Raw genomic sequence first — 138,882 nt, forward strand, 5'->3', positions numbered from 1 at the left:
CTTTGTCTCTTCACCTTTTGGTCCAGTATTTTCATCATTATAGCAAAGGTCATAGGTCTGAATCCCATACAACATTTAATTATTCTTAATACGCACACTAACCTGGCAAGGGAGCCTTTGGGTAGTCTCTGGTACGCTGGAGAAGAACCGCATATTGATGGCTGCAACGACATCTGGGACATCTTTTTCAACTACACTCAAAGTTTCTCACAAGGATTAGTAACAGCGTAAATTTTTCCCGATGGAAAAATTGGTCTAAATTGTCGATTTATTTTCGTTTTTAGTAGTCTATTTTTGATAAAGTAGGTTCACCGCTGTGCCGTTGTGGCAGAAACCGGGGGTTTGAATCCCAATCTCACAATATTTTAAAGAGAGGCCTACGCAACTGTTTAGTTTATTTAAAATTTTGTCACAAACTTCATTCCAAAAGGAGGTCGAGATTGTTGAATCCCATTCATGACACAATTATCCTTGCCATCTTTTTTTTTTCACCATTGCTGTTAAACGTTTTTCACCATCGCAGCAGAGATCATGGATTTGAATCCCATTAAGTCTCATACTCTCTTCATTCCATCTCAGTTCTAATAAAGTACTTTCACCAATAAAGAAAATATTATGGCTTTGTATCCAACTTTAGTGTCACATTTTTATTCAGTCCTTTCTCTGAAACTATCGATGAAAAATTTCCACATGTAGCAAAGGATAATAGGTTCGAATCCCATTTAACTCCATTAACTGTTTTTTTTTGCATTTTTTGAAACTATCCGATACAGTCCTTTTGCCATAGCAGCAAAGTTCATGGGTAGGAATCCCAGTATGTCTCAGATATTTCTTCAATCCTTTCGTTAAAACTGTTGGTAGAGAATTTTCATGGGTTTGAATCCCATAAAACCTACTTTGTTACTTTAATTCATATACTGACCTTGCAAGCTTTACGTATTACGTAGTGGCAATTCTCTCCAAGATGTTCCTGAAGGGCTTCCAACGTATGGCTGCAATGACCTTTTGGCGGAACTTTCTGCACAACTAAAATAATACTTCTCAAGACATTTGTCAGTATAAACTAAAACGCTAGCTAACTTAGAGTTGTAACAAAGCGACTGATTTGCTCAGGCAAATGGGGTTGAATCCCATCCGATCCCATTAAATTTGTTAACTTTGTTTTATTTGCAACTGATGGTAAAGTATATTCATTAGCTCATTTAAGCTCCAGGTTTTCAAAACGAGTTTGAATCTCGTTAACCTTACGTGACGTCGTAATTCTTTTGCTTCAGTCTTTCGTTTGTAACCGTTGTTAGCGTATTTTGGTCATTATAGCACTGTTATAGGCCATGAACTTGAATCCTTGAATTAAGCTTTCTCTCAGTCCCGTCTTTGCAACTCTTCAAAAGAGTACTCCAACATTGAACCAAAGTTCAGCGGTTGGAATCTCGTTTACTACTTTCAGGTATTTCTTCAGCTCTAACTTTTCAACTTTTGGTAGAATATATATCCACTGTTCATAGCAAAGGTTCATGGGTTAGAATCCCATTTAGCGCCCAATTTCTTTTCTCCAGATACTAACCTCGCAAGCTACAGCTTCTGGCAATTCTGTAGGAGATGCCGGAAAAGTGGTTCCGCAATATGGCTACAATGATATCTTGTGGAGTTGTGTTCTTTATACCTAAATGCAATGCAAGATGTCAGTGTAATTAATCAAAGATGCAAATCGGCTGGAGTTATACCAAAGGCTTCAGTGAATCATGTATATAGCCGCCGCCCCTGAGGGGTTTTTCATGCGATTGTCTTTCAGAGAAACGAGTTTGAATCCTTGTAAAAGTTGTATCCGAATATCCCGGTTTGTACCTTATTGTAAGAAACAAATCTACTAGACTTTTCTTTTTAACAAATCGACGGCAGTTTTCTATGGTCTATACTCTTATAAAACATAAAATGACGTCAAAAAATGTTCAAAACTCAAGTGGAACCACGAGCCGCAGGCGAGTGGTTTCACTGCCAAGTTTTGGACATTTTAAGGCGTCATTTTATGGTCTATAAGAGTATAGACCATAGAAAACTGCCGTCGATTTGTTTTTTACAATAACATGGAAAAAGTACGAGCGGAATTGGCTATTTTTTTCGTTGAGAAAGCGTGCGCGTTACATCTGACGTCATTTTTATAGTCTGTACTCTTATAGACAATAGCTACGAGCCAATCAGCGTGCGGGAATTTGGACAGTTATTGTTAAAGTCTATTTGCTAAATAGAAAATACCAAAAAAAATGCCCTCGATTTGTTAAATGGATAACTATAGCTAAAAAGACAAGACACGTTAATAAAGTGTATGTTATGTTATCAACTGATCAGGTCTCTCCTGTCATGTCTTCACTGGATAGCGTGTCTGCTGGTGATGAATTAGAGGTCTCTCCTTGATCTGGGAACGAAACACACCAGTTGACCAAAATAACTCGTAATAAATCTCATATAGCTTACCTTCAATGCTTGTACTCTCCTGCCCGACACTTGGAACGTACTCATGCGCGTTTCTTCAGGAACGCGCCCAAAAATTCCGCCAACCACTCGCGCGTTTCTTCAGGAACGCGCCCAAAAACTCCTCGAGACAACCGCGCGTTTCTTCAGGAACGCCTCCAAAAAATCCGCGAGACAACTGTGCCTTTCTTCGGGAACGCGCCCAAAAATTCCCTGAGACATTCGCGCGTTTCTTCAGGAACGCGCCCAAAAACTCCGTGAGACAATCGCGCATCTCTTGAGGGGACACTCTCAAAAAACTTCGCGAAAGACGAGCGCTTTTCTTGAGAGAACGGGCAAAAACAAATTTTCGTGAAACACGTGCGCGTATCTTCCAACAATAGGCGCAAAACATTGAAGCATACTTGAAAAAACATCTTTAGGAAAATACCTCCTGAAAAAAATCTCAGTTATTTATCTGATACCTTTATAGGTATCTTGTTAGCAAGCAGTAGAGTAGAGCTTTGTTAGGAGTTTATTGTCCCTGAAATAGAAATCGTCAGCAGTTAGTATAGTTGTGTTTAGCTAATGTTTTAGAATCAAGACACGGACAACATAGTTTTTAAATTTATTTCATTTGTCATTTACACAATTTACTTAATTGTATGGGGATGGGATGCACTCCTTGATAATTTTGCTTCCAGAGAAACCAACGGGTGTCCATACGTCTATAAAACTTGACGCCTCGAATGAAACACCCAGGGTACTCCAGAAGAAGACGCCTCGATATCGATGTTAACTGCTTGGTATCGAGACCTTGTCGATACCAAGCGCCGATTTCGAACCGAATGCCGAATCGAAGGTCGAACAAACAACCGAATTTAAACCGGAATCGAAAGCCGAAGCGGCAACATGTTTGGTTACACTTGAAAATAACGCCTATTCCAAGTTTCGATATCTGTCTCTTTCGATACACGACGCGTATCTCGAGTAAAAATCAAAGATATGAGAACAGACTGAACGACGACTCGAAACTGGCATTACCTTCCCGTGTCATGCAACATGAATTCTCGCGCACGTGCTCCACATACCTGGCGGCCAGAGGCGTTGGCTTCGGGCTGATTGACACAGTGCAACGCTTGCTTACAACTGTAATAGACAACTACATCACGAGTTGTCCTACGTAAATATCACTTCAACCTTCCTAACACTTTTCTTACGACTGCGAACGATTTTTACGAGCTTCATTGGCCCATGCTCAAGTGAAAAGCAACGGTTGCACTATGTAAATCCACCCCACCTTACATGGGTTTCTGTGTTGCTGTCCTCTTTCTTCATGTCCATCGTGGGCTCAGGGGAAGTAGTTCTTCCAAGGGTCACGTGTCCCAGTCGCAGCTGAACGGGTTGTGGTTGGCTTTGTTGAGTAGGTGGTGAATTGGAGATGATCCTGAAGTTAGAGTACGGCCGGTCAATTATGTAATTTATACTGTTTATCTTAACTAACATTGACAAATGCAAGCTTCATTGATGCAACAAGCATAGAAAGCTAAACTACATTACAGTTCTGTGATTCTAGATTGTCAGGCTACATGTCACACTTACTGTTGCTTTTCATAAGGCTTGAAAGCCAACGTTAAGTAGCTTTAACTTTTCCTACCGTCTGCTCTGTCTTCTCTTCTGCCTAATCCGAGTGAACAGGTGATTTGCATGGAGACATGTCTTGATTTGGCTCATAATTAATTTCCAATATCTGTCAATTAATTCTAATATATATTTTTTGTGTTCGTCCAGATCTTCCTTTGCTCCTAACAATCATTATCAATGTTCATTTGGGCAACTTCAGAGGAACGAATACCTAAAATATATGTTGTTTTTTGAGGAAGAGCCAAATGACTTCTCAATGCAAATGACCCATTATTCGGTGATCATCTTCTGCTGCTGCTGCTGCTGGCCCGCTCCTGGTTTGTCGTCCTCTTTCATCGCCGCATGGGCAGCTCCTCGTCTACTTACACTAACTGCATTAGCTTTGTATGATGATCGACGATCTCTGTTCTTCTTTTTTCGGCCGGCCTCTTCTTCTGCAGTACCACATAAGGAACTGCCCTCTGTTGGTCCGGATCATTCACAGGACGCTTGAAGTCCCATAAGAGCTTTCAACAGTATAAAACTGCTGACGACTCCTATAGCACGCAGCAACCTTTCTCTGGAAGCTCTCTTCGTCGTGAAGACTACTTACGCCTTCCATTTGTAGACGATCTGCGCCTGCGTGGTGCAACGCAGGGCTTCCTATTAAGAGATTTCTCTCACTAGGCAAGATTAACAAGAAGACGTTTCCGTTCGTCTAAATGCCAACGCTGCCATAGCGGGAAAATAGGCCTTACCGCGGTTTTCGACGCCATTTTGACGGGTAAGCAAACAGGCTTGAAATAACAGTGTTTGTATGGAAATCCGATGTCAAATAATTTTTATAAAACATCGCTCCTGAAAAATTCATGAATTGGAAACTTTTGGCACTAGAAAAGGGATTTTAAGAACAAAGTTGGAGGGATGTAGCTGTGACAGAAAGCGTCCAGTCGGTGTTTTGAACTTTCCATACATTTGTCTGTATAGCGAACCAGCCGTGAACTGCTACTAAAAATAGTTCGCGGGAAAAAATACAGGGAAATGTATGGAAAGTTCAAAACACGACTGGACGCTTTCTGTTACAGCTACATCCCTCCAATTTTTCCAAACTTTAATTGAAAACGAAGCAAGGCATTTTTTTCTCCCAAAGGAAAATGTTCCTGCTCCATACCTCTAAAAAATTAGCCGTTGAATTTCTACGGACAATTTTGCATACTGACATTTAATTGCAACTCTTGGTCAAGTAATAAAGTTATCAGTGCGAAAACCTTCAGTACCGGCTGTAAATTTACCCAGTGGCGCTACAAAATAGGCAATTGCAATTTACAAGTTGGTGAAATAATAGCCTGAGTATCAGGCTTTTCGGGGGGGGGGGGGTGGGTGGGAGAGGAAGGCCTTATACTCAGGCTAGTGAAATAACAAAATTAATCACGAATTGAAATATTGCGGTAAAAAAACCTTACTGATGGAATTCGCAAATTTATTTATTCGCAGCCCGCTTTTATCACTGCATTGATGTACAAAGTACGTAAAAGTAAAGAACGTCTTCCGGTTGTGATACGTTTGTCCATAGTTTTGTATTCATTAACCATATTTTTTTTCTCATTTCCCCTCTCCTTTCAAATAAAACAATTTTCAGTTGGTCGGGCCAAATCACCAAAGTATCCTGAAATACATGTACGTTCTTTGTACAATTGATTCTTCGCTTTCTCTAGGGTATTATTTGGTTCCATTTTATACACGCCTTCTTATGTGAAAAATATTAGCTGAAATTGCACAATCCAACGAAAATTTCGTAGAAAAACTGCCAAATACATGACAATATTTAACAAAGCCCACGCTGCTCGTGCAATCAATATTTCTGGTTTCATCTCAACGGCAAAATATTACACAGAGCCGTTTCAAAGCCACAGTACTGGAAATATAATATAATAAAGCTGAAATGTTTTAAATAAAAACTTTTGTCAACTGATTTTGAAAAAGAATAGAAAAAGACTTACCTTGATTTAATTCCTTGAAGTGAATAACAACTGTCTCTTGTAAGCCTCGCTGATTCGATGTTTCAATACCACGCGAATTCGTCTGCACATGCCTATTTCAGTGAATTGCGGTTCGAATGACTTCACTGGCTTCTACAGCTGTCTACCGTATTCTGTTTTAAACATAACTACACGTTAGTATTTGCTTCATAATTTGCAAAGCTAAAGGAATTCAGCGAGGAAAAGGCGAATTTTCTGAACTACTTCCATTAACTGCATGCGGGCAAATTTGCAGTGAAACAGGCTCACCTACCGCTTTGCCTGTGTTTGAATGTCTCCTTGAACTGCTCCTGTCAATACGTTTGTTTCCTGTAGGTAAGCTTTTAAAGAAGGCAAATTCAACTCTCCATTTCCCTTTCGTTTTGTTTGCAGAGAACAGTTCCAACATGTTGCTGCTTCGTGTTACTTCGTCAACTGACTAAATGAATTTTTAAACTTGGCGCGAACGTGCCAACGTGATTATTAAACATTCTCTTCAGTGATTGGTTCATTTCAATCAAAGGCATCCAATGTAATATGTCAAAATTACGTATGTAAATGTATAATTAAACAAGTGAAAATAAACTTTTTCTCTAATCACTCTGCAGTGAAACGAGAACAAATCATTTTCACTCTAGAAACCATGAAACGCAGACAAGAATCAGGAATAGGCATCTCGTTTATTGATAGCTAGAACACTGGCAAAATACATGAATAAACATACTACAAACTACAGCTAACGAAGACGTAAGCTAACAATAATGTCAATAATGTCAATAATGTGCAATCTGGTAATAACCTTTTTGAAAGATTATATATAATAACAAAAAAGAGAACAAATACAAGAAAATTTACAGAACGGTAGCGAGAGACGCCGTCAAGTGACCTTGAATCTCCAAAGAAGACCTTATATACCTGATAACAAATAATCACGCACACTGTCAAAAAATAACTCACATCTCTTTGGTATATGTAGCAATAGTTTCAAAACTCCGTTCAAACATGTAATCAAGCCTAGGGCCAAAAAAATATGGCAAATAAGTTTGATAAACATTCGGTAAAAGAGCTCTTATTTACGGTACCTTTCTCGCACGCGATACATGGCGTTATATGAGCGCGCGCTTAAATAAAGGGCATGCGCAATTCAATTCTCGTCCGAGGTTGTAAAAACCTGTCTTTGATCGAGGATTGCTCGAAAACTTACCGTACAACTTATGATGAAATTTTCACGGTTGATTTGTTCGGGTGAATCACGTTTGACGCCAAATTTTTTGAAAAATCAGTAAGACAGATTTTGAGCTATTTTTGATTTCACATTCTCTTAGTTTGTACAAAAACTGTCTTACAGATTTTTATTTTACTTTGCATGAATGTTAAATCAGACCCAATTTCTTATTCCTGAAATTTTCAGGTGGGGTCATACGGGTAGAATTTGAGCAAAACGTGACTTAACCTACTAGTGCCCAGTCTCTCATTGGGTACTCGGTCGCTCATTTTGGCTATTTGTTGACGTTTAATTGTTCAAATTTCACATAGAATCGTAAAAGACTTAAGCAAACAGTAAATAGTGAAGGGAAAAACAGCTTGGAACCTTTTTTTAAAAGAGTAAAAAGTTGTGCCCTTAGACTCCATTAAAACTGTAGTAAGCCACCTTAACGCGAGAAAATACATGATAAAACCGAACAACGTTTCGGAGTCGTCATGACGCCATTATCAAGTTCGAAGTGATAGGAGTAAATAAAGTCAATGTCAGAAATCACTTCGAACTTGATAATGGCGTCATGACGACTCCGAAACGTTGTTCGGTTTTATCGTTTATTTTCACTTGTCTTTGTATAACTAAACCTTTACTTAAATGTATAATTACCACTTAATTACCACACAAATTGAATTGCCAAATGATTTTCAGTTGGGGTCTCCCGTGGGGGCGAAGACGCTGTCGCACTCTGTCCTCCCCAACGAGGAGGAAAAAAGGATGTTCAATTTATTATTTCGAAACCTCTTTACTAGCCTGCAGAACAGGCGTGATTTTTCTTTTGCGTTTTTCAGGCGAGAGGAGGCAAGCGTGAGGAGAGCACGGAGCGCCACGCACGCTCCATGCTCATCTTACGCTTGCCTCCGCTCGCCTGAAAAACACAAAAGAAAAATCACGCCTGGAAGCTACCTCTTTACGTAATAGCTATATTTATTTACCTTCTTGGAAATGTAACGGTACCTTGGTATATAAACAAATCATTTACATAACAGATTCAAGTAGCTTTTATTCTTCCCTGATAATCTGCCTGTCCGGACCAGTTGCTTGACTTTGTCCAATTTCCGGCTTTTCTGCTGTTACACTGTGGTGTCCAAGGTCATATGAGGTACCAATTCTCGTGTTACTAAATTTAGTCAGAGATTTTTTTAAATTTACATTACACCTAGCAATACGATCCAGTTACATCTGAGAATACGAGGAGGTGGCTTGTCCCGGGAGAGACAGCATCGGCGTTATTGACCCTCGCACTTTGAGACAACTTTAGCGTAAAATGTCGACAACGAAGCTTTCTAAACAGAAGAAAGAGAATTCAAATGCAATGGAAACTGTTATAGTGGCTGGAAAAGAAACTGAGGATTGGAAAGACGGTGGAAGGGGATGGCTTGTGTGTTTTTCCGCTGCTCTTGTGCAGTTTGTCGTTATGGGTATTCACAACAACTTTGGTATTCTCTATATTGCGTTTGTTAGAGAATATCAGCGGAGCAAGGCTTTAACAGGTGAGCGATGGATTATGTTATTTGTTCGATTTTCTTCAACATCAAGGCCTAGCTTTCAGTTTTGTGATGTGGATACCCGGGGGGGGGTACTCCCCTATATAAGGTATATAGGTATGTGCCGCCCCAAAGGGTATGGTTTTTGAGCCGTTTTGGTCTGAAATAGGGTATAGATTTTGACAATTACGGTCTGAAATTGGGTCGGGTTTTTGGGGCGGGGAACATTTACGAAAGCTTACAAACATATTTTTCTTCTCAGTACGTAACTGGAACGACTTACTGATAGCGAGAAAAAGAAATAGATAAACTATGTCATTCCAGCTTACTTTTACTCCTTGCGTCAACTTCCGTTGGGCACTGATGCATAATTATCAGGTCTGAAAACGGGTGTGGAAAATGGCATGTTTAGGTCTGAAATAGTGTCGGGATTTGAAGACCCGGGCGGCACACCCCCACCAAGAATTCTGGGGAATACCCCCCCCCCCCCCCCGGGTGTGGATTTTGTTAAAGGTCGAATGCAATCAGTATCGTGCAAAAATTGATCACGAAACGTTAACGTACGTCTTGTGGTTTTCCAGTTTCTCATAGCCTGGAGAAGTTTCGTCCTTTTCTTGGGGTCATATTTCCTAAGTACAAGCACTATGCCGGAAGTTCCTATTTTTTTTAGACTCAACTGATCCGACTCCGGCAGTGCTTTCGGTTTCCATTTCACGCGTTGGCTGAGTTAGTATTCTGGGTGGGGAGGAGGTAATACGAGTCCCCTAAATTAAAATCAACTTTCTGGGAGATCAAGGCTCGGTTTCTGAAAGATCACTTGAGTCACGACGTTGAAAATTGAGGTCTTTCTAACTCTATTTGAGCTCAATACACGCATAGACAGTCTGAAATTTTACAAGTCGAAGGTTTTTCCAGTTGTAAGACATGGATTATCACTATGATAACGGCATTTGTAATTGTATTTCCTCGATCGATATAACAAGGCCAATTATTTGTGGCTTCAAGCAAAGTTGCTAAAAAAAAAGTGGACGGGTATTTCAGAACGTCAACGGTATGCACAAAGTCGATCAGACCGCCTCCGTCCCCTTCCAACCCTGATTCTTTGGTTTTTGATAATAATTTAACCTCTTTTTATGACTACAAGAAGATACGGCGGTCAAGTGTCGATTATCACCATATCGTATTCGCCCTCTTAATTGGATTTTTCGATCTCAAGAAAATTACCTTGATTGAACCAAATTAAGAAAAGATTTCCGAACAGCTCCATACATATGGAACAGACAGGGATGCTCGTCGGAAATTTTGAATTTAACCCCTAAAGGAGACCATCTGGGCGTGGCTCAAGCTTTTTGTGACCCCTAAAAGAGACCACTTAAAAACACACAAATACGACATGCAATGAGTTCTAATGATATAAAGACATAATCATCGAATGCTTTTATCTAAAAGTTGTTTTTAAAAGCATTGTCATAAATCTCAAGTTCTTCATCATGCTCATGCAAATAGAAAACTAGTTAATGTTAAAAGAACTATCACTGTTCACAATGTCATCAAACACTACACATGCTGAAGGCTGAAGGCTGGTAGTGACAAGCTAAAATATTATGTTTATAATGTTCTCTACTATTTGTAGAAATCTTTTATTTATAATCACAGAGGTAATGCGGTAAACAAAACAAGTTAAAAAGAAAATTTGACTTCTGTTTCTCTTCGCGTAATTCTGTGTTTCTTCGCGGAACCCTAAACGAGACCTTGGCGGCTTAAAATACTGGCGCTTTGCCCGGAACACCCTAAGCGAGACCAAAATCCAAAATGGGAGTCCCCCACCCCGGGCATTTATTATACATGCACTATCGTAGTTCTAACCTTTTACATAACAAAAACGGCGATCGTGAATAGAGTTTGATATTTCAATACTTAGTCACGACAGGAAAAACAGAAGTCGGGCGCCGATAATTATCCATGCCGGTTCGTTCACTCTGTTTAGAAAACGAAATCTTTTTGTACCCTTCCACCCCTGAGAGATACCAAGTTTGAATGAAAAATAAAAATAAGTTGACTATCAAATATTTGCTATCATGTGTTTTGTCACAATGCCATTAGTTGCTGGAAATTTTATCACCCTAAGCGGTCCCAAACCACAAATGTTGCCCCCTACACTGAAGGTACGACGATCAGCCCCTTCATATTTTACATGGAAGTCGTGACTCTCTGGGGAATCCCTCTACCGTGACGGTGTAGAGCGCATCCCAGTGACATGAATCGATAGGAGGTACTTATTGAATTATAAGTCTGATAGGTCACTGAACATGTTAAAAAAAACGTCTCGACTGAAGTTCACTTTTTCACTTGACAGAACTGCATCGCGTGCATCACACGCTAAAAGCTCCTTGTTTACCCACGTAAAGCGTACGTGCTTCAGTGCAGTTTCCGTACACGCTGTAAAATTCTTGCCAAAAATAACAATGCTCAGTAATGTTTGTGAAATAACGGATATCTTCTGCAATGCAGGCCTTTGGGAGGGGCCCTGTCAAAATCAACGTTTGAATGCAGAGTCTTACGACGCGCAAATAAACTGTACTGTGCATTGGATGTATGTGCCCGACGTTCCTTTATGTGTACAGAAATCAACCTGATCGCAAAGTTGGCACTGACAGCAAGACAATTTTAATCAGGGCGATTTCAATTGGTAGTGCTATTTATCTTCAGGGCAACGGCTTCAAAGAAGGAAAACGGCCTCCTAAAATTTATATTAAGGTTAATTAAATTTTACAGTACCAATTAATTATGCTAGCTGATTTCAATCCGAGAGCAGACGTCCCCTATCTCCTTTGCTTCACTCTTCAGTTCACGTAGATTAGTTTGTTTTTGAAATCAAATGGATAAAAGGGCGGGGTTCAGTTTCCTGACAAAAACTGTGGTGCTGCATCGGAGGATTAGTTCGCTCTGACGCAGGGCTAATGCTCTAAATGGCAGCACTGGAATTTCATTTATTTATTTATTTATTTATTTATTCATTTATTTATTCACCACGACATACAAACATAGAAAGTTACAATGAATAATAGACTAGGATCGTACATAAGTTTACAGTAAATAATAACAGTAAAAGAAGAAGTAAGAAGTGGCGAGGAGACCTCAAGAAACCCCCGAGCTTATACTGAGAGGTCTCCTCGGAGATATGTTAGGACTTTAAGACCGGTAAAGACATTGTATTTAGATATTTTAACATACGGTGGTAAGACTATAAAGACATAACAGAGTCGGAGGTTTCATGCAATTAACTGAGGAAATCAAGAAGCTTTCTTTTGAAGGTGGATAGACTAGGGGAAGACGTAATTGATAATGGCAAAGCATTCCATATTTTTGGCCCTCTATAGAGTATAGTAAATTGCTTGATATTAGTTCGGCAGGTGTGAGGTCGAAAATGAGCTGAGGTTCTAGTATCATAATTATGAATTTGACCACCAGTCGGAAATAAATTTAAAAAGGGCGAAGGCAGCAAACGTTGGTGATAGGAAAACATAAATTTTGCAATATAAAGGGAATTCACTTGGTGGTGGCCAGTTTACTGTCAACTTTGTTGATAAACCAAACATTACTTTTGAACTTGTTGATCACGCGAAGGATCACGAGTATACAAGAGGATCATGCCATTTCTCATTTCAAGTTCGGCTTTAAGAAAGCGATAATGAGATAAGGGGATAAAAGATGGATCACGTAAAGTTAAGATCTCTAAACTTAGCTGGCGGTAAAAGACTCTCTTTTCGTTCGGGTACCCCGAATCAGAAAAAACTAAGGCTTTCGCTCAGTTGAAAAAAGCGGAAACGCCTGATCGCAAGTTAGGGACCAAGAAGAGTCCAAGAAAATTATCAAGATTTAAAAAAATCCTTGCGGACTCCATGTCAAGGCTCGAGCAAGTTCTTCCTGCAGTTATCCGTGTTTTATCTTGTAATGTATTCTGTAATTGTCGTATAAGAGCAGAACTGGTGGCGCAAACTAACAAATTTATTCCATTAGCAAACAACAACTTGACAACTCGTGAAGGCGCTCACACGAGAGCACGTGCTACGTGAAAATGAGGCCTACACCAAAATGAGGCTTTACGAATACACCCGGCACACTCCGATTTTTCCCATTCCTTCCACCACTTGTTATAGAAGGGCAAATGTTAGCGTATAATTGAAATCAAATTTCACTTTGAACACCTAAAAGTCGTATTTGCATCAATAAAGATCCCCTTTTCTTACAATGGCTGTGCTAACTAGGGTACTAAAACCACCAAGAATATCTGATGAAATAAATCTTTTATACTTTAAAGCTCCAAGGCATGGCCGTGCGCATGCGTGAAGCTCTGACCAAGGGAAAGTATTTATCTACTCTTTGCTTGTCTTTGCTTCGTTTCTCTACAGGTTATATAGGCTCCATGGGCTTAGGTATGAACTTCTTTTGTGCTCCTTTTACCTCCGCACTCTGTGATCGTTTTGGCTGCCGACGGGTCGCCATGATTGGTGGGATCATTTCCGCCGCTGCAATGTTCGCCACGTCATTCGTGAACAGCCTCGTTCCCATTTACTTCACCTACAGCATTCTATGGGGATTGGGCGCTAGCATGAGCTACGTCCCCACATTCCTCATAGTTGATAGGTACTTTGATCGTCACAGGTCCTTGGCCAATGGATTGATTACAGCAGGAAGCGCGGTTGGGGCCTTAGTGATGGGACCCACCATAAATGCGCTCATAGAAAGTGTCGGTTGGCGTAACACGATGAGGTTCCTTGGGGGAACTGCCTGTGTCATGATTTTGGCCGCTTTGACTTACCGACGTCCGCCCGTGAGAAGGGAAATTAAGTTCGAGCAAAAAAGGAAAAAGCTGATTGACTTATCTGTGTGGAAAAATAAAGGCTTCGTGGTATGGGCGTTGGCGCTTGGAATATTTAACTTGGGTTACTTTGTTCCCTTCGTCTACTTGGTAAGTGGGTGTGAATTGTTTTACTGCTTTAAAACGGTCCTCGGCTTCCTTTAAGTATGTGTTCGACTCGTTGTGAATGAGCATATGGGCATGGGCACAAAGCTAAAAGTAAAACGGAATAAACTGACATTCCCTTTTCCATGGTATACCGCATGGTCTATTTTTTCTCTGATCTCGAAATAGTCCTTGAAGTATTTTGACACAGGAAAGTTGCGCGCAAACCACACGAACAGCACATTTTACGGTGTATGTGCCCTAGTGATTCTGAGATCGAGCCTAATCTATGAGCATACTTGTTTTCTCAATCAACAGCCGACACACGCAACTTACTTAAAGATACCAGAATCCAAAGCTTCGTTCCTTATCGGTTTCCTGTCGATTGGCTCGTTGTTTGGTCGGCTCTTCTTCGGCCACATTTCCGACTACCGATGGGTAAATCGCTTGAACCTTTACCAGACGGCGCTGCTAATCATGGCAGTCACGACAACTCTTTGTCCTCTGGCCACAACATACGGTTGGCTCATTGTCTACACGCTGTTGTTTGGGATTTTTGATGGTGCGTTTGTGGCTTTGATTGCTGTACTCACAGGAGACATTGTAGGAAGCGATAAGTTACCTTCAGCTCTTGGGTTTTTGTACTTGGTTTTCTCAGTTCCGATTATGACAGGATCACTTATCGCAGGTGTGTATTTTCTCCTTTGCACAGTGGACGCAGCATATTTTTCACAGTCAATCAAGACAACTTTTCGCTGCCTCTCGCTTGATTTCACCTTGTCCATGCTGCAACAATAAAATCTCAATTCAAAAGGATAAAATGGCAGCTAAACGAAAGGAGGATATTCTGTGTTTTCAAGATCAGCACAAGTCCTCAATTTGTTTATCAAAAACATAAATGAGTTTGTCCTATTTTTTCGGCAATTGCTTTTATTTTTACGCCGCACCCCATCCTTGTCAAAACTATACATTTTGAAGTAAAAGTGAAAGTTATCACACTTGACAAATGAACATAACTGTATGAACCAATCAGAGCTCGAGGCAAACACATGCAACCAGTACATGTCAAGCGCGGGAAAACTTGCAGCTGATGCAACAACCTCGTTCCCAGGTCTATTTCCTAAAAGCCTTGCAACGAGGTTGCTGATGCCAAGCGCGGGGGAAAACATGGAACCCGTGCGATGGGCGGGAAAACAATTAACTTATGCTAGCTGCGGAAAAACATGTAGCCGGTGCAAAGTGAGGGAACAGTTGTAGCCTGTCCCAAGCACGGGAAAGCGGAATGCATGCAACCGGTTTGACAATCGTGTGGAAATACGTTACAATCGGAAATTACAGATCATGATTGCTTTCATTTTTCCTTCCTGTAGCAGCTCTTTGAGAGCTGCTGATTTTAACAGCAGTAACACTGCTTTATTTTATTTTTTTTTGGCTCAAACACACCAGTGGACACTATTCATTTTCTCCGTACCAGCTCATATTGTTATAGAGATGAACCGTACACAAAGTCACAAGATACGTTTTCTCTCCGCAGGTTTCCTTAGTGATATCACCAGTACCTACAACGAAGCGTTTTATTTCTCTGGCGCCGCTATTGCAGTCTGCACATGCGTATTGTCGCTAGTTGCAGTCTTTGCTCCTATGAGAACACGTGGCCCCACAGAGATCACAGATGAACTCGGACAAAGACACTTTAGTGTTTCGAAGCAGGAAACTAGTGACACTAGTGAAGTTGTAGAATGCTTGGTGGTCTTAGATAAAGTGACAACGTTGTGAAAACTTTTAACTTTCAGAAATTAAATTGTCAAAAGTTTGGGAAAAAAAACTAGTGAAATTTGCCGAACAAGTACTTTACTGACTCAATAGTTACAACAGCGGTGACGGAAATGTAAACGTCACTTGAAAATATAACTTCATTTTATTTGTGTTTCTTTATGATTACTTTAACTCATTCAACTTGTACAACAAAGTTGAACTATCCAGGAATCAAATTGGATACTTTAGGCCAAAGGTTGTCATATTTTGTTGTCAGTGTTGTCAGTCTAGTTATTAACTTTTCTTCCAATTCCCGGCTCAGTTGAGCCGAATTGTAATCTTCTTGTAGTTTCATGACTGTCAAAAATAGAACAAATGAACACACCGAAAGCTACGGGAACATCTTTGAAAATAGATTTGATTATAGATTTGCGAACATGGAGATCTCAAACCTAACTAAGAATTTCCAGGAACAAACAAGTTCATTCTTACGTAGCGAAACTGTTCCCACCGGAATCAATTAAAGCATATAAAATATGCATGTAGCGGACGGTCTTTTTACCCTGAGGATGACTTGATAAGTCGAAAACGTTTGGTTTTTTAATATCTTTTTAGACTTATAAATAGTTAATCTTTGTAAATAGTTTTACAATAAATAGAAGTCCATTGATAGAGTGAAAATGTGTAGCTTTGTGCTCTTCCAAGATCATACTGATCCTGGCCTTAGTAAGCGAAAATACAAATTTTTGTCTGTAATTAATCTACTCCAGTACAGTCCTACAATTAATAATAAATGGTCGTTCAAAACGCACAACGGAAGACAGTTTGTCTTGTGGCTGTCTTTTTACTAGGGACGCATAACCAGACGTATATAACGTAACAGACGATTATCCGTCTGGACCGAGTTGAAACGGCCAATGTTGTAAGATAGAAATTCAAAATGGTGACAACGGACAAAACGACGGAAGGAGTATGATTCAGACTACTTTTTCATTAATACTTTTTTTTTAGGATTTGCGAACATGGAAATCTCAAATCTAACTAAGAATTTCCAGGTGCAGCTCTATGCAAGCTGCACGTGTCAGTGCACGTGGTTACCTCCAAGGCTGCACGTGTGCGGTGCACATAAGTAGAAATGCCTTTGCATGTGCCGCCGAGATCTCGTCTAATTCTGCCAAACTCGCCAAACTCTGAAGACTGGTCTGCTAGGAAAGGAAAACAGAAACGAACGACAAAAACAGAAGAAGAAAACAGAAACGACAAAGAGAAACCTCTTCTGGTAGGGTAGCATATTGCCGATTTTCTCCTGGGATAAGTCGGCCTGAAGCCCCAATTTAGCCGATTTGTTGTCTCAGCATGAACTACAGCTATACCGTTAGTTCACTATGCGGTCTTCACGATGGTCAACTTTCATTTCTAAATCTGTATAAAATTAGATATCGAGAAAATTTCCATTTTTTTTTTTCGCTTATCCTATATCCAGAGATCCAGGCCGCGCCTTACGTTCTCGTACGAAGTAAGAACCAGTCCTCTCAACAGACACTTTTTAGGCGAGGTTCCTCAGGAGAAAAGCGTCGATCTAAAGACAAGACTAAACCAGCTTGTAAATTACGGCGAAATGTCAACTACAAACATCGACAGATCCCTTGGTAAGTTTTTCCTGCATGTTCTCAATCTCGGTTACCTGGATTTTGAGGTATGCCTTGAATATACGAGGTGGATTTGAGGTTTAGTTGTGCTGGTTACAATATTTTTCTAAGCGTAAAATTGATTTGATGTGTTCACATTAATTGTCACAAAACAGTATCAATTTTTTTCATTTTAGTCTTATTTTGACGCAAGGTTTCTGTTTATAAGATATGCAGAAGAAAACGTAACAAACCTTAAAGTGTGTGTAGGTTTTTTAGCTTGAAACAGAACAGAACTTGATGAAATATGCCCGACTGTACGTACTACTTCTTTTTGGACTGTGTGTAATTTCAGAATTACGCTCGATCTGCAAGCAACTTCAGTAGTCTAGAGCTGCTATTTACCTTAAACAGTTAAGCCATTAGAGATAGAAACTGAGAAGAGGGTATAGCTTTTAAGTTGTTTGAAAGGAGAAGTGCAGGCAAATCTAAATGAACTTGATAAATTTTTGTCACAGTGATATGGGTCAATGGTTCAATTGATATGATTAATTTATTAATTTCTTATATGTTTACGTTCATTGAATCTTCAATGGTTTCTTTTGTTTCCAAGTGTGGCTACCAGTACCTAAGAGCTTAATATCGCAGAGGTGGCCTGCATTGACTAAATGTTCTTTAATCAAAAAACATTTGAATGAAGGGTTGACAGAAGTGTCACTCCTGATATAAGGTTGAGCTTTAGACTAGAAATTTATGTGTAGTAAAGCAGAGCTAAACTTGATGAACAATAAGATAATCTTGTTTATTTGAATCAGAAATTTGGCACTCGTTCAATGATCGTTAAAATAAAAAATTATATCTCTAAAATGGGATTAAAAGTATAGTTGTGCTGTCAGCTGAAACTATATAGAAAACCTAGTCCCTTCTAGTTAAGTTTTTGTGTGGGAGTATGCTGTCAGTAAACTCCTAGTTTAGTAGGGTTTGTGAGTTTTTGCCCAATTTGTAACACTGTTGTGTCAATGTTGAAGAATAAACTGGAAGACGGGCTCCACCTAACTCTATTGTATTGTATGTAATCATTTATAATTTAGCACCATTACATCTATATTAATGACTTTGATTACTTTGGGAAGTTTAGCTAAGTCATGACTGCCATTCTATGGAAACTACATGTATCCTGAACTGTCCAGTCACAAACAATTGATGCTTGAAAACTTTGGCCACACTTATCACCCCATTTTAGCGTATCTCCTCCCCCTCCACCCCTCTTCTGTTTAACCCTTCTATCTATTAAGCCCCCTGTGTGGAGGTCAGATTTGTTAATAAGCCCCCCTCCCTCGCTGTTCACTTGATATCCTTAACATGTGAATTTCCTGCAGAAAACTTGCAACATGGGAGAATAAGGTTAATCCCTTTCTAACTCATAATATAATAAAGGTGTACTAGTTAATAAAGACTGTGTACTTTTATAATACTCTAGAGAGCCACCTTAACTTTGTCCCATATATCCCTGCCAAAACTGTCTCACCGAGCAAACATGAACCTAGTTTAATGGCTTAGCTCCCACAAGTCTCCTGTAGCTCAGTGGTAGAGCATCCGAACTAGTAATCAGAAGGTCATAGGTTCGACTCCTGATAGGAGCACTCAGATTTCCTTTTACCGAGTATACCTCTATCAATCACTGAATAATGCACATTCTCAGTGCAAACATAGTTGACTAACTGTTAAGTATTTTTATGGACTTGTTGACTATCAGATGACATTATCAAAGAGCAAAGGAAGTTGAAAAAGAAAGCACAGCAAACCAAGAAAAAAGGAGTACCACAGCAACAAGGGAAAAAACAAGCCAGAGTGGGTGCATCAAATCAGAATCAAGGGAGAAGAGCAGCTGGGAAACAGAATGTTCGGCCAGCGCAACAAGGACAGGGCACACAAGGAAGAAGAAAAGGGTTTGCTGGAAAACAGAGTCAGTCGATACAGCAGGGGCGTGGCCCACAGAACAACAGGAAAAAGCAGAATGTAGAAAACACTAACAGAGGGAAGCTTGGTGGAGCTAGGGTTACTGCGAATAGACTTAAGAACAAACAAGGACCAGTACAAAAGGTAAAAAGACAAAAAAAAACATTGTTGACTATATCTTGTCTTTCATGTTTTTCCTTGAACCACAAAATACTCTTTTTGTGTCTGCTCACCAAATTCATGGAATCAATGTCGGTTGAGCTGACATGTATTTAACAAATCAATGCCAGTTTTCTATGGTCTATACTCCTACAGACCATATCATGATGTCAAAAAATGTTCAAAACTCAAGTGGAATCACAAGCCGCAGGTGAGTGGTTTCACTGCCAAGTTTTGGACATTTTATGGCGTCATTTTATGGTCTATAAGAGTATAGACCATAGAAAACTGCCGTCGATTTGTTTTTTACAACAACATGGAAAAACCACTAGCAGAAATGGCTTTATTTTCTGTAAGAAAGCACGCCATTTCATCTGACTTCATTTTTATTGTCTGTACTCTTATAGACAATAGCTACAAGCCAGTCAGTGCATGGGAATTTTGACAGTTATTGTAAAACTTACGTTACAGCCCTGCTCAGTCATCTATGGGTTTGTTTTCAATTTTATAACCCTTTGAGCCCTAACAATGATCAGCATTAAATTTCTCCTTATAATATCAATGCTTATCCAACCCAGGAGTTCATGAGAATTAAGGATATGATCATCCAAGGTGAATTTTCTTGATATTTTAACTTCTCCACAGTCCTTTTGTAAGAAAACTATGGGGACAAGATACGAGAATTTGTTCTTAGATGTTAGGGGTTAAAGGGTTGATAGGACTTTGTCCACAGAGATTTGCCATGGTACAAAGTTGTCTGTTATTACTTAAAAACTGTTTTCTTTTTGTGATATAATGATAGGAATTTGTTGCATATGACTGTACTAGCATTAAGTTTTTGTCATGTTTCAAGTTTCAAGTTTCTTTATTTCCACATATTAATTAAACACAAAGAACGGGAATTAGGAAGAAAGAAATGTGGAGGTGTGAAAAGCAAAACCCATGGGGTTAAAAAGTGTTTATACACCTGATCTCTTACTTAACAAAAGGATATCTGCATTTAAATTAATCTTAGTTAGCGAGCATACATGGAAATAAGCAAACATAGATAAGTAAAATAAACGAATAAGTAATGACAAAGAAGACGAAAAAATAAAATAACATAAATAACTATGCAGGAAGTCAAGAAATCACTCTCTGGCTTTGGATGATAGCAGATATTCTTTTAAATCTTTTCTTAAGCTTTGAATGATTATTAATGGTTGTAAGTAATGGTCAGTGATATTTTATTTCAGAGTAAGAAGATCATCTCAAAAGCTAAACAGCAGCAAAACAGACAACGCGTAAACAGACAAAACAGACAAACACAACAGAAAGATGCCAGACAAAATATCGTAAATAAAAGACGAGGAATGCAGGTACATGCTTTGCAGATCATTTTCTCTTTTTAATGACACTATTCCACATATCCTTTTAACATTGTTTGAGAAAGCATGCAGCTAGATAAGAGTCTTGAGACAAAGTAAACAGACTACAAGATGTGGTAATCGGGGGGACACCTCCCCGTGGCAGGTTAATATGACTTTGAGTTATGTGTGCAACACAAACGTAAGCCTCGCTTACCTCCCTACTAATGTGGGGTAGGATAAGAGCATTGGCAGAACCTTTCTTATCTCCCCAGCACCATATGGGCTGGATAGGACAAAATAGGAGCAATGCAGACTTAACCGAACCACAAGAAGTGACCCCAAGTTTAATATTTTATACAATGTATAACAATCCTCCTCCAAAGGGAGAGGGGGTGGGTAAACAAAATTTTACTATGCGTTTGCGTTCGTGCAATACTGCCAGGAAAATGCCCGAGATTTATGATAAAACGATAGTTAAAGAAATGTTCCATTTGCTTTTGACAATGAATTTTTTGTGGAAATGAATTCTTGGAGGTTACATGTAAATATCACTTGCATTGGGATTGCTACTTTTTCCAAAATGGGACCCTCTACTAAAGAACAGGTAAAGGTGTTTAGGATTCTTACAGGGAAAAATCAAGGGAGAACCCCACTTTTACCTTAAATTAGGAATTTAAATTCAGTTTTGTACTACCAACAGCTCTTGGATGTTTTAATACTATGTCTTATACATTTAGGGACCTTTGAGGGGAAACAGAGTAAACAAGACTCAAAATGCAAGGAACTTGACGTCAAACAGAAACCCTGGCACCTCCAAACCCCAAAGAATAAACAGGTAAGGTTACTGAAGATGGCATGCTTCAATGAGAAATCCTGTAGGATCTGTTATTAATAAATTTAGGAATAGGGTGAAAGAAATGAAGTTCCATTTTCACTTCCCAAAACCTTTTCTGTCTGAAATTTACATTTTAGAAAAAGGCGTCAACTACCAAATTAATGCTACAGTATGCTTGACTTGGTTCAGTCTTGTATACAAAAGAAAACAATTGAGTGTCTGTATTTCTTTTGTGTATAGGAGGTGGCTTGCATTTTTTAGAAAAGTAATAAGCTATTTCTTGTTTATTTAATTAGCATTTTGCTAAAAAGGGACAAACGGTCTTTGTGCCAAAATGGGGCCTATTTGGAGCAACTTACACTCCACTTTCTCAAAACACTTCAATAATTTTACCAAAATGGGGCCTATTTGGAGCAACTTACACTTCTCTTTCTCAAAACACTTCAATAATTTTGCTGAAATGGTGCCTATTTGGAGCAACTTACACTCCTCTTTCTCAAAACACTTCAATTATTAGTGCGTAGAAAATTGTGGTTTCTGTACATGTATGATTCCTGTTGGCCATACCCATTTTTTGTTGTCACAATAATTTATTTCTGCCAGTGTCAAACATGATGTGTAAACCAAGCTCCATGTTAAACATTTTGCTTGATATGTTTAAACAAAGGAAGTGTTTTTATTAATAATTATTATTTTTTTCAGGAGAGGAAATCCACCCCCTCAGCTAACTGTGTCCATTAACAACAGAGCACAGAGGTGATTGAGAGCACTATACTTAGTGAAAGTTTTGACACTTAAAAATAATAAGAACATTACAGTTTGCCAGCCTAGGTACAAAGCTCAATGGAGGGAGCTCATCAAAAAACATATTATATGGGTTCACTCCACATCACTACGTCATTACTGGTCTTCGTGTATCAAGTTTGTTTTTATTGCCCAATAGGATTTTTGTTATTAATATGCTGAGTGAATTGATTTTAGGTTAAATAGAAACACACAGTGGAAACAGGCATCAAATCAAAGCAATAATCAGACCAACAGAAGAAGATGGACAGGGGGCTTTAGAACAGGAGGACAGATGGACACTGGAGATCTGAGAATTTCAGTAGAAAATAATTTATTTCGGGTTAGTATTAAAAGTATATTACCTGCAACATAGTAGACCTGTACAGCCCCCACAACGTTTTAAATTTATGGAAATGGAAAACTGTTCAACAGTGCTGTTGTTCTCTTTAACTCTGTAAAAATGTTCTTTTAATGTTAGTTACCCTCCAGTAAGTGTTTACAGCACAGTTGGTAGTGGGCCTGAGTATTTAGACTGAGACATGATTAAAATTGAAAATAACACATGGTTAAAAACTTGTGGCTGAGGAGTTCAGCTTGGGACTACTGAGAAACAATTGTGGCCAGTTGTTAGAAAGAGTGTGGGACTTGAAACCTAGAACCTCTAGCTAAATCAAGTCTGGCATCATAATCGCCCTGCCCTACTGCCACCTCTGATGTATCGTCCTACAAATCCTTATCACTGACCTATAGTGCATCATAATGCTAGCCGTGCTCTCTTGAATAGGGTAAGGAGGACTATATTGTAACGGAGTGGAACCCCGCCTTGAGGAGCCTGGAAAGGGTTTTTAGCTGCACATGTGCCTAGTCTACTCATGCCATATAGCTAGGATGCATACATCAGCTGCATCAGGCTACATTTGAGCTTGTTACTTTGGAGGGTTACTTAATATAATTGTACAATCAGCAGATTGCATTTTGTTTTCCCATCTATTTTCACTATCTGTTCTCATTTCTCCTGCAGCCTCCAGCACTCAAGCCACTCAAACCACTTTTTGACACTGGTTTTGAGCCATCAGTGGGATGCTCTACCTCAGGCAAGGTACAGTATGCATTTGATGTTACTCTGTGTAACAGCCATAGTAAAATTCTCCTTTGTGATCTGTTGTTAGTGCTCAACTCTTGAAGCCATAATAAGGACAATAACAGTTATGTTGCTGTATTATTCAGTAAATGACACAGGCATACTCGGAAAAAAAAAATCTGAGTGTTCCTATCAGGAGTCGAAACTAAGACTTTCCCATTACTAGTTTGGATGCTCTACCAGTGAGCTACAGGAGACTTGTGGGTGCTAAGGCCATTAAACTAGGTTCATGGGACAAACATCCTGCATACTGCTAGGACTGGAGTGTCATGTGTGGCCTGTGTGCAATGAAATAAATGTGGTGGAATATGTTGAGCATGCAAATGTTGCATGAACAGAGTGTTCAAATGGTTTCGATGCCATTTAGCATTAATTTTTCGAAGTTGAATCGATGTTGAATGAAAGTTTAAACCAAATTAAATTTGATTCAACACACTTTCAACAAGCTTTCAACATTTTGTTACGCTTTCAACAATGTTGAACAACTTGTTCAAACGCCCCCAACATTTGGTTCAACAAAGTGTTGAATGCGCATTGAAGCAAATGTTGAAACCGTTTAAACGGGCCTTTACTTGTTTAAATCTGACACCCAGGTTTTATTTGTTTCAGACATTTGCAACCCTGAATGAAAGATTCTCCAGTATACCACAGAGAGCCCGGACAATTGTCTTAGATTAGTCTTTTAATTTAATTTGATTTGTACTTTATCTTGCAACTGTTTGAGTTTTTATAAACTGTTTTACTCTTTGTGAAAGCAAGATTAATGTTAATACAGTGCACAGTTTCTGCATGTTAGATGCCAGTAAAAGGACTCATTTTAAAAAAGGTTATTTTTTAGCCTAAAATTTGGGTAGGTACTGTAGCTATTTTGTGTGCTTTTATCACAGGCTACCCAAGCTTGTGAATGACAATAGCATTTCAGTGCCACCCCACCAAACAGGCACACCCAATAATGCTACAAATTCAAAAGCTCATGCAGTCATCTTATGTAAGAAGCTGTTTTATTAAACCACACTGTTAATACGACCACTCCTGTCCTGTTACCTTTCAATGGCTGGAGTAACAGAGTATCTTTACAGTAAGAACAGTAATAAAGCTTCTGTATTGGAGCTGATGTATCTACCACTGAAATAAAGATACATGGTATTCTTTCTTCAATGTGAACACCATTTGTTTAAAAGCTAGAGTAAAGCTAATCCAGATTTGGTGTAATTTTGTCCCAGACTCAGTTTTATTTTATTCTGCTAATTCACCTTAATTAACAAATAAATTCTGCCAAAACAATTCGCCGTGGAGCTACGAATATAACAGTACCTGACATGATCTGTAGACCACTGGCTCTACACATTTTAGCTCCCTCCCCCTTCCCCCACCCCACCAAAAAAAAGCCCGCTCTGCAGGCTGGAATAGAGCTGGCTGGGGACTGAATACATTGGACCACTAACTGGCTGGAACGTTTTTAAATATTTAGTTTGCTGAGATTTTTTTATCAAAACACTGGTTCTAGCTGGGTAAAAAATGTCTCGTTTGTTTTACCTGCCTGTCAGGACCCCTGTCAGGCTCGTAAAAAATCATTTTTGACTTTTCGCTCTAACACCGTCTTTACCAATGATTTTTTGAAGGCAAGTAGCGCGCCTGGAACTACAACAACAACAACAACAACAACAACAACAACAATCTTTATTCGTGCCCAGAAATTATATAGTGTTTACATAAATGCAAGAAAGAAAAATTACTAAGGAAGAGAGCACAGCCACTTAGAAATAGCAAGCTAATCGAGCTAAGTGGCTGGGCCAAACGGAAAAATTTGCAAATACCCTACATTAACATAGAACTAAGGACAGGAGTTACCATTCACACACACACGCACACACATAAATAACAATAAACGAGGGGAAGTGCACACTCAAAAACTGGAAAATAAAGTACATCAATGAGCCACGTGTTTTTTTTTTTATCTCTATAAAAAAAGGACCTGTTCGCACTACGCGAAATTATGTTTATTTTGCAAGAAAATCAGTGTCAACATAAAGCCATTTTTAGTGCGAACGGTTTTTTTTGACCCACGAAAATTTTCGCAATCGCCACCAAACTTCAAACATGCCGTCGACTAGGTTTGGAGCCGTGATTTTTTTGTTAGGCGAGAAAATCCTTTGTTCCTCCATCCTTCACCGGGTCATCATAGTCGCAATGAATAGTACACATTACCCGTCGACAATTTGACAAGGACACGACAAGGGACATCAGTGAAACGCTTATTTCCCTAAGATGTCTTCGGGCGACTTGCCAGCCTTAAAATCAAAATGGCTGAAAAAGAGAGAAAAATACAGCCGACAGCGGTACATCTGGACGCTTTGCCGGAACGTTGTACCATGACGATGCACCACGAGATTTCGGCCCGCGGTTCGCTTATGCCAGCTGGAGATGGTTCCGCGATGCTTTCCGATACCTTGTCCCCGACAAGACAGTGAGGGAGAGAAATGTCGGCCCCTAAACCATATGAGACAGATCCCTTTCGTTGGCACCTCAGTTCCACCTTACTAACTTAAACTAAGATTCAGCCATGTATATATATGGCAATGTAATCATTTTGTCTTCCATGTGGTACGTTTTGAGGTTTGAGCATGCGCACGGGCTAAAACGATATAATAACAGAAGGATGACTTGTGGTCAAATGACATTTAGTCTTGGCTCATTCTTACAATTTTTATTGCTGTTTTCCCGAAAACGATTGCATCTTCGCTGGATTGTTGACATTGTTAAGGGAATCAGGTCGCCACCTGAAGAGCTGTTGCTGTTGCTGTCGAAATAGACGTTGCTATTTTTCTGTTTTGGGCTATTAAGTCAACGCTTATTACTGTGCCATTTAATGAAAATGTGCCACGTTCGTTACTAACCCTGGACCGATTTCTGCTTCAACTGCTGGTAAGATCAATTGCCTCGTGATGAATGCCAGGAGCTTTAAAAGTTATCACAAAGTAGCACAACAAACTGGCAATCCGTGTGCAGCCTTCGCTTCCAGGACCTGGTGTACGCCGAAAGCTCTGACGTTATATGCGTCAATGAGACATGGTTGAACCACAGCAACTCTGAAATATTGCATTCTGGCTTAGTTGAATATTTAGGAGAAATCGGTCTGGTCGAAGTGGTGGTTATCGCAATCAAAACAACCTCCGTCAAAGCTGTCAAAGAATTTGAGCCTGAATCGGAAGCCGAGCTGCAACAGCTTGAAATCAGTTTTGCCGAAATTACTACGCTTACTGGTCAAAGAATTTTATTCTGTTTATGCTATAGGCCACCCAGTGAAGACCCAAGTTGGATGGATGTATTGGATAAATTTCTGCATGAAGTTTGTGACCAGTTGGACAATATGGAAATTTCGGGTGACTTTAATTTGCCAGACATCCTCTGGGACTTCATTGACAGCGCATCGGGCGTTAATGAACCAGCCTTTATTGAAACCCTTCACGACCACCTCTTGACACAACTCAATAAAAAACCCTCTCTTCCATCATAGCCAATGACGATATAAATACTGACTGGCATCAATGGAAATACACGTTTCTTGCAGTGGTCTCTGACTATATACAGACCAAGAGGCTTGGATGTCTGGTGCCATACTTAATTTGATCAAGAAAAAAGAATCTATAAGACAAAAGCCGAAACTATCTTATCGAACCACTTAAGGGAGAAGTAAAAAATACTTGCCCAAAACAGTTATGCGCATGCTGCGGAACAGTCGTGATGAGTTCTTCTTTCTTCTTTCTCCGTCCGACCTCAACACAAATCCAAAGCGTTTTTTGGACTATATAAAAGCTGAATTCCAAATTGCATACAATTCCTGAACGAGTCTCGTCGCCAATATCAGCCAGTGCATCTGCTGACCCAAGTGCTCGTACGCCGTTAAGTTCTTCAGCTGAAAATCTGCGGGAAATAGCTGATCATGACACCCCCTCCCCCTCTTCTTCTGGAAGCGCTGCCATGCACCAGCCTCTCCTGATATGTCGGAATTAACGCTCACGGTTAGCGAAGTCTGTAGTGCACCATCTCTTTGTAAGCTGTTAAACGAATCATTAAGCACTGGCTCTTTCCCGCAGAACTGGAAGGAAGCTGACGTTGTTCCTGTTTTTAAAAAGGGTAAGGCCGAGTGCACAGAGCCTGGTGATTACAGGCTTATCTCTCCTTACCGTCACTGGTAACCAAAGTCTTGTAGCGATGCGTATTTAACACTTCAAAGATAGACTGTATGAGGTGGTAAGAGACTGTCAACATCAGGGTTCATCAGAGGGAAATTATGCACCTCCAAACTTTTGGAAGTTCCGGACCACTGGACTCCCTACTACACGACGGAAAACGGGTGAAGTCAGAAGATGATCTATATGGATATGTCTAGGGCCTTCGACAAGGTGAACCATGGCAGCCTGCTGCAAAAGCTGCACGAGTTCGGATTTAGAGGCAGTCTCTTGCAGTGGTTTAGCTCTTACCTGATGGATCGCTATCAACGTGTAACAGTGCATGCAGAAACCTCCCTTGGCCTGTTAGCTCACGAGTACCTCAGGGCTCCATTTTAGGCCCGATGTTATTTCTCATATACGTAAATAACTTGCCCGACGAGCCATGTTGCCATGTTTGCCAATGCAATGCCACAAAGATATCAGATAAACAAATTAAGTCTCGGGAAGGTGCTGTGTACCTACAAGCTGACTTGCTTGCTGGCTAGTTGACAGACATCACACTTACAGCTGGCTGGGATTTCTTAAAAGTCTTGCTCGCTGGCAGTGAAGAGCGGGCATTTTTTACCCAGCAACGTTAAATACGTAACCAAGATTGTCGAAGGGACACTCAGCTAGTGTATAGTGCAACATACGATTAAGTTTTTCTAAAAGGGCGGTCGTTGGGCACTCCTAGTAATAGTTAACAATTATTCACCGAAGTCGAGGTGAATAGTGATGGATATTTACCGAGTCGCTTCGACAAATGGTATGAAATTTTAAAATCTCTTCGTAAACAAGGGATTGTATTTTCATTTTTCGCCTTCGGAATATGAGGTTGAGAAGATTAAATAAGTTACTATTTAATGCCGTCAAACCAAACTTTGTTGATTTATGTATTTTTTTAACAGCCGCCTCGTTTATCTAAATAATTTCCTCTTAAGTGACCGTAGAGAAACGGGAAGCCATCTTGTTTCTTTTCGGCTGCTCGGAGGTGAATAGTACTTGGCTAATCACCTCCGAGCTAGCCAAACAGCGCACGCGAAAAGTACTATTCACTTGCCTGGTATATGACTATTGCGAGTACGGATGGTGTGGAGACGCCGTGTAGTATAAAAGAGTTCTGACTCCTTAAATTGACTTCTCACTCATTCTTGGGAGGTAGTAAGTTATACTTTGTGCGAGGGATTAGACAGAATATTATTGTTATAGCACGGCCGTCGACTGACATCAATCTTTAAGTTGCATATCAGTTTTTGTTAGCCTAATTTGTTTTGCTCAAAATGTAGTTTTGCAACCTTTTACTGGATACTGAAATTTAAACTTCGCTACCCTTAGGCATACTGTGAGGGTGAAAAAGGCATCAGCCATTCGGGAGGAGCTTCCTCGTAATAGCGTACAATATGGAGTACCCCATGGTACTAGATGGTAAGTTTTCCAGCCCTGGAAAGAGTCGAAGAAAGCGTTAAATTCATAGTTGAAACTACGGAGAAATCAAGAAAACGGAGAACTCATAGTTGAAACTACGGAGAAATCAAGAAAACGGTGAACTCATGTTTGAAACTACGGAGAGAAGTCAGGAAAATGGAGAACTCATGGTTGAAACTATACGAAGAGAAGTCACGGGAGAACGGTGAACTGTGGGTTGAAAGTACGGAGAGAAATCAAGAAAACTGAAACGGAGATTGAGTCAGTCAACAAGGGTATACTTTCCTGCTTCAGTGTCTGTAAAATGTTCTGAATATTTTTACTCATATCCAAATCATGTTCTTATAAAATTTAAAACAGATATTTACAGTAAATAGGTTTACGGGAACCACACGTGATCTAAGCACAAGAGCACATGTGTCTGCGTTACATGTAATAACTGTTACATAAAATTAATGCCAATGATTTTTGAATGAAAATTGCTCACTTAAGCTCCATTGTATGTCTATTTATGTCTTGTGTCGTTTTTGAGCCGATTCAAAGCGATTCCAATTAGTTTTATTTCCATTACAAGACAGTGACCCCCAACTAAACCTCCATGGGAAATTTTCAAATGTGCCCAACCTCGTACGACCCTGGGAACGAGTAATATTGTTATGCCCAGTCCTTTTCGTGTTCCCTTGGTAACATGGCGGACAAGTTCTCAGTGGACTGTCCATTTGCTCGTTGCATCTAAATTGCTTTTTCCAAGCTAAGCATCCAAGCAATGACATCAAAACAACACCTTTAGTAGCTCAACTCCAAGAAGCCGTTAAAGATGGCGATGGAAAGGCTTGCGGTAATCAAAGACACTCACAATAAACAGATAACAGCACTCTCCTACAACCCCATGAAACATGAGATTCTTGTGGGCTTTGAAGGTAAGAAACTGGAGCTATCGAGGCCTAAAAAGCTTCACTGCACATACATTTAAATTTAAAACTAGCTATGTTTTTTACAAGCATCGACTATCTGCGTTTGATTAGTACATGGACCAAATTAGGTGGAATAGTTAGCTTTTAACAAAGTATCCCCGTCTAATTTGGTCTACGTGTATACATGTAATCTAACAAGATATCGGACGGAGTGTGCGATCAGTTTTAATTTCTAGATTACAGACAAACCCTAAGCTTGGAGTACAATGTAAGATAAGATGCCATTTGGTCTAATTAGACCTAATTTGCCTAATTTAGGTTTAACTTGGGGCCTCCTTTAGCCTACATGTAGCTTGTCTGCAGTTTGCAAATGCCACATTATAAATTCAAAGTACGCAGAGATTGGCTGTAAATTGCATTGTGGATCTGATGAACAGTGTAGGGTTGCAGCAAGAATCTCGGAGAATACATGCATCTCTGATACTATAGCTTTATATACTATAAGGTGAAATTTATGTATGGTTCTGAATCTCAGCTGTTACTGACTATCAACCCTGACTCCCCCCCCCCCCTTTGGATTTTCCCTTTTTTCCCTTGACATTCTATTCTCCACCCCCAGGACTCTTGACATTGACTTAAAGCAGACTGCTTTTTTTAATTGAAAATTTATTTATTTCAGTCTGTATTTAAACCCAAATATTGATTTGCTGGCAAAATATGCAGACTTGTCCATGAGGTTAGAGGGCATTGTGTTAGTCTTTGCGCAAGTAACTATTTTGATTTGCCCCGCCCACTACCCCTGGAAGAAGACCACCTGGAGAAATTCCCCACCCCCAAGCCATACATTAGTATGTAGTTCCTGACAGAATAGTCAAATAGAAGAAAGATCCTCGCAGATAGTATGCAACTCAAGCAGTTGTAAAAAGAAAGCCTGAAAAAAATTCAGGCTTGTATGGGATTTGAACACATGACCTCTGCGATGGCAGTGCAGTTGGTAGAGCACTGCATGGGCATCGCAGAGGTCATGGGCTTGAATCCTGTTTAAGCCTGAATTTTTTTCAGGCTTTCTTTCTGCATCTGCTTAAGTTGCGTAGTAACTGCGAGGATCTTTCTCCTATTTGACTATTCTGTCATCTGCAGTTCAAAATATATGTTTCATATATTTACACTCATTTTCAGAATAGTGTGTGCTATTGCACTTTGTTTAATTGTTTAGACTGAGGTCATTGAATTCTGGTATATGTATGACATACATGACAGATCCTCGTCTTTTGCATTATAGAATAAATTATAGAAACTAAGTGTTTTTGTCCTATTAGTAGAGGTGCATGGAAAACAGTCAGTGATTTAAATAGTTTGCTTGGGTCCTGAAATTTGTTATGATTGTTAATTAAAGGGCAACTTTTGCATCGTGGGCATGCACAATGATTAATTTACTTTCAGGTTGATTGTTGGATTTGAATATGCTTCTAACAAGCAAGTTACTTATATGTCTTTTATCACATTTGAATTAACCAAAATGTTGTCGATGTTTATGACATGCAGATGGAGTTATTAAAGTGTGGGATTACTCAACTGGTGAGCCAGGAAAGTTGCTTCGCTCAGTTCGAGAGCATGATGGATGGGTTACCAGCTTCCTGTTTTGGTTAGTCAAACAGTCTTTTTACACATATGTATTACAACTGTCAAAATTCCTGTGTGCTGATTGGCTTGTAGCTTTTGTCTATAAGAGTACAGACAATAAAAATGGCATCAGATGTAAATGGGCACACTTTCTCAACGGAAATCTTTTCATTTTTTTGTAAAAACCAAATCAATTGCAATGGAAGTTTTTATGGTCTATACTCTCATGCAATGGTGTAGACCATAAAATGATGCCATAAAAATGTTCAAAACTTGGCAGTGAAACCACTCGCCACACTTAAGTTTTGAACATTATTTTTTATGACGTCATGTTATGGTATAGACCATACAAAACAGCTGGGAATTTCTTAATTTGAGGATAATTCCCAGAAAGTGAACTGTCGGCAAAGCCTGAATTCTGCTTGGATAGTCACTACCTCAAAATGCTATGCAAAATTTATTACTGACAATAAACATGTAGAAGTTGTCATCTCTTTGGATCTCATGCTGTGAGAACAGAGGATTTCAGTTTCCTTCATCTAACAAGGTACTCCGCCCATTCCAGATGCCAGAGAAGGGGTATGGCCTGTAAATTTTTGGGATGGTTGTGTGCCGAATGGACTCTGAAACCCCTTGAATCTATACTACATGTACTGTAGTTCATGTTCAGCCACATTCACCATAGGCTCCATTACCAGCCGCTGTTCGGGTAGCAGCAGAATTTGAGCCTACATTCACCAACTCCAGTATGAAAACAGATATTTTAGTGATATGATTGAGTCATTTTAGTTACATGTTTATGTACAATGCTGACAATGAAGGGGTCATAACGACAAAATATCCGTTTTGTGCACTCTGTTTCATTCATTCATTTGTTGCTCCTTCAAACATTATCGATTGTGATTTGGTTGTGAAATTACACTTTCTTATTACCAGGGGAGATGCAAAGCTTCTCTTTTCAGCAGCCAACGATGGTACCATCATTGCTTGGGGATCTGGTGGAGCAGTTCATGACAGAATTCCTGTGAGTTGACTATTCCGTGTGCTCCTTTGACAAAACTGACCAAAATGTACATTGAAATTTACCTTAATTTTAACTTAATATAGAGAAACGAAAATAATAGAGTTGCTAAACACTTGTACATTCATATTACTTCTCATTTTTTTATCCCTGATGCAATATAATGTTATTTAATGTGTTAGATTGGTTCTCCTGTGTATTGCATGGCTTGGAATGCAAGGAGAAATCAAATTGTTGCAGCCGTGGATTCTTCAGTGCAAGTGTTTAACATGAGAGATCCAGGTTAGAAACAGTAGTACTTAATACATGTGTATAAATTTATATGAAAATGTATGTGCACTGTGGATGAAAGATTATATCAGAAGGCGACAGTCTCACAGTTATCTACCCAGCCAGACAGTCTGTTAAACCCATTATCACCTTGTGATGCCGGTGCAGTTGTACTTAAATTATAATAATTACTTGTTAAACAGAATTCCATTTACATTCCTTTCAAGTGAAGATCCATGGCTTTATAGGTCCCATTTAATTCTCCAGAAAGTAATTGACTCATTGTACACTAAAGACTTATTGCAGAAGTTCCCTTATTTAGACCAAAGGGTTTTGACTTTTATAAGCAGAAATATTTTTCTTTTTGTACTTTCAGGCAGAGAAATTGGGCATGTTATTGACACAAAAGGTAGGCTACAATTAATGAAAGATAAGTACAATGTACACTCACTGTTATACAGATTATTAGTTCTGGCAACTTAACATCCAGAAGCATTGCAACTACACCGTAGTTGTCCATCATCTATCCCCATTGCAGAATAGGATTCCTGAACTGTGTATAATGTGACAAATAAAAATTGACAGTTCCATGGCCTGCAAATGTAATAGCTCTCCAATTATTGGGTTCTCGCACGAGTCATATATTTGGGGTGCAAGCAGTGAGAGGATTGGAGCAGGGGCTTAACTCCCGCTTCTGCCCCAATCTGCTCGTCACTGGCTTGCTTTGCCTGCTGCTCTTTCCTCACTTGAGATCCTAGATTGGAGAGCCTGCTTGCAGGCTAATGGTTCTATCACCTACTGATCACGGCAATTTTTTTTCAGCCTATGTTTGCAAGGAGCACACTGATATTGTGAAGTGTGTTGTTTGTCATGAGTCAAGAGTTTATAGTGGAGGGTAAGAAATTGAGCTCTTTAGATTCTAATAAATAAACATTTGATATTAAATTTCTTTTACTGATGTTTTTGTAAAAGTTGTTTTCAGTTTCAAGGAATGAAACACCTCAAAATTTCAGGGAAATATTAATCGAAAAATAGATAAATTTTATTTATTGAACAAAAATGCAATACTCTGGCAATTATTGTTATTTAGTATTTTAACCAGTTAATTTTGTATTGAAATGTGTATTATGATACGATATTTTTGTCTATGTTTCAGATATGATCAAAGGTTTATTGTATATGATTCAACATTTTCATACAAAGGAAACAAGAGCTTATCAGTTGTAACAAAGTAAGCTCACTTTTTATTGCCAAATTCATAAATAATGTCTAATATATAATTATTAATAGTTGTTATGATCTTTTAAGAAGTGACCTGTTGGGATGACCTGTTGGAAGGGATAACCATTTGTGTCCGTTTTGCCTTTCACAGTCACACTTGGTTTTGTTTGCTATTCCCAGAACTCTCAAAACTAGCAATTTTTAATTATCACCAGCAACTATCTTCTTCCAGTGTACATAACTGTCATGTATATATAGCTACATACAATTATTATAATACTTAACACCAGACTTTAATTTACTGGGACCCTTCCAGCGACTAAAAGGACTTGTTCCTTGTTGCCTTATCCTAATATTATTATGTTCTTGCTAACTTGAATATTATGGTAGTTGGTATTTGACATTAATCTTCAATCTGTTGTTAGGGTGAACAAAGCTCATGACGCTGGCATAATCTGCATGTATCTTGCTCGAGACTCGGATAACAATACATGGTTAGTGCTGGATAGATTGTGCACCTATCAGTGGAGCCCCTCTAGGAGGGGCCAGACATACTGTACTGTAGGTTGGGGATTTGACAGCAATTATCTGCTAGAAATAGGAACTCGTTAGCAAAATTTCAAAAAATAAAAAAACATTTAGAAACTCTATTGACCATCCACAAATGCTTTGCAGTAGGGCATTTGACCAAAAAACCTCATTCCCCTCAAATGCCCTTCTTTTTCTGCACACATCCAACCACCTGCAGCTTAACATTGATAGGTTCAAATTAGGGTCCTGATACTGTAATGAAATGCTTATTACATCATTGATGGGTACAAAATAAAATAAATTTCACTGAAGCTTCCAACCAGCCTGTGGCTCAACAGAAGTTAACCTTACATATCATATTAATTTGATTAACGCCCCTGGGCGCTTATTTTATTTTGGGCCCGTGAGGGTGGCTGCTTATTCCAGGTGGGCGCTTACTCAAGGGTGAGCGCCTATTATTTTCCCAACATTTTCAGCAAGCTAGGACATTTTTGGCCAGAGAATAACAAAACAAGGGATAACAAGTTTATTTTGCTTCAACAAGACAAAACAAAGTGCAAAATCTAACATAAACCATATGAAATTTACTTGACTACTGTATCTAAAACCAATTTTGGAACGCAACTGACGCTCCTCTTACTTGGGCTAGTACAGAAAATAATGCTTTTTGTTGGGGTGGGGGTGGGGAGGCCGCTTATGAACTCTTTGGGCTTTCAGGGTGGGCACTTATTCAAAGGTGGGCAGTTAATTGAATAAATAATACAGTATTTAATATTTTATGGAACGAAGAACCAACTTCAATCATACGTAATTTGTCTCTTTAGGGTGTTGTCTGGTGCATTTGACAAAGTTGTGAAGGTCTGGTCACAAGACGGACAAGTTATGCACAAGTTTGATGGATTTAGGTATCTTGATTTCATATACTTAGAAGTAAAATGTTGTTTCTATCAAAATATTCTCCCCTCTGAAATCTTTCCTTGTAAAGACTTAACAAAGTAATTTACAAAACACAGACAATGGACCATGTGTTTTGTGGGACATATTCCGCATATTCCAAAATCAGAATATCTCAATTGAAAATATTAAATATATTCTAACTTCTTCTAAAACAGTTGTTTTATTTTGGCCATTTGAATATTTTTTGTTACCCAACAACAGATAGAACTTAGATTTTTCAGTGTTTTCCTTTCCCAGAATACACAGAATGTGCCCCCCCCCCCCCCCACTACAACAAAAAACAAAACAAAAAGAAAAACAAAAAAGTAAAAAAATGATGCCCAAAATTTGTAGTTTTATGTCACTTGGAATTCTCTTCCAACACAATAATCACTTATTCATCTAGCTTTCCTATCTTCAAGAAACAAATGTACAAGTTTTTATTGACAGAATCCTGAATTGTCCATGCCGCATGTACGCAGCACTATTTTATGTTTATTGTGTTTTTGAAGTGACCTTTTTATATGAGCCCAATGGTTTCTTGAGGTCTCCTTGCCATATCTCTCTTGTTACTTTTGTCTTACATTAAATGTGTTTTATTGAAAATAAAATAAAGAAGACAATGTCACTGGTCTTGAAAATTGTCTTCTTTGTTAAAACAGTACTGCGGTGACTGGTGTGTGTTATGTAAGGCCCATCAGGACAATATGGGTCGCAGCTGGGACTGCAGAAGCCAACATGTACGATCCAAAATCTGGAGAAAATGTGAGTGTTTTGCCACTTGAAAAGCGTTTGCTTTTGCTTATTTATATCAAGTGTGTTGTACACATAATAACATTGCTGACGGAAATACATCTCAGGAAGTGCTGTCATTTTTCTATAGTGGTGATGTACATGTAGTAATTCACTACAACTGAGTCATTTTAAACTTTAATGGGAACACTGTAATTTTGTGGAAATCACAAAAGCAATTTCATGAGTTTGGTCTGTTTTCAGGTGACAGACTTTATAGGAACATTTCAGGATGAAGAGAGTAATGGGTGAGTAAACTAATACAACTTACAGTGATTGTCTTCAATTCTAAAGTGTTCTGTTCCTAATATTTAATTTTTGATTTGCAAAAAAAAATGTTATCAGTAATTATCAAATTTCTTTCAATGTGTCAATTTGAGCTTATTGATTTGATTTCTGTTTCACAGGTTTCCATTAGTTATGTTTCACTATATTTCTGACCTGGGACATGTGTTAGGTTTGTTATGTTATTATAAATTTTGATTGTACCTTGAATTAGGGAGTTTAAGAAACGAGGACGGCAACGGTAACGAGAACATCATTTAAAAATATAACTTCTCGTTTTTGTAACTCTTTCGCAATCATTTAAATTTGTTTAACTTGGAAAATGCTGGGGAACTCTCCAGGAACTAAATTAGTATGAACGACATCAAAGTAAGGAAAAATAAAGAAGAATTTGCGTCATACGCTCCCGTTCTCGAGAAAACCTAAAATTTGGTCATTTCGCGTTGTTGTTTTGCAGGGGAATTAAGGCAAAGAAATGTACCAAAATATAAAACGCACGTGCAGAGCGATTGTTTTTGCTCATTAAGCCCATTGTTTTGTGGCGTTCTTGTTACTGTTGCCGTGCTCGTTTCTTAAACTCCCTGTTATTTATATGTTCAAAGTGTTCGGTGCATAACCTGAACCTACAGCTGTATGGTGCATTTCAGATCAGTTTTTGTTGTTTTGGCAAAGATTCTTTGGACTTTTGCATGTGGCCTTGAATTCCTTCAGGAAATGTTTGCTCCATTTAATGTTGTGATGAGAGGAGTCTCAGTTGTCAGTCAAATTATTTGCATTTTCACATTTACAAAAATAAAAATGTAGTTTACCCTTTTTACACTTTTATGGTAATTAACAATGCCAACCACAGCTTTATGCAAAAATATAGCTTTACTGAAGATGTTTGATAGAATAAATCAATGAAAGTTTTCCTACCACCCCGACAAATGGGCATGGTGATTGTGCTACTCATCCATGCATGCTGTACAGTGTATGTATGCATCGAACAGTGTAAATACATGCTTTTTACAGTATTATTTTGGTTTTCGTGATATATCAGGTACCAACAGTAGACGGCATTTGATTTTTTGGAAATACAATTCATCTGGCTGCTTGACAACGTTAAAGAATAAATGTGCTATGGAGTCTCTAACTTACAGTAAGTAGTTTTAAACACTTCTTTAAAGATCAAAATGATTTATCCTTCAGTTTGCTTCTGATTATGATTTGCTTTATATAATATCACACAAGAAACATGGAGGAATTGGGCTAAATAGAGCAAAATACAGTTAACGTGTAAAAATTATGAGCTGTTGGTTTCTGCATCTTTATTTGTTAATTATTTTGACTGTTTTTGTAGCTCGGAAGGTTCCCTTGTTGATATTCAGTGGTGGAAGCAATGGCCACATTTCAAAGTGGGAAAGATTGCAATCAAACAACTTTATGTATAGGTAAATGAATCCTGGACTTGATCTAAAACTAACATTAACTCATACTTCAATTGCTATTTGTATGTCTAGCTACTGGACTTGTCAAGTCCTTCGTCCTTCCCCTCGAAGGTCATTGTGTTGTAATTGTGGAGGTGTATGGAAAAAGGCCCTAAGTGACTTTTGTTGTAAGGTTAAATTCTCCTTTCATTTCACAAGTAGTAAATACAAGGGAATTTGGAAGGAGAATCTGGCAATTTATCAGAAGTTGTGCTTTAAGTGTTTTTTTTTTCAGGCATTCATTGATTCAATTAAAATATGAGATGAGAGGGAAATTAGCTGCATTATTAAAATGCTGTGTCGACATGTTAGTTTTTAGGAGGTTGTTTCTTTGTGGATTAGTAATCAAGACATGCTCTTTGTTACTTACCTGCAGCAAAGAGTTGTTTTTGCAAAGTGAGGCCAAGTCACGACTGGCTGCTCAGATTGCCGCAAAGTATGATTGGCGCGGACCAAACAGGGGTCTTGTTGGTGAGAGCCGACCCAAGCCATCATTTCTTAATACTGTCAACCAGGTATAGTTCATAATTAAGTAATCCATATCAAACCTCAGGACTAGGAAACTTTCTGCTTGCAAACAGTGGCACAGGGATTAACTGTTCAATTCCTTTCATTTGAATGGTCACTCTTTAGGATTTAATCCACTGACTCAAAAGTTAGAACCACCATGTACAGAATAATAAACAACACCGCAGGAAAATACTGCTCAGTAGCTTTCATTTGAATGGTCACTCTTTAGGAATTCATCCACAGACTCAAAAGGTAGAACCACCTTGTACAGCATAGTAAACAGCACCACAGGAAAGTACTGCTCAGTAGCTTTCATTTGAATGGTCACACTTCACTTCAAGTTAATTGACAATGTGCATGCAGTCAACTAGCTTTGGAAGCCATGGGAGACTTTGGGTTTGTTTCAAGAAGTAATGTACTGTAACCTGAAGCTGCATTTTATATCGTTCTCATCGCAAGAAATCTAATTTTAACTAATCAGTGCTCAGAATGATGGCATGCAAGTGTGATGCAACTCATACAAATAATTTATAGGAAAATGCATGCAAACAAGATAATGATTAGCTTTGTTTTTGTATCACTACAATTTGATCACATTTCTCTCTCCTTTTCTTTGTCTTAAGCTGTCATCTGCTTCTGAGCACACTAGTAACCTTTCTTTGTTGAGATCCATCTTTGTGGAGAATCTTGATTTGCTGGTTGTAGCCTCAGAGGACAACAATATTTGTAAGTGAATTTACTTTTCATTTGTGACCTACAGTCAAGGACAAAGGGCTTGGGACAAATCTTACAAAGGACAGTGGAACGGTGCCTTATGACCACTGCTTAAATACTACCACCTTGTTGTTATGAACACTAATATTCTTGTGCACCAAATGAATTGAAAGTTCAGTCATTTCCTTACTGTCACAACCTTGTTAATCCGATCACCCCATTATTACAACACATTTTTCATGGCCTGAACTAGGTGGTCATATTAATGGGGTTTCACTGTGTGCAGTTTACTCCCCTGCACCTTAATCCCCAATGCAAAAACAATGTTGAAGTCCACTTGTAAGGTATTTTTCTGATACATCCTCAACATGTTTGGGGGAGGGGAATTAGGGAACAGAGATTTTACATATGCGTGTATTGTGTTTCTTTCACATGTGTAAAGGTGTGAATTTGTCCCAACCGTTTTGTCCTTGATTGTAGCTGCAGTACTCCACAATGCACTTATCAGTTTTCCACAGAAAATTTAACCTATTGCTGTAGAGTTGAAGGAAGATGGCTGTTAACCATTGGCTAATTTCTTAAAAAATTTTTAGATGTGTGGGGTTTTGACGAGGATGCTGTGAAAGTTCTGGAAAATATGAGGCCTGCTGACGAAAACCTGATATACAAGTATGCAATCCTGCTTGGAGAAAAGGCCTTTAAACCACTCAAGAAGGAATTTGAGGTACAGTACATGTATATATCATTATTGTAGTCTGAAATTTCGGATGCCTTTTTGCTCTAATGTACCTATCAAAGGCAAGAGAACCGACAGCAGTTATCTGCACATAATGGGGACTTTTGCCCGTTTAAGTAGATTTTCTGACAAATTTTCAAATACAATTTTAACTGACTCTTAAATTGACCATCCACAAATGCCCTGCAGAGGTCATTTGACCAAAGAAATCTAAGGGTGCGTTTTTTTGGGAGAATCCAAAAACGGATACTCCGATTTGTGATAGATCTCCTCTCGAATCCACTCTGGACAAGGATTCGTCGGTTCCAGTGAAGCACCATGATCTGAATGATCTGAGATCACAGATCCGTTTTTGGATTCTCCCCCCTCCCCCCCCCCCCAAACAAAACAAAACAAAAAAAAAACGTACCCTAAGATAGGTTCAAATGCCCTGCCTTTGTCTACCCCCACCCCACTCCCCTGTGACTGATAGGTGCCTAGCCTCCTGCAATATTCAAGGGGTCATCATCATCTTTATAAAGGGTGCATAGAGTGAATAGATAGCTGATATTTTGGACTGTTCAATGAACATATTGTAACTTCACCAACAATGTGCATTAATCTCAGGCCTGGGGATGATTATTTCAGTGGATTTTAAGTATTTCTTTGCATCTGTGAATCTGCAGGGGTCCAAAGAACACGATTCAGTCACCAATCGAGTGGCAGGATTTATATGTAAACACGTGTTCACAGAACACCGTAGCTGTGTCACAGGTCTGGCCGCGGTGGGAAGAGAGGCTGGCTATAATACCACTTACTTGGTGAGTTCATGGATTTAGCTGACCTTCGAGTGTTTCCAGTTTGTCAGTCACTAATAATCAAGTATTGTGTTGCAGCTTAGTGCCGGCTGGGACAGGAGAATATTTCTGTGGGATTTAGAGGCTGCTTGGTAAGAACCACATTATAAACAGCGCTACAGGAAAGTACTACTCAGTAGCTTTTATTTCAATGGTCACAATTTAGGATGTCATCCACAGACTCAAAAGTTTGAATCACCTTGTATAGCATAATAAACAGTACCACAGGAAAGTACTGCTCAGTAGCTTTCATTTGAATAGTCACACTTTAGGATTTCATTCACAGACTCAAAAGTTTGAATCACCTTGTACAGCATAATAAACAGAACTACAGGAAAGTACTGCTATACACTCTTCATTTCATATTTTATCCTCACATCAAGAGAAAAGTACATTGATGAACTCGACTAGGGTAACCATAAATCAAACGCACATTATAAGAAGAATTACCTCGTAGATTCAGTGGATAAGCACTGCATTCTCTTCTCCATATTTAATGTAGTTTCCACGACACATTCCGGAACAGTGATCCGAGCGGCTTGGAAAGCGATGAACTCGCCTCAGACGGAATAATCATGGACCTGACTTACAGCCCTGAAAGGTATGTCAGCTATTTACTATTGTTGAACTCGCTGACAAAAACTTCCATACAAAACATGTATCTGTTGATTGCTTCACAGAAATGAGTTCGCGTATGCCTCCTCTGACAAGCTGGTCTACATCAGGCAGTTTTCAGATCGAGGTGCAGAAATGACATTGTCGGCGGTGTTACAAGGACACGAGGCCGAGGTCACACAGGTGAGCAAAAATCCTGTGAGCAGTCCCTCTTTTCTGTGGACAAGAACAGAATGCGCGAGCAAGCGTGAGATTTGCCGTGTACACAGCGCGTTTCTGCGTGCCTCGCTACTTTCGCATGTTTTTCTTTCTCTCGACAATCTTTAACCCTTAAAGAAGAGAGGTACCGCTCGGAGTATGCAGCACAACTATACTAAATGCCTTTTTACTGGCTTTGTAATTGTCAAGAATTGTTCAGAGTCGCCAGGCTAATTTTTCATGATGTTCGATGACTGAGTAAAGTTCAAAGCTTCCGAGTTTAACACAGAATTGTGCAGTTTCAGTATAACCAAAAGTAGGATGGGGTACATTATCCGGCTCTCTTTTTTTGTGTCCTGGCAAGCAAGTATGTAACACCTATACGTGTACTTTCTATCTTTTAGCAATGCCTTTAAATAACGAGACTGAAAGACACTCTAACTGAGTTCTTCCAACCTACTCCCAGCTCCCAATAATGGCAGTTACAGACCAACCAAACTGACATATTTCCCTCTCCGATAACGGCTTCATGTGCGACAGCGTGTACCAAATTCTCTGTTTTGTGTGAGGACAAAATGTCATTGATTTGCCCTTATTGGCTGTTTTGTGTTTAAAGGTGCGATGGAATGCAGTACTGACCAAGTGGATTACGGGCTCAGAAGATGGAACTATTCGCATATGGGTATGGTGTGGCGCATGCGCGATATTGTTTACATGTAAAGCTTGTTATCAAGGCGCATGTCAAAGTTCAAGCTAAGCAAACATGTCAAAACTTCAGATCGGCTGAAACAAGTGCTGCGTTTGGTCGCGTTTGATGAAATAAAAATTGTGGGTAAAATCCTCGCAAAGTTTAAACTGTGCAAGGCCGTAAAAAAAAAAAAAAAAGATGAGCCTTGTTGTCCCGCAAAGCACTCACTTGTTCGGGGTTTCTTAGAGAAATTGGCGTTTGTGGGTTCTGTTAGTCCCCTTCGGAAATTTTAGAGGTTCTTTTTACTAAAGGGGACCAAAGATATTTCAACTTCTCATACATAACGTAAATTAGTGGTATTCCCCGCTCCAGCAAGTCTGTGAAAAGACTGGTACGAGCAAAGGATTGTGGGACAAATCACTTGGTAATAGGAACATAGTCTTCCTTGGTGAAATTGGCGCCAGGTTTGATGCACTTGTACAAATTTTTTTGGCACTATGTATTTATGCACTGTATAGAGTGTTTTCATTCACGTGACTACCGGCCATATTGGTTTACTGAAAGAAAAGAAAGTATTTGCATAAAAATAGAGTTCAATTCCCAGAGGTTTAGTTTGGGACACCAACATGGCCGCCATTCTTTGTTTTGGGACACCAACATGGCCGCCGTGACGTCATGTGAAAACACTCTATAGTGCTCTACCCACTGCCCAGTGAGTGAGTGAACAAACAGGTCCGCAGCGCGTGCACAGCACTACCCACATGTACGCAATGCGTACTTATTTTTATTGTTTGTATCCTGTTGTTATTGACGGAGTCTCTTTGTTTTCTGACACCAGAGAGCAGACGGGATGGCCTGTGACCTAGTTCTCAGTGCCCAAGGAGCAGTATCGGCTTTGTGTATTGATCAAGTGAATGGCTGCATTGTGGCTGGAGTACAGGAAATAATAAGGTGAGTAACGCAATGTCCCCTTTGAAGCCTTAATTTGTTTCGTCACGCAACTTTTCCCGCCAAAAAAAGGGAAGAAGCGTTGTGTGAAGTCGCGTGACAAGTGAGAGAAAAGGAAAGGGAAGTGGAAAATGGGATGGGCGTGAAACGCTATCGCTACATTCAATGTCGCTGAAGAATTGTCAAAATTACTTCTACGCGTATTGTAATATTATATAATGAAGTGAAAGAGAATTTTGGTTTTTATCACTGTTTTTTTTTTTTTTCCTCAGAGTTTATGATCCAGAGACACGCAAAATAGTTCAGAAGAATCTTGGGCATAGTGATTCAGTGCGCTGCATCATTCACATTCCTGAGAGGAGCCAGGTGTTGTACAAGACTGAATGTCCATTTTTGTTTTGCTCACTTGTATGCGGAAGAAGGTCTTAAATCCGTTAAACATGTAATCTGGCGCAATCTAGCATAGACTTGGTCTAAGCGGTTCGTTGTGATTCCCCCAGAAGAAGCGCAAGAATTTATAACTCCTGGTTATTCTATCCAACACACATATTCCCAAATTACGTGCACGTCCTACTTTCCTACTGCAGGCATCTCTTCTTAGAGCGTTAAAAGGTTCCCTATCTGATATCTACGGGGCCGTTTACAGGGGCGATTTTTGATACCATTTTATTGGCGTTTTTATTAAGCGAGACGTCAGATCGTCCGTGTTAACTGCCGGCGATTTTCTGGCGCTGGGATGTCACGTCGATTTCGTTGCGACTTTATATCGGTGAGCGCATGCGATGTTAGTATAAGCGCTATCATGAGGGAACCCCTTAGGAGAAATTTCAACTGTATGCTGTGAACATTGGTGTGTTTATGCTCACATCACATGCACTATGCGATCAGATCTCGCCTCAAAGTCGCTGCTAAAATCTCAGTTAAACTCGCTTGTATAAACAGTCCTTAATGTAATTGTTTTACACTCCACTGGTAATGACTATCAAAACGAGACCAATAAATCTGCGCCTCGTTTTTATGATGCTTACTTTAGTGTTAAATGTGTTTGTGTACTTTCCCCGAGCGCTAATTTGCTCTGTTTGTTTTCGTAGTATGTTTCTGCATCATGGGACAAAACGGTGCGAATATGGAACGCATACAAGAAAAGTAAGTTCCCGCTAGTATTTTACCATTTTAAGTCATCGACAGACAAAATTGCATTCGCAAAATGTTTTAGTGAATACAATTTGGTATGTCTGAACGCCATATCAACAGTTAGTAAACTTGTTGGCGAAGTCGCATGTGATGTGCGAACCAGTTAATCCTTGTCTCATTATCAACATGCTTATTCTCCAGGCCCCAGTTGTTCAAAGAGCGGATAATTTTATCCACTGGATAGGTCGGTATTCCACAGATGAAATGTGTGCAAGATTTTCCAGATAGCCCTATAATTTGTGAGTAGAATAGAAGCGTATGACAAATTTAAGTGTGGGATTGTGTAGAAAACTTGCCAAAAGCGTTAGTTGGAGCGCATTTGCTACTCTGGATAGTGACTTATCCAGTGGATAAAGTTATCTGCTCTTTGAACAACTGGGGCCTGGTTATCCTTTACCTATTTCTTCTGGTTCTAGTTGGGACAATTTTTTCACACATCAAAACTTCTGATCTTGTGGTGATCATTTTTACTGATGTTTTATTGAAATAATAAGTACATAGATGAGAATAGTGCAAAACAATCCTGGCTTTTTAATTTTACTGGGAAACTGAAAACAGCGACCGGCAAATGAAGGCTAGACATGGTCACGTGGTCATTTCTGCCTTTCTGCCTTATATTCGGCAGTCTTAAGCTTTTATTCAAAATTTGATGTTATTCCTGATCTTGTTTTTGTTTTTCATTATTTTTAGCTCGCAAGAAACCTGTTAAGGAAACGACAGATTTTGCCGACTCGAGTAGTGGAAGTAATTAGAACAACGAGTTCCTACTATTACGACAGCTCTACACTTATGAAAGGTTAAAGTCGACTAGTGTTATCAAATTATTATTAACTTGTATACGAATATTTTTGTACACGAAACTGTTAATATGTATAGTCAATTATTTTTCATATTTATTTTTTACGGCAATTTGTGTAAACATTAAGGAAGTCAAAATAGAGTCCTCTCAAAAAGTGATATCTGTTTCATTTGATTGAGCTGTCTGTCAGGGTTGCCATGGTAACGGAAAAGTCTCCGAATTTTGTATCAAGTCAAATTCTAAATTCTACCTCAAGGTCAGTGAAAAGTGAGCGAATATTATTTGTGGCTAACTATAAAGGCCCGACGTATCTGGGTCGATTCTGGTGTGCGTGGAGTCTTTCAACGACTGCAGCAAAAATAGGGACATAGTCATAACTAGTCTCCCTCGCAGCCGTTCTGTGTCGGAGGAGCGTTGCGGGGACGAGACACAGAATGGCTGCGAGGGAGACTAAGTCATAACAAGCTTACTCCTTGAGGACTCACTTTGTACAGAGGTGGTGGTGGGCAGAGGGGGGATTGGGTGTAATTTATCATATGCTATTATGGTATCTAATTGCGACTGTTTTAAATTGTTACGTCTTTTGCCATCGAAATATTGGAAAAATATATTACCCTGACCGTGAAATCAGCCTTGCTCTCTTTTGCATTATTTGTTCCACAATTTGTTGCTGATTAGACCCTTTGCTACCAGGGTCCGGTACTTTTATGTTGTCATGGTGATCCTTCCGTGATGTCCTGTTCTTCTCGTCCTTCCAAACATAGTTACGTAATATTTCTCAAACTCATCAATAATTCATCAAGAGAAAACAAAGAAAACCACTACCGTGACCGTGGTTTGGATATGTGATCCTAATTACCATAACATTTTGCTAACTTTAGCCTTGAATTTTTCCAAGAATTATTGATCATTTGAGAAGCCATATCAAACACTCGAAAGTGTGTTTCATCAGATATCTAAACACCTCGAACGACTTCGAGGTGTTTGGATATCTGATGAAACACACTTTCGAGTGTTTGATATGGCTTCTCAAATGATCAATAATTCTTGGAGAAATTCAAGGCTAAAGTTGACAAAATTTTATGGTAATTAGGATCACATATCCAAACCACGGTCACGGTAGTGGTTTTCTTTGTTTTCTTTTGATGAATTATTAATGAGTTTGAGAATGGTTTTTACAACATCATCATCATCATCATCATCATTATCATCTTTATTTAAACATGGTATCACAACCATTTACTTGTACAAGAAAAAATGGTCTTCGTGTTAGCTGTGGTGATTAATATAACTTAAAATTGCACAACAACGTTTTTAAAATATACGCTAAAATTTATTGAAAAAAATATTTCTGTTATTTAGTAAGTAGGATTTAAAGTACTTAGGCTATCCTGAACTCCCCCTTTGACAGGGATGTTGTTCCAGAGGACAGGTCCTCTATAGTGAAGGCTACAAATAAGGTTTAGGTATATGGAAATCAATTGATGAATTAATCTGAATTGTTTATAACTTGGAGACAGCTTTCATATCAGTCTATCTCCTGTCACTGAGAAGGGAAACTTGTTCCGCCCGATCCTTTGTTCTGGTAACAAGTCGCCGAGCAAATTGGATGAAAATTATCAACACACGAACAAGCTGCGAAGCCAAACACAAGGAAACGAAGGTTACAAACACAAACGGAGCGATGCTCAGTAGAATTGCTTCTGTTAACTTGAAGGCCTTCACGTAATGATGCTCAATACCGTTTGCTTCAATCCCTGCGGAGTAATACGAGCCCACACCAACATTCAGTATTGCTATGACGACTAAGGTTGTCAGGGAAACCGTTTCAGTGAGGTTAGCACGAAACTGGACGAAGGGCTTCTGGGATAGGTGATGTAACAGGAAAATGAGGCACGTGACTGCAAGGAGAACAGAGCGCAGGAAGGCGTGTGCCACGAAGGTGCTAATCAGAATTAAGATAAATCGTCGACCAATAAGAATGCTTTCCCAGTAGATCTTGCCTGGGGATTGTTTGTCTGGCTCGGGCTTGTAAAATGGGGCGCTTAGTACTTCAAGAACTGAGGCTTCCATGGTGCACGGAGAAAATTCGGTCCTGTCTTCTTGAGGATCAGCAGACGACAACTGTGATGTCATCTCTTGGTTGTCGTGTGGTCGAAATATTACTTTTCTTAAATAACCAAGGAACACAAGAAGAAGATATGGAAGAGGGAAAACACACGCCAATAGAAACATTTTCACGGAAATTTGACGCCGATGTAGTCGTAGAGAACCATCATACAACATAAATATGAAAGGGAACAAATGGAGAGCTATTGTAGCTACAGAGGCCCACTGCCACCACTGATAACACGTGACCTCTGCGTTATAAAACCACCTTAACACGTGCTGAATTGTTTTGCAGTGCGGCAGTTTCGTTGCTGAGCCAGTTGTCGCTGAGTAGCCTAGCAACAGGGTTTCCAGGATCGCTCGGAGGTAAGGACCACTCTGAGGGAGGACTGCAGTACGCTTGCGTAGCTTGTTGAGACCGCTGTGTAGAAGGTAGATCAACAGGATTGACAAGTGGAGGGCGAGGACAGCAACAAGTTGAAACAGGATTTTACTTAGCGGCGTGATACCAGGGAAAGGGCAGATATTCCAGTTATTATTACTGGTATACAGTTTGAAGTCCATAAGGCTAATTAGTGGCAACATAATGTTCTCTCTTAACAATTCGCCAACTCCATAAGATGAAATAGTCAACAGTCCAGCAATTTGGTAAAAATAAAAGAGGATTTTTAAGAATCCATCAGAAGAAAAAGACGAAGGATCATGTATTTTATTTTCATTTTCTGGATTGCCAAAGTCTTCGTAATCTTTTCTTCGTGGGCTTGGAAGAAACCATGTCAAATTTGTCATCAACTTTTGAAAAAGTGGAGGTTTATGAATCAGATACAGCGCGAACAGTATTAGACATAAGAATATAACGACCAGATACAAAGGATTGGTGTGGCAATCTTTGACAGGATGACAGTTATTGTGGAACAGAGCTTCGGTAAAATTCTCTTTACATCTTCCACAGAGGATCCCTGTTCGGTTCCCTTGGCAACCAGAATGTAGGTAGTTCTTATTGCGGTAAGGGCACTTGTGTTTGCTAGCTGGACAGCAGTAACCATGGGGACAGGGCGTGAAGTGTACCTTCTCACCAATAGGGTAACCCCAAAAGTTCGGTCTTGCGGCAAGCGTAGACGTACAGTTTGCTCCATTGGGACACGGAAGGCACTTCACCCGGTTCCGGTAGTTCCGGTCTATTTTGAAGCCTAGACTTGCTCCCCTTCTTATACTGTATGTTCCTGTAGGGCATGTCCAATAGACAAATGAAAATGACGTAATCCGAGTTCGATGAACTGTTATAAAAGTTTCCCAATGCGAGAAATTGTGGAAATACAACTTGCTTCCGAACGGGGATTGTATTCTTACAGAATCGTCCATGGAAACATTGCCTGTGCCCTTAACAAGGATTAATAAACCGTTAAAACTGAACGGATCAGAAATAAACGAAGTCTCGCGTACAGTTACATTGCCATAGCTTATTACTGTTAGAAACCCATTATACGGTCGTTCTTTCTTTGTGTGGAAGACTTGCGACTTCTCCGACTGGTAGAAGGTGGTTTTAAAGATTTTTAACTCACTTGAGTTTAACTTGACTAGTACATGAGATCCGTCGGTGCTGCCGAAGTTGTTCTCGAAAGTACTGTTTAGAATACTGATTGCTGAACAGTCCAACACTGTCAGTGTACTTTTAATCACGCCTGAGTTTTCTCTAAAAACGGTTCCGTTTATAATAACTGCGATGTCTCGTAACGTTACAGGAAGGGTTGCAACAGAGTTACCTGTGATGTCTGGCTTCAGTAAACGAGGGGTTGCAACTGAAATTTCTGCTACGCCTGATTTGCAGAAATTGTTCTCGAATCTACTGGCTTGTAGATTTAAGGAACTTTTGTTGGGGTGCATTGAGACGTGGAAAATAGAACTCTTTGCACCGCAGTCATTGTTCGTAATTGACACGTTTGTGAGTTTAAAACGGGAGCCGCTACCGCCGCCGTTGTTTACAGCGAACGCAAAGTTTTTGTTGTGGCTTATTAAAGAATTCTCCACACGGATGTCACATGAACGGGAAGAAACCCCAAGAAATATTCCTCCTCCTGAATTGTTTTGGAACTTGCAAAATGAGATCAGCAAAAAGTTGTGATTCACAAAAACGTCGTAAGTGGCCAATTTGTCCCCTTTGTTTTGAATAAACCTGGAATTTTGTATGGTCACTCGAGGTTGAGATGAATGGTGAGATCCAGAAACCTTTAGCTCAAAACTCCCAGACTTCAACCTTCCAAAATTTTGGAGGAATTCACAATTGAGAACAACAGCTTCTTGATGAAGGGTACCTATGTTAGCTGTTATAGCTCCACCTCTCATTTTTTTAGCTTTATTTTTGGCAAAAGTGTTGTTTATCAATTTGAGATTCCACATATGGGACACATAGAGGGCCAAGGCTCCACCGCCTTCTCGTTCTGTGATAATGGGTATGCTATCGTTTGAGGGACCGCTGTTGTTGTAGAACAGACGTACTTTTTGAAGTTTGTTCCCACTGAAGTTTGAATTATAAATATTAATCACGGCTTTATCTAGCCAGTTATAATTTGTTCCAACAGCTAACGCACCACCTGAACTCCAAGCTTTGTTGTGATTAAAACGACAGCTCTCGATATTCAATGTCAGCCATGATATGTTCGAAAAAGCGCATGCGCCACCGTACTCACCTTCATTCGAACTGAAGTTTGACCTCGACATGGAGACGAGAACCTCCTTTGTGAATTCACCAACAGATATGGCTCCCCCATCCATGCTTTGCCGTCTTATATTGTGGATTTGGTTTTCAATAAAGTTCCCGTCGACAACTTTAAGTTGCAATGAATTCCTACCGCGAATTTTAACCGCTCTGCCTTTGTTGTTTCTAAAGTGCACTGACATAAATTGAATGATCGAATTACCTCTGACGTTTAGAACACTCCCGAGTTCTGCCTGGTTGCGCTCAAATTTCCCTTCTTTTATTTTAATCGTTAAATTTGCATTGCTTCCTGTTCCGAATTTGAAACACGCTTCACCAGGACACTCGTTATCCATGAGAGTGATGTTAGTGATGTTGACATTAATTTGAGCTTGCAAGTTTTGTGATGACGTAAGCAACAGCGCATTGCTTATATTGCGGAGCTTATTGCTAGCAAAAGTAGAATTCCAAATGTCCAAATACACTGAATGTCCGAAAATCTTGACCCCGTCAGCGCTGTTTTTCTGGAAGATACATCCAGCAAGTTCAATTTTTGCTGGTGAGACTCGAGTAAAGCTCACTGACAGAGCATCGACAGAGCTGTTCACAAAAGCTATCTCGGTCATCTTTACAGAACAATCAATAAGGTACAGTGAAGTGTTTAAGAAAGTTATTCCTGTCACGGAGATACGGCCATAAAAGTTATTTGTGACGTCGCAAGAAAACTTTAAGATGTTATTCTTACAAGCAATAAATGCGAGACTTCCATAGCCTTGGATCACTAAGCCTGCCGTCTGAAATGCTGTCTCCAAAGACTCGCACGGATATGGGTCACGTGTCGTCCCTGAGCCGTCTATGTTGATGACGTCACCACCATGCGCACGCGTAGCGGCTTGATAGATGAACTTGCAGGGGCGAGAGTGTTGTTGACCGCAGTCGTTTGTTTTGGTTCCATAAAGTCTTGAAACAAACCAGTGGACGGAAGAAGTAATTCCTTGTAGCCAAAAGAAAAAGACAGTTACAAACTCAAATCGATCATTGCGAAAGAAACCGCTTTTAGACGGGTCCATGTTGTCTCATTTTCCGCTACGAGGTTTTTTTTTATTATTATTTTTTGACAGAAAGTCTTTGATGATTATAGAATTCTATGGAAGAAGGGACTAAAGAGGGCTAAATCTGATGTTTGACTTTGCTTTTGGCTGGGGAGAATGCTTCAGGCTGCCTCGTTTTGATGTTGTTCTTGGCGTTAGGTCTTTCCCTAAATGGCTAAAAAGTGTTAAAAAAGTGCTCAAAATGTCAAAATAGTGCTCAAAAAGTGCTAAAAGTTGTGAACAGTTACCTCTAGGCTTTTCGTAAATATGTCAATTTTTACTGAAGTAATTAACCTTACAATCTATTTTGCGTAGTGTTATTCGACAGGTTGTTACGAAAGGTTCATAGAATATAGAACAATAATATTTTTCAAGTTACTTCACATGGAACGACGAACGTTCTCACGCTCAGTAAGGATAAGTCCACGTGCCTTTCCATGACAACAGTCTTTTATTCTTGACATCATTAGTTATTCCAATTTATGACTTGGAACACGATTCACGTTGCGAGTGACACACAGTTTTTGCTTTAAAATGTTTTAGAAGACATATGTCGCTCGAAATGTGAAATATTGCTCAAATGTTGCCCGCAAGGGTGCTCAAAATGCAAAATAGTGCTCCAAATTCAAAAAAGTGCTCAAAAGGTGCTCAGCGCAATCGGGAAAGGCCTAAGCGTAAGCGTTATCATTAAAGGGGAAGTATCATGGGTTTTTTTATATCTTTTGTTAAAAATGATGAAATAAGACCTTCAATCACCTGCCAAATAATTCTAGAATGATGAGAAGAACGAAATCAACTCAATTCTTGAAAGAAACAACTCGTGATCTGTTCTAGCGCATTTTGAAACAAAAATGCGAGAACTTGAAAAACATTAGCCTAATATTTTTCAATTTTCAATCCAAACCAGCCTATCCTATCTCTGGCCAGAGTCACTAATCGACAGTGTTAATGCACTGGGGTGATAATTTTTTACAAACTTGACAATTATTTCGTTCTTTCTGCTGACAGTCAAACATTTTTGGGTTTTGAAGTGATAGCAAATTTTCGTGATACTTCTCCTTTAAAAACAGTCACTTGATTCTATTTTGTAAATTTTTCAAATACTCGAAAAATTCCTCAAACCACTGTGATAGAAGGACAATTCAATAGTTTTGAGCAGCAAAGTGTATCGTTCACTTCGGCCACCTCTGGGAACAAAAGCGTAAAATCTACACCGGTTGAATTTTAGTGGAAAAAAACAGACAAGAAGAAGACAGGTTAAACAGCTTAAAATACAAGGATTTGGAAAAGTGGCCACGAGAAGAATAGTGTTTCGATATAAATGCGTTGATTAGGTCGGTTCATTGTTGTAAAAGACTGAAAACATAAGGGTCCAAGGTAGGGTCCTTGTGTAGCCGTGTCGTCACGCATGGCTCCTCCCCGGAGGAGCGTTACGTGACGACACGAAGAACGGCTGCGTAGGAGACAACGGGTGAGTTGCATAAAATTTAACATCGGGCGTAACTGCTAACGCCGAACCTTCAGCCCAGTCACATTCAGTATTTTAACATCTGACGATAGCATATACGCCCGCCGTTAAGTTTTATGCAACTCGTCCCAGGTCCAAGGTTAAATTTAAGGACCTGCAGTAATAGAGGAAATCTATGTGATATGTTAGCAGTCCCCCCAACCCCTTCGCCAACCCCCCCCCCCCCCCACCAAAAAAAAAAAGAAAGAAAAAGAACAGCAACAAACAAATCGAAACTATTAAAAGACATAGATCTTGCAAAATTCATCAACTCAGGAGGGTCATGGGCATCTATAAAAATAGTTGTGTTCACTGCAGGCTACAGTCCCAGTTAGTTAAGTTGGGACATTTCCCAACCAAGCTACTGTCCTTCTCGTCCTCCCCCCCCGCCGCCCCGTCACAAAGTTGTTTTCTTGCAATTCTTAGCAAATCCAATCTCGTACTCAGAGTCTTCAGGCCCTCTATCCAGCGGTTGGTCGCCAGGAGAGCCTCTGGGGAACTGGAATTTTATTTAAATTTGTTGATTAGCTGCTCCGTAGCAGCTTTGATTGTTTTACCGCAGAAATCCTGCGGTAGTAAAATTTCAGCACTCCAGAGTCTCTCCTGGCGACCAACCGCTGGCCAAAGAGCCTGAGGACTCTGGGTACGAGATTGATCTTGCCAACCAACATTGAGAGGGCATGGTGACGAGATCTGTAACGACAAATGTGACTGACACTGTGGCTGTCGTTTACAGTTTTAATGTGAAACGTGTCGCATGTCAGCCGATTGGCCGCGAGAATCGGAAGATGATTTCCAAGAAAGGGAAGCATGTTCATAGGATTCTTTAATCGCTATTTAAGTATTGCACAATTCCGCGGTTTTTTTTTTCGTCGTTTGTAAATCATGTGCAACTAACGCGACATAGCACTTGAAAACGTCACGCAATATTAATGTCGAGTCACGCAACGAAGGAAGTAATAAAATGAAATTACAGACTAACGCGTTATGTTCTTACGTTTGCCGGTATCATTGCTTTGATACCGTAACTCTAAAAGTTGAATATCATTCGATCCAGTTTAGCTTTCTACGACTTGAAACAGCTTACAAAACGTTCGGGTAATTTGACTTCCGAATATCATGTTGTTGTCTTGAGGACCTTACGTGCATATATTAAACCTTAAAGCTTATGCAAATCATGGTTGATCACGGTTAAAGTTATCTACAGAATTTGGCATAGAAATGTCCAGCTAACTTGGCAACCATGGGACTTTTGCAAAGAACAGTTTAAATAAATAGCCTTAAATGTCTTTAAGAAAATAAGCCAGCAGGACTAATTGTGGTTACTCCGACCTCTAATGAACAACGCCTTATTTTCCCATTATGTATATGATTTTAACGTGTTTTCTGAACTATTGAAAAGCGAAATATGAATTTAAATTCCACAAAATATCGCTGGTAATGAGTGATTGTTCACACACTTACCGAAAGTCCAAAAGCCACTCAATAGAAGTAGGTAGACCGACGCAAACATCATTCTCTACCCAGTTGCAACTGAAACATTTCCTGTACTATAACACAAGTTGTCGAAAGGAGCATTGCTTTAAATAACACTCACCGGAACAAGTTCAACACCTGATTTTACTAGACACTAACAGGCTGATCTTCTTCTAGCTTCTAGTATCCTGGGAAATTCCCTGTCACGAGAGAATCACGCATATCACATGGATGTTAAAAAATATTGTTATCTTTCTATTTTATACTCCATTCCATCATTCCAACTACTTGCTCCCTAAGTTTGACTTTTAATAACCTTTGGCACAGAATTCTCATCAGTAACAATATCATTCAACAGACACTGATATGATTAAAATTAGTCTTAGATATTGCTGTCAAGTTCCGCCTTACTTTTGAACGAATGAAAATATGATATTTTTAAAATATTACATTAGTTTTTTTTTAAAGAATAAAGGCTGTTGAAGGATTAAATTAGTCCTAAATAAATTTGTAAAATAAAAGAGGGTAGCACTGTTGATCTCCCCTACTTTGCTCGATCTTTCGTCTGTCTTGTCCTTGAGTAGAGGCACGCAAAAAGGGGAAATGCGTGCCGGAAGCGCGGGGGGTGAGGACGAGTCATGGGGCAGTTGAGGTAATTTTCGATGTAGCTAACATGAATAGTGAATGCGGCCTGTACCTTTGCTGAGAACAGTTTGGACAAGTTATGCATCCTTCTTTGGCCCCTCATCTTCATAACGAGTGTTTAGAAATCATAGAACAGCTTCATCGCTGTCACGAGGAGGTTAGTTCGTCGCCCTTTGGTGTGGTGATGTTGTATTACATAACCGGTGAAGCTTAAGCTAAGGTTAAATTTCTTTTGTATTTAGCACCCTGTTCGGAAATTCTTGGGCACATGTAACGACATCAAGAGAGCCTTGAATACGTGTTTAAAAGAAGAGGTAGGTTTATTGCATCTAGCAGTTTTAATAAACATTTTCCGTGAGCGTTTAAGTGCTCTGCCATTTCATCGATAGACCAACCGGATCATGTGTACTATGGGTGGTCTCGATCGATATGTCGACCGATATATCGACCGATAGTCGGTCGATAGTCGACCGATGTATCGGTCGACAAATCGATGGGTATTTAGCGATCGACTGTCGGTGAAGTATCGGTAGATTGTCGGTCAAATATCAGTCAAATATCGGTCAAGTATCGGTCAACTATCGGCCGAGTATCGGTCAAGTATCGTTTAGCCCACGTACCTGAAACAGTTATTTAACCTTAGTTCTTAGCGCTACAGATGTTAATTGTAATTTGGACTCGGCGTGATCTTTAGATAGTGTACCTTACAGTTACCTTTATTGTAGATGAGTTTTCGATTAAGCAGAGAACTCATATACATGATACAGGAAGCAGAGACCGATACAACGTAGAAATACGGTTTAAAGGTTACTATATTTCGGTTGGCCAAACCAGCCTTCTTAAGGTACAATGGAAATTTGCATTGGGACATATGCTTATATAGCTGACAAATATTTGCGCAATAGCGGGACTACGTTAAACTAAATTGATCGACAGTATAAAATATGAAGCAAATTGCAAATAGAATAATACTAACAAAAACTAAAAAATAATAAAAGGAAAAAAAAAAAAGCTAGTACATTTCTTCGCGAATATTGAGGCCATGTGAAAAGTCTTGCGAGACAAGGTCCAAAGAGAAGAAATGACTTCTTCTTTATCCAACGCATTTTGGAAGATTTCGACAAGGCGTAATATATTTTGAGCGACATAATTTTGGGCCTCAAAATTATTAGTTGAGTATCGGTCAAGTATCGGTCGATGATCGGTCAAGCATCGGTCAAGTGTCGGTCAAATGTCGGTCAAGTGTTGGTCCGTTGTCGGTCGAGTATCGATGATCTTAGTTTATATCGGTCGACGTATTTATTCGTCGACTATCGGTCGATAGTCGGTCAACTGTCGGCCGGCTATTCGACCGATAGTCGACCGACTATCGACCCATATATCGGTCGATAGTCGACCGATAGTCGGTCGATATATCGGTCGACATATCAACCGAGACCACCTATAGTACACATGATCCAGCAACCCTCATGGTTCATGACATAAACAGAATGTTTTTTAATACTCTTTTACATATTTGCAAATTTCTCCTGTTCAGCAATTAGTCTAAATTTACTGTTTTTAAATTTTATCGTAGCATATTTATTTTACTCAAATGTAATCATTTATATAGGTTATATTAAAGCAAGGGGTTTCCTGTACAACCTTGTTCCCAGGGTCTCTCATCTTTAGGGGAGTGGAGGAGGTGAGACCCTGAGAATGCGGTTGCCCTTATTACCATCAGGTCTTACTGGGTACACGTGTTGCTATTATTAGTATCATATTCTTAGTATTCTTATACTTATCATCATCATTATTATTATTATCAAATTTTGTCAAGAACAGAAAAATCAATCAAATTTTGCACTAGATAAAGAAAAATCGTAGTCTACCCAAATTAAATTCTTTTTACCCTGGAATAGTTAAATAGTATATAAAGAAAATAACCTTGAAAACAAAAATATCACTGCTGATGAACTGATCATAGCAATGAAGCAGCAATATTGTGAGGTGAAAATAATTATTACAAGGCTGGCAAATGCCCAGGAGAACACTAACGACAGGCACCCCAAGCTCTATGAGAGATATAGGCCGTGACCTTTGTGTGTTTGGTGACCATTGCATAACGGCGAAATTATAAGGATTTGTATGGGAAAAAAGGATTCCTACGTGAATTTAAAAAGGTTAGGGACCTGAAGCCAGGTCTGCTGAGGGAAAACAGCCAATAAATTCCTTTCAGAGCCTCTGATTGCCTCGAAATTCCACATGGACCATGCACAATAGTTCTTTTACCTGTCCGAGCTATTAATCGAAGCAATTTACATGGAGAGAGCATTAAAGGTCGCCAATATCTGCAAGCTTTTCTGTTGAGAGCCCCCCCCCCCCCCCTCAATCAATAAGTAAGTGAATAGCATCACATAATGTGGTTATCGTCTATTCTCCACCCACCCCTCCCCTCTGTTTCCTTTCAGTTGCACTGGTAATTTCAAATGTAATCCTGAAAATTGTACAACATTGATCAGGGAGAGACGGTCATAAGAATAGCAATAGTCATATAGTCTTTTATCTAGCTTATTTTGATCTTAATTAATTTTACAATCTTGAAATCGCACATAAAGCTAATTCTATCTGTAGTGAAAATAAAGTCCAAGCTAGGAAGCTAAGTTGGTTGTTTTTTCTTGTAAGCTTCCCATACAATTTAAGTTCTACGTGTAAATGGGCAGGTAAATAATCAAAGAGAAAACAATTAAGGAAGAGTTTATTTTTCAACTATCTAAAATGATCTACTTAATCTAGCAATAATTATTGTCAACTCTATATGCAACTTCTCAACTAGCAAAATGTTGTAGTGTAACCTTGTAGTGAAGTAATATCTCATCTGTGGGGAGTAGTCATGCTCCAAGTCCTCATCCTTGAGCACTGCAAGAAGAAGGATGGCTCATATAATGAACAGGGTCTCCTTCATGTAACTTAATAATAATAATAATAATAATAATAATAATAATAATAATAATAATAATAACAATAATAATAATAATAATAATAATAATAATAATAATAATAAAACTGATAATAATAATATTGATTTGTATTGTGCAAATATCAATCCAAGAAATTTTCATCTGCGCTTTACATAGACTCAACAAAATCCTAAAAAAAACCCTTGTTTCATTTTCAACCTTTTTTGTTCAACAGGATTTACGAAAAAGAAGGAAAAACTTAGAAGATGCAAGAAGGAAGAGAAAGACGCTACAAGAACTGTGCTCAGAAGACCAACAGTGAACAAAAATGTTGTAAATTGAACTAAACTTCAGAAAGAGAACTTGCTAAACAACTCTCGACTGATGGGATTGGAGGACGCGGGCATTTGAGTTTGATCACGCCTGAAAATAATGGCACTGTAAATAATGTTTTCCATGTTGAAACTCTTATGCACCAGTCACTGAAAACCTCCTCCCTTAGAAAGCAACAAATTCATAGGACACTTAACCCTTTAACACCTAATGTCAAGAATAAATTTTCCCATCTTGTCCACATACATTCTTATAAAAGTACTGGGGAGAGGTTATTAAAATGTCAAGAAAATTCACCTTGCGTGATCATATCCTTAATTCTCATGATCTAAGGGTTCAATAAGCATTGATATTACATACATGTAGAGAAATTTGATGCTGATCACTGTTAGGGGTTAAAGGATTAAACAGGGGCACCCAATGGAGAAAGTATAAACAACTTTGAAAATCAAAGAACAAATTCTTCTATCTTGTCCCCATAGGTTTCTTATAAAAGTACTGGGGAGAAGTTATTAAAATGTCAAGAAAATTCATCTTGGGCGATCATATCCTTAATTCTCATGATCTAAGGGTTCAATAAGCATTGATATTACATACATGTAGAGAAATTTGATGCTGATCACTGTTAGGGGTTAAAGGATTAAACAGGGGCACCCAATGGAGAAAGTATAAACAACTTTGAAAATCAAAGAACAAATTCTTCTATCTTGTCCCCATAGGTTTCTTATAAAAGTACTGGGGAGAAGTTATTAAAATGTCAAGAAAATTCATCTTGGGTGATCATATCCTTAATTCTCATGATCTAAGGGTTCAATTTGCATTGATATTACATACATGTAGAGAAATTTGATGCTGATCACCGTTAGGCCTTAATGGATTAAACAGGGGCACCCAATGGAGAAAGTATAAACAACTCTGAAAATCAAAGAACAAATTCTTCTATCTTGTCCCCATAGGTTTCTTATAAAAGTACTGGGGAGAAGTTATTAAAATACAAAGAAAATTCATCTTGGGTGATCATATCCTTAATTCTCATGATCTCAGAGGTTGAATAAGCATTGATATTACCAGGAGAAATTTGATGCTGATCACTGTTACGGCTTAAATGGTTAAACGGGGATGCCCAACAGAGAAAATATAAACAAATACTTCAAATGTTGTTTTCCCAGATGATTTTTGGACCGTTACAACTGATATTTGAACAAGCTAACACAACTTTATCTGTAAACCTGTATGTTAGCCAATTCAACTTGCAGAATATTGCCCAGCAAGCTGCTGTTGAGGTCTGAAAATCGTAGCAGGCCTTATTTTCCTCTTTAAACGCGATTTCTTTTCCTCCAAAAACAAGTGGGATTATAACTTCCCATCTTACGAAACTTTGATATTGCATTTTACTGTAGAAAATGCTACATGTAGTCTCTTGTCACAATTAAGGTGGCTTAAAACAGTTGCTAGCACTTTCCATCACTTATACTTTTATGCATCAGTGCGACCACTCTCCATCAGTTGATACAAGAATAAACTTGTCAAACAAATGCTTATCATTGGCAAACAAGTAAAGGCTATTTTGCAGGTGTTACAGGTTACCATAGCAACAGTATAACCTGTTAAAAATACCCCTAATTTTAGCTTCAAGTGGTTGTAACTCAATAACGAGTTCGGTGACCCCCATTTTTTATTATGGAACTGTGAAGAGCATGTTTAGGTACAACGTTTTACAAAGTTTAAAACAGATTTGTATGGAGCAGTTCAGAGCCACCTTAAATTTTCGAACATTTTGACCCGCCGAACAAATATGCACCGAAATGAACCATTGAGTGGCTTTGACTTAAATTATTGGTGTGGCTTTAACATTTGCAAGATTTAAAAGGGCGCCTTACCCGACAAACTGAATTTTTAAACTCATTGGTACGCAATGACGTCCATGTAATGATAAACACAGTTTAAAATGTTGCTGTCAGGTATTAAATTAGAGGAAATACTTAATTCGATAACAGCACAAGCAGAGCTTTTTTATTGGTCAGTGTAATAATATAATGACACTTTAGTGATTACGAGTTTTAGCCTAATTGTTTACTCAAAGGATAAACGTTCGCCACGCATATAGAGCTTTATTAAGAAAACGTTTATCATTCGATAATGTCCGTGCACGCGTTTTTGTTTTTGATCGCATTTGTGAATTCCTTATGTTGTGCAGAGAGAACAGGTATGTATACTTCCCCCAAATTATTTCGTTTATGGCGATTTTAGTGTATAAATCAATATTTGGAAGTGAAATATAATGGACTGGCAATTATGGTTGAGTGATTTTCCCTCTGCACTTGAAATTTTTCAAGCACAAGTGCTAGCCGATATAAGGCCAAATTCTGCTCAAAAAATTAGTCCCACCGAAAATACACCCACAAAATGTCCTTTCCGTGCTGTTTTTTTGTTTCGTATTTTTTTGTTTTTGTCCTTTTAAAGTTAGCTTATGTAATTCGCTGTCATTTTTAGTCTTATTGAAATTTGGTACCGTTTCGTTCTTGATAAAGTAAAACTGTCTAAAATACTGTAACCATAATCGTCTACTTTTTTAGTTAGAATTAAATGTGGCAAATGTTAATTTTCGTAAAAAAAAAAAAGTCAGGGATGAATCGCTACTTGACCTTTTCTTCAATAATATACCTGCCTTTAAACTTAGTTCTTTCCCTTTTTTCGCTTAGTTAAAAAAAGTAGGAAAGTTAAATCCAAAACTGAGTAATTTCGTTCCAAGACTTTTTACAATGTCCGAGAACCTTTAAAAAGCGTGCGATAATTTTGGCAAATTGTGGAGTGTTGAAATACGATGCTGGCTTTCCAAGGTGGTGCTGTCAAAAACTAACAGCCTGTTAGCCTGTTAGGAATTTGACCAGCTCGTTTGTCACGTTTTTTTTTTTTTGGGGGGGGGGGGTGGGACGGGGGCGATGGGCACTGCTGGAATTGACTGATGCAATGCGCTTGTCAGCGTGTGAGATGCACGTAGCAGAAGAAATTACCTCTTGCGTGATGTAAGGAGATTGTCAGCAAATTAAAAAAAAGGGGGGGGGGGGGAGGGAAGAGACAGACCACTTCAGCTAGATAATTTTCGTTATGCACTTCGAATTTTTACCAGTTTCCAATTGTTATTTAAATAAACGTTTAAAGGTGCTGTACTGTCACGGAGATTTCTCTCTGTATTGGTCAAAACTGATCAATTATTTGACAAGGTAACTTTACTCTAACATCAAATTGCTCTTAGAGCACAGCGGAAAAAAATTAAGTAATTTCTTCTAGGAAGAACAAAATATAATCAGTTTTAGCAATTTCTCTAAAAGACACACGAAGATCTTCAAACTAATTGGCCAATTTATTGAAGTTGCAATCCATTCAATCGTGGCGTCCGCAGCCAAAGACAATTAACACTAGTTTCGGTTTACTGGTAGAGTTATTGTTAACAAACCTGAACCATTATTTTAAAGTTTCCATCGATACAAATACGTTTTTTGGCTGTTCAAAGTGACACTCCAAATAGGTGACACTGTCCCCATCTTACTAAAGTTCATTTGTTCCCCCTCTAATTACTTTTTGATAAACGACGTTAGTACAAATTTACGGAAAATAAATTATGAAATATTTGTGAGGCCTTGAACAGCAAGGTTATGGCATTTGAGTTGAATCGCGTGAAACTCCAGGATCGAGGTAAAATGGAAGGAGGTATTAAAGCTGAAGTGCCGTAAATTTAACAAAGGACCGCTTCTATATATACCCCTCCATAATCACATTTGAGTGGAATTAAAACTGGGGGATCGGCAGCCGTTGAATATGGCGCTTTTTGTGTTCTTGAGTGCATGATAAGAAGCTGGCACAATGGGTACATGTACTAGATATATTTCAGTGCTGTACGCTGGAACTGAACCACTCATCCAGTTTGACTCGTTTAACAGGTAACACATCCAAACTACCTGGCTACTCAAGCCAGACAAGCCAAGCTTCCTTAACAACTGCTCCCTTAACAACTGAATTCCCCCCATTTGATGACAGTTTACTAACGGAATCGTCATGGCTGACCAGTCCTGTGATGTACGGAATTACGGGTGGGGTTGGTGTCCTGGGAATCATTTTGATGACATACATGTGTTACAAGTGCTGTTACCGCTCTCGCCCTCTGCAGTTGAACATGGCAGGCGCAACAAGTAACTTGTCAAAGTCAAGGATGGTTCAGCTTCCGTCGCAGTTCCCCATCGGTGCTTCTTGCATTTACCAAGATAAGGATACCATTTGTTTGGTGAACCAAGACTAAACTGTATCATTTTAATTGGTTAAGATGGATGTAAGTTCTTTTGACTTAAAATGGCACTAATACAATGTAAAGTAAAGTTAGGCCTTAGTAAACTACTCGTGCAGACTTCTGTGGCTATTAAATGATTTGCTGACAACTAAAAATTGCTCTTAGACGTGACCGTAACCCAACTTTGCTTTAATATCTTGGTTGGAAACTGTGGATATCCGCCATCCCTAGAAGTGGAGCGGTTTTCCATTAAAAGGCAATCTCTTAAGATCTGTCGAGTGTTAATCAATCCGTCAAGCGTGCGCTACAATAGGAGTATGAACGAGAAGGGATTTGGGCGAGACGCGCCGATCTCGTTTGGTCCACTCATGCTCGTCCCAATTTAATACCACTACACAAACTTCGTGAGAGAAACAGACTATAAGCAGTCTAGCAATTTTGCGTTTACCTTGCTTTTGCTTTACCACGTTCTGTGATTGCTTGAAAAAAAGACCCTCGTGCCACTTTCTTAGCCAATAGAACAGTTTTCATTCGAGCCTCTTAAAACCAAAACCAAAGTAATTAATTTGGCTAAACATAAACGTTGTAAACAACGCAATGAACCAATGAGATCCTCGAAGCAAATACATGTAACCTGCGTCAAGTGCGGGAAAACGCGTGCAAGCAATTGCAAGGCATGATCAGTCTTGGTTTGGCTTCTCATTGGTTGTAAAAGCGGCACGAGTTTTGCTAACCACAAAGAGGACGTAAAACAGTAAGAAAGAATCCCTTGTTTCTATTAAGTCCCACTTTGCCATGTTAGAAAACACAATGTGATAGGATGACGTCATATCACATGACAATCAAGCTCTTCACAGCCGCCATCTTGGATACCTCGATATCTCCATGGCCAACGCCACAGAATATCGTCTCAATTGATTAAAACTTCTTCAAAACCAATGATAAAGAATCAAAATGGTGTAAAAATGTTAAAGTTACGAGAATGAAAGGATAACAAATTCAAGTTAAAAAAAATGGGCTGTCCAAATCTTATTGCCTTGAAACTGACGAAGTCACGTGAGTAATCAATAATTGTATCAAATTGTTACTAGATAATTTTTAGTGAAAGTCACCAAGTTTGGTATTGTTTGCTTTGGTATTAAAAAGCCAGGACGGGTAGTTTCGCTATGTGCGGGTAGCAAAAATCTTATGTAAAATTTACCAAAAATAACAATAAAGTTGAAGTTGAAAACGAAAGGAGAAAGAAAGGAAAACTAAAATTGACTTTTTCTATCGCTTGCATTTGCGTTGGAAAGTTCGATTAATAGTTACTACATGGAGTGAAGATTCAGGCGCGTAGCTAAGGCTTCGATAGGGGTGTTCGTTGAGCCTCATATCTTGCTGAGCGCCGGAGGCGCTCTTACTTGGGGGGTCCGTGGGCATGCTTCCCCGGAAATTTTTGAAAATCTAGGTTCCCAGAAACCTCATTTCCTGCATTTTGAGACCCATTTTAGGCAAATCACAACTTTGTTTTACAGCAGCTTTTTAAGCTATATACATCATTTCGACGGCATAATTGTTTCCACTTAAACAAGAAAGTTCAATGTACATTCCGCGCCCTGTCAAGTTCTGATAACTATTCGATCTGTTGATAGTCATACACCAAGCTGGTAAACTGCATCATTCTCGGGTGTAGGCCTTCAAACAAATTGACTATCTCGTCAAGATTGACAGGCATATCATATTTGATATGCCAGGGCGGACAGCCTACTCTTTCCCATGGTACACCTCATGTAGTTGTTTAACCTCCACATTGCGCTTATGGAACGTTCACATTCACGAGTGAATGTTCTCAGGCGAACTTGTACGTAATTGCGCGTGAAACTCAACAAGGCTTGAACCATTAAGTTTGAAGTGAATCGCATTCAGAGAACAAAACGTATCGCAAAGCATGCTCTTCTATGGCTTTTTCGGGCGGATGCGGTTTTACCGCAAAAATGAAACGTCATTGAAATTAATCTCCAAGGGTTCTTGACAATTTTTATTTTTACTGAGGTAAGACATAAGGCCTAAAGAACGGGTCTATATCTCTATTTTTTTTTTGGTTGATGTATTTCGACCACAGGAACTTTATTTAAAAGTTTTTCTTCCGCCATTATTGATCTTCAAAGGAGGTTCGTTCGAACCCCTCGAACCCCCCCTCCTACGCGCTTGAGATTGCTTATAAACTTTTCTTCTCCGTCTGATGTTCATTTTTACAATGTCAGCTTTTAATTTCCGCCGATAAATGTTTGCTGTTGATCGATTTCGTCCGCAAATTAAAGACGCTTAATTCTTTTCATCGGACGAACTTTGCTCGAAACTACAGAGAGCTCTACCACCTCAAAGAATCGAGGAATCCTAGAGATTAAAGTGTGAGTTGGAAGAAAGTTGAACTCATGTCTACTTTCTGTATAGCCTCAGTCAGCAGTTTCTTCAACTTGAATTTCGTCATCGGAATTCTAATGAGTAATAATTATGAACGAAGCCTAGGCTATAAAGCATGCCATGCATTGACGCACTAAAAAAGAGGAAAACAAGGAAAACAACAACAAACAACGACTGCAACAACAACAACAACAAGCTTTATTACAAAATTAAAAAGTAAACTTAATTTACAACGTAAATACATTAATACAAAATAGGTAACATTTACTCAGAATAACTGAAAAGCTAGTCGAGCTGAGTAAAACTAAATAATGTTTAAATATAGAAGGTAGGATGGCACTAAAGCTTGAGCAAAGCAACTGATTAATCATTAAAAAAGACGAGAAAATGAATGAATAAATAAATAAATAAATACCAGTTGAAAACTTGATGAACAGTAAGACTGTAAGATGTTTAACTTGACTTTGTTTTTAAACGTTTTAAGGGGAGGTGTTTAATGCTTTCGTCAAAAGTGATTCCAAACCTTTACAGCTACAAAGCGAATGTTGAATTTACCATAGTTTGTTTTGATGGTGTTGATGTAATAGGTTGATTTAGAAGCAAGCCTGGTATTGTCAGCGGTATTGAAAACGCAGTGAAAAGAAAGAAGATCAACTGCTAACAACGCGGTGGAGCCAACTGTCTCGATAAGCGGCTGAATCAGAGCGGTGTTGTTAATATTGATTAGCGTGACTGGAGCACCAGGCGCCATAATAATAGTGTTTCGAGTTGATCCATCAGACTTGTAATATCACCGTTAGAAGAACAAAAAACAAAAAACTTTATCTAGTATATAAATCAGCGCTCTGTTAATGAAAGATGTTAACCTATAAAGCTTGTATTGACGCACTAAAAAAGGAGAAAAATAAAGGAAAACAGCGTGAAATGAAAATCGGCTGGTAAGGACACCAGTGGAGCCATCAGTTCAAGCAGTTTGGAACAGCGGTCGCATTGGAACGGCTGTGTTAACACTGGTTGCCATGACAGCTGGATGACCAGGTGCCACGATAACAGCTCCTTGGTTGGCTGGCCTGGAACTGCAGCAGCCACAACAGCAGCAGAAACAAACACATGCGATGATAATAATGAGCAAAATCGGTCCACCAATCACTGCTGCTTTGGTGATTTCATCCATGCTGTTCCACCATCCTAAACCAAACGGAACGGAATGTGTTAGATGAAGGAAAGAAGAATAAGAGTTATACCTTATTTATTTTTACTGAGACAAGGTTAGACCTAATAGGTAACATCCTTCAAACGCCAAGCCATGGGGAGACTTATTTCGAGCACAGGCACCTACTTTCTTCCTATATAGCAACGCCCTGTCCTGATACCGCTACTGATCATTTTGCATATCGTTAAAGAACAATCGATACTTACCACAGTCGTGAGTTGAGATCGGCAGGTCCCCGTCTAATACGGTGGCTTTCACTGGGTAAGTACCCTGGTTCAAGAATTTTGCTCCCGCCAGGAGTTTCACCTGAAGAAAAACGATTAAAACACGATTTGTCGATCTTCTTTTTTTTTTTATGTTTAGTTTAACGTAACGACGTTCCCGGAACCCAAAAGGTTTGGTTTCTCATAAGATGCCAAAGGGGTCATGCAATAACACCCTCTGATCCCTAGTTGGCATCGTTCATGGTTAGAATAGAACGATATTCTACAAGTACTCTACTGCAATGTTTTCCTGTCTAATGGTTATGCATGCAAAGACAGACATTTCACCCCTGATTTCCGGTTTGACGCTACCGTGTACTTGAAAGAAAACATGGTGGAGAAAACAGCGGCAATTTCATGGGCGCATGCGACATTTCCTCGTCCAGTATCAACTTAGACGGGTCATATATCCAGGACTTAGACGGCTCACCCAGGGTAGCGTGTATTAGTTTACACCTTTGTTCATCCCCTTATTCATTCCTAGGACCTAAATAAGACTTATTTGGGTTCATTTTGGGGTCAGTCTATTGCCTGATCAAGACAGTACAATGTACTTTATAAGAAGTACTCACCTTCAAGCGCAGTTGGTTGGTGTTGTCGTTATTAGTGATCCCCACTTGAACATAGACACCAGCGGAGAAGATACCAGGCAGAGACACTGTGAATCCTGGGACTTTAACTATGTCATCACTAGTGTAAGTGTGAGACCACGTCAGTCCAAGATCCTGGACATTCATCGAAGCCTTTACGGAGACGGGATTATCACACTTGTTGATCTAATGGGTGATAAATTTAACAAAAGAGCTTTTGGTTTAACGCCATTAAAGTAATGAATGAGTTTTGTTCCTCTATTCAAATCTGACAGTTAACTGGTAGTCAAAATCGACTAAACATCAAAACAGGGAGGAGTAGTGCTGGGACAGGACTTACTGATGATCGGATACTCCCTGAAAACCCTGGGGTTGCAAACCATTCAAAGATGATTAAACAGGGTCAAAAGTTAGAAAAGAAAGTACAAAGTTTACATTCCTTTGTGCTGGCAACACGATCACATCAGGAAATCAACACTTGTCCAACAGATCTTGCTAGTATTCCAGAATTGAAAAACGTGCTTATTGCATGTAATCTGGGAGAAACAACAAAACAATAGGGTAGAGTCTACCTCAAAAATGGTTGCTATTAGCATATTGGTATTGTGTGTGCTTAAAAGCCTGAGAAAGCAGGTCACAGGTGACTGTTGCGAATGGTGAAATATCCCGAACTGGGTAGCAATGACTAAAATTAACAAAGCTAAGCATATCGCCAGATGTAAAGCGTGTTTTAAGTTTTAACGTTGTTTCCTCTTTCAGTGACACCTCCTTGTCTCTAATTTAAATGTTTCCTATTAGTCAGAGTACAGTTGACCTTCCCATCTCCTGCGTCCTTTAACTTTTGGTTGAATTGATTAAATGAATACCTTCAACTTGAATGTGATTGGTTTGTTGACAAAGTCCATGTTGCACGTGATCGTGCTGCAGTCGCCACTGATGCTGCACCCTTTACCCAGGGTTGGCGTCACACCGGAGCAGGAAGAGCCGCCACCAAAGTCAGCTAAAATCAAAACTTGTCAATTAAGATTTGGTTGTACAGCATTAGGATTTTTGCTAACGGACAATGCCTTTTGAAGTAGCTTTGAAGAATATCTTCAGTAAAAGCTGGAAGTAGTTTTCAAAAAGGCGTGAAAACAAGTTCCTTGTGTTGATGCTAAAGTAGAAAAGCTCACGATAATAGACAAAGTAAAACAAAATGTAAACAGATGTTTATGAACTACAAAGTAACAATGGTGATCAGTTAGGTTTAATGTATTTCCAATTCGCCAATCACAACAATTAGTGCCCGTTTACATGGAGAGCAGCAGACCCGAGGGACTACCCGCCTAACCGGGCTCCCTTGCCGGCGGGCCAGCTTTTCATACATTCCTTTACCAAACGCAGTGAAGTGTTTACATACTAGACCGATCGTTTTTGCATGTAAATAGCCAGGGGTCACCTGGCTACCCGAGCAATGTTTTACACGTCAGTTTTAACTTACATGTGCGCTTAGTGCGTTCAAACTTCAAGAGGAAAAAAGTCCGTTAGTTTAGAATGGTAATTCTCGTACAAACACTTTTTCAGTTTTCATTTTCGAGGTTCCGCGGAAGGCTGTCTTCCCCCTCGGTAAATAATTAGTTAATTAATTATTAATTCAAAACTCTTAACTGAGTCTGGCTGTGTTATTCGCTCTATGAAGTTCTGTCGAAATAAAATCAGTGAATGATCCGGTGGATGACCATTCTAAGAGATTACAATCTAAGCCGATATATTTGAAAGCGAATAGATAAAACTAGCAAGAGTAATAGTGCTTGATGAGGATCAAACGTATTCAAAATACATGCATGTGTTCAGCGAACGCGTACTTTAATACATCTTATTAGCGACAGACAACGAGAGCAAGAGAACGTAGAAAACAACAGTTTCAATTAGCAAAACACTGGCTCTACACATGCTTTACAAACTTTGGTATGTCAGTTTTATTTTTAATATCCTCTGCAAAACAACAACGTGAAATAGCCACATTCATGGTTTTATGGAGAAGCGGGAGAACGTGAACGCATGATGATTAATTTTCCTTTCTCTTTCTTAACTTTGAAGCCGCCCCTATGGCGTTAGCTTCTAGATAGTTTGGCCACATTACACAAACTTAATGGATAGCAAACTGTCACAAAGTTATTCAGAAAACGCGAATGTAATTCAAGCCCCATTTTTGTTGGCGTCGTCGTCATCTTTGCTTAAGGTTCCCTGTTATGAAATTAAGACCAGTGAAGATTCTGACTGATTCTGTATGCACTGAATATAAAAGAGGCGCTTAATAAAATATGAGAATTCTAGATCACTAGGTCAGTTGCTAGCACAGGAATTTAAGACCTTCTTATCTCGTTTTTAAGGGAATACGATACATACATATGAATCTTAATTTAAACACTGTAACAGTTAAAGCTACAAGCTTGTGTGGCCGTGTATAACCGATAAAATCCAAAATAGAAAAACACTAATAATAACTGAGAATGTTTTACAACATCGATGGTTATGATCCTTCGGTAGTTTTAAATAAATGACGTTCTTAACTTAGAGGGATTGCTACGCGCACCCTTTGCTCGATTCCCAGAAATTAAATGTTTGCTGGACATTTCTGAGAAAGCAGTTGCCAACAGGCGTCTTTTCCTCCTCGGAATTAACTCGGTTACCAACTCAGGACCGAGAGGAAAACGTTTCTGTGAAATTGTAAGCTTTAAAGAACCCTATATACTACTAATGCATGGAATGTGTCTGTCCAACGCGAAAGCTTGACTGGATTTTCAAATTATAATCATTAATTATAAGTGTATGTGAACCCCTGGGTGAATAAGTTCTTAACTCCTTAGTAAAGGTCGTTTAGAATACAAGCTTTATATAAAAACTTACCTGTGGTTGATGAAATTACTAGGATAAATATAATAGCAAAGAAGCCAATGGTACAAATTCGTCCAGACGCCATTATCACGGAAGGCATGGAGTACTGTGAAATATAAACAATTCATGCAGATTTTTCGCCGTCAAAGGTTTGCCGATTTGATTGACAGATTCAACATATTTTCTGTTTGAGCACTTTTCCGGTGTTTTCGGAACACGGCGTTTTGTTTCTCGGAAATTAAGAAAGTCTCTTCCCCAGACCTCTCTCTCGAACACCCTGCAAGGTCTTTTCCCTCTTTCCCCCACTTTTGGAAAGCGGAGAATTCAAATGCTTCTGGAACTTGTTCGTAAGAGTAATTGCCCAGAGGCTCTCCCGTTCTTATAGTAAACCGACTTTCGCCAATGGAAATCCCTTCTACCCGAGAATGAGGAACACCATACACGCATGCATATTGCAGTTGTTCTCCAAAATGGCGGGCAAGTCACGCGTCACTTACTTGCCCTAGCAATGTTTATAAATGCGAGATTAATGTTAACGTAAGCGCATAAAAGGAACATCTGACCGATCGGTGGTACCATTGGTTTCTCATTCCCAGTCTCTTATCTTGAGAAGAAGGGCTTTGAACGAGAAATGGAGCGCTCTTGAGAAAGACGATTTCCAGGTGTTCAAGTCTTCATGTATCCAGTCCTTGGGATTCCTCTATAAAATGTCTGATGAGCATTCCAGTAAAAAATTATCTAAGGCACGCTTGGGTTGGTGCTTGGTTCCTAATTTTGTCTCGTTAATGCCACGTCAAGAGCTCAGTGTATCCGTTAATTAAACGCCTCAGTTTTCGAGTTGCTTTCGTCACTAATTTTTTCAATTATTAATTTGTCAAACAAATGCAGTGCAATTAAAAAATATAGCTTGTAAAATCTTTACAGAACATTTTCATCTGGTTATCTTTATAATCCAGACATTTTATTCAGCGCACATAACGTTACACAAATACAATTAACGAAGACATGCTTAAACAACAGTAAAAAATCAACAATGTACTTCCACGCTCCAACGGTTAAACTGAAAAGTAAGATAACTGCAGCGGCTAGTACATATCGTATGGAATCATTATACTTAATTAACTCAAAACGCAACCACTTTAAAATTTCTCCGGGCAAAGAAATGAGGGTCACTCCTGTGATTCCAGATTGTTTCGTTCCCTTTTAAAGACATTTCTTTATTAGCTAACTGAGATCCGTTAATTTCTCTCGATCAAAATTCTCATGGGTCGAGCTGCCGGACTGGCCAGAAATCTATTTCTTTATATTACCTCTACAGTACTTTACAACGAATAAAGTTGTCAGGTGACTAAGATACGTTTTCTCTAATTTTTATCTCGTCATTTCGACTGCTTATAATGCACGAAGCCTTGGCTATAAAGCATACGTTAACGCACTCAGAAACAAGGAAAACAGCTAGAACAAAACCAGCTACTGTTAAGCACACTGTAGAGTCACCGGCTAAGTCCTCCGTCCTTCCTCAGTCCTCCCTCGATAAGCCGTCGCCTCAGAACAGTCCTGGCTACCTTGGCAGAAGCTTGGACACAACTGTCCCATAACTTGTCACATGCATTGGACCTGCAGCAGCAGCAACAACATGCGAGAATAATGATGAGCAAAATCGCTCCACCAATCACTGCTGCTTTTTCGATATCGTCCAAGTCGTACCACCATCCAAAGAATCGTAAACCAAAGAATGTGTGTTAGATGGAAAGACTGAACTACAATTTGCAAGCCGTATAAATTATCTCCATTCTCTAAAGTTCGAAATTTGTTTCCCTAGCACTTTTCACAATCAGATACTAGGAGTAGGCCCCTAACAATTATTATTATCACAGAGGTCATGTATTTGAATCCCGTTCAAGCCGACGCGCTAACCAGTACACCACCCGGCGCCTCCACCCATCGTGATAAACCAGCGTGCTTATTACAGGGCGCTTATCGAGAATGCGCCAGACCGACGTTGCTAAGATTGAACAGAGTTAAGCTAAAGTCAGTGGTTTCAGCTTGTGTCCGGGCACTTTTCGTCATAAGACTGAATCGAGACTGACATGCGGGAACATTTTTCCATTTAGCCAAAATTTTCAGTTGAAAATTCTGGAAACTTTCCGTCTCAAGTAAAAAGGCGTTTTTCCTTTAGTTCCAAAGTCGCAATCGCATAGGTTCTAGATCAAAATACTTACGTGATGGCACAATAATGGTGCAAGAAGGCAATACACAGGAAATGGAAATTTTGTACAAATGGTTCGAGCTGAAGGCCGGTGACAGAATAAGTGTAGTACTTCCGAAGGTCGTTCTTTTCTTCCTGAAAATCTCCTTTTGATCTGCGTGTTTCATTTGTATTTCAACCAGTTGAACCGAACATTTTGGCTAAAGTGAAAGCGCCATAGCAATACTTCAAACAGCTGACAAGAGCAAAAACGAAAGCATGAAAAATTTTCGACACAGGTTTATCTCTGCTTCCACCAATTTAAGGTATCATGTGCATAACATGTGTAGCCACTTGTCTAATGGTAACTGGTCCTGCCCTCCACTCTTCCTCGAAGTCCTAATTTAGAAGACGTTGGTTTGCTGAAAAAAGATGGTAAAATAGTAAAAACCCGGAGAAATAGAGATTTTATTGTCTCCTCTTTAGTTACTCCATGTTAATTATTCTCGATCAGAATTTTCATGTGTCAAGCAGCCCGATTAGACAGAAATTTATTTTTTATTACTTTTATTTACAGTGTTAAGAAGCGATAAGTACTTTAAAACGGATAAAGCTGTCAGGGAGACTAAGATACCTTTTTCCAACTTGTGTCTCGTCAGTCGACTACCGTACAATGTACAAAGCCTTGTCTATAAAGCATACAATAACGCACCAATAAACGAGTTGAAGAAAACAGCTACAACAAAAACAGCTACTGCCAAGCACACTGTGCGGCCACCGGCTCAGGCCTCCTCGACCAGCCGTCGCCTAATAACAGAGCTTGGTGCCCTGAGGGGGGCATATTGACATGTAACTATTACTATGTTTCAGTCAGATTTGAATTTAAACTGGAAAAGCTAGTTCAAGGTTTGTATAAAGGTCATGATTTGAAGAAAGCTTCTCCCCCATGTATAATAAGTCCCCGCTGCCCAGGCCTGAAAATAAATAAGTCCCTCGGGACTGCAAGGACTTGAATTACTAACGGTAAAAACCGCTCTAAGATCAAGAAGGAAAATCAAGTCGTGACCCGCGCGATCAGTTTGCGATCGTTTCCCGCGCTTAAAGCATTCAATTGTACTTGGCTCGAGTTCTTATTGGTTCATTCTGTTGTATGCGTGTGCTGTGATTGGCTGGAGTGATTATTTTGATTTCGATTCTCAATTGAAAACAGCTTTTATGGTTCTTGAAATACTTTGGTATGAAATAGAGATTCGATTTGTGCCTGTTTTGATTGAAAGAGGCAAATCTAGAGTAAGATATGACAATGGAAAGTTAAATATTTTAATCGATCGGTTTTCTTCTGAGGTTCTCATCACAAGCTCATTTCCCGGTTCATTTGTTATAAGAACAAAGAACTTTATCAAGTGGATAAATCACTGCTCAGTTGATGAAAGACGTTAACATATAAAGCTTTTATTGACGCATTAACAAAGGAGGAAAATAAAGGAAAATGGTGTGAAATGAAAATCAGCTGGAGCCATCAGTTCAAGCAGTTTGGAACAGCGGGCACCTTGGGACGGTTCTGTTAATACTGGTTGCCATGCATGACAGCTGGATGACCAGGTGCCACAATAACTGTGCTTTGGTTGGCTGGCGTGGACCTGCAGCAGCCACAGCAGCCGCAACAGCAGCAGCAACAACAACATGAGATGATAATAATGAGCAAAATCGGTCCACCAATCACTGCTGCTTTGGTGATATCATCCAGGCCGTTCCACCATCCTAAACCAAACGGAACGGAATATGTTAGATGAAGGAAAGAAGAATAAGAGTTATACTTTATTTATTTTTACGGAGACAAGGTTAGACCTAGTTGGTAACATCCTTCAAACGCCAAGCCATGGCGAGACTTGTTTCAAGCTCAGGCACCTACTTACTTCGTATATAGCAACGCCCTGTCCTGATACCACTACTGATTATTTTGCATATCGTTAAAGAACAATGGATACTTGCCACAGTCGTCAGTTGAGATCGGCAGGTCCCCGTCTAATACGGTGGTTTTCACTGGGTAAGTACCCTGGTTCAAGAATTTTACTCCCGCTAAGAGTTTCACCTGAAGAAAGACGAGTAATAATACAATTTGTTGATTTTCTTTTTTTGATGTTTTTTAACGTAAGGAAGTTCCCTCGTAACCATACTTCTCCCCGGAACCCATAAACTTTGGTTTCCCATAAGGTGCCAAAGGGGTCATGCAATAACACCCTCCCTCTGATCCCTAGCTGGCATCGTTTATGGTTAGAACTAGGACGGTATCGTTCTCAAAAGTACTCTACTGTGCTGTAATGGCTCCTGTCTACTGGTAATGCATGCAAAGACTGAAATTTCACCCTTGACTCGAACAAGAGTTTGAGGTGCCTTCCTCTGTTTGACGCTACCGTGTACTCAAAAGACAACATGGTGGAGAAAACAGCAGCAATTTGATGGGTGCATGCAACATCTCTTCGTCCAGTGTCAACTTCCAGAGGTTTCAGGTTCCAGACCTCTCACCCAGGCTAGCGTGTATTAGTTTAAACCTTTGTTCATTCCCTTATTCATTCCTAGGATCTAAACTTTTTTTGGCGTCAGTCTATTGCCTGATCAAGACAGCATAGTGTACTTGACAAGAAGTACTTACCTTCAAGCGCAGTTGGTTGGTGTTGTCGTTATTAGTGATCCCCACTTGAACATAGACACCAGCGGAGAAGATACCAGGCAGAGACACTGTGAATCCTGGGACTTTAACTATGTCATCACTAGTGTAAGTGTTAGACCACGTGATTCCCAGATCCGGGACATTCATCGAAGCCTTTACAGAGACGGGATTATCACACTTGTTGATCTAATGGGTGATAAATTTAACAAAAGAGCTTTGATTCAACGCCATTAAAATAATGAATAAGTTTTGTTCCTCTATTCAAATCTAGCAGTTAACTGATAGTTAAAAACGAATAAACATCAAAACAGGGAGGAGTAGTGCTAGGACTAACTGATGATTGGATTTTGGTATTGTGTGTGTGTGTTTAAAAGCCTGAGAAAGCAGGTCACAGGTGACCGTTGCGAATGGCGAAATATCCCGCACTGGATAGCAATGAAAATGAACAAAGCTAAGCATATCCCCAGATGTAAAGCGTGTGTTACGTTTTAACGCCGTTTCTTCCTTGAAACCTACTCGTGTCCAATCAAAACGTTTCCTATTAACCAGACTACAGTTGACCTTCCAATCTCCACCAACTCATGGTATGCGTTCTTAAACTTCTGGTTGATTTGATTAAATGAATACCTCCAGCTTGAATGTGATTGGTTTGTTGACAAAGTCCATGTTGCACGTGATCGTGCTGCAGTCGTCACTGATCCTGCATCCTTTACCCAGGTTTGACGTCACACCGGAGCAGGAAGAGCCACTATCAAAGTCAGCTAAAAAACAGAACATGTTAATAAGATTTGGTTGCACAGTATTCGGATTTTTGCTCACGGAAAACGCCTTTTGAAGTAGCTTTGGAGAATATTTCCAATTTTTTAGTTTTTAGACGTCTTATTAGAAACATGTAGACTTTTTACTTTTTATTTTTTAGATAGCTATATTTGTAATTTTTTTGTATTCTTACGTTAGATTTATGCAGGGCCTCACTGAAAACCACATTTTGTGACGTGGGCTCCCTGTTAAAATATCTTATTATTTATTTATTTCATTTAAAGCTGAAAGTAGTTTTAAAATAGGCATGAAAACAAGTTCCTTGTGTTGATGCTAAAGTAGAAAAGTTCACAATGATGGACTAAGTACAACAAAATGCAAACCGATGTTTATGAATTGCAAAGGAACAAAGGTGATCATTTAGGTGTAATGTATTTCGAGGACTCCAATCACAACGATTAGGGCGGCTGACCCACGGGACTACCCGCCTAACCGGGCTCCCTTGCCGGCGGGCGAGCTTTTCATACATTACTTTACAAAAAGCACTAAAGTGTTTACATACTAGACCGATCGTTTTTGTACTGATGTAAATGGCCAGGGTCACCTGGGTACCCAAGCTATGTTTTTACGCGTCAGTTTTAGCTTACATGTGAGCTAAGTGCGGTCAAACTTCAGAAGGAAAGCTTAAGGTTCTATTTTGCTCTTAAAAGTCTGTTAATTTTTCGGATAACCACTTTTTCAGTTTTCATTTTCGAGGTTTCGCGGAAGGCAGTCCTGTACCTCGGTAAATAATCAAAAACTACTACTTTCAAAACTCTTCACTGAGGTTCAGGCTGTTATTCTCTCTATGAAGTTCTGTCGAAATAAACTCAGTGAATGACAACGAATGACCATTCTAAGAGATTGCAATCTGAGGTCGATATAATGAAAGCGAAGAGATGGAGTCGATATATGAGTCGATATATTTGAAAGCGAAGAGATGAAATTAAGAGTAATTGTGCTCAATGAGGATCGAACCTATGCAAAGAACATGAGTTCAGTGAACGCGTACTTGAATACATCTTATTAGGGACAACGACAGCACGTCAGAAAACAACAGTTTCAATTAGCAAAGCACTGGCTCTGCACGTGCTTTACAAAGTTTGGTATGATTTTTTGATACCCTCTGCAAAACAACAAGGTGAAATGGCCACATTCAAGGTTTTATGGAGAAGCGGGAGAACGTGAAAGCATGATGATTAATTTTCCTTTCTCTTTCTTAACTTTGAAGTCACATACAAGCTTGTGTGGCCGTGTATAACATAAAATGCAAAATAGAAAAACAATAATATTAACTGAGAATGTTTTACAACATCGCACGGTTATATTCCTTGGGTAGTATTAAATAAAAGACGTGCTTAATTTAGAGAGATTGCTACGGGCAACCTTTGCTCGATTCCCGGAAATCAAATGTTTGTTGGACATTTCCGAGAAAACAGTTGCCAACAGGCGTCCTTACCTTCTCAGAATTGACTGTTACCAACTCCGGTTCGAGAGAAAAACGTTTGTGTGAAATTGTAAGCTTTAAGGCACGCTATATCCTACTAATGTATGTGTCTGTCCAATGCGAAAGCTTGACTGGTTTTTCAAATTATAATCATTAATTATAAGTATATGTGAACCCCTGGGTGAATCAGGTCTTAAGTCCTTAGTGAAGGTTGCTTAGAATACAAACTTTTTATAAAAACTTACCTGTGGTCGATGAAATTACTCGGATAAATATAATAGCAAAGAAACCAATGGTACAAATTCGTTCAGACGCCATTATCACGGAAAACATGAAGTACTGTGAACTATAAAAAGAGGTATTCGTGCAGCCTTTTCGTCCTCAAAGGCGTGGTGATTTGATTGACGGCTTCAACATATTTCCTGTTTTACCGGATTTCGAGTGTTCGTAGAACCTGGCTAAATATGGAAGTCTCTTACCCAGACCTCTCTCGAACACCCATCAACCCAAAGACTTAAAAAGAAGGAAAAAATCAAAAATAAAAGTTGCGCCACGTGGGCATCGTTTCGTTTTTATTGCAAACAGATTCAAAGGCCTGGAGACAAAATGGATGAACTGACGACTATGGGGACTTTGAAAAACCTACTCGCTTAGAAAGAAAAGCTAAGAGAGTCTGAGTCTCAAGGTGAACAAGAGCTGGACTCAGAAAAATAAAAATAACCGGTAGCCGAATAAACGTGATGACCCTAAGGCGACGTAACATTGGGTTTTCGTTTTAGATACATAGCTGGATAAATATACAGGAGCTTTGTAACAAAGTTTTCCCGAAAAAAGAGATTTTAATGTGTCCTCTTACTCCATGTTAATTATTCTCGATCATAATTCTCAAGCGTCAAGCAGCCCGTTAGCCAGAAATTTATTTTTTTATTATGTTTATTTACAGTGTTACGAAGCGATAACTACTTTACAACGGATAAAGCTGTCGGGGAGACTAAAAGACCTTTCTCCAACTTTTAACTCGTCATTAGACCACTTACAATGCACGAAGCCTTGTCTATAAAGCATACAATAACGAACCAATAAACGAAGAAAACAGCTACAACAAAAACAGCTACTGCCAAGCACACTGTGCGGCCACTGGCTCAGGCTTCATCAACCAGCCGTTGGCTAATGACAGAGCTTGGAGCCCTGAGGGGCACATTGTGACATGCAACCATTAATATGTTTCAGTCAGGTTTGAGTTTAAACTGTAAAAGCTAGTTCGAGGTTTGTATAAAGGTCATGATTTGCAGAAAGCCCTCCCATCCTCTCTCTAATTAGTGCTCGTTGCGGAGGCCTGAAATTAAATAAGTCCCTCGGGACTGCAAGGACTCGAATTACTAATGGTAAAAACCTCTAAGACCAAGAAGGAAAATCAAGTCGTGATCCGCGCGATTGTTTCCCGCGCTTAAAGCATTAAATTGTACTTGGCTCGAGTTCTCATTGGTTCATTGTGTTGTATGCGTGTGCTGTGATTTGGCTGGAGTGATTATTTTGATTCTGTTTTCGATTCTCAATTGAAAACAGCTTTATGGTTCCTGAATTATTTTGGTATGAAATAGAGATTCCATTTGTGCCTGTTTTGATTTAAAGAGGTAAATCTAGAGTAAGATATGACAATGGAAAATAATTTTTTTAATCTATCGGTTTTCTTCTGAGGTTCCTATCACAAGCCCATTTGTTAAAAGAACAAAGAACTTTATCTAGTGGATAAACCACAGCTCAGTTGATGAAAGACATAAACAAAGGAGGAAGATAAAGGAAAACAGTGTGAAATGAAAATCAACTGGTAAGGACACCAGTGGAGCCATCAGTTCAAGCAGTTTGGAACAGCGGTCGCATTGGAATGGCCCTGTTAACACTGGTTGCCATGACAGCTGGATGACTAGGTGCCACAATAATAGTGCGTTGGTGTGATGGAGCGGACTTGCAGCAGCCACAGCAGCCGCAACAGCAGCAACAACAACAACATGAGATGATAAGAATGAACAAAATCAGTCCACCAATCACTGCTGCTTTGGTGATGTCATCCATGCTGTTCCACCATCCTAAACCAAACCAAACGGAATGTGTTAGATGAAGGAAAGAAGAATAAGAGTTATACCTTACTTATTTTTACTGAGACAAGGTTAGACCTAATAGGTAACATCCTTCAAACGCCAAGCCATGGGGAGACTTATTTCGAGCTCAGGCACTTACTTACTTCGTATATAGCAACGTCCTGATACCGCTACTGATTATTTTGCATATCGTTAAAGAACGATCAATACTTGCCACAGTCGTCAGTTGAGATCGGCAGGTCCCCGTCTAATACGGTGGTTTTCACTGGGTAAGTACCCTGGTCCAAGAATTTTGCTCCCGCCAGGAGCTTCACCTGAAGAAAGACGAGCAATAATACAATTTGTTGATTTTCCATTTTTGATGTTTTTTAAAATAACGACGTTCCTGGAACCCTAAAGCTTTAGTTTCCCATAAGGTGCCTAAGGGGTCATGCAATAACACCCTCTGGTCCCTAGTTGGCATCGTTTATGATCAGAATAACACGATATCGTTCTGCAAAGTGCTCTACTGTAATGTGCTTCTGTCTAATGATAATGCACCCAAAGATGGAATTTCAACCCTGACTTGAGGCGCTTAGTCTGTTTGACGCTAACTTGTACTTAAAAGAAAACATGGTGGAGAAAACAGCGACAATTTCATGGGTGCATGCGACATTTTCTCGTTCAGTATCAACTTACACAGGTCATATACCCAGGACTTAGACCTCTCACCCAGGGTAGCGTGTATTAGTCTACATCGTTGTTCATACACTTTCATTCCTTTGGCGTAAGTATATTGTCTGATCAAGACAGCACAATGTACTTTACAAGAAGTACTTACCTTCAAGCGCAGTTGGTTGGTGTTGTCGTTGTTAGTGACTTGAACGTACACACCAGCGGAGAAGATACCAGGCAGAGACGCAGTGAACCCTGGGACTTCAACTATGTCGTCACTAGTGTAAGTGTGAGACCACGTGATTCCCAGATCCGCGACATTCATCGAAGCCTTTACAGAGACGGGATTATCACACTTGTTGATCTAATGGGTGATAAATTTAGCAAAATAAGTTTTTATTCAATGAATTAATTTTGTTACTCTATTCAAATCTGATAGTCAAAAACGACTAAACATCAAAACAGAGATGGGTAGTGCTGGGGCAGGACAACTGATGATCGGATTCTTTCTGAAAAGCCTGGTGTTGCAAACCTATCAAAGATCATGAAACAGGGTTAGAAGTTGGAAAAGAAAGCACAAAGTTTATATTCCTTTGTGCTGGCAACACAATCACATCACGGGAAAACAGGAAATAAACACTTGTCCAACAGACCTTGCTAGAATCCTACACTGAATTCGATAAACGTGTTTATTGCATTTCATCTGGGAGAAACAACAAAACAATGGGGTAGTGTCTACCTTCAGTAAAATCAAAAGGGGTTGTTATTGTGCGTGCTTTAAAGGCTCAGGAAGCAGGTCACAGGCGTGACCGTCGCAAATGGCGAAATATCCCGCACTGGGTAGCAATGAAAATTAACAAAGCTAAGCATATCCCCAGATGTAAAGCGTGTCTTATGTTGTTTCCTCTTTGAACCTCCTCGTCTCTAATCAAAACGTTTCCTATTGATAAGTGTACAGTTGACCTCCCGATCTCCGCCGTCTCCTGCGTTCTTCAACTTCTGGTTGATTTCATTAAATGAATACCTCCAGCTTGAATGTGATTGGTTTGTTGACAAAGTCCATGTTGCACGTGATCGTGCTGCAGTCGTCACTGATCCTGCATCCTTTACCCAGGGTTGGCGTCACACCGGAGCAGGAAGAGCCGCTACCAAAGTCAGCTAAAAAACAGAACATGTTGATTAAGATTCCTCTTAAAGTAGCTTTGGAGAATATTTCAGTAAAAGCTGAAAGCAGTTTTAAAATAGGCGTGAAAACAAGTTCCTTGTGTTGATTCTTAAGCAAAAAGTTCACAATGATAGACAAAGTACAACAAAATGCAACCAGATGTTTATGAACTACAAAGGAACAAAAGTGATCAGTTAGGTTTAATGTATTTCGAGGACGCCAATCACAACGATTAGGGCGGCTGACCCGCAGGACTACCCGCCTAACCGGGCTCCCTTGCCGGCGGGCCAGCTTTTCATACATTTCTTTACAAAAAGCAGTGAAGTTTTTACACACTAGACCGATCGTTTTTGCATGTAAATAGCCAGGGGTCACCTGGCTACCCGAGCAATGATTTTACGCTTCAGTTTTAACTCACATGTGTGCTAAGTGCGGGCAAACGTCATAATGAAAGCTAAGAGTTCCATTTTGCCCTAAAAAGTCTGTGTTAAGAATGCTAATTTTTCGGATAAACAATTTTTCAGTTTTCATTTTCGAGGTTCAGCGGAAGGCTGTCCTCCCCCTCGGTAAATAATTAGTTAATTAATTATTAATTCAAAACTCTTCACTGAGTTTGGCTGTGTTATTCGCTCTATGAAGTTCTGTCGAAATAAACTCAGTGAATGATCCGGTGGATGACCATTCTAAAAGATTACAATCTAAGTCGATATATTTGAAAGCAAAGAGATGAGATTAAGAGTAATATTGGTCGATGAGGATCAAACCTATTCAAAGTACATGCATGAGTTCAGCGAACGCGTACTTTAAGGCCCGGTTCATACGTCGAACTTTACATGAGCCGAACCTAATACCTATTAAGGTCGACCCAAATAATTAAGTTCGGGAGTTGATTCAGACGTCGAACTGGAACCTAACTGAAGTCGAACTTAATTAAAGCTCAAGTGAGAAAGCAGATTTTCGTGGTCAGCGGCTGTTGTTTTTCTCAACAAGATTCAAAATGGCGGGAAAGATGAGTTCTGACATGGAAAAGCTTGTTTGGTAAAATGGAATTGGACGTGGTCAATAGTTTATTTTAGTATTAGTTTTTATTGATATTTCTTATAATTTCTTTATAGTTATTATATTTTTATATAAAATTTTTAAATTCATGTAAAGCGCTTTTGATCATTTTAATGTTAAAGGCGCTTTATTAAGTGAACAAATTACTACTATTATTATTATTATTATTATTATTATTATTATTATTATTATTAAGACAGGCCAAACACGGCTACTATTGGTCGAGATAAGAAGAATATGACCTTCAATACTAATTTGCTCTTACGAGTACGTCTTTCAAAGATCTCCCCTTTCTGTACGAAAGTAGGGAAGGGTCTTTGTCAGAGGCTGATTTTCTATCAAGTGCCATTTACTCATCTGAATGGTTTTAGGTTAGGCACAGAAGGGCGATATTCCGTAACAAACGGCAAAATGTTTTTGCGCTTTTTTTGTTTGTTTTGTAGTGCCGATATTCTTTCGCTGAAATTGACTTCTGAGAGAGTTTTATCTATGAGGTTATCGAGGTAACCTCTGTAGTGTAATCTCTGTTTGAATAAAGTAATGTTTTCTTCAAATGTTGTTTTTGAAGATTTTGTTCTGAGAAGTCTTGACGCTTCGCCTTTGATATAGCCTGTATTGGAAAGTTTCTGTTGGTTTGAAGTGCGTGTACATATCAACAATAGATTTTTTTTTTTTTAAATCTTTCGCATCTCAGACAAGTTTATTTAGTTCTCTCGAAACAAGAAGAACAAGCACGTTCCTCTTTTCCCGCCATCTTTTTCAGAATGAAGTCCTTTGCGCATGCCAAGTCGATGGAACGCGCAGATCACTGGGATAGATATAATTTATTTAATTTATGCGTAACGTGTGCATTTGGTTCGGCACATGTAAAGTTCGACGTATGAATCGAAGTCGAACTTTTACCGTTCTATTCGACTGGCGCAGTCGAACAGAACGGCGGGTCGACCCAAATACAAATCTGTCGATCCTAACTGATTCATACGTCGATCTTTGCATGCGCCGAACCAAATGATTAGGTTCGGCTCATGAAAAGTTCGACGTATGAACCGGGCCTAAGGCCCGGTTCATACGTTGAACTTTACACGAGCCGAACCTAATACCTATTAAGGTCGACCCAAATAATTAAGTTCGACAGTTGATTCAGACGTCGAACCTACCTGAAGTCGAACTTAATTAAAGCTAAAGTGAGAAAGTAGATTTTCGTGGTCAGCGGCTGTTGTTTTTACTCAACAAGATTCAAAATGGCGGGAAAGATGAATTCTGACATGGAAGGGCTTGTTTGCTAAAATAATAAAGACAGGCTTAACACGGCTCCTACTGGTCGAGATAGGAAGAATATGACCTTCAAAGCTAATTTGCTCTTACGAGTACGTCTTTCAAAGATCTCCCTTTTCTGCACGAAAGTAAGGAAGGGTCTTTGTAGATCTCCCTAGGCAGAGGCTGATTTTCTATAAAGTGTCATTTACCAGGAGCCATAATCAGGGATGGAGACCGTAACGATACGCCATTTTGACTTTTGGACTTGTCCCCATGTGTTGTACCAAATAATCTATTTTTAGAAAAAAAATGCGCCATACGCGCGTGCGCGCACGCGTATAAACGGCCAGGATCGCGCGTGGAGAAATTGAAATTTTTTTTATACTCGTTCAAAAAAATGGCGTCCAAATTTTAAAATTCTACCAGGGAATATCTCCTCAGTGCCCACATTTAAGGAATCAGACTCTCACAAAGAAAAGGTAACAATTGAAAGAAGACGGGGGAAGTTGGGATAAGCGGCCTATTGATCACATGACTCTCACAGTAAAGTCAAAAATGCGCCTAAACGGTGGCGCTGCGTGCGTTGCTACTGTTGAATGAATGAAAAAAAGCTTACACTCTACGGACATGTACTCAGACACGTAAGGACTTTTTTATCTTTAGTGATTTTTTTCTCAACTGCTTTCCGTGTCACATATAAGGTAGTATCCCCACGCAAATTTTCGTGTATTCACGCGGGTTTATGACGTGAAGGGGGGGGGGGGGGCATTTTTTTCTAAAAATATATTTTTTGGTACAACACATGGGGACGCGTGGACCCCACGCTTACGGTCTCCATCCCTGATTATGGCCCCTGTATTTACTCACATGAATTGTTTTAGGTTAGGCACAGAAGGGCGATATTCCAAAACAAACTTCAAAATGTTTTTGCGGGTTTTTAGTTTGTTTTGTAGTGCCTACATTCTTTCGCGGAGGTTGGCTTCCGAAAGAGTTTTATCTATAAGGTTATCGAGGTGACCTCTGTTGCGTAATTTCTGTTTGAATAGAGTAATGTTTTCTTCAAATGTTGTTTTTGAAGATTTTGTTCTGGAAAGTCTTGCGGCTTCGCCTTTGATATAGCCTGTATTGGAAAGTTTCTGTCGGTTTGAAGTGCGTGTGCACATCAAGAATAGATTTTTTTTTAAATCTTTCGCATCTTAGACAAGTATATTCAGTTGTTTCGAAACAAGAAGAACAAGCACATTCTTCTTTTCCCGCCATCTTTTTCAGAATGAAGTCCTTTGCGCACATGCCAAGTCGATGGAATGCACAGGCCTCTGGGATAGATATAATTGATATAATTTATACGTAACGTATGCATTTGGTTCGGCACATGAAAAGTTCGACGTCTGAATCAAAGTCGAACTTTTGCCGTTCTATACGACTAGTGCAGTCGAATAGAACGGCGGGTCGACCCAAATACAAATCTGTCGATCCTAACTGATTCATACGTCGATCTTTACATGCGCCGAACCAAATGATTAGGTTCGGCTCATGTAAAGTTCGACGTATGAACCGGGCCTTAGGGGCATTAAGCAGCGACGACAACGAAAGCAAGAGAACGTCATGATCAGAAAACAACAGTTTCAATTAGCAAAACACTGGCTCTTTACGTGCTTTACAAACTTTGGTATGTTTTTTTTTTATATCCTCTGCAAAACAATAAGGTGAAATGGCCACATTCAAGGTTTTTTGGAAAAGCGGGAGAACATGAACACATGATGATTAATTTCCCTTTCTCCTTCTTAACTTTGAAGTCGCCCCTACGGCGTTAGCTCCTAGATAGTTTGTCCACATTACACAAACTAAATGAATAGAAATTATCACAAACTTATTCAGAAAACGCGAATGTAATTCAAGTTCCGTTTTTGTTGGCGTCGCCGTCGTCTTTGCTTAAGGTCCCTGTGAAGATTCTGTATGCACTGAATGTGAAAAAGGCGCTTAAAAAAATGTCAGAATTCTAAATCGCTAGGTCAGTTGTTAGCGCTGGTGTATTTAAGAAATTCTTATTTCGTTTTTTTTAAAGCGAATACGATACTGCATGCATACAACCTTTTTTTAAACACGGTGACAGTTCAAGGTACAAGCTTGTGTGGCCGTGTATAACATAAAAACAATAATATTAACTGAGAATGTCTTACAATATCGTACGGTTAACCTTATTATAGAAAATTAACGGTGCGTCTTAATTTTATGAACCTTAATTTCTCGTCATTGTTAATTGAAATCACACTATTTTACAGCATCATTATTTTAAGCCACCTTCATTTCAAACAAAGTTTCACGTCATCTACCTCTCCGTCAAAGTCAGTCGACACATCGTCATTCAATATTGATTTTAAAATGTCTTTAGATTCCTCAATGTAACGATCGTTATCTCCAAAGGGATAGCTCACTTCGTCTACTTTCTTGTGCAAAATGTCCATCGCCTTTCTGTCTTCCCATTTTACAGTAACCTCAGTAGGAATTTCCAGACCGCCTTTAATAAGCGGAGATGACTTGTATTGAATAGATTTGACTTCACCTCTTCTGTCAGCTCTGTCTGCAGTGCACACAGAATATATCGGCTCAGTTCTATTGGAATATGTTCGGCAGTAGAAGCGAATAGGGTTGCTGGCAATATTGTTTGCCAAGTGACTGCAAACCGGTCGTTTGTTGCCTTCCGCTTGCTTAAAGGCGAGCTGTAGCTTTAAAAATGGTTTCCAGCTTCTGCGATACACGTAATAACTTCTTAAACCAGTGATGAATTTTATTTTACAGATTTTGAAATGAAGAACCAAGTTCTTCACGTTTGTGCCTTTGTTGGTATGACTAGTTAGAATATGGTTTACCGGTATTAAACATCGAGTTCTGTTGTTGGACGTTATTGTTTTGTCTCGTGAAAAGCACAGCTTGCTCCCGGGCCCGGGAGCTTGCTATAGAAATTATTACGCATAAAACATCCAATTCGCGTTAATTAAATGCATGTAAACATATACCACGCAGACATTCGAGTAAACATAACTTTTCGAAAATTCGCGTTAATTTTATAACGCGTAGATTTTGTTCGCGTTGTTAAAAGGCTTCGTTATACAGCTATTTCAATTAACGTTGTCGGATCAAAGTATAAAGCTGTGAGACAAGACCTCAAGATTCTGTGGATTCTTTTGAGAATAAGTTCATCAAAATCAGCTATGCCTCGTCCGTCCAGTGAAGATAATTTTATACGATGGCGAGCCATTTGAATGAAAGAAATTTTAGGATATCAAGTGGATGAGCTGGCAGCCTCTTTGAAGATGCCTTTAAGCTTTAAGCTTTGATCCGACAACGTTAATTGAAATAGCTGTATTCAAACAATAAGGTTTAGTATATACCACACAATCAGGCGCGCTGATTGGCTTGCTTGGAGCAGCCAAAGAGAAACAAGATGGCTTCCCGTTTCGCCACGGTTACTTAAGAGGAAATTATTTCGATAAACGAGGCGGCTGTTAAAAATAAAAATACATAAAAGGCAACAAAGTTTGGTTTGATGGCATTAAATGGTAAGTTAGTTAATCTTTTCAATCTCATATTCTAAGGCGTAAAATGAAAATACAATCCCTTGTTTACGAAAACTGCCGAGCACTAAAATTACAATGAAAACAATGAAACATCTAATATTTTTCAGCATGATTTCAACAAAGACGAGTTTCACAGAAAAATTTAAGAAATAAAACTGTAGGAACTAAACAAGTGTCTCCAAAAGTTTTATTTGTCTGCAAGAAAACGAGACAGAACTTTCTACGATAAGAAATCACTTACCACGTTTCGCGCGAGATTTTAAAATTTCATACCCTCTGTCGGTATATTGTCAGAAATAAAATTGTAATTTTTTGGTCCGCTAGTTATTCTGCTCGTGTGGTATATACTAAAAACAAATTATTCACCGAAGTGGAAGTGAAAAGTGATGGATATTTACCTCGCCGCGGCTCGGTAAATATTCATCACTATTCACCTCCACTTCGGTGAATAATTGTTAAATATTCCTTTGGTAGTTTTTTATATAAAAGACGTGCTTAATTTAGACAATTTAGAGAGATTGCTACGGGCAACCTTTTCTCGATACCCGGAAATTAAATGTTTCTTGGACATTTCTGACAACGCAGTTGCTCACAGGCGTCCTTTCCTTCTCGGAATTAATTGTTACCAACTCAGCTTCGGGTTCGAGTTTCAATCAGTGTGTGAAATTGTAAACTTTAAAGCACCCTATGTCCTACTCATGTATGAGTGTGTCGAATGCGAAACGTTGACTGTATTTTTAAAAATTATAAGCATTAAGTAAAAGTATATGTGAACCCCTGGGTGAATAAGGTCTTAAGTCCTTAGTGAAGGTCTTTTAGAATACAAGCTTTATATAAAAACTTACCTGAGGTTGATGAAATTACTTGGATAAATATAAAAGCAAAGAAGGCAATGCAACAAATTCGTTCAGACGCCATTATCACAGAAAGCATGGAGTACTGCGAAATATAAACAGATGTTAATTCATGCAGATTTTTCGCCCTCAAAGATTTGTCGATTTGATTGACAGATTAAACATATTTCCTATTTGAGCACTTTTCCAGTTTTCTCGGAACACGGCGTTTTGTTTCTCGGAAATTAAGGAAGTCTCTTACCCAGACCTCTCTCTCGAACACCCAGCAAGGCTCAGTCCTCCGTGATCGGCGCATTCCTTCTTCCTTCCTCAGTCCTTGGTCCTCCGTCCTCGGCGCATTTCTTCGTCTTTCCTCAGTCCTCCGTCCTCGGCTGAGTCCTCCGACGTCCTTTCTCAGTCCTCCGTCCTCGGCTAAGTCCTCAGTCCTTCGTCAGTCCTCCGTCCTTCCTCAGTTCTCCGTCTTCGGCACATTCCTTCGCCCTTCCTCAGTCCTCCGTCCTTCCTCAGTTCTCCGTCCTCGGCTCAGTCCTCCGTCTTCGGCTAAGTCCTCCGTCCTTCGTCAGTCCTCCGTCCTTCGTCAGTCCTCCGTCCTCGGCTAAGTACTCAGTCCTTCGTCAGTCCTCCTTCCTTCCTCAGTTGTCCGTCCTCGGCTAAGTCCTCCGTGCTTCCTCAGTTCTCTGTCTTCGGCGCATTCCTTCGTCCTTCGTCAGTCCTCCGTCCTTCCTCGGTTCTCTGTCCTCGGCTCAGTCCCTCGTCCTCCCTCAGTCCTCCGTCCTTCATCAGTCCTCCGTCCTCGGCTCGGTCCTCCGTCCTTGGCGCATTCCTTCGTACGTCCTCAGTCCTCCGTCCTTCCTCATTCCTCCCTCGATAAGCCGTTGCCTCGGGACGGTCCTGGCTGCCTTGGCAGAGGCTTGGGCACAACTGTCCCATAACTTGTCACATGCTTTGGACCTGCAGCAGTCGCAGCAGCAGCAACAACATGCAAAAATCGACTTTTTTCAGAGGGGTAAGTCATGGTTTTTGGCCAAATATGACCAACGTTTGAAGTCGGCATTTTTCACTTGTCTATGTCCCTAAGGATCTCGGAATGTCGTAAAGAGTTCTTGGGAATCATTTTTAAGTGCAAATAACGCCCTGACAATGATATTTCTGCTTAACTCTCATCCTGACCTCATCTTTTGATGGCCATTTCTTTATCCCTGGTCCCTTGGGAGGACTAATAAGTGTCTCAGGGGACGCTTTCGGACACATTGATTCGATTGGAAGCTTTGAAAAGAATATTTATATTTTGTTCAAAAATCGACTTTTTCCATGGTTTTTGGCCAAATATGACCAACTTTTGAAGTCGGCATTTTTCACTTCTCTATGTCCCTAAGGATCTCGGAATGACGTAAAGGGCCTTGGGAATCATTTTTAAGTGCAAATAACGCCCTGACAAAGACATTTCTGCTTAACTCTCACCCTAACTTTATCTTTTGCTGGCTCTTTCTTTATCCATGGTCCCTTGGAAGGACCACAAACTGTCTCAGGGGGCGTTTTTGGACACACTGATTCAAGTTAAAGCTTTGAAAAGAATATTTGTATTTAGTCAAAAGTTGACTTTTTTCCATGAGTCCACGGTTTTTGGCAAGAAAGACCAAATTTTGAAGTCGGCATTTTTCACTTGTTTATGTTCCTAGGGATCTCGGAATGTCGTAAATGTCTCTTGGGAATCATTTTTAAGTGCAAATAACGCCATGACAAAACTTTTTTTGTTTAACTCTCACCCTGACTTCATCTTTTGTGGGCTATTTCTTTGTCCCTGGTCCCTTGGGAGGCCTAAAACGTGTCTCAGGGGACGTTTTCGGACACACTGACTCGATTGAAAGCTTTTAAAAGAATATTTGTATTTCGTCCAAAAATTGTCTTTTTTCTAAGGCGTTGTTAGTCCAGGGTTTTTGGTGAAAAATGAGCAAATTTTAAAGTCGACATTTTCTACTTTTTTATGTTCCTAGGGATTTCACTGTGTCGCACTGAACGCCCTTGGGAATCATTTTTAAGTGCAAATAACACCCTGACAAAGGATTTTCTGTTTATCATTCACCCTGACTTCATCTTTTGTGGGCTATTTCTTTGTCCCTGGTCCCTTGGGAGGCCTAAAACGTGTCTCAGGGGATGTTTTCGGACACACTGACTCGATTGAAAGCTTTTAAAAGAATATTCTTATTTCGTCCAAAAATCGACTTTTTTCTAAGGCGTTAGTCCAGGGTTTTTGGTCAAATATTACCAGATTTTGAAGTCAACATTTTTAACTTGTTTATGTTCCTAAGGATCTCAGTGTGTTGGAAAACGCCCTTGGGAATCATTTTTAAGTGCAAATAACGCCCTGACAAAGACTTTTCTGTTTTTCTCTCACCCTGACTTCATCTTTTGTGGGCTATTTCTTTGTCCGTGGTCCCTTGGGAGTCCTAAAAAGTGTCTCAGGGGACATTTATGGACACACTGATTCGATTGGAAGCTTTTAAAAGAATATTTGTATTTTGTCCAAAAGTCGACTTTTTTCTAAGGTGTTGTTAGTCCAGGGTTTTTGGTCAAAAATGACCAAATTTTGAAGTCGATATTTTTAACTTGTTTATGTCCCTAGGGATCTCCGTTTGTCGCAAAACGCCCTTTGGAATCATTTTTAAGTGCAAATAACGCCCTGACAAAGAATTTTCTGTTTATCTCTCACTCTGACTTCATCTTTTGTGGGCTATTTCTTTCTCCCTGGTCCCTTGGGAGGCCTAAAACGTGTCTCAGGGGACATTTTCGGTCACACTGATTCGATTGGAAGCTTTTAAAAGAATATTTGTATTTTGTCCAAAAGTCGACTTTTTTCTAAGGTGTTGTTAGTCCAGGGTTTTTGGTCAAAAATGACCAAATTTTGAAGTCGATATTTTTAACTTGTTTATGTCCCTAGGGATCTCCGTTTGTCGCAAAACGCCCTTTGGAATCATTTTTAAGTGCAAATAACGCCCTGACAAAGAATTTTCTGTTTATCTCTCACTCTAACTTCATCTTTTGTGGGCTATTTCTTTGTCCCTGGTCCCTTGGGAGGCCTAAAACGTGTCTCAGGGGACATTTTCGGTCACACTGATTCGATTGGAAGCTTTTAAAAGAATATTTGTATTTTGTCCAAAAGTCGACTTTTTCTAAGGGGTTAGTCCAGGGTTTTTGGTCAAAAATGACCAAATTTTGAAGTCGACATTTTTAACTTGTTTATGTCCCTAGGAATCTCAGTGTGTCGCAGAACGCCCTTGGGAACCATTTTTAAGTGCAAATAACGCCCTGACAAAGAGTTTTCTGTTTATCTCTCACCCTGACTTCATCTTTTTTTGTGGTATTTCTTTGTCCCTGGTCCCTTGGGAGGCTTAAAATGTGTCTCAGAGGACGTTTTAGGACACACTGATTCGATTGGAAGATTTTAAAAGAATATTTGTATTTTGTCCAAAAATCGAGTTTTTTCTAAGGGGTTAGTCCAGGGTTTTTGGTCAAAAATGACCAAATTTTGAAGTCGACATTTTTAACTTGTTTATGTCCCTAGGGATCTCAGTGTGTCGCAAAACGCCTTTGGGGATCATTTTTAAGTGCAAATAACGCCCTGACAAAGAATTTTCTGTTTATTTCTCACTCTGACTTCATCTTTTGTTGACTATTTCCTTGTCCCTGGTCCCTTGGGAGTCTTATAAAGAGTGTCTCAGGGTACGTTTTCGGGCACACTGATTCGATTGGAAGCGTTTCAAATAATATTTGTACTTTGTGCAAAAATCAACTTTTTTTCTAAGGGGTTAGTCCAGGGTTTTTGGTCAAAAATGACCAAATTTTGAAGTCGACATTTTTAACTTGTTTATGTCCCTAGGAATCTCAGTGTGTCGCAGAACGCCCTTGGGAACCATTTTTAAGTGCAAATAACGCCCTGACAAAGAATTTTCTGTTTATCTCTCACCCTGACTTCATCTTTTTGTGGTATTTCTTTGTCCCTGGTCCCTTGGGAGACCTAAAATGTGTCTCAGAGGACGTTTTCAGACACACTGATTCGATTGGAAGATTTTAAAAGAGTATTTGTATTTTGTCCAAAAATCGACGTTTTCTTAAGGGGTTAGTCCAGGGTTTTTGGTCAAAAATGACCAAATTTTGAAGTCGACATTTTTAATTTGTTTATGTCCCTAGGAATCTCAGTGTGTGGCAGAACGCCCTTGGGAACCATTTTTAAGTGCAAATAACGCCCTGACAAAGAATTTTCTGTTTATCTCTCACCCTGACTTCATCTTTTTTTGTGGTATTTCTTTGTCCCTGGTCCCTTGGGAGGCCTAAAATGTGTCTCAGAGGACGTTTTCGGACACACTGATTCGATTGGAAGATTTTAAAAGAATATTTGTATTTTGTCCAAAAATCGACGTTTTTTCTCCGGGGTTAGTCCAGGGTTTTTGGTCAAAAATGACCAAATTTTGAAGTCGACATTTTTAACTTGTTTATGTCCCTAGGGATCTCAGTGTGCCGCAAAACACCCTTGGGAATCATTTTTAAGTGCAAATAACGCCCTGACAAAGAGTTTTCTGTTTATCTCTCACCTTAACTTCATCTTTTGTGGGCTATTTCTTTGTCCCTGGACCCTTGGGAGGCCTAAAACGTGTCTCAGGGGACGTTTTCGGACACACTGATTCGATTGGAAGCTTTTAAAAGAATATTTGTATTTTGTCCAAAAATCAAGTTTTTTCTAAGGGGTTAGTCCAGGGTTTTTGGTCAAAAATGACCAAATTTTGAAGTCGACCTTTTTCACTTGTTTATGTCCCTAAGGATCAAAGTGTGTCGCAAAACGCCCTTGGAAATCATTTTTAAGTGCAAATAACACCCTGACAAGACGTTACTGTTTATCTCTCACCCTGACTTCATCTTTTGTGGGCTATTTCTTTGTCCCTGGTCCCTTGGGAGGCCTAAAAATGTCTCATGGAACGTTTTTGGACACACTGATTCGATTGGAAGCTTTTAAAAGAATATCTGTATTTTTTCCAAAAATCGAATTTTTTTCTAAGGGGTTAGTCCAGGGTTTTTGGTCAAAAATAAGCAAATTTTGAAGTCGGCATTTTTTACTTGATTATGTCCCTAGGGATCCGAGTTTGTCGCAAAACGCCCTTTGGAATCATTTTTAAGAGGAAATAACGCTCTGACAAAGAATTTTTGTTTATCTCTTACCCTGACTTTATCTTTTTTGTGGTATTTCTCTGTCCTTGGTTCTTTGCTAGGCCTATAAAGTGTCTTAGGGGACGGAGACACTTTTTCGACTGGAATTCGAAGCTTTAAATAATATTTGTCTTTCGTCCAAAAATTGACTTTTTTTTGCAAGGGACAGGTCTAGGTTTTTTCGTCAAGAATGCCCAAATTTCCCCAAAAGTCGGCATTTTTCACTTGTTTATGGCCCTAGGGATCTAAGCGTGTCGTAAAATTTACTTGGTATTAGGGTTCAAACATGAGTTTTCCTTCACACTAATTTGGTACCAGAAGAAAACATCTTTTGTTCAGCATAAGCAAAACCATGTCTTCAACAATCTATTTTGTTGAAAGACACTACTAACGCTGGTTCAACTGTGTCACTTGTAAAACACAACTAAAGATAATCTAGACAGTTCCAGGTAGCCCGGCTAAGGAGGCAAAGTGTCCCCTGTCTGTGACTTACACTACTCAATTCATCTCAATTCTCTTAACAAAATACAAGTGCATCAAAATAACTTACACAATAAAATCATTGTTATTCCAACCGCAATATTTGGGAGTAATTATCAACACTGAAATACCGTTTAATGATTAAAGTATCCCGAATAAGGACCAAATTCAATAAAAACAACGTTGAAACTTTTACTTAGAAAAGAGCCTATTTTAATTGTATAACAGTGATAACAAATGCACTATGCCACTTTCCACCCTTTGACGACTTGGGGATTTGATTAGCAGGGTTTCCACAAATTTCCTGATTGACCGCTTTCCAGTGTTCGGAATCGCGTTTTCTTCCTTGAAATATACGGTACTTAAATTGCCTCTTACCCAGATCCCTCTCACAACTTGCAGCGCAAAAACCTCTCCTAACTTGACGGGGTTTTCCTCGCCTTATCGAGAGACTCCGAGTGGACTAATCGCTAATAATAAAGAAACTGATGTCGCAAACAGCCGTTCTTGCATAAACTCAAATAGGGTTTTTTTCTTTTCAAAAATTGGCCACGCAATTTGCTTTAATTAGCAAGAACACAATTTTCAGCCTGGTCCCAGCCACACTAATGCGTTTTGAAGTGTCCACTTTCATATTTTCATCCTGACACTAGCTTTTTCGTATCGTTTTCACCTATCCACACCAAAACGCTCGAGAACGACGAAACGACTGGGATCTGGGATTGTGCATGTATCAACATCACAAGAGCATCCGCCATCTTGTATAAATTCTCCGATTTTCTTACGTCACCGTTTAAAAAGTCTCCGTTTTCACCTGTCCACACTAGAAACGAAGCATTTTCAAAACGATGCGTTTTCAAAAGTCTCCACTTTGGAAACCGTTTTCCAAAGTCTCCGTTTTCATCGGCGTTTTAGTGTGGACGATAGGCGAAAACCCACCAAGACGCACGCGCTGTCGCACAACGTTGAGATTTAATTGGTGACGGTTGTCACGACGTATATCTTTTATTGGTCACACCACAGGGAGCCCAAGGTCTACGATTTGTGTTGACCTTTGTAACATAAACATCAGCGTCACGTAATTTGAGCATCAAGATGACCGTTGCGTTATAGGGTATGGGGAAAAAGTACCGAGTTTGAAGGCAATATAAGAAACGATTTTTCTATAAAAAAAATTCTCCTTTGAAGTTCCTTTTGTGTCCTGTGTGGTGAGGAGTGGTACAACTTCGCTCAAACGCCATTATCACGGAGAAACATGAAGTACTCTGAAATATAAAGAGCTATTCATGCATTTATTCGCCTTCAAAGGCTTGGTAATTTGATTGACGGCTACAACGTATCTCCTGTTTGACCGGTTTTTTCAGTGTTTGCAGAGCCCGACGTTTTGTTTCTCGAAAAATAAGGAAGTCTGTTACCCAGACCTCTCTCTCAAACACCCAGCAAGGCCTTTTCCTCTTTCCGCCACGTGGCCATTGTTTTCAGAGTAAAATTAAGTGTCAAAGAAATGTGGTAGCTTGTAAAATCTTTGCCGAACATTTTCATCTGGCTATCTTTTTTTCCAAAAATTTTAATTACTACAAAACGTTACACAAACGTTACAGCTATTTAAAAGAAAAAATACAAGTTACAAAGAAATGCTTATACAAAAGTAACAAATTAATAACGTACTTCCAGGTTCCAACAGTTAACCCGAATAGTTACATAACTGCAGCAGCTACTACAAACCGCACGGAATCATTATACATAATTAACTCAAAACACAACTACTTTAAAATTTCTCCACGCAAAGATACCAGCGGCACCCAACGAGATCATTTCAGAAAAATACTTAAAAGTTCCTCTCTCTGTTTCCATACTTTTGTGAAGTCAAAGAAATTGATCTGTTTGGAAGCTTAGCGTAACATTTAAGTCGAAGAACGTTTTAGTGAACTAAATCTAATTGCCCGAATTTACTAACTGTTGCTGGCGTTACGAAAATGCTAGCTGAGCTGTTTCAGTATTTTAACGACATTTGTTTCTTCGAAAGCCAAAGCAATAAGTTTTCCCGTGGTAAGAAATTTTTAGCCGACATTTCGCTTTGAGATTCTCTTTCCAACTAAATCCGAATCTCTGGGGCGATCAAGACCTCCCGACTGATAGCCATCGGAATGAACTGTTGGGTGTCCCTGAAGAAAAGGCTGCGAAATTCAAAACAGGTGTCTGGTCTGACAATCAATAACTACAAAAATCAAGTGAGAGTGCACGAGCTACAAGAGACAATCAGTGTCATCAAGGAGGACAGTTGGACAAGACCGAATGGTGTTATTCCAGTTAACAGTTTCTGAGTCTTACCGTCAACAATAGCTGGACTCAGACACCATGACGAGGAACGTTGATCAGCTTTTCACAATCTAAGAAAGTAATCGGTAGCCGAATAAACGGGATGGTCGTAAGGTGAGGTTCCATCGGATTTCCGTGTTAGAATATACAGGAGCAGTCTAGTGAAATTTTGTCCCCGCCCCTCCTCCCCCCAAAAGGATTGTCTTCCCAAACTCCATGTTAATTTCTCTCGATCAGAATTCTGATACTTCAAGCTGCTGGATTAGCTAGAAATGTATTTTCTTTGATACTTTAACAGGGATAAGAAGCGATACGTACTTTACAACAGATAAAGCTGTCAGGGAGACTAAGATAAGTTTCTCCAACTTGTATCTTCCTATCCGACTACTTATGATGCACGCAGCCTAGTCTACGTCTACAAAGCAAATGTTAGCGCACTAAGAAACGAGAAATACATACAAGACAAAAAAAGAAAGCTAATGATGCTGCATAGTACATTGTGGAGCCACCGGCTCAGGCCTCCTCGACCAGCGGTCGCATTGGGACGTTGCTCTTAGTACTGGTTGCCCTGACACCTGGGGCACCAGGTGTCATGATAACAGTGCCTTGGTTGGCTCCCCTGGACCTGCAGCAGCCACAGCAGCCACAGCAGCAGCAGCAACAACATGCGATGATACTGATGAGCAAAATCGCTCCACCAATCACTGCTACTTTGGCGATAACAGGCAAGTCGATAAACCATCCAAAGAATCCTAAACCAAAGAACGTGTGTTAGATGAAAAGACTGAACTACAATTTGCAAGCTGTATTAATTATCTCGATTCCCTACAGTTCGGAATTTATTTTCCCCAATTCTTATGACAATCAGATAGTGACAGTAGGCCTCTAACACGTATTTAAGCTATCTTAATGTAAAATATCACCTCTTGATAACCATAAGCATAACCATAACTTTTATTTGAACACGATGATTTTCAAAGCAATCAGAACTTGTGGGGTCGTGTTACCTAAAAACGTCGTTTCTAATTCTAAAGAAATACTAACAAATACTATATACTAATATCATTAATACTTATAATACTTTTACATTCTAGTAGACAATAAAAATATCATCCCTTTTACGAAATGTTTGAGGGAATTCAACGCTAAAGTCAAGGTTTTTCAGTGCGTGCGTTCATCGAACTTTTCTTGTATACTCTACTATGCTCCATCTCGCTCTCTTATCTTTGCCACAGCGTGATAAATGACAAAATGATGTTAAAGGGGCAATGTCAACTATTGTAGTGTTATTTTGAATCATGACCAAAAGTACACTTGCATGGATAAGAACTTTAAAAGAATGATTTTTTTGGTTTACAACAACCCTTTTAGTGCACAGAAACTAGTTCTAATTATCTTTGGCTGCGGACAGCTAGTACTGAATTGGATTACAACTTGAAAAACGGGGCCATTTTTTTTTTCAAGTTCTACCTGTGTATTTTAAGGAAATCACTTAAAAGACAGATTATCATCCGTTCTTCCCAAGAGAAATTACTTAATATTTTCTTCTCGGTGTTCTGAGCGCAATTTGGTGTTGGGGGAAAGGTACCTTGTAAAATATCATATTTGAGCAGAGAAATCTCCGCAACATTGCCCTTTTAAGCTCTCTGCGTTTCCCTAGTCGTTCAAAAAACAAGTCAGTTTGTTTCCCGAGCGGGAGTCAAATCTTTGACATTTCGCACACCGGTCAGATGCTCTAGCTACTAGTAATCTATAAAAAAGGGACTTTTCTTCAAGGAAACCTCCGCTCTTGAAATAAATTGAAAATACAATCAAATTTCAAGTTTCGTTGTAAGATATGGAAATAATTTTTCTGTGTTGGACAAAACAGGATTTGATTATCGTCGTTTTCCGTTTTTAAATTTCCCGGACGTCGCCAGGTTGGATTTCATGACGTCATATGGATGTCCGATTGTTTCACACAACAAAACTTCTGCTTTGTCCTTCTGCTTACTGATAATAGCTTCAAATGTATGACGTCATAAAATCTAAAATGGCGGCTAAAATACTAACATGCGATTTCTACTTTACAAACTGAAATTTAGAATTTAGACATTATTTCCAACAATTTAACGTCAATTTGCTGTCAGCGTGAAAGTTCCTTTTATGAGTTCAGATCAGTTATTTGGCTTGATGGCGCAAGTGAAGCATGCTTTCTCTAAATCTTTTATATATCGTGAATTTAATGAAACTATTTTGTGGTAAATTATGATCAATACTTGCCACAATCGTCGGTTGAGATCGGCAGGTCTCCGTCTAACACAGTGACTTTAATTGGGTAAGAAGTGTGGCCCAAAACTGTTCCTCCCACCAGGAGGTTCACCTGAGGAAAGACGAGTAATCATCCTGTTTTACATTTTCGTAGTTGATGTTTTTTAACTAAAAACAGTAGAGACAATTTATTTCTTGCAAGGATTTGTCTTACCCCACTGGTGATGCATGCGAAGACGAATATTTCAGTAGTACCTCGGAAACAAGGATGGGTTTAAAACCTCTGTAAGTGAACCGACATCTTTTCGAAAAGAATAAAGAAATCACGGGGTAATTTTGTTGATACGTGCAATACTTCTCGTCCAGTAATTAACCTCCCAAAAACAACTTAATTGTACCCTGTGTCCAGTCGAATCCTGGACTTACATCACTCATTCGCGGCAGCGTTCATATTTTCAATCCGTTACTGTAGTTCCTAGTCCTCTATATTTCGCGCAGTCAATCTGATTATCAGATTGACTGCGGGATGTATAGGGGACTAGGAACTACAGTAACGGATTGAAACAGATTTGGCCGCTTGTCTTAGAATGGATTGACCATGAAGGCTTAAGAAAGTCCTACAGACACTGGGCAACCTTAGCCTTTATTCGTTCGTATAACTTCAGTCTGTTTGCGTTTTGACTAAGCGTCCATATACTTTACAAGAAGTACTAACCTTCAAGCGCAGTTGGTCGGTGTTGTCGTTGTTAGTGAACTCCACTTGAACGTACACACCAGCTGAGAAACCAGGCAGAGACGTAGTGAATCCTGGGACTTCAACTATGTCATCACTGGTGTAAGTTTTAGACCACGTGATATCCAGATCCGGGACATCCATTGAGGCCGTTACAGATACGGGACTATCACACTTATTGATCTAATGAGTGATAAATTTTGGATTCAAGATCATTTGTTACATGTGTGCTTCTGTTCAGTTCGGGCAACTACCATAATATTCACTCTGAATAGTTAGGTTATTTACCAGTGTGGGACTGAAATAAATGACCACTACTTGCCAACAGGCGTCATAAAACAGCGTGCTAACTACAGGACGCTTATCGGGAACTGCTTAAAGTGACCCGCAATGTACACCAGACCGACGAAATGCTAAGATTGCACTGAGCTGAGCTAAGCTCAGTGGTTTTAGTTTGTGTCCTGCAATATTTCATCATTTGACTCTTCATCATAAGCCTCGTGGTTTCTTTCAGGTTTTCTCGCCATTTATTTTCTTTCATCAATTTTCTTCATTTTTTCCACCTGTAAATGTTGTATATGGCAAAATAAATATTGTATTGTATTGTATTGTATTGAATCACGACTGAAACTTTCCGTGTCAAGTAGAAAGGATTTTTTCCATTCGTTCCAAATTTAACTCGCAATTTCATCAGTACTGGATCAAAAAACTTTCGTAATGGAGAAATGACAACTTTGTACAAATGTTCCAAGCGGTTGGAACAGAACAAGTGTAATGCCTCGAAGGTCGTTAGTTTTTGTTTTTCCTCCGGAAATTAATTACCCTTTTAACCCCGCGTTCATTCATATTTCAACCAGTTGAAACGAGAGCAGGAAAAAAAATATTCAACACAGGTTTACACTCTGCTTCACCAATTTAATTATTTCTGCGTGGCTTTGTGTAATTCAGTTTTTAGTGGTAACTATTCTTGCCCCTCCCCCACTGTGTCTTCCCCCCAAGAGCTGGTTTACCCTGCCCTTACCGACACCAAGACTTCGGAAAACGTTTAAGATTACACATGAGAAAAACTTGGGGAGAAGAAGAAGAAAGAAAGAGGAGAAAGGGTAAAATAGCCAAGACCCTGCCTTTAATTCTCAGCCATCTCCTGCATGCGTTCTTAAACTTCTGGGCCCAGTTGTTCAAAGCCCGATTAAGCTAATCCTGAGTTTACGTGAACTTTGATTCGAGTTTATTTACTAATCCGTAAGGATTCGTTCAAAAGATTTTTGTCCCTCAGGTTTTGCCTTAGACTTTTCTTTGCCATTAGATTAAAACGAGCCTTTAAAATAATCTTTAATGAGCGAGTTGAAAACCTCGGTTAATTTTAATCGTGGATTAGCGTTATTCGGCTTTCGAACAACCCGGCCCTGGTTGAGTTGCTTAAATGAATACCTTCAGCTTGAATGTGATTTGTTCGTTAGCAAAATCCATTTTGCATGTGATTGTGCTGCAGTCGTCACTAAGGGTGCAACCGTCCCCCAGGTTTAGACCGTTACTGGCGGAGCAGGAAGTGCTGGAACTGTCACTTTCTATCTCTGCATGTTGGTCAGGCTCATAATAGTCGGCTAAAGATCAAAACATATTAGCTAAGGTACACCGAACGGATCAGCAAAATCTACTGTTACGTCAACTTCTGTAGACGACAATGGAGAATATCCATTTCGATAATTACGACAGACCCAGGTCGAATAATCTAATGTGTTTGTAAAATTCAAGTCTATGTATTAAATTCTTAATTGTCGCCATTGAAATGACAGCTACTGAAAAGTGTTTGTCTGTGTTATTGTTTATTTATTTATGCTGTACAAGGTTTCTAACTTTTGATTCTTAATTGTCTAATGTGGTTTTTACTTCCAAGTCTATGCATTAAATTGTTAATTGTTGCCATTTAAATAAAAGCTACTGAAAAGTAATTGTCTGTGCTGCTATTTATTATGCTGTACAGGGTTTCTAACTTTTGAGTCTCAATGCAAAATATAGATGAAAGACTGATCCTGATGGTGGAGGTGGCGAAAAATAAACGAAATGGCTAAAACAACCGAATGTATGAATGACAAATTTGCCCGATATTTCAGTTTGCAACACAAACTTCCGCAGAGGCTGAACAAAAAAAAGAGTGAGAAACATAAAAGAAAGCTTCAAATAATAGTCAACTGGGATAGAAAACGGCGCCAAACAGATGACGTGTGAGACAAGGAAACTGTAAACGGATAGGGAACGCTTTCCATTGCACACCGGCAAGAAATCTGGTTTGATTTTCCGGTAACCTCTGTGGAGTTAACGGAACAGAAAGTCACAGTCCTTCACTGAGCTCCCCGAAAGACAAGACTGAGCTATTCCTACATCGAAACATTTTCACACAAGGTTTCTGTTTCATTAAATTTTCTTCGCGAAATTGTTGGGTTCAGTGGGGTTGAAGGGTCCCCATCCTGGCAACGCGAGGATTTTCGGGATCCTTCTGGAAGATTTTTTCTGGAAATTTCTGTTCCATTCAATTCCGTGTACCGCGCCGAGAATTTCAGGAATTTGGGTGAAAGAGAACTGAAGCACTTAGGATCTAAATCGATTACACATAGTTTAACCATTTTAGGTATTTTAATGCCTAAAAAATGTTCTGCATATAGAGGAGTAAGCACATCACAATCAAAGATATCAAGTCAAAAACGAAACAAAAGGAACAAGTAAACACATGAAGAAGAAATGGAATCTATAACTCGAACTTTACTCATTACTCAAACTTGACTCGTGCAACGAGGAAACCAGCGATGAAAAGTTTTGATTGAGATTCTTGATACATGCACGTAAATCATAAGGATAATGCTGAATGATATGAAGCTTGGGAACAGTTTAAGAGACTACGAATGATATGATTCCAAATGAAAGCATGAGCGAGGGGATGAAAGAAGGTCCATGGAGACCCGACTTAATGTTATCAGCAAAATATTTACACTGCCAGCTGTTCCCAGCCTATTCGATGTAAGTTTTTGTTTTATCGTATGTCGTCCACAAGACATTATCAAATTAACGCTTTAAAGACTTTCCCTATACTGGATAGAAATAAACGTCAAAAAATATCGAAAAATACTAACCAAAATGAGCCAATAGCCTGCCTCGGCAAATTTACGAAATTTTTACTTTTCCTTCATGCAAATACAACATTTTTTAACGGCGATTAATTCCTTTAGCGGTTGAGATGTGAGTGATGCGGGTAAATTCAGTTTCCTTCTTCGATTCCGAGAACTTGGATCGGTTCCGATCAAACGGTAACAGCGTTCACGGCTCTCATTTATTGGCTCGTCAGCTTTCCCGAATTTATTGTTAATACCTGAGAATCGCAATAAATAAATTTATGTCGAACTCTAGGATTCAAATTATCCACTATTAAAAATTAAAATTTATAACCTGTTCAGTGCTTCCACGAAACATTGCCTGGATCGCGTGCAGCAAACTGAATTCCGAGAAATCAGCTTCCAGGATCTGACATTCGATGACTTTCTCTTAGCAATAAGGACCTGGTTAATTGAAATTGCTTAAAATGTGCTGTATATCAGTATCCAACTGACAAAGTCGAGGAAAGACAAGGCGACATAAACTTAAACTAAGGAAAGAACTGATTTCATCATAAATAAAAAAATGGTGGAGCATGTGAGTCGCCGCTTAGTGGTGCAGTTCTGTAATCCAAAAAACATAAAAACATTGTATAAAACTAACCTGTAGTTGAAGGAATTACTTGGCTAAGAATAAGAAACAAAAAGCCAGTGCTACAAATTATTCCAGACGCCATTATTACGAAAAGACGTAGCAAAGCAAAGTTGAACAAACAGTGCTTAATTAAAAAAAAACCCTTGCCAAGTCGTTGATGAATCAAGGGTGGGAAAACGGTGATTTGATTGGCTGGGGCTTCAGCATATTTCCTGTTTGACCGGTTTTGCAGGTTTCGTAGAATCGCGTTTTGTTTCCCGGAAAATACGGTTTTTGAATAGGCTCTTACCCAGGGGCCAGTTGTTCAAAGGCCGGATAACTTTATCCTGTGGATAAGTCACTATCCAACAGTTTCAATCTGTGCAAAGATTTCGGTATTTTCTCTTGTACAAGCGAATATGCACACTCTAACCAGAGTTAAGTTTGGGAGTGTACGAAAACCTTGGACAACGCTTAACGTGAAGTATATTTTAGACACTGTATAGCGCCTTATCCAGCGGATAAAGTTATCCGGCCTTTGAACAACTGGGGCCAGATCTTTCTCTCAACTTGCAGTCCAAAAACTCTTCCAACGGCCCATGTCGACAGATTCCAATCGCTAATAAGCAAGCATATCACAACCAGCCCTTACTGATCACTTTAGCTCAAATAGCGTTTTTATTTTCTTTTGCGATAGTCACACAATCAATTTATTCGGCATAAAACTTGTAAAAAAGACGATTTAGAGAAACATTTCAACAAGAAAATTAACGATAGTAAAACAACATGACGTTTCGACGACTTCATATCGTCATTGTCAAATGAGTAAAATGGAAATAACGGAAAGGCATATTTATAGGTATTGAAAGTATGAAGTCTTCGAAACGTCATGTTGTTTTACTATCGTTAATTTTCTTGATAAAACTTGTAGCTGGAGCTAACTGTGATTTTCAAGAAATGAAAACAACGTGTTTCAATTATAGCAAGAAAACAAATTTTCAGTCTGGTGCCGCAATGTTGAGATGAAATTGGTGACGGTTTGAATGGAGACCTTGTCGTCCCGACATAAATTTTCTACACTCAATCCCTTTGAAAACAAAGTCGGTGCTATCCAAATGTAAGAAACAATTTCACCGTGAGAAAATTTTATATTAACAAATGGGAGAAGAAAGTGTATTGTTCAGACTAGAGTCCTTACCCGAGAACCGTACCCCGGCACCTAGTCTGAACGAGGCTCTTGCTTGGGTGCTTTGACGTGACCTGGGTGAGCCAATGATGTCAAAGCTGTCATTAAAATTTCTGTCACCTAATATATTATGCACAGCATAAATTATCTTGTTTATTGTTATTGCCCCGAAAGACGTTTCACTCGACATTTCATTTCATTTGAGGTTTTATTATGGAAAGGATCGCTTTCTTTCTGCTGTTGGTGCTCGGACTTTCGTCGACAGCTTTAGGTAAGACGTTTTTCAGTAATTCTAAGAATTCAACGATGATTCTTAGTAAACGTTCGTTTTTCTGCGATCACGCGATGTTTGGGAAGGATTGACGCGGGCTGTAAAGTAAACTGTCATCTTCATTTTATTTCCCTGGTGTTTCGAGCCCATTCTCGACGGTGATGGACAACAGAATAATTATTCGGAGTGTTAGTTTTGCGATTTTCTTTCTAACTTAGAAATGAAACGAAATGGATCCAAATTTTCTCTTTCTTAGCTAACTGTTGTGCGTGCATATCGTGTTTTCAAGTCCATTTTGAACTAGCTATAGGAATACTTGTCCTTAGGTACAGTAATATCTTTTAAATTTTCAGTGACCGAAACTGAATATCTAGTGTTATTGCAAGAATGATGAAAAAGGTTTAACTTAACTTACACGAGTACAAGGTTCTTCACGGAAACGGCTGTTGAAAGCAAAACATGATACGAAACGATATGGTTGACGTCACTGCTATTTTAAAATACTTGTAGCACTGAAATAACAAGGGAAAAACTATCTCTCCAGTACCTGCACGTAATTGTGGACACCTTAGAAAAGTTATATATTTTATCTATCACCTAAAATTATTAATCGTGAGGGAATTTTAAAAATTCAAAGCTCAGGAAACCTTAACAGGAGAAGCTATCACTGCTGCTGCGCACATCTGGCCCCTGTCAAGTTCCTGCTAACCTGACATGACAAGGGTAGTTTCAATATTTCTATAATTGGGGAGTTTATAAAGTTATGGGTATTAACACAACACAAAGAGGAAACTATCAAACGTCAAGGGCACACGACGAGAATATTTAATAAAGCAGAACACAATTAGTTGCCTTTTAAAGCAATATTTGGATCAGCAGAAAGATTTAGGAAAGGGAAGCTTATTTTCCAAATTTACAATGTCACCAGCCGTTCTTGACTTTAAGAAAATGCTAGCAGACCTTATTTCGCATTTTAAACGAGATATTTGCTGCTCCGAAAACGAAACGGATTAGTTTTCCAGGCTTACAAAGTTTGGAGCTGACATTTAACCGATGAAAAGCACCCTAGGCTAAATCCAAATCTGTGAGGATTAAGGTCTTCGAATATATCCACCAAAATGAACACTTGTGTGCACTGAAACGCGTTTTATAAAATACAATTCGTAAGGAACATGTTGTTGTTAAAGCAGCAACGCTGCCACTCCCATCCGGACTAATGCGAGTACCTACTATCAGGCCCAAAATAATACAAACAAATGTATGGAATGGATGATAAATTAGACTCAAGGTCAATATCAGCTTGATTTCAATTCAGTCTTGGAACCAAAACTGACATCGTGAAAATCAACAGAAGTTTTTGATGTAAATAAACTGATCTGTTGAAGGCTGAGACATCAGGCAGTCAACTTTTTATTTGACCTCTTCATCATGCCGGGTCAATTTCATCTTTACTCCCAGCTTCCATAGTTTATTAAATTTGTGTAATGCTATGTGATGAATTTTGCTTATCGAAATATCGAGATATATGAATATGAGCTTAGGTAGAGGCTGGAATTGACTGCGAGTGTGGTGAAGAAAATTAACGAAAAACAAATGGTTTCAGGTCAATTTCCTGTGACACAATTGGAAAAAAGACTGAAATTTGGAGCACTCTGAGTTGCTAAGTTTACTGGCAAGCTGTGTCGACATTCAGCTCGCTTTCCGGATTCTATCGACCTAGTATGATTGAGTACAATTTCGAAATTCAATCTTACTCAATTCCATGGATTGAGTTTGATTGAGTTCGATTGGTTAGGCAATCAAAGTCACAGAAATTTTGTTGTTTGACTTGTCGATTGTTCGATTGGCTTTGCTGGAAGTGTTGCAATGGTGTCTAGCAACTGAACTAATTTGCGATTTTAGGTTGATGGTCAGTTGGTATTGCAGTCTAATTATTTCTTCGCTCTATCTTCAAAGGTGATCGAGACGATGCTGATCAGGGAGAAGGTTTGGGAGATGAATGCCGTCTTCAGCTGAAGCCGAATATTGATTTTTACGGCATTAAATGTTCAGCTCGCCCTAACTACTGCAACCAAATCACGTGCTCTGCTCGCTTCAACCACGAGGATGTCAAGGTGTCTATGGGAATTGACGGATGGTCAATGACCGCTTACGTCACTTTTTCAGTACCACAGCTTGGATTCGATTGGTCGCACTCATTTGAGGATGGAGATAAGTTGGAGATTCCCGCTTTTCCGCTGGTAATTGAGGGATTTGCAAACGCTGATGTGTTTCTTGAAGTGTCTCTGAAGGAAAAGAATGGGACTATTGACTTCAAGGTATCTTAATTGCATTAATTAATTAATTAATTAATTAATTGCGGGCATTTTAAACCTACTGAGCAGTACTTCCTTGTGACCATTTAAACAGATAAAGCTACTGAGCATTACTTTCCTGAAGTGTTGTTTATTATGCTGTGCAAGGAAGTTCTAGCTGTTGAGCCTGTGGATGAAGCAATTAAGTGTGACCTTTCAAATGAAAGCCACTGAGCAGCTCTTTCCTGTGGTGCTGTTTATATTGCTATACAAGGAAGTTCTAAATGCTGATTCTCGATGAAATCGTTGAGTGTGGTCATTCTGATGAAAGCTACTGAGCAGTAGTTTCTTGTGGTGCGGTTTATTATGCTGTCAAATGGTGATTCTGACGTTTGAATTTAAAAGTGCCAAACCATTTAGATAAAAGTTCACTGAGCACTTTTTCTCCTGTGGTGGTCAGTGTATGACATCCTAAAGTTTGACCTGTGAAGCTCACTTGGAGAAATTTCTCTTTTTCAAGTGTTTAGATTTTAAGGTAGTCATGACACATCCTGAATGTTGCCAAACTCCAGACAGCTAATTAAAACCACTTTTTTATTAAATCAGGTTAACTTGGAGGCAACTTTGACACAGAAAACCTTCACTGTAACAATCATTGAAGGAAACATAATGATTCCAGAACCTCCTTCCCCTGAAATCGCAGTGTGCTACATTGGTAAGTTGATCTGTAACACAGTAATGTATTTTGATCTGTTTTCTTAGTCCTACTACTCGTTAAAAATGTAATCATTGAAAAAAGCGATCAAAAGGTTAACATGAGGACCATTTTTCAGCGCACAGTGTTCAATATCACTATGGATGAATCAACATTTTTTGTACGTTTTAAAACGCTCGATAGAGCTCATTTGTGATGGGAACCAGCACGTTTCGTATTGAAATCAAAATGGCATCTTTCAATGCATGGATGAATTTATTGATCCATTTTGGGGTTGAAAATGCTTTGGCGGGCTTTGCTAAGTTAACTTGATAGAATGAAGTACGAAACTAGCATTACTGATAGCATAGTTCACAAAAAATAAGTGTACGGCTTGTAGCACAAAACGCTACCACGCTACTATGTCTATCTTTAAATAATATGATAAAAACGAACCTTTTTTGCTCTTGATATTTTAAAGGTCCATTATACAAGGGATTCAAGTCCTTGCCCACCGTTGCCAAGGTGATGATATGTACCAGTGCTGTCGCCTTCTTGTTTTTGCTTGTTGTCGCCTTTGTTTTCTTCTGCAAGAGGAAAAGGGATGCCACCGGTGACAAGCTGAAAGTGAAGCCTCCATCCTATGACGAGGCTACCTCTACCCAGACCAAAGTTCCGATGCAGCCGCTGGTCAACGAGATTTAGGGCGCGTCCTGTAAACCACTGCAACATTTTGTAAATAAATCAGAGTTCATGGACTAGATAGATGAAAAAACTTGACATTTGATATTAAAACAAGCTAACATATCTCGCTTTTTCGTAATTAAATAAGAACTAATTCAAAAACCTTTAAGGTGGTGTTAAGGTTTCTTTTACACGTGTGATTTTGATGCAACTTTTGTTGAACCCTCACTGAAATTTTCCAAGCGCAAGGCTGCGACTTCAAATCGCACGTGTAAACCAGTTGGAGTTTCATCATGATCGCTGTACGTTTTCTGAAAAATCCTGTAAATTTGCATCAAGGTTCAATCATGTTTGAGACCCATGCGATATCACAGAGATATCGTCTCTAGTTTACACAGGCGACTTCAAAATGCAACTTGAATTGAGCGCGACAAAAATCGCACTTGTAAAGGGGGTTTTAATTTCTGTAATGTTCAGTGCAGTCTGCCTTGCAACGGCTCAATCTCCTTTAAAGGTTACATTTGTATTACAAGGGGATCTGCAACTTTTCTCCGTAGTTGTCCTCAAAGGACTGTGTGGTACTGAAGCACACGCAAGGAATCGAGCGGAAAAGGGCGTTCCATGCACCACAGTTCTAGGATGTTTTTTACTTTTTCGCTCCACTAAATTAAACATTCATAAACATCGAAACTCCTGCCAGAAAGAGTAGACTTAGTTAATTAATGCGTTTGTTTGCTTCGACAGTAGAGTACAAGTTTTAGTAATAAATTGTCGTAAACAAACACACGACCATTTGTTGTGAATACATCTTCCTACAAGACAGTTCTGTCCCCTGGCTTTATGCACCGATGAATTCGAATCTTCAACTTCTCATCCCTTCTCCCTTTTTTATTTGTTTAATTTGTTTATTTGTATATTTTATTATTATTATTTTTTTTTTTTTTGGGGGGGGGGGGGATAACCCAGGCGTTTGACTATTTTCCGTACCCGGAGAGCGGGGCATTTGGAACGAGCGACATTCTCAGTGCTGGGGAATTCAAACTTTGCGCACATAGATCGGGGAATGTGAACCAGAAGTGTCACGCTTAATAATATAATATTTTTGTTCGGTAAAACACACCTGGGACGAGTTACATAAAACTTAACGGCGGGCGTAAATGCTATCGTCAGACATTAAAAATACTGAATGTGACTGGGCTGAAGGTCTGGCGTTAGCAGTTACGCCCGACGTAAAAATTTTATGCAACTCATCCCTGGTTGCAAGACTGAAACATCTCACTTTCGTGAACGAATGGCTTACAAAAAAGGGTCTTCAAAAGCTTCAATATGAAGGATTTTTTAAGGAGTGTGTAAAACTTGAACAATGATTTGTGGATTTTATAGCTTCAATGGTCAAATCAATTGCAGGCCAATGTACCTGGTTTGGGGAGTGACCGTCAGATCGGGCAGTAGGGTAGGGTGGGGCATTTGAACCCAGCCCAGGCTCACGGAAAATTGAACAAGCTAGTATTTAAAAGTTTATATAATGTCCGGGGGAATTTTGCAGTTTCTGATTGACGGCTGCTTCTTGGATGTTTCTCCACCCACGTTCACAAGGGAAAACCTTGGGAACGAGGCTGTTTCATTACTCCGCGTCCTTTCTTTGCTCCAGTTTATCATTCATACACAGCCATGTTATGTGAATGAAGACAGCGTAATAAACTTGATTTTCTTTAAAGGCATGTTGCCATTAGATTGTATGTGCAAGGAACTTCAGTTCATTCTTTGACTGTCACGAAGGATTGGAGGCGAAGGCTAAATTAAGAATCGGCTGCAGTTTGAGATATAATCAGGGAATGTTGCTCTCATGATCTATTTCATTTTGTTAAGACTCACACAATGAAGTAATAGAAGTAATAGACCTCTTTTATAAATGGTGGGCTTAATTGTTATTCTTTTGTATGTATTTAAATTAGCCTTCCTGGCTTCGCTAGCATGCGTAAAAACAAAAGTATTTTCACTCAAAAGCGAGGTCAAGAAGGCTTATTTGCATGCACATAAAAGAATACTCATTATGCCCTCCATTATGAAAGAGGTCTATAGAAGTAATGAAGTAATAGAAATGGTTGCAGTGCCCTGTAACGAAGCATATCAATCGAAGATCTGTCAACTGGTCTCGAACCATCTCATATGGTGATGTCCTTGAGCCATACTGATTCCAGAGCCTGCATGGGCCCTAACTGATCGGCACTAAAATTTTTCCTTGCAATATCAATGCTTATTCAACCCTTAAGGACATGAGAATTAAGGATATGATCATCCGAGGTGAATTTGTTTGATAGTCTAATAACTTCTATAAGAAAAGTATGGGTACAATTAAGATAGGAGGTTAAGGGGTTTTTTGGCAAGTAACTGCCATGTCAATACTGATGCAAGTGGTCAGTTTTTTGCTTTCTGTTTGACCTTGGTTATTTTCAAGAGAAAATCATCATTAATTTCTACAAATGTGATTTAGCAAATTAATCTGTATGCTTTTATAGAAATACAGTTGAGCCTCCCGTAAGCGGACACCCTTGCGACCAGAAAAAGTGTCCGCTTAATGAGAGAGTTGCCCGCTTATGGGAGGTTAAAAATTTGGTGTTTGTTTGTAGCTGAGAACATGACCAAGTGTCCGCTTACGAGAGGTGTCCGTCTACGGGAGGTGTCCGTTAGCGGAGGTTCGACTGTATTGTTTGTTTGTTTCGGTTCGTTTACGTTAACGTTCGTGCAAATTAAGCTACGTGGTTTGTTGTGTTAAAGATCATCTTTATCTTTAGAATTAAGCAGAGTCACAGAAGCAACCTAATAATAATAATAATAATAATAATAATAATAATAATAATAATAATAATAATAATAATTTTTTAACTAATATTTTTTAATTTTTAATCGATTTTCTTTGTTTATCGCATGATTTTATGGTAAACTTAGACGCAGGGCTAGCCACGGGTTTCCGCCTAGCTCCTTGTGTGTTTTTATTTCATATCAGTGGCATCCAGATGTTGACATACTGCCTCCATAATAAGAAAATTGATTCAGTTTTAGAACTTCAGTGTATATGATATTTCTAAGTGAACATTAGGATTTAAGGGTTTGATTAGAAGCTAGTTAGTTGTTACGGTTTAGTTTTCGCGAGTTTGGCTACGGTTTGCCGCCCAACTATTGTTTGCTTAGATTTTGTTCATCCAGAAGTTTACACTGCCTATAATAGTAATAGTAAGAAGAAGAAGAAGAAGAAGAAGAAGAAGAAGAAGGAAAACAGCAACAAGTTAGAGAAGCAGGAGAAGTAAGTCGGGCCTTGCGTGGCTGAAGAGCCAGTGACTGCGTAAAATTGAGTCCTTTCTCCAGCTCAGACAACTTGTATTATTTTTGTCTCTTTACGTAATTTTCATAGTTTTGAAACATGAATCACTGTTTGTTTGGCAATTTTGTAACCACTATTGTTAAACTCGGTTGTTTTGCCCCAGTTTCCTCGGCAACTGCCAAAAAAGGAGGCAATTGAATATTTAATTAATCGTGACTACATAAATTTTCATTTGTGTTTTCCTGTGCAGTGCGTCAGCTTTCGAGCCAAGATGGAGTCGAAATTTCTCTTGTCGTTCCTCATATTAGGCCTGATATCCACCGTTCTGGGTAAGTCTTCTACTGTTAGACCATATAAAAGTGCTGGCAGTGCAAAATGTGTATAACAGATAAAAATAATCCAAGATCCAACCAGAGCATCCTGCTTATTTTTCTACTCGGTGCAAATTTTGTTACGTAACTGCGTTTTAGTTTAGAGCTGTGGAAAGTTTTCACAATTCACAACAAGTAATTTAAATCGAAAGTAGCCTTTTTCCTCCAACATTTTGGGCTGAAATGTTATAGTTCGGAGTCTAAGTGGAGCTTATCTGAACTGAGAGAAATCATGACCATTTGAAAATGTCTGAATGTCCGCAGAATATTCGGTGTGCTGACACTGTAAGAGATTTATTTTATCAAGATCCCACCGTTCTTGGTTTCATTTGAGATTACACCAGTTTGTGTCATAGACTGTTTTCACCTCCGAAATCGAACAAACACGATGACTCGGAGAAAATTGATTACAAATGCGCGATAACAGCGGTTGCATTGGTTTGTTTATTTCATGACGTTAGCCTAGGATAAGTGTTCTGCAAACTGGCGATGATTACCGATGATATTTGCTTTACTAAAAAAGTTCACGGAATAGAAAAAACACATTTTTGATTTCCATATTCTTCTAGCGTACTTTTGTGACATGATTTTCGGAAAATCGACGTCTGCAAAATGTGCTGCGTCACAAGTGGAGACTTGGTGCTGTTCATGCGGAACGAAGGATTCGTGGCCTTTGAACATCTCTTTTCAGTTTTGTGTCATGTGTCTGTTATGTCAAGTTTATTTGTCTTTGTTCCGTTTTTTTTCTCATAAATTAAACTCAAATCTTGACTTTACTACTTTGCTAGTTGCTCAAAGCTTCTGAAACTGGCTCACTGTTAGCCTCGCACCCTTCGGGACTCGTTAATATGCACACCTGTCATCTAGAGCTTAGAAGATTGCGTGCGATTTCCTTCAAAACTGAAACGAAGTCTCGACCTTTAACAAGCACGTTCGTTTAGTGCACGTATCATTTTTCCACTGCACTTCCATGTACGAGTGGAGAGGAGTCAGTAGTTACAGGAAATATTTGGAAAATTTTTTAGCGCCCTGACTTGCATGGTAAAAAATTGAGGGATTTAGTCCACTCTGTGTCACAGTTGTAAATTTTACTACTGCCTTATTAAATGCTTTATCCGGAGCTTGCCTCGACTCTCATGACCGATCTAACGTGGCGACTGAGTTTGATGATTTTTAGCGTTAAACACTTGCAGCATAAAATTAATGAACTCTGAGGCACCCAACTGTTCTATAGTGCAGTACTCGCCTCAGAAATTCGGATTAAATTGTAAAGAAAAACTGGCGTTTTCTTTATGAAAAGTTCACCTCAAACTTTCGCAGCGCTGAAAAACCTAATCCCATTTGTTTTCGAAGGGGCAAATACTTCGTTTAAAGCGCGAAAAAAGTCCAGCTAGCATTTTCGGAAAGAATAAATTCGAAAAAGAAGATTGCGGTCTCTAAACTGATTTTCGGCAAGTTAAATTTTCAGCAAGAGAATCAAAACAGATCGAACTTGGTTACGTTACACAAATTTGCCTTTTAAATGGCCATAAAATGATGTTGGGAATGCACGATACTACACTTTAACTATTTTGCATTAATGTTCTCACTGGCTTCGCCTCCCCGATAAAATGTTTCGTCGACAGCACAATTCAAATTAAAGCAACTGCGCAATACTCATTCAATTCGTAGACTTAAACTACGAAATCCTTTCACGCCCGTTTATTTCCGAGAAGAAATGAACATTCGAATTAGGGCCTCTTGAATGAATGAATGAATGAATGAATTCTTATATACCGCACATATCACCAAGTCTCATGGCGGTTTACATTTCTGTGGGGTGAGATCGGACGTCAGAAAATTTTCTTCATATGATCCCGGTTGACCGGGCTAGCCCGCTTACCGAGATCTCGCCTTATTCCTATTTCTTTTGTAAAAAATTCGATGTGTTCATATGAGAAGGCGGGCCAGCCCGGTTACCGAGATCTCGGTTTCAGCGACCGAGATCTCGGGAGTCCGGGACGAAAATTTTCTCATATGAACACGGTATCCCGGTTACCGGGATGAAGTCTATAACCAAACATTCGCGTCTGAGAACGGATATGTTTGATTATTACGACTCATTTCTGAGATGTTCTAGTTCAAAATAATTCCTTTTCGTGGTAGAGATAAAGATATAAGATAAAGATATAATTTTCAGAAGCGATGTTTTATGAAAATTATTTGACATCGGATTTCCGTATAAACACTGTTATTTCAAGCCCGTTTGCCTACCTGTCAAAATGGCGTCGAAAACCGTGATAAGGCCTATTTGCGGGGGATGCCATCCGCTATCCCTTACAATCATATCTTGACTCCAAACGCAATTAGGAGTGTGTTCTTTCTACGTCGAACGCAAAAAATTATTTTGTGAAACATACTTGCTTATTGAACTTCAGCAAAAGGTGGAGGACACCGCCGTCGCGATGACGACCGCCATCACCATGGCAAACATCCTGACCGGAAATGCCTTCCGCCAATCACATCTCCAGAGCTGCCCATGAAATGTAGCGTCTCGGAAGACTGCAGCACATTCTCATGCTCAGCAGACGTTGAAGGTGAAAGTATCTCGCTTACCCTCAAGATTGACGGCACCAAGGAACCTCTGACTGCCGAGATCAGCCTGAAAGTGCCAAGCAAAGGATTTGATTGGTCACATGCGTTCAAGAATGGAGAGAAGATCCAGGTGCCAGGATTTCCGCTGAACATGAAGGGTCTTGTGGGTGCGAACATGTACTTGATGGTCAACATGTACAAAGGAGATTGGGGACTGGGCTTCAAGGTAAACATCAGGAGAATATATGTACAATGGTTCCCATTATTACTCAGATAAATGACAAGAATAACAATTCTTAACCAAATGCAGGATAATAATATTCCACGAGCGTGCTCTGGACATGAGATGATAGATAGCCAACGACGCACGTATCTATTATTTCATATCCAACAAGCGCGAGTGGAATTGTTTTATTAAAAACAATCATGAAGTACTGCTAGACAATTTCAATGGTCGCTGTTTCTGGGGCATGGTATAATGGCTCATTTACCATGCCCACTAAAGTTAAAACCAATCAAATCCTGCAATTGCATTATACAATGATCAAGTATTTAATAACAAGGTTTTTTCTGTAAGATTTAATCTGAACTGGATCAATTCATAGATCTCGGTGCTCTACTAGCCTCTTCCTATTCACCGGCACAACTTCCAAAAAGTTCATCTAAATCTTTCACATCCTTGAATAAGGTTTGTGTTTTTCGCAAAATATTGAACAATTCTTCCTGATTTTATCTTGTAACCCTGTCTTGGTCATTTGACCTGCACTCAACCTTTCAAGCCCAAAAAGTGATCAACATCAAATTTCTCCTTGTAAAATTAATGCTAATTGAACCCCTGAGTCCATGTGAGTTATGGATATGATCACCAAAGGTGAATTTTCTTGAAATTTTGTCAAAAATTGTGAAGGAAACGTTCTTGCGTGCAGGCAGCCTTAGATAGCAGCGATTTATATGGTCACTTTTTCCTCACTACTGCATTATTACTGTAACTGTAATGATGAATGAAGGAACTGAATGAAGGAACTGATATGGACCCTTAATGTGAGGGTCTCTTTACTTTATAGCTGATAAGAAACCCTTTCTTTTTCCTCCACAGGTTGATCTGCACCTCGAGACCTCCGTTCCCTCTGGAGACGTGGTCGTGCACTTGCTGAGGGGCAAAATACCACCACCCCCGCCGGGCATGGAACATGATGATCCAGAGCCTTACGAACATCACCACTGGGGCAAATGCAGCAGTGAGTAGAGACGTTCTTACAATGGAACCTCGATTCAACGCAGTACCAAGGAACTAGGGAAATGGAGCCCTCTGCAGCCAACGGTCACATAGTACAAACTCCACCATGCTGGAGAGCAAGCTACGCACTGGGACATTCAAAATAAAGAAAATTCAAGTTTGACTGGATAAAGTCGCTTTGGTTTGGATGCCTCAGTGCGTAGCTTGCTCTCCACCATGGCGGATTCTGTACCATGTGACCGTTAGCTGGAAAGGGCCCATTCGTTATATCGAGGTTCTCTTCCGTATATTTTATACTGAAGGTCGGACTGGAGAATCACGCTCGTTATATCGCGAGCATTGTTATAGAGAGATTCGTTAAACTAGGGTTCCATTGAACTCTGCTGTTTTGAATTCAACGCAATAATTTAGTGCTTTGTACTTGAAAACTGAATACCGATACGCTAAGAGGTGGTGCTATTTTCTTTCAATGATCATGACACTCACAATGCGGAAATGCGCAAACCAAGAAAGACAACAACTACTCCAAGTCTAATCTGACGAAAGGCTAACCCTTGAAACGTCAGCTCTCGAATCTCTTTAGGGTGGCCAAATTACCATGTCAACTCTGTTGATAAAACCAAACAGTTCGTCTATTCTAAATACGCCAGCTATAACAAGGACTTTAACAATGATGAAATGGACTTGAGTGAAACTTGTAGTGATCAGCCAATAGTGGTTTATTTGGAAAGGAAATGTTTGTTATTTTGGTAACCACAAGTCCGCCATTTTTGTTTTTCTGTAGAGTTTAAATGGTGGTTCAAGCGCCAATCCAAGCCCGTTAAAGCCAGTATCATCATCAGCGCCATCCTTGTTGTTGCGCTTCTGATTGCTGGCATTGTCTACTGCTGCAAGAAGCGCCGTACTGGCAAGCATGTGAAAGTCATGCCTCCTTCCTATGCCGAGGCTACAACCACCGAGACCAAGGTTCCCCTGGAGAAACTCATCAACGAGGAGTAGTCCCCGGATGAAGGTCCTCGCCACAGCTCCCAGTATACTTAGCTAAAGTGAATTTGAGAATGCGTTGAAGCAGTTTTAAGTTAGCTTTTTTATATTTTCCTTTTTTCCGTTGGTGCCTCCTATATTTTCTGTTGTATGCAGTACGCCATGAGCATGGGCCCAGCAGAATCCAACTCATCACCTTCCGCAGACTGCTTTAAAGGATAATTTTGAGTTAATTTACTTTGTTTTGGCTTTAGTGTGATGTCGACAGCTGCCACGGGGTCTTCTTAGGGTAATTTACGTTACTTCACGTTACCATGGTTACTTGTACTCCTACACCGATGCAGCACCATAGTTTCTTTAGAAAGTAAGTGTTTCGACTGCCGGCTTTTTGATTCTGACGTGTAACTTTAAAACTGCTCGCCGGAATTTTCGCTTTCACGATAAGCATTCGTAGTGTAGTTTAGCGAGTTTTGAGAACTCGAAAACACGAAGGGAGCTGTTCGTATGTTATTGCACTTTTATAACACTTTTTAACACTCCTTTGAGGTTGTTGTATGAAGCAACATTTCACTGTAGATTTAAAATGTGGTCGTTACTTGGATTGTGTTTTTTTGAATAATTAAAGTTGTTGCATAGCAACAGTACACCATTAATTTTGTCTTACGTGTTAGAGTTCTTTCCTTACAAATCACTTTTCCTGTATCGCAGATCAAGCCAAAATAAAACTCGCGCCATTTTATAACACTAAATAATATTTTTTAAAAAATCCGGTATATATATGTAATTGAAGAACCCGCTGAATGCCACCTGGTTTCAAAGCTTCCCCACCCACCAATTTTTTGTGCAAACGAATTAATTCACATGTACAACTACCGCTACAGTTGCCTACGAGTAATAATGTAAGGGTGAAGCTATTTATAAACCACAATATTCATTTATCTAGTTATTTGTATCATTATTAGAGCAGTTTTCATTGAGCGTCGCGGAAGCAAAACCAAAGTCATTACTCTGGCCAATCACGACAGACGTAAACAGCACAATGAACCAATCAAGATTCGAAGCAAATACCTGTAGCCGATAAAAAGAGCGGGAAAATGCGTGTGGGCGAGGGACGATTGGTTTTGGTCTTGCTTTTCATTGGTTGAGGAAGTGGCGCGTTCTCTCTCTTTTATATTTATTTATTTTTTTTTTCACTATAATCACGGAAAGTTGTGAAGCAAATCCAAAGCAAATGCGAAATTCCTTTCGACACTCAATAAAACCGCTGTACCCCGTGTTAAATACCAAATGCACAAAATTTGCGATGTTGCGGTTCGCGTATTTATAAATATTAGTTTGCAACACAAAGAAACCACCAGAAATAAAAAAGGTATTGGATTAGTTTTCTGCTTCACTGCAATCTTTCTGAGGCTTCTCATTCAAGCAAATACAAAGAAGGGACGACAAACAGGAAATAACATCACGAGTTTAAAAGGTTAAACAAGCATCACTTTTGCTTCTACATTTTAGCCGTATGTCTTTGCAGTAAGTTTAATTGCCACGTTCGTTTTCGCAGTTACGAATTTGTCACGTTTCCAAGTCAACACCTGAACGCCACAAGAAATATGGCGGCAGACGCGAATGTATCCAAGTTTATCCGCGCGAGAAATAAGCTACAAAAGAACGTTTTGCGTCTTGGAAGCAAGAAGACGATTTCGAATCAACTCCAAAATATTGCTACTACTACTATAGTTGAGACGTGTGTTTCCCAGTTATGATAGACAACAATGATTCCTAGTTTGCAGATGTCAGCGGTTTGACATACAAACGAGGCAACTGGGTTATCCTGCATTGCCTCGTCTGCATGACTTTTGAGCAAAAAAAAGTCTACAGATGGCCGCAAGGTCAGAAATCACTGGACTGCAAACTGTAAAAGTTGGGCTGTGTTCTACCATTGTGCTCTATCTTTGCAAATTCACGTTATATCGTTCTACTGTTGTTCCTGTAGCATTAAACGTACATATATGAGCAACAACTTGGACACAGTCTTAACATAGTTTTGACCAAAACAAATACAACAGCAAAATCCTCATAACATGTTCCTCTTTAAACCTCATTAACGAGTGGCTGCATGGGTACCCTGCCTCCGCCACGTGAAATTTGGATTGGGTAACGCAGACCTCCTCCACGGTATTTGCAATAACAAAAAGCGACACCAAGTCCTACCAAGACCACCGCAATTATTGGGACAAGTATCACCGCGACTCGGACAGAGATTGGCTGTCTGCTGAACCAAGGGCCACTGGAATCAGCTTGGTGTAAGCCTTTCACTTCTAAAACAACACATAAATGAACAACAAAAAAATGTTATTCAAAATTTATGTGAACAATAACAAACCAGCAAACAGTAACGCAAGACAGTGGTTCCATTCCGGGGGGAGGGGGTGGGGGAGGGCAGTGGTTCCATTCCTGGGGAGGGGGTGGGTGGGGGAGGGGGGTTTCCTCGGAATTTTTGGTGGGGGCGTGTGGCTCTGTTCTTTAAACCCTGACCCTACTTCAGAGCAAACAAATTTCATTTTCCGATACCCTTTTTCAGACCTAGTTCTAGAATCCATACTTGTTTCAGTGCTCCACCCCACCCCCCCCCCCCCCCCACCCCTGGGCACTGATGCATACTTAACTTGTATAGACAGTTCATGTACATAACTATTTGTTCTTGTATATAATATAACTTACTGCATTTAGTCATAGGTAGCTCTGCATCCAGAAGTGTAACAGGGACATTGTCCATGTTTTTCTCCTTTGTCTCCATCAACTGAATTAACTACAAGAAAGAAGAAAACATTGTTGAAAAATAATGTACATCAATATGAAGGGTTTCCTGTGAGAAGGACGTAAATCCCTTCTTTTGTAACCAAAACGTCAGAAAACGTTCCAAACTTACCCAGTTTTAGCACGCTCTGCGCGTTTTGTTTGTTAAAATGTTCATCCATAATGGCTATTTTCCGAAAGGATGATTTTCAAAGGATCTGTCATCACACTAAACTAAGGCAGAGGCAAACTCCTGGTAAATTAGCCTTAGTAAAAAACAAATAGAGTCCTTTTTGTCACTGTCTCGAGGCTAACTATTGTTTTCAGTTAGAGCGCTTTTTTAAAAGTCTTTTTTTTTTCCAAATCATGGACGTACAGTATTCTATCTAGAAACAATCCAATCTAAATTAGTAGGACGAAAACTCTGATACACAAATCCCTTCCTTTCAAACATAATAGAGCAAATCAGGAAGACGGTTTCACCTTAAACTGAATCGTTGCATTCTTTTCCTTTAGTTCAGCCTTAAAGAATATATTACTGGCAACCCCTGGAGGCACAGGGAAACCAACTTTTTCTCCATCTTCAAATGTATGTGACCATTTCATGGGTGTCAGCGATGATTCTAAGGTAACTGTGGCTGTCAGTGGATCATTGCATCCGTTCATTTGAACTGTCAACACCATTTGCCCACCATATCCACTGTTTCGCGACGTGCATGTAATTTTACTACAGTGGTTACTGACAGGGCATGAAGTGCCATCAAAAAAATGAACAGGTGGACATTGTTTTTGATCATGGTTCTTCTTATCAGCACGGTCTTTCGTTGGATGTGTGGCGTGTTGGCTTGTGAGAGGTTTAGTGTGTCGTCTTGGAAAACTTTCAGTGTGTCGTCTTGTTAGAGCTTCAGTGGGTTGTCTTGTTGGAGCTTCAGGGGGTTGTCTTGTTAGAGTTGGTGGTGCAGTGTGTTGCGTTCTTGTGCTAACAACACCATGTAAATCACAATTTGTGGTCCACAGAGGTGATTTTCCCTGCAGTAACATCACATTTACAGGATCAACCTTGCCATAAACTGTAAGGTGACCGACCAATGCTACCTGAAAATAAAATTACGGAAAATATAAATTGTATCGACATGGTAATTAATCAGGATGGTTTGGATCAAAACTTGTGCATAAAAATCAGTGAAAATAAAACAATGTTTTAATGACATCCTGGCATCATTCTAAATTTAAAAAAAGTAATGACTGCGCTCAGATAACACAGTCTATCGGCTATACAGTCAAGCAGTGATAACATAATTATACTCTGCCCGTGTCAAAGTCTTTGTTAAAGAAACACCTGTGATTAATTCTGGTGACTCCTTAGTCTTCCTACAATTTTTGACAAAAGTTGTACCTTGCTGATCATAGTTCCCTAACAAAACAAAAGGGGGATCACCAAGCTCGTTTCTCATTGAGTTAAAGCTAAAATAAAGGGTGTGTTTAACAGGTCATACTTTTGCTATGGTAACCTATTATGCCGAGAAAACGACCATTAATAATTTGTGTTCACCAATGATAACGCATTCTTTGATACCATTGTTCTATTAAATGAGAAAGATCCGACAAAGTATATAAGTGCTAGATACCATTGCCAGCCATCTCAAAAGGCCCAGTTGCTCGAAGCATGGTAAGCGCTAACCCGGGTTACATACTATGACAACCTATAGGTTTTAATACCTCTTAACCAATGGTTAGCGCTAATTTTAATTTTGCATGCTTCGAGCAACTCAGCCCTGTATGCTGCCACTACGGAGGACTGAAAAAAAAATTGTGAGTGATTTCTTACTGTGTAATGTATGTTGCTTCCATTGATCCTTTTAAGCCCAACTTTTATAAACAAAGAAGCATCAGAAACTGGCAAGCCTCCTGTGAAACTGCTTGTGTTAGTTGGTATTGCAGCTTTTTCTCCATCCTTGAAGGTGTGTGACCAATCCAAGCTACTCTCCGGATCCTTCAGTGTCACAGTTGCAGTCAGTGGTTCTTGACACTTGTTTATCTTAAGAGTCAGTGTTAACTTGTGACCGTCTCCAGACAAACTACAGTTCACCTTGCTACAGTGATGGCTTAAAGTACAATGTTTCTCACCCGGAACACTTGGAGCAAAGTTAGGTTGGGGGCACTGCTCTGCTGATCGGAGATTTCTATTTTTCTCAGCTGCAAAATGCATGTTAGAAGTACAATAACTATTATCACCGAAAATTGCTGATTCGATTTTTTAAATGTTTCTTTAATTATTACTCCTCCCCCCTCCACACCCCAACAAAGAAGCTCAAATTTATAACCCCTCTTTCAAAACCCATAGACCGTCCATGTTTATATTGTCTTATTAAATATAAAGGCCGAATGTCGAAGTTCGCAGAAACTTGAGCGAGGACGAAGATTTTAAAAAAGGATTAAGCATAACAACTTAGTTGAGTTCTTGCACAAGTTTAGCTCAAATAGTTTACTTAATAAGTTCGTCTGAGCTTACTTGTTTAACTTCTGGTACAAGCTTATCGTCCACTACATCGAACTTCTTCGAGTCGTTTGACCTCGCACGTGAAAGACGATGATGAAAGATGATTGTGAGCGCAGATCGTTACTCACAGGCGGTCGTTAATCCCACGTTAAGAAACAGAACTTCTATACGCGCTTATGAAAACGGTTTGCCACAACAAAGGTTCACGACGGTAAGATAACCAAACAAAGTTTATTGAAGAGAAGCGGTAGAGCTTGGAAGTGAAGCGATGTGTAGCGAAGCGATAACAAAGCGGTACGGTAACAAAGCGATGTATAAAGCGGTTTCGAAAACTAAGAAGAAAATACAACGAAAACTATAATAAGATAAGTATTAAGGCTATTACGAACTTAAGAAACAAAAGTGAAAACTTCGTAAATCCGATACAAAAAAGCAATAAAAAACAGTAACATGCACAAAGTAAAAAGACTTACTTCTGTGTCCGCGTTAGGGATTTACAGCGTTATACTTGAGTTATAGTCTTGATCTTTACGCGATGGCACGTTGACTTATCTAGAACTGAGCGTTTTCCTGAACACTTTCAAGGAAAAGCTAACTAACTACAAAGGACTATAGATAGAATAATTGAAAGCATTGTTTCGTTGCTTGTACGTGGGCAAACATATCCGTTGGTTTGACCACAGAAACTTAAACTTATTGACAACAAAGAAACTCTAAAGTCTAGAAAGGAAATACAAAAACCATGAAGAGTAATTTGGCAGCAACAATGATAGTTTGGAAGAAAAATGAGATCTTAAACGTTCATCCACTATCGCGCGCCATTTGACCACGCCTTATGCCTAGCCATTGTTAAGAAACGCACACCCCTTAGTATGAAGCGACCACGATGGTGGTCTTTTAATTAATGCACATGCGTTTGTACCCAAGTTTAAATGCTTATCTACAGTAGGTAGCGAAGAGTAAGAGTTTTTAAAAGACAAATTTTGAAGTTGTGCGCTATTTTCTTGGAATGTTACGCGGTGTTCCAAGTATAAAATGTTAAATGAATGAGCATATGCACGAGGAAAACGCTGTCAATATTCATGAAGGACCCCTAGTGCATGTAAGTACGGTAGAGTTTCAATATCTTGTCACTCAATACGACAAACAAGTTAGGATGACTTCTTGACTCTAGAGTCAGTTGGCACTTAGAATTCTTGTAATATGGTACTCGCGCGGAACATTCTGCGCGCCTGCATCGGTTTCACGCTCACCCACATGTTCACTGTTTTCCGAGCGCGCTTCCGTGCATGCCATTCACGTGCAAATTGCGCGTAGAGGGCGCTTTTTAGCGCACTTTCTAAGGAACATATTTTCAGGGGGTTCTATAGTTTACAGTCAGACGGAAACGTATGGCCGAAACATTTCAAACGGCCATTAACAATTCAGTCCCATTAGTCAACCCGTAGATGGTCCTTTGGTGTTATGGGGCAGCCGTGATCAGTGATCTTTCCTTATGGGTGGCTTTTAAGATGGAGGGCTTGGGCTTTTGAGATACACCTCAAATTTTCTGCTCTCAGTGGAGACCATTTCAAATTTCCGGCGTTGACCTGTTGCCACGTTCGTTCTTCAATATTCTGCAACTCGAAAATCAGTTTTTCAGTGTGTTATTGGACCAATATCTGGTGTATAACTAACGTCGAGTGCAAGATTACAGTGTTCCGTTCTTAGAAATAGCGGAGCGAACAAAAACTTGTTTCATCTTACAAAGTAGGCGTGCTTTATTTATCTTATCCAACATAGCGATGGGGCCGGGGAAGGGCCCGTCCCCACCAACTACGTCTTTCCCAGCCAAAGCTTCTTCTTCTTTTTTTTGTTTGTTTGTTTGTTTTAAAAAGTTGCTACTGACTTTTCGAGGCTCCATTCGCACTGGTCCGAATATAAACGCAGGTAGCCCAAGCTCCATAAGCGTCTATAAGACCTTTGTTTGACCTTTGTAACGTCACGTCATTTGAGTGTCACGATGAGCGTCACACAATGGCGTAAATTATAAGAGTTTGTATGGGAATTTACGAACGTGTTTTGGAGTCGAAAATAAAGGGCATGAATTGAACAAAAATGGCTTACCTTGTCTCCTTGATACCTTGTCAGTATTTTTGTGACATATTTTGGCCGAAATATGTCACAGCGAATACTGACAAGGTAAGTCATTTTTTGGTCAATTCTCGCCCTTTATTTTCGACTCCAAAACACGTTCGTAAATTCCCATACAAACCCTTATAATTTACGCCATTGCGTAACACTCAAATTACAACGTGCTCATAACGGTTCTTTAACTTGGGTGACCTGCGATATAAAAGACGCGATTTCAAAGATATTCAAATTCGTGATGACGAGGTCTTCAATATTTAAATATCATAGTCTTTCGACTGCTTGGATTATTAAATATGTATGAATGTATGTGTCGCCCATTCATCGCAATACCGCTTTTAAAGAACAGTTTTTATATTAGCATAAGCAAAATATATATTGTAACAAGCCACTTTCCGCGCACCAAAACTTAGTACGGTTGATATTGGTCAGGTTTCAGAAGTTCTTTCAGACATGACCTAGTGAAACGTTGTCTTGAAATACGGCGACCAAAATGGCGAAACCATGAAAGTTTCCATTATTTTTATTTATGAAATTACTAACGCAACGCAACTATTTTTGCATTGGATGAACGGCAATTTGGAGATACAGCCTTCCAATTTCTAGTAAGTTTGAGGCTTTTCAAAATGCGAGACATTTATCCTCAAATCTCTCAGCCGATCGTAGCTCAAACTAAGCATTTCTTGGATTGACTTATACAGATACATAAAGAAAGGATAGCTCTTTACATCTGCATAAAAATTTACCGAGTTTCCCAGTTAAAAGGCGGAGAGTTGATGATTCGGCAAAACGGCGGACTGACGAGACTGCTCGAAACCGGTCGACTTCTCGGTATTTTGCAAAGTAAAAATAATTGCAAACTTAAAAACAACCATTTCGTAGTTAAAACCCATAAAGACACTTACATGCCAAATATGAGAGAAGTCGAGTGAGATTCGGTGGCCGGCCAAAATTCGAATCTTACAGATTTATATTGCCTTTATGGGTTCCTTGTTTTCCTCTGCTCTTCGCATCAGGGGGTGTAGTTACTTGGTAGTCGAAAAAATCGTCATCGAATGAATAAAATTAGAAAAACGAAAAGTTCCTTCGACAAGTTGAACCACTATTTTATACAGTAGAAAATTTTGCAATCCATATTTGCCCATTCCTAATACTGAACCTTGCATACAGCGAAGTACATTTTACAAAACTGATAAACTTGCCATTCATTCTGCGGCATATTGACAGGTCTTGACATGTTGGCAGTTGTATCATTATGAAAAACGCTTTTGAAGTTGCACGTAACATATATGTAAGAAAAGACTCACCGCAAAACGCTGTTGTGAAGGCTAAAAGGAGAACAAAAATCCTCGTGGCCATATCTGCTGCCATGCGTGATTGAGAAAAGCTGAGTTCGACTGATTTCAACAGTATTTCAATATTTCAGCAATGCGTGACAAATGCGTTGTCCAAATTTGGAATGACGTCATGCATGACAACAACCTGAAGGAGAAGTGGACCCTGGGAGCGACAACCACCGAGAATCGCGAGGTCGCGCGCTAAACTCACGCACTGCGTGTGAGTTTGGTTTTGTCTCAAGAAAATGTCACCAGAAAAACACTTTCGTCAATCAAGCATGGTCTAGGTTCCACCAGGGATTTTTTTTTTCTTGCATAAGAAAGTTGAGCAATAGGACGTATTGTTTTATTAATATTTTTTTATGAAAACAGTTAATCCTCACCGGATCTGATAGGGTAATTTGGACTCCGTACAGAGATTAGAGAGCTGAAGTGTCGAGTGGCAGCAAGCGGCGTAGCTTTAAAGTCATTGGGGAAACGTTGGGAAAAGAAGAGAATGTTGAAATGTTTGTAAATGATCCACGACAAGAGTTGTATGTGAAAACAAGAGGAACAAGACTGAGTGGGTGAAAGGTAGTTTCGCCTTAGTGTTCCAGTCGGCGTGGGCGACTTGCACCTTTTACAACGTCTTACATGATTGGTCGAGGGGACAGAAGAACGAACAACAGAATAACATTAATGCTCCTACCCCTAAAAAAAAAATCAATACAGCTGCAGGTTATATTAAAAAGGGTCCAATGAAAATGGAGCTTTTGAAAGGTGTTGGCCTACTGGTTCAGCGCGTGATGGTTCCACGGTAAATGAGGAATTGCATGACTTCATTGGTACGTACTGTGAACGTCTTGGACTAAACGGCATATACGTTGAAATGTTGCGCTGTTTGAAGAAAACTTTATCAAAAGCAGGCGAAACTGAAAACACTTAAATGTACTTACTCTTAGTTTAATAAATTAATGCTGGGTTGTAACAAGAACAAATATTACAGCATGAAGTTTAAATACGTTGTTTTTTTAAATACGATTTGTATTAAATAGCCATATTTTAAAAAGTCCTATAACTTTTGATCGTAAACTATTATTTTAGTTTACAGTCCTCGTTGACGTAGTAAATTGTAATAAATAATGCTGCATATCCTACCATCGCCTCTCCACAATTTTTATGAAAACACAGAAACTTACTTTGAGCTTTTTGTTTTTAAAAAACTATTAAATAGCTTTAGCCGAAAGCTGTTTCCCCCTAGAACTCGAAATAGCTGTGCTAGCCCATTTTGCAAGGTTTTCCGCTGCTTCTCGTAGATTTGTCACCGCAAGTCTTAAATATTAAATATGGAAATTTAACACAGAAATTATTTTGTATATAATGCTGCTATGCTGTGCCATGCTGTGCTACTTATGATATTATAGTGGTTTCACACATTAATATAAATTATGGAAGTTCTACAACCTTGTCCCCAGGACAAAACGTCATTTTGAATACTAAGAACCATTGTTGCCTGTATATTTATTTCCAAAATGGTATCCAAGTTTAAACCTCATTAGTGAGGCGGTGCATTGGCCATCGGGCATTGGCGCCTCTTGAACGACGTTTGTAACAGCAAAAAGCAATCCCCACTGTTCCTACCAAGATCACCATGACAACTGGGATAGCTATCACAAGAACTTTGACATAGACTGGCTGTTTGCTGAACCATGAACCTGGATCAAGTGTAAACAAAACTGAATAATTGGAGAAAATCTCTGTTGAAATACTTGAAACAAACATAATAATAATATTATCACTGGACATCAAAAACAATTGCCATGGAAACAAGATTTGGTTGAGCAACTGTACCAGAATCTACTTTCAGAAGAATTTAACATGGCTTGTCATTCTTGACCAATGGATGGAATTAATATGCATGCTTGGCTTACTCATCTCGGCTTGAATGTGTTTTCTAATTAATTTAATTCCTCTGGGAAGCAGAGAGCACAATAACCCTTCTTTATAAGCCTTTAAGCCATAGCAGTGATCAGCATCAAATTTCTCCTTGTAAATATCAATGCTTATTCAACCCCTGAGGTCTGAGAATTAAGGATATGATCACCCAAGGTAAATTTTTTTGATATTTTTATAACTTCTCCCAAGTACTTTTGTAAGAAAAGTACGGCCGAGGCAAGATACTGTAGGAGAATTTGTTTTCTTTGATATTAGGAGTTTTATAAAGGGTTAATAAATGGCTACATTACTTGTACATGTACTTGTGAATTTTCACCCAAAGTTATCACGGTAACAACATGTTAATTGTAAATATTCATTAAGAATTGGCAAGCAAAGAGAAAAAGTCTAGGTAAGTGAGATTTGACTGCAATTACTTTTTTGTAGGTGCCATGCAATGCCAGAAGTACTGGTTGTCAGACAAATTGGTGATCCTTGAAACACTTTGGTTGCCACCAACATTTTTGCAGTACTTTACACAAATTTACCAGAATGACATTAACACCAAGTAGAAATATTGCACTAAAAAGTATCTAATTAACATTAAACACACTGAACAACAGATACTCACAATCATCATTTGAGACAGCTGTTGACCTTCCTTGCAGTATAACATAATTCACATTGGTTGTCTCACCATATACAGTCACGTGGCCTGTCAAAGTCACCTGCAGATAAGAAAATAAATAACTCGCAAAAATGCACATTCACATGCTGACATGACACTTTAGTAATGTTATTTTAAAAATTATACACAGAAAGTACTGAAGCTATGTTTTCACTGTAATGTACTATTAAACTGGTTACCCCTTCAACCACATTTCTGAAATGTGCCCGATCAAAGACTTATTTTAAACAGTGCTTCTCTAGTGTCTGTGCATAAAAATGAGTGAGATTTGGTCTTGACAATTTTTGCTCATTGATCACAATAATTTTGACCAAATGGTAATTATACAGGTACCAGACTTATAGGTCCTGGCTTCATTTACATGTAAGTCCCATAATTACTGACAACTTGCTGAAGTTGTTTCATGAGGAGTACTAAGTTCAACCCCTCAGCGAGCATGAAGGGACCCCAGCGTAAAAACATTGGGGGGCTTGGAGTGAAACTGTTTCAGGGCAATAAAAAAATTTCATCCCATCAGGGCTAACCTGTTCTTTAACAAACGATGGGAGCCCTCAAATCTACCAAAGAAACCAGAACTTTGTCATAGTGTTAAGAAATTGAAATAAATGCACACAAGCTTTTACATTAGTATGCCTCCAGCACACCTTATTTTCATTTTGTGACAAAAAAGACATTTTGCAAAGACCTTTAAACGTCATGATATTTAGGCTAAATTTACACAACTCCTAGGAAGACCATGTTACATGATATGATTTGTGTATAAACAACAAAAGATTGATTGATTGATTGATTGATTGATTGATTGATTGATTGATTGATTGATTGATTGTGTAGGTTCAGTGATGTAATGGTAAGTGTGCAATTAAGACATGACATCAGAAGTCAGTGGGTCAAGGCCAAGTCTTAGGGCAGCCGTATTTCCATTAGGGAAATTGGGTCGGGGTTTGGAGAACTAATCAGGCATATACCCCTACCCCCCCCCCCCCCTCCCCATGAACCGTGTGTAACCTCCTTACTGTGTAATTCACGCTGGTTCCATTCATCTTCTTTAGCCCAACTTGAATAAATAAGGCGGCATCATTAACTGGCAATCCTCCAGTAAAACTGCTTGATTTAGTTGGCACTTTTGCCTTTTCTTCATCCTTTAAGGTGTGCGACCAATCCAAATCAGTGTCTGGTTGTTGTAATTTCACAGTTGCAGTCAGCGGGTTATCACATTTGTTAATCTTGAGAGTAACTGTGAACTTGTGGCCGTTATCCATGACACATTTCACCTTGTTACAGTTATTGCTAAAGTCACAACTACCATGTTTTTCAGGAACAGCTGGCAAAAATGCAACTTTTGGGCATTGTTCGGAGTCTTTACCACTTTCCACAGCTGCAAAGAAAGAAACAATAAAATTACTACAGCATGTTGGGTAAGAGTGGGAAAATGTAGTATGTTTTATTGTGCAGTTCCAGAAAATATCCATTAACCCTCCTCACGAAAATCCTTATCCACCCAGGAAATTCCAGTTTAGCTTCATATAATTGCTTCTAAGATTTTGGCTTTTAAGATTCCCTTCTCACCCTGGGTATGGATTTTTTCTGGAACTGAACAGCTAATATTTGAAAGAGAGCTGCAGGGGGCACAATATCGTTCCCAGATCTAGCAGAGCCTGCGTTACCCTTAACTATGTAACGTATTGTAGGTGATCTCTGTATGGTTTACAATTTTAACATAATGAAAATAAGCAAGAAAACCAGACGTTTCGAAGCCATCATGAAATCGTTTTTAAGGTAACAAAGAATGAAAGTTGGTGACGTAATTTATGCTGGAAAAGGTGTTAGAATATTTAACAATTATTCACCAAAGTGGAGGTGAATAGTACTTTGCTAATCACCTCCGAGCTAGCCAATCAGCGCGCGCGAAAAGCACTATTCACTTGTGTGTATATTAGTTCTGAATATTCTTCAGGGAACAAGATGCCAAATTTGCACATGCAAGCGTTTGATATCAAGCCATCGAATTCAGGTCAATACTGTATCACGGTTTCCCTCTTAAAAATAAAACAAAATTAGAACTGAGCGACCAACTTAACGTTTCAACGGAACTTAACGTTTCGTGCACCAAAGTTCCTTTAACAAAGGATTGTCCCTTTAACAAAATTACACGGCGTTCTCTGGCGCGCGATTCAAACTACATGCTGATAGTAAATCCTTACAGAATAAAACCTTGATGGAATCGAAAACCTTACCTTGAATGGCGGAAATAAGGGACAAAATAACAAAGGCAACCTTCATCACTGTAACCAGCGCCTTCGAAGAATACGACTTCACTAAATTTAGAGAGAGCAGATACAGCGTGTTCAAATAAAAAGCGTGGGAGTGACGTCATTCCCGACCAACTGAGAGGTCCTGGGAATGAATTAATAAAGAGCGTCAAGGCACCACACCTAATATTACTGGAGAAAATGCCGAGTGTTTGTAGACTTTCTGAAAGTTCATTTTAGTGGAGTGCAGTCTCGCCCCGCGACTTCCGTCCCTTGTTGCTGTCTTTCGGTGCCATAAGAAGTCAACTTGTGGCAACTCCAGTAATGTGTTTACACGACACCGCGTGGAAGAATCACATTTGCTGGCTAAATTCACCAAGCGTTGGTAGCGCAATTCAAATGCAGGTTCAAATGTATAAACGTGAACAAACAAAGCGTCACCAGGTCTTGTAAACCATCTGCTGCTGAGACATTGTCCGGAAGATAGTGAAGTGCCGAGAAAAAAAACGATTACTAGTACTTGCTATTGTCACCGTTGAATTACTGGTGATACGCCCACAGTCACTTATGCATGCGACTTCTGTTTCATTTGACGCGCATCTCATTCTGCCATATTTTCTCCTTCGAAAACGAGAGTAATTATTTTTCCATTATTTTTTTTGTCCGGGAAACCTTTCACAACCCTAGGTTTTCCTGCTTTGAAACCAAATCCTAATATCTGAGGCGATTAAGCCCTTCCCAATAGTTATGCACCAGTCGAATTAAACCGTTGGGTGCTCCCAATCTGACGGGGAATAAAACAACGCAAGTTCAGAGGTATATGGATTTGTTGTCAGTTATTATGTTCGTTTCCGGCGCAGCTTCGGAACAAGCTGTACTTTATTGTGGTTATAGCTACAGTACTAGGTATATTAAATGGCTTTTTATTACGTATAAAATCTACACAACATTTTAAGCTTAACGTCATGACGTTTGAAAAAAAAACTATTATAGTGGGTAAGCCTGTGTAGCTAGCTGAGAGGCACCGCTCATGGCTGCTTCGCCAAATTTTATAATCGCGTGAAGACAATACCTCCAGATAAGCAGGGTATTAGTGGCTCCACTGATCACTTAACTGGTGTTTTACAGCTGAACAAAGCAATGTGAGAAAGTGGCTTTCAAGCAAGGGAAAAAATGGAAAGAAAGCTGAGAGGGAGATGCGAGCAAATAGCGCGATACGCCAGGTGATGACCTTCCTCTCTCCCCCTCCCTTATACACGTACACTCGCACACGTATATGTCCCTCCATTCAATGTCCGTGCCCGCCCCAAGCAAGTTGTATTCAAAGAGTGCACCCTTAAAAACGAGTGATCGAGTGGGAATTTCAGTTGGAGAGCAATCAGCCCACAAAGAGAGCCCTTTGCGTGTAGATTCGAATGGATATAAAATTTGCAACCTGTCTCTGCATCTTACAAATACAAATCCTGAACATTATGCAGAGGCCTGAGTCTTCAGCACCAATGGTTTTTGTTTCATATCCAACCCACACGTCTGCATGGACGTGAACCTAAAAATAACACTGTAGTAAAGCGGATACTCCACCAAAATGTTCATCACCTGCTTGGCTTAAGCGTGGAGCCGTACAAAGACTCTGAATTAGGTTCCCAAACTTTCTTTACTTGGCATGCAAAACTACCAGTGACAGAAACTGCTCTTCGGCTACAACCGCATCTCTCAAAAAACACTGATCTGTGAGTTTCTCACTCAGTTTTCACAACCGCATTTTAATAATAACTGGAACATACATTCGAACTGCTTTAAAATGAATAGACCATAAAATGACGTCAAAAATGTTCAAAACTCAAGTGGAACCAGGAGCTGCAGGCCAGTGGTTTCACTGCTAAGTTTAATGGCCTTATTTTATTGTCTATAAGAGTAAAGACCTGTTATAGTCCATTGAAAACTGCTGTCGATTTGTGTGTGTGGGTTTTTTTTAATAACGTGAAAAAATACGAGCGGAATTGATTATATTTTCTGTTGAGAAAGTGCACGCGTTACATCTGACGTCATTTTTATTTTTTGTATTCTTATGGACAATACGAGCCAATCAGCGCACGGAAATTTTGATAGTTATTGTAAAATCTAAATTACTCCGGTGCAACAACCACGTATTTTTCCGAAAGATTATTTATCAGCAGTAATTCGAAAAAGCTGTAAAATACATAGCGATATAATGCATTTTTCTCCAACTTTGAGGCTCAATTATCTCTGAAAAATACGTGGTTACCCCCAATTTTCTTTTTAGATTCCAACAAACCTTGCTAAGATCTGCTTTTCCCGAACAGTCACAAGTCGCGCAAAAATATGTTTCTTTTATGTTTTTTTTTTCCTAGAGAAAACAACCGAGTTTCTCGGACCATGCCCATCAGATGCGCAAAGCGCATGCGCGAGAAACAGCTGATGAAGCGTTCGTCGTGGAGCGCGTCACGTCATGACCATCGGGCACAAAGTGAAAAACCTGACCTGAGTGACAAGGTTCCTGTATACTGCTACAATCAGAGACGAAGAAAGAGTCCCCATGGTGATGAGTAAAAAAAACTGTTTCTGTTGCTAGGAAACAAAGGACCACTTCCTATAGACTTGCACTTCAAGGCTGGCCTCAGACATGCAAGAAAGGCATTAATAACAATTATTGCTTATCTGAATAATATACATAGATGAAAGAACTGAAGACATTACAGTAAGTGAAATGATCTCTAAACTGTCAACCAGCCAAATGCAGTGAAAATGGGCCCACAGCCATGTTTCTATTTCTATCCAGAGCCCGCGGTCTCATTCCTCGTTGACCAGTCTTTGCATTGGCACCTTACTCTTGGTGGAGGAGATCTGGAGACGATGACTGGGCAGGTTAACCTGCAGTCTCGAAGGCGAGCGGCGCTTGCAGCACATGCAACAACAGGCAGTGATAAGAAACAAAACGATGATGGCTAAGATAGGACCAGCGATCGTCAGCATCTTCACGTACCTCGGCTGCTTGTTATACCATGCACTGAAACCTAACAACGAAATATTCAAACAGCGTTGGGTTACTGTTAGTCATTCGTATGTGTTACCGTTTATTAGTGTTTCAATTACTGAGCTCTCTCCATCGTAACTGATTCCAAAACTTAGCAAACATGCTTAGCTCACTTGCTTCAACAAACTCTGAGAGAAAGGTTAAGTCAATCGCGGCTGGCAGCGTTTTCTCGCGCGAGTTTTATGACCATCTGTAAAGTTAAATTAATCATACATTTCGGATTGGCTTATATTTCTGGTTTTAGTGATAGAGGTCACAGTCTAAACCTAACCCTAACCTCTAAACCTTCGGGTTAAATCCAGTGTTAACTTCATTGGAAAAAGTATTGTATTTTCATTTAATTTAACATAAAAAATTTCCTACCGCAATATTTGGAGGAGAGTGGAATTTCCCCATCCAGAAGTGTAGCGTCGAATGGACGATTCAGGGAATGAAGAAATGGCGCATTCGCATCACCCATCAACTCCAGCTGAAATCAAATATCCTTGGAGTTAATTGCACCCGATGGTGTAGAGTCATAATCCCCGGTGGGGGGGGGGGGAGGGTTCCCCCTCCGAATCTCACCTTTTAGTGCCTCAGTGGAGTGAGTGTAAAGATCATAGTCGTTTACTCCAATCAGTCTTGTAATGAAAGCTTACATGTAATTAACAAAGTGTAAATATCTTATATAATAATTTATGCTAAGAATGCATGCGTACAAATTAGACAGACTAATATCTAATCAGGGCATATAATATGTAGCGTGTTGGTCAGCTTATTTATCGAAGTAAGACCGTATCAAATACTAAATTACAATTTGTAACAAAAAGGGTATACATACATGGGCGCGCATTAATAAGGTGCGCGTGTTTATTAAATTAAATTTATTGAGATTAATCACTGGTAAAAAAAACTCTTGTTCACTTTTTCGTGCCGACGTCCCTGAACAAAGCATTTCAGTGTAATGTTTTAGTAAGAGTAACAAGTGGTTCGATGAGAGGTTAGTGAGGTTTACACAAGTTTTGTTAGACAGGATTATACTATGATACGTCCCCCTCCCCCAGTACCGCCTATAATGGACTATAAGGGGAGCTAGGCTCCGCCCGAAAGGGGTGCCTTTTTCAGGCTGTAAGTATATATAAAAGGGTAGGGATTTCACGAACCGACGTATAGAAATGGGTACGGAAGACTGTCTTTTAGGTATTTACAAGGGCCTTTCAAACTATCTGGAACAGACCCAAAGGAAAAAGATAGACTCTTTCTACTGTAGGTATGTGAAATGTGTACCATTTCCTATGGAAGGTATATTAAAGGGTTACCTTTCCTGCCAAAAATGTTATATAAAAGAGTAAGGGTTTGGACCTCGGGGCAGCGCCTCGATCCCTGTATAAAACTTTATTCAGAACCCCACCCCAGAGGGATACAGCTGATATTATATATGCAGACATAGGGGGAGGGGTACAGAAATCGACAGATTCCAGTCAAACAACGGAAAAGATACCTTGAAGTGCAGCTTTTTTCCTTCTTTCTTCAGTCCAACCTTGAGAGAAACAGAAACTTTTCCAATCGAGCCCACCCGTCCAGTATCCGCCGGAAGTTTGACGATGTCTCCGTCTTTGAACGTGTGCGACCAATCAACGGCAAATCCCGACGACTTTATCGTGACTGTAGCAGTCAGCGGTTTATCGCATCTGTTCACGTGGAATACTATCGTGGCATGCTTGTCTTGCACACTAGCTTGGCACGTGATTTTACTGCAGTAGTCACTGACATGGCATCTGCCTCCAAGAGCTGGCGGTAAATCTATCTTGGGGCATTCATCATCGCCATCGTCGTCATAGTCACCATATGCGTCCCTGTAATCATAGTCTTCCTCAAGCCCCTTCACCACTATAAAACGAAGGCATACAATGAACGTGTACTTGAAAATATTTGAGAAAACAGGATATTATCTTTTTCAATTTCGATGGTCTTCTCTCCCTGTTTCCTGAAAATATTTATGCTTTCCCCTTCAAAGTTTAAAAGTTTTTCCATACTCAGTACAATTTTAAGTAGTAACACAAGCCTTCCTCAGTAAAAATTCTTGAATATATAGCTGTCTAGTCTGTTGTTGTTTTCTTTATTTTGAAGTTGAGCGCCCTTAACCATTCATTTCTAGCGAAAAAAATTTGTCCTCGTTTCATATCTCCGTCAAATATTTTAACAGATAAAGCACTAATGCCACTAGATATGCGAGCTACATTTCCTCAGACTTCCTGTCGAAAACCAGCTTTGCATAACCTGCCAGAGCAGACGACGTTTGTGGCGAAGGGTTAAACCAAAAAGGCGTCTGCCAGTCTCGCAGGCTGAGCTCAAGGCTCTGTACAATTTTGCTACCGATCACCGGCACTGAGCTTTTATGAGATGAACAGATGGAGGAGGGGCTCAACGCATGGCATTGATTACATTTACTATTCAACCTGTTTTACCATACACCTGGTAAGAGCCTTATTGCCGATGTAAAACTAAAAGCCCAATTTTTAGATAGCGTTTTTCATGTGGCTTTTATAAATAATTACGACAGCTGTAGTGAATTTAAGCACCTGCATACGTCATCGTCTCCAACCTGTCAGATGGGTATCGCAGCAAATCCTACGGAGTCCACGTTTTTTTGTTATTGAGATCAGTTTTAACAAATATACAACGTCACACTTAAGAAATATTTTCACTGCATGAAATTAATGAAAAGCAGTCATCACTTTCACATTTTAATTTTGGCCACGAATTTGTTTGGCAACAATTCAACTTTACAATAATCCCTTCATTATAAAACGAGTGAGATGTTAAACGAGACTTTCCTAGAACTTCTAGGATATGTCAAAAAATGTAAAATTAACTAATCCTTTGTAACAGCACCTCGCGTTTTAATAACTCTAACCATTGAGTACTGAAAATGCCGGAAAACGCTTTAAAATTTATGTCCTTCGGATAAAATTACAACGTAACATTTTAGATTTTAATACGTGCTTCTTTCTTATGATTTACTTCACCTGTTTTTAAATAGTAAAAATCTCATCCGTTCGTGCTACAAACAACAAACAACAAAATACAGGCACTATGATTATATTTTGACGCGTACTTCGCATGATTAAAGCGAGATCGGTATTTTTGCTCCTAACCCGTACGTTCATTAGAATTGTAATTAATGATTTTCTTCGAGTGCAGATCTTCGCGACTTTCCTTCAGTCGTGACTGATATCTTTTAATTTTAGTATGTACGTGTTAATGATTCGGAAAAGAAAGACAGAAAGAAGCGAACTTCAAGGAACCTATTTAGAAAACCAGCGCTAAGAACAATACTTATAGAATATTTCGGAGTGATGCCGTGCGCGGACGCATGACACAGCTGAATTATCTTTTATCGTATATTGGAAAACCAAAATTGACCATAAATATAGCCCCAACTTGTGCAAAACTCACGATTTTAGACTGTTAGTTCGAAATGCTGCAATACTTACCTAAAACAACAGGGAGAAGGAAGAAAGCCACAAAAATAATCCACAGCTTGAGCGACATCGTGCCAAGCTCAAACAGAAGCAATTCGTGTAAAATATTCACATTCCCAAAATTTGAATATTCATGTGCTAATATTGATCTCTGTCATATTTATTTTAAATTAGTTATGCTCACTGATTCAAGAAAAATTACTTTTTCATGTTGTTTTCGACATTTTCTGGTTTTGCCTCTCTCCTTCTTAAAATGCTTCAGCAAGTGCTTAAATGTTTCACAGTTCTTGTGACAGTAGATATTCAAATGTTCGGAATATGAATTTGTTTGAGTAATTTTCATCGGTTTCAAGTGTTCTGCATTAACTTTGCTCTTGTAACTGATACATAATTCAACAATGACACGGACAAAATAAGACACTGTATATTCTTCAATATGCTTTCTCGCGCATGAACACTTTGTAGATCAATATCTGCAGCGTTAACCAGGATCCCGCGCATTTGCACTCTGCATAGACCCAATTAGCAAATTTTGGATTATAGAATAAGAGCAAATGAAGCATGGTTGATTGTACAGCTGGTTTGAACATGTTTATAATTTCCGTGTTACTCCTACTTTTTTTCAGGCGCGACTTAGCTTCTTTAGAAAATAAAACTAACTACAATAGAAAAGCCACTGTACTGATCATGATTGAGGCACTTTATTGTGTTGTTTAGCGGTGATGACAATCCTGGCCTTTATTTATCGAATTATTTAGTCATCTATCCATTTATCCACCCATCCATCCATTCCTTCGTTCATTCATCCATTTATCTCTTTATCTGTTCATCCATTTATCAAAACTAACACTTAAAATTTATCAACTAAACACAACTATCCGAAACAGTTTCTGCTTCAACCGATTCACTCGTATTAATTACTGCAACTCTCTTCAAAATATACAACGCTCAGTGAAAGTGACACCTGGTGCTAACTCGGACGGTGTCGGTATTTTATGGAGGATTCTGCTGAGGTCAGCGGATTCCTTCAGAACCTAAGAAAGAAAAAAAAAAAACATCGGTCAAGTCAGGCCAAAATCAGGTTGAACTGACGTCTGGAGTATGTAGACTGGAATCGAGCAGTGATCATTTGAGAGTCATGCAGTCAAACAGACAAGAACAACAACCAATCAGAATAAATACATGTTACCGGCGCCAAGCGCGGGAAAACGGCAACCTCGTTCCCAGGGTCCTCTCTCTTCCTCCCTCGAGAAAGGACCCCGGTTACGGCTGGTCACTTGACTGCAAAAGACAAACGTCTCCCAAGTCGGGGTAGACTCGCTCTATTATTTTGCTCGCAGGAGCCAAACAAATATTTTCAAGCGAGCACGAAAGCAAAAGAATTGCGATAATTTGTTGCAGTTTCATGCACTCTGCAATAATCGTAACGTAGTGAATTTCTTACGGTCAAAGAAGCATAGGTTGATAATTAGTTCTACAACTTCCCGGGCAACTTGAATTGGACTTATTTATCTACAGCAGACAACTGCATACTTTACTATATCCTCCCTAACGGCAAATTTTGTCAAGCACCCCGATTTTAGGTGTTACGTGACCAGCCACATCCAGGGTCTTTTCCCTAGGGAAGAAGAGAGAGGGTCTTCGGAACGAGGTTTGGGAAAACGCGTGGGGATAGTCCAACCTGATAATCTACCATAATTTTCAAAGTGAGTAATTCCCTTTGAACTGTAAATAGGATTTTTCTTTTTAATTATTTTTTGTGGCATTCTTTTTTAATGTAATAGGTAGAATATCGGTAGAATAGACACTGCATTTGTTTAGTTTCAGTGACTCTCTGACGGATTAACTGTAGATAAATAAAGTATGACTATGATTATGACTAACGAGTTTTGAACATTACAAGCTAAAAAAACTCCTTTGTTCCACTTTTCACTGCCAACCATTACACGACTGACGATGGCACGAACAAGACAGAAACATAGCGTTCCTAAAACATTCCTCAATTTTCATTGTTTTATACATTAGTCATGAAATTGCATTCTTTTTTTATTTATCCTTTCTCTCATTTTAGTTTACTCCCGTGCGTTTCTGACTTTACTCCACTTATCAGACGGACCACCCCCCCCCCCCCCCCCTGTTAGATGACTCAGATGAGTGGAGGAGTAGGTCCATTTTAGAGGGAGGTTATTTGATAGCGATAAACCTTGAATTGAGAATAATCATTCCCATCCTTACCATCGCTGATCACACAACGAATCCTGACCTTTTGCGACATGGTTTACAACAGCAGCAACCACAGCAGTAACAACCTGAAAGGATTGACAATGCGAGCAACAGGAACACCAACACCAGTACAATGCGTTCAGCGGTGTTACGTGCTTCCCACCATCGAACAAAGCCTGCCGGGAGAAGAGAGAAGGAACATTGTTACATTCGAATACTGCACAGTCATACGTCTACTACCATGCACCCCTATTAATAATTGTCCGTCTTAAAAAATATATCATTATCACAAAACCTATTTGCCGCTTTCTTAAGTTACCCTTCATGTTTTCATATCACTTTAGCGTTCTTCTATCGGTTTTGATTACTTTCTGGTAATTTATTGTGGCTTTCTAAGGTTTTAGTCCAGATTTTCTAGAAATCACCAAGATGGCCGATCAAAGATGGCCGCCACTTGAAAATCATGATGTGATCCCTACAGCATATGACATCATCACTGAATTGTGCAGACTTCAAAGGAATCATCGTTGAAAGTTCTTTTTGCCCTCCAAGTTTCACTGTCATAACGTTGTATTTTCGGAGTTATAAAGGGGCGGAATCTCCCACGCCCCATAAAATGTCATCAACATAACAGGTTCTCCAATATTGTTCAAAGCAGCTTTTC

At 39.4% G+C, this 138,882-nt stretch overlaps 16 protein-coding genes and 1 long non-coding RNA gene across 19 annotated transcripts in view; 7 read left to right on the forward strand and 10 right to left on the reverse strand.

Moving 5' to 3' along the window:
* Positions 1-822: 822 nt before the first annotated feature.
* On the reverse strand, positions 823-7,036 carry LOC146452085 (uncharacterized). The gene is made up of 6 exons (XR_014859852.1): positions 6,963-7,036; positions 6,072-6,787; positions 2,934-3,895; positions 2,340-2,413; positions 1,565-1,663; positions 823-1,026 (listed from the first exon to the last, which is right to left on the reverse strand). It is a non-coding gene; the product is annotated as an uncharacterized LOC146452085 (long non-coding RNA).
* Positions 7,037-8,537: 1,501 nt separating this feature from the next.
* Positions 8,538-16,376, forward strand: LOC146452086 (monocarboxylate transporter 10-like). 2 transcript variants are annotated; one of them, XR_014859840.1, is made up of 5 exons: positions 8,538-8,840; positions 13,247-13,806; positions 14,119-14,488; positions 15,335-15,688; positions 15,947-16,376. XR_014859840.1 is itself a non-coding variant. In XM_085098230.1 (4 exons), the coding sequence occupies exons 1-4, from the start codon at positions 8,615-8,617 to the stop codon at positions 15,574-15,576; spliced, it is 1,398 nt and encodes a 465-aa protein (XP_084954356.1). In that variant the 5' UTR covers positions 8,538-8,614; the 3' UTR covers positions 15,577-15,796. The 2 variants fall into 2 exon arrangements, 1 of the variants encoding a protein (XP_084954356.1); XM_085098230.1 differs by lacking the exon at positions 15,947-16,376 and having other exon boundaries at positions 15,335-15,796.
* A 143-nt stretch (positions 16,377-16,519) lies between these two features.
* LOC146452087 (uncharacterized) lies at positions 16,520-24,570 on the forward strand. Its single transcript, XM_085098231.1, has 8 exons — positions 16,520-17,204; positions 18,940-19,286; positions 20,537-20,659; positions 21,388-21,485; positions 22,188-22,241; positions 22,467-22,611; positions 23,293-23,370; positions 24,022-24,570. Exons 1-8 carry the CDS (start codon positions 17,174-17,176, stop codon positions 24,088-24,090), a joined length of 945 nt encoding a protein of 314 aa, XP_084954357.1. The 5' UTR covers positions 16,520-17,173; the 3' UTR covers positions 24,091-24,570.
* A 5,163-nt stretch (positions 24,571-29,733) lies between these two features.
* Positions 29,734-45,506, forward strand: LOC146452088 (uncharacterized). Of its 2 annotated transcripts, XM_085098359.1 has the most exons (26): positions 29,734-29,971; positions 31,511-31,610; positions 32,525-32,612; positions 32,792-32,891; positions 33,256-33,288; positions 33,702-33,774; positions 34,036-34,110; positions 34,526-34,594; positions 35,456-35,536; positions 36,230-36,332; positions 36,564-36,607; positions 36,767-36,816; positions 37,684-37,782; positions 37,984-38,074; positions 38,487-38,625; positions 39,244-39,346; positions 39,928-40,058; positions 40,736-40,870; positions 40,946-40,998; positions 41,409-41,507; positions 41,587-41,704; positions 42,336-42,401; positions 43,246-43,358; positions 43,628-43,721; positions 44,447-44,501; positions 45,240-45,506. In XM_085098359.1, exons 1-26 carry the CDS (start codon positions 29,869-29,871, stop codon positions 45,299-45,301), a joined length of 2,277 nt encoding a protein of 758 aa, XP_084954485.1. In that variant the 5' UTR covers positions 29,734-29,868; the 3' UTR covers positions 45,302-45,506. The 2 variants fall into 2 exon arrangements, with proteins under 2 accessions (XP_084954485.1, XP_084954486.1); XM_085098360.1 differs by lacking the exon at positions 43,628-43,721 and having other exon boundaries at positions 29,741-29,971.
* A 1,040-nt stretch (positions 45,507-46,546) lies between these two features.
* LOC146452089 (uncharacterized) lies at positions 46,547-54,586 on the reverse strand. The gene is made up of 2 exons (XM_085098393.1): positions 54,215-54,586; positions 46,547-51,146 (listed from the first exon to the last, which is right to left on the reverse strand). Exons 1-2 carry the CDS (start codon positions 54,264-54,266, stop codon positions 46,882-46,884), a joined length of 4,317 nt encoding a protein of 1,438 aa, XP_084954519.1. The 5' UTR covers positions 54,267-54,586; the 3' UTR covers positions 46,547-46,881.
* Positions 54,587-54,939: 353 nt separating this feature from the next.
* Positions 54,940-58,439, forward strand: LOC146452090 (COX assembly mitochondrial protein 2 homolog). The gene is made up of 3 exons (XM_085098347.1): positions 54,940-55,028; positions 55,114-55,185; positions 58,046-58,439. Exons 1-3 carry the CDS (start codon positions 54,951-54,953, stop codon positions 58,130-58,132), a joined length of 237 nt encoding a protein of 78 aa, XP_084954473.1. The 5' UTR covers positions 54,940-54,950; the 3' UTR covers positions 58,133-58,439.
* Positions 58,440-58,924: 485 nt separating this feature from the next.
* LOC146452091 (uncharacterized) lies at positions 58,925-62,698 on the forward strand. The gene is made up of 2 exons (XM_085098346.1): positions 58,925-60,349; positions 62,085-62,698. The coding sequence occupies exons 1-2, from the start codon at positions 60,283-60,285 to the stop codon at positions 62,438-62,440; spliced, it is 423 nt and encodes a 140-aa protein (XP_084954472.1). The 5' UTR covers positions 58,925-60,282; the 3' UTR covers positions 62,441-62,698.
* Positions 62,699-65,491: 2,793 nt separating this feature from the next.
* Positions 65,492-69,978, reverse strand: LOC146452092 (uncharacterized). Its single transcript, XM_085098534.1, has 5 exons — positions 69,790-69,978; positions 67,767-67,900; positions 66,883-67,086; positions 66,254-66,353; positions 65,492-66,022 (listed from the first exon to the last, which is right to left on the reverse strand). The coding sequence occupies exons 1-5, from the start codon at positions 69,875-69,877 to the stop codon at positions 65,799-65,801; spliced, it is 750 nt and encodes a 249-aa protein (XP_084954660.1). The 5' UTR covers positions 69,878-69,978; the 3' UTR covers positions 65,492-65,798.
* A 2,526-nt stretch (positions 69,979-72,504) lies between these two features.
* Positions 72,505-77,252, reverse strand: LOC146452093 (uncharacterized). The gene is made up of 5 exons (XM_085098535.1): positions 77,127-77,252; positions 75,264-75,397; positions 74,619-74,822; positions 73,958-74,057; positions 72,505-73,726 (listed from the first exon to the last, which is right to left on the reverse strand). The coding sequence occupies exons 1-5, from the start codon at positions 77,212-77,214 to the stop codon at positions 73,530-73,532; spliced, it is 723 nt and encodes a 240-aa protein (XP_084954661.1). The 5' UTR covers positions 77,215-77,252; the 3' UTR covers positions 72,505-73,529.
* A 529-nt stretch (positions 77,253-77,781) lies between these two features.
* On the reverse strand, positions 77,782-87,731 carry LOC146452094 (uncharacterized). The gene is made up of 5 exons (XM_085098533.1): positions 87,539-87,731; positions 80,659-80,792; positions 79,801-79,998; positions 79,195-79,294; positions 77,782-78,968 (listed from the first exon to the last, which is right to left on the reverse strand). The coding sequence occupies exons 1-5, from the start codon at positions 87,624-87,626 to the stop codon at positions 78,736-78,738; spliced, it is 753 nt and encodes a 250-aa protein (XP_084954659.1). The 5' UTR covers positions 87,627-87,731; the 3' UTR covers positions 77,782-78,735.
* Positions 87,732-94,775: 7,044 nt separating this feature from the next.
* Positions 94,776-102,436, reverse strand: LOC146452095 (uncharacterized). The gene is made up of 5 exons (XM_085098532.1): positions 102,279-102,436; positions 99,960-100,132; positions 98,511-98,711; positions 97,808-97,907; positions 94,776-96,297 (listed from the first exon to the last, which is right to left on the reverse strand). Exons 1-5 carry the CDS (start codon positions 102,349-102,351, stop codon positions 96,059-96,061), a joined length of 786 nt encoding a protein of 261 aa, XP_084954658.1. The 5' UTR covers positions 102,352-102,436; the 3' UTR covers positions 94,776-96,058.
* A 1,111-nt stretch (positions 102,437-103,547) lies between these two features.
* Positions 103,548-108,163, forward strand: LOC146452096 (uncharacterized). Its single transcript, XM_085098402.1, has 4 exons — positions 103,548-103,705; positions 105,662-106,023; positions 106,606-106,714; positions 107,175-108,163. The coding sequence occupies exons 1-4, from the start codon at positions 103,648-103,650 to the stop codon at positions 107,396-107,398; spliced, it is 753 nt and encodes a 250-aa protein (XP_084954528.1). The 5' UTR covers positions 103,548-103,647; the 3' UTR covers positions 107,399-108,163.
* A 2,706-nt stretch (positions 108,164-110,869) lies between these two features.
* On the forward strand, positions 110,870-116,518 carry LOC146452097 (uncharacterized). The gene is made up of 4 exons (XM_085098400.1): positions 110,870-111,028; positions 113,488-113,870; positions 114,741-114,882; positions 115,666-116,518. The coding sequence occupies exons 1-4, from the start codon at positions 110,971-110,973 to the stop codon at positions 115,878-115,880; spliced, it is 798 nt and encodes a 265-aa protein (XP_084954526.1). The 5' UTR covers positions 110,870-110,970; the 3' UTR covers positions 115,881-116,518.
* Positions 116,229-124,738, reverse strand: LOC146452098 (uncharacterized). The gene is made up of 5 exons (XM_085098399.1): positions 124,593-124,738; positions 120,484-120,851; positions 119,139-119,750; positions 118,581-118,668; positions 116,229-118,177 (listed from the first exon to the last, which is right to left on the reverse strand). Exons 1-5 carry the CDS (start codon positions 124,654-124,656, stop codon positions 117,951-117,953), a joined length of 1,359 nt encoding a protein of 452 aa, XP_084954525.1. The 5' UTR covers positions 124,657-124,738; the 3' UTR covers positions 116,229-117,950.
* An 810-nt stretch (positions 124,739-125,548) lies between these two features.
* LOC146452099 (uncharacterized) lies at positions 125,549-129,591 on the reverse strand. Its single transcript, XM_085098404.1, has 4 exons — positions 129,462-129,591; positions 128,241-128,602; positions 127,168-127,264; positions 125,549-126,316 (listed from the first exon to the last, which is right to left on the reverse strand). The coding sequence occupies exons 1-4, from the start codon at positions 129,505-129,507 to the stop codon at positions 126,147-126,149; spliced, it is 675 nt and encodes a 224-aa protein (XP_084954530.1). The 5' UTR covers positions 129,508-129,591; the 3' UTR covers positions 125,549-126,146.
* A 1,628-nt stretch (positions 129,592-131,219) lies between these two features.
* On the reverse strand, positions 131,220-136,129 carry LOC146452100 (uncharacterized). Its single transcript, XM_085098401.1, has 4 exons — positions 136,008-136,129; positions 134,012-134,400; positions 132,895-133,000; positions 131,220-132,511 (listed from the first exon to the last, which is right to left on the reverse strand). Exons 1-4 carry the CDS (start codon positions 136,063-136,065, stop codon positions 132,288-132,290), a joined length of 777 nt encoding a protein of 258 aa, XP_084954527.1. The 5' UTR covers positions 136,066-136,129; the 3' UTR covers positions 131,220-132,287.
* Positions 136,130-136,674: 545 nt separating this feature from the next.
* Positions 136,675-138,882, reverse strand: part of LOC146452101 (uncharacterized) — a 5,288-nt gene continuing 3,080 nt past the window's right edge. Inside the window, exons 5-6 of the mRNA XM_085098403.1 lie at positions 138,231-138,394; positions 136,675-137,029 (exon numbers count right to left, since the gene is read on the reverse strand). Coding sequence (XP_084954529.1) covers positions 138,240-138,394 — 155 coding nt within the window. The 3' untranslated portion in view covers positions 136,675-137,029; positions 138,231-138,239. The remainder of the gene's footprint in view (positions 137,030-138,230; positions 138,395-138,882) is intronic.

The sequence above is a fragment of the Pavona decussata genome, unplaced genomic scaffold, assembly GCF_977016875.1.
Source record: "Pavona decussata unplaced genomic scaffold, jaPavDecu1.1 SCAFFOLD_381, whole genome shotgun sequence".
NCBI lineage: Eukaryota > Metazoa > Cnidaria > Anthozoa > Scleractinia > Agariciidae > Pavona > Pavona decussata.

Bases quoted from the DNA above. Each gene is read 5' to 3' on its own strand.
- LOC146452096 (XM_085098402.1), top strand. From the start codon at position 103,648: ATGGAAAGGATCGCTTTCTTTCTGCTGTTGGTGCTCGGACTTTCGTCG. The intron at 103,706-105,661 runs GTAAGACGTTTT...CTATCTTCAAAG, and splicing joins ACTTTCGTCGACAGCTTTAG to GTGATCGAGACGATGCTGAT. The intron at 106,715-107,174 runs GTAAGTTGATCT...GATATTTTAAAG, and splicing joins AATCGCAGTGTGCTACATTG to GTCCATTATACAAGGGATTC.
- LOC146452094 (XM_085098533.1), bottom strand. From the start codon at position 87,626: ATGCTTTCTGTGATAATGGCGTCTGAACGAATTTGTTGCATTGCCTTC. The intron at 80,793-87,538 runs GTAAGTTTTTAT...TCTGTTTTTTAG, and splicing joins AGTAATTTCATCAACCTCAG to CTGACTTTGGTAGCGGCTCT. The intron at 79,999-80,658 runs GTATTCATTTAA...ATCACCCATTAG, and splicing joins CAATCACATTCAAGCTGGAG to ATCAACAAGTGTGATAATCC.
- LOC146452090 (XM_085098347.1), top strand. From the start codon at position 54,951: ATGCATCCTTCTTTGGCCCCTCATCTTCATAACGAGTGTTTAGAAATC. The intron at 55,029-55,113 runs GTTAGTTCGTCG...TTTTGTATTTAG, and splicing joins TTCATCGCTGTCACGAGGAG to CACCCTGTTCGGAAATTCTT. The intron at 55,186-58,045 runs GTAGGTTTATTG...TTTGTTCAACAG, and splicing joins ATACGTGTTTAAAAGAAGAG to GATTTACGAAAAAGAAGGAA.
- LOC146452098 (XM_085098399.1), bottom strand. From the start codon at position 124,656: ATGGCAGCAGATATGGCCACGAGGATTTTTGTTCTCCTTTTAGCCTTC. The intron at 119,751-120,483 runs GTAAGAAATCAC...TTTTATTTTCAG, and splicing joins GAAGCAACATACATTACACA to GTAGCATTGGTCGGTCACCT. The intron at 118,178-118,580 runs GTAAGTTATATT...GTGTTGTTTTAG, and splicing joins GCTACCTATGACTAAATGCA to AAGTGAAAGGCTTACACCAA.
- LOC146452091 (XM_085098346.1), top strand. From the start codon at position 60,283: ATGTCCGTGCACGCGTTTTTGTTTTTGATCGCATTTGTGAATTCCTTA. The intron at 60,350-62,084 runs GTATGTATACTT...CTCGTTTAACAG, and splicing joins ATGTTGTGCAGAGAGAACAG to GTAACACATCCAAACTACCT.
- LOC146452092 (XM_085098534.1), bottom strand. From the start codon at position 69,877: ATGCCTTCCGTGATAATGGCGTCTGGACGAATTTGTACCATTGGCTTC. The intron at 66,354-66,882 runs GTGAGTACTTCT...GTTTTTCTTCAG, and splicing joins CCAACCAACTGCGCTTGAAG to GTGAAACTCCTGGCGGGAGC. The intron at 66,023-66,253 runs GTAAGTATCGAT...CGTTTGGTTTAG, and splicing joins GATCTCAACTCACGACTGTG to GATGGTGGAACAGCATGGAT.
- LOC146452086 (XM_085098230.1), top strand. From the start codon at position 8,615: ATGTCGACAACGAAGCTTTCTAAACAGAAGAAAGAGAATTCAAATGCA. The intron at 8,841-13,246 runs GTGAGCGATGGA...GTTTCTCTACAG, and splicing joins GCGGAGCAAGGCTTTAACAG to GTTATATAGGCTCCATGGGC. The intron at 13,807-14,118 runs GTAAGTGGGTGT...CTCAATCAACAG, and splicing joins TTGTTCCCTTCGTCTACTTG to CCGACACACGCAACTTACTT.
- LOC146452099 (XM_085098404.1), bottom strand. From the start codon at position 129,507: ATGAAGGTTGCCTTTGTTATTTTGTCCCTTATTTCCGCCATTCAAG. The intron at 128,603-129,461 runs GTAAGGTTTTCG...CTTTCTTTGCAG, and splicing joins CCTTATTTCCGCCATTCAAG to CTGTGGAAAGTGGTAAAGAC. The intron at 126,317-127,167 runs GTGAGTATCTGT...CACTTGATCCAG, and splicing joins AGCTGTCTCAAATGATGATT to GTTCATGGTTCAGCAAACAG.
- LOC146452100 (XM_085098401.1), bottom strand. From the start codon at position 136,065: ATGTCGCTCAAGCTGTGGATTATTTTTGTGGCTTTCTTCCTTCTCCCT. The intron at 134,401-136,007 runs GTAAGTATTGCA...TTCGTTTTATAG, and splicing joins CCTTCTCCCTGTTGTTTTAG to TGGTGAAGGGGCTTGAGGAA. The intron at 132,512-132,894 runs GTAGGAAATTTT...TTTCGTTGTTAG, and splicing joins ACTCTCCTCCAAATATTGCG to GTTTCAGTGCATGGTATAAC.
- LOC146452089 (XM_085098393.1), bottom strand. From the start codon at position 54,266: ATGATGTTTGCGTCGGTCTACCTACTTCTATTGAGTGGCTTTTGGACT. The intron at 51,147-54,214 runs GTAAGTGTGTGA...TTTGGCTACAAG, and splicing joins GAGTGGCTTTTGGACTTTCG to GAATTACTTCTTCCGTCCAC.
- LOC146452095 (XM_085098532.1), bottom strand. From the start codon at position 102,351: ATGGCGTCTGGAATAATTTGTAGCACTGGCTTTTTGTTTCTTATTCTT. The intron at 100,133-102,278 runs GTTAGTTTTATA...TTTGATCTTTAG, and splicing joins AGTAATTCCTTCAACTACAG to CCGACTATTATGAGCCTGAC. The intron at 98,712-99,959 runs GTATTCATTTAA...ATCACTCATTAG, and splicing joins AAATCACATTCAAGCTGAAG to ATCAATAAGTGTGATAGTCC.
- LOC146452097 (XM_085098400.1), top strand. From the start codon at position 110,971: ATGGAGTCGAAATTTCTCTTGTCGTTCCTCATATTAGGCCTGATATCC. The intron at 111,029-113,487 runs GTAAGTCTTCTA...ATTGAACTTCAG, and splicing joins CCTGATATCCACCGTTCTGG to CAAAAGGTGGAGGACACCGC. The intron at 113,871-114,740 runs GTAAACATCAGG...TTTCCTCCACAG, and splicing joins ATTGGGGACTGGGCTTCAAG to GTTGATCTGCACCTCGAGAC.
- LOC146452087 (XM_085098231.1), top strand. From the start codon at position 17,174: ATGTCAACTACAAACATCGACAGATCCCTTG. The intron at 17,205-18,939 runs GTAAGTTTTTCC...GTTGACTATCAG, and splicing joins AAACATCGACAGATCCCTTG to ATGACATTATCAAAGAGCAA. The intron at 20,660-21,387 runs GTACATGCTTTG...TTATACATTTAG, and splicing joins ATAAAAGACGAGGAATGCAG to GGACCTTTGAGGGGAAACAG.
- LOC146452088 (XM_085098359.1), top strand. From the start codon at position 29,869: ATGGCGATGGAAAGGCTTGCGGTAATCAAAGACACTCACAATAAACAG. The intron at 38,075-38,486 runs GTAAATGAATCC...ACTTACCTGCAG, and splicing joins TCAAACAACTTTATGTATAG to CAAAGAGTTGTTTTTGCAAA. The intron at 41,705-42,335 runs GTGAGCAAAAAT...TTGTGTTTAAAG, and splicing joins ACGAGGCCGAGGTCACACAG to GTGCGATGGAATGCAGTACT.
- LOC146452093 (XM_085098535.1), bottom strand. From the start codon at position 77,214: ATGTTTTCCGTGATAATGGCGTCTGAACGAATTTGTACCATTGGTTTC. The intron at 75,398-77,126 runs GTAAGTTTTTAT...TCTGTTTTTTAG, and splicing joins AGTAATTTCATCGACCACAG to CTGACTTTGATAGTGGCTCT. The intron at 74,823-75,263 runs GTATTCATTTAA...ATCACCCATTAG, and splicing joins CAATCACATTCAAGCTGGAG to ATCAACAAGTGTGATAATCC.